Below are 144,179 nucleotides of genomic sequence, written 5' to 3'. Positions count from 1 at the left end.
TTCCAATATTTAAAGCTTTCTTTCTTTAGTTGTTAATATTTTACTGTTTTATTTCTGCAAGGAAGTATTCATTGAAAACAAATAAAGAGATAAATCACTATATTGTACTCTTGAAACTAATATAACACTGTATGTTAATTAACTGGAATTAAAATAAAAACTTAATACCTTTAAAAAAAGAAGAAGAAAAAGAAAACAAAATAAAGAGAATTCTCTGGAATAAATAAGCCAGTCCCAGTGAATCAACTCACTATTAGAACTTGTTTTTTTAAGTCTTTTAAAAATATTCATCTGGGTGCCTGGGTGGCTCAGTCAGTTAAACATCTGCCTTCGGCTTCGGCCTTAATTGCAGAGTCCTGGGATTGAGTCCCACATTGGGCTCCCTGCTCAGTGGGGTGCCTGCTTTTTCCCCTCCCTCTGCTGCTCCCCCTGCTTATACTTTCTCTCTCTGTTAAATAAATAAATAAATAAATAAATAAATAAATAAATAAATAAAATCTTTAAAAAAAGATAATAAAAAATAAAAATCTTCATCTATTTTATAAAATGTATTATCTAAAATTGTGCCTTATCTTTGGTCAAGTCCATGGTCTATTAAAATCCTTTACTTTTTAACATAGGTCATTGGTGGCCATGTTAGAGGATTATTAAAATGTATTTCATTCAGTATCTTCTTATTTTCTTGCTTACTTACATATTTACTAGTTCCTGTAATTCTTAACATTTTACTTTCTGGAATTCTTTTTTTATACCTCAAAGAAAATTCTTTAAAGAAAATCTTTAATAATTAATTCTTTAATTCATGAATCATAATTTCCTAATTATGAATTTGATAATTTTATTTTAATAATATCAATGTTAGAAACTCATTCATTTCCAGACCATTTTTGTCATAGTAGATGCAATACTGTATTTTTCTGACTAAACTTTTAATTACCTTTTATAATTCTGATCCACTTCTGAACCTATTTTTCTTCTTTTCCTGAACACTGCACTACTTGGCTCTTTAGATGCTGTACTTGTAGGCTAATTTTAGTATAGATTTAAAATATATCTATTTTAACTAATAATGAATGTTTAATTATAGCAAGCATACTATACAATAAATATTTTCTCAACTTACATTAAGTTGTTTTGTACAAGCTATAATACAAAACAATCAAATAGGTACACATAAAACTTCTATAAAATCACAAAAAAACAGTAATTAAAAATAGTAGAAAATTATGCATAGAGTTTCCAGGCATATTTAAAGGGAAAAAAAAAGAAAACAGTAGTGAAAAATACTTGTTTAAATATAAAGAAGTGAATAAAAGTGAGCTACTTATTATAGTTTTAAGTCAATGGGTATGCATACTTCTGAAAAATTTATTTTCATGATAAAAAACGTTTTTCAGGAAATGTTTGTTATTAAATCAAATTTTATTTATGAAAAACCAAAAATATTATGTTCTCCTACATTTTAAATCACATAAACATGTATTTGTAATAAAATAAAAACTCTCCTCCTTACCAATCAGTACTGTGAATTACCTCTATAAACAACATACACAACTTGTTACATTCTCTCACAACCAAGGAAGGATTCTTTGAAGAAATTGCAAGTGTGAGATTTGTTTGCTTTGTATGCATCCACACTGCATGATTCTCAGGGTCATGAATGTTCAGGGTCAGTTTCTGCTTTTATTTAAACTATTGATTCTATGTTCATCAAGGATATTTTGTATCAACTTAATATTAAATATTATCCATCTTCCTAAGTTTTTTGGTGCCCCCCCACCCCACCTGCTAAATCTTATTCTTTGGGTAAATGAATCACCCATCTCACCCTCATCCTGGACCTAGGATTTCACCACTTAGGTAAATATTTAAGACTTTTTTTTTTATTATTTCAATTTCTTAACAAGATAATTTACTATTTTAATAAAAATATTTGCAATGTAATGTGCAGTTTATGATGTATAGAGTTTAAAGGTATGAGTTTAATAGCACAAAGTTCAGGAAAAGAGATATATTCTACAGCAAGGTTGTTTTACTACACATAAAGTGGTTATAAAATCACTTGAAAGTAAGCTGTGATAAGTTAAAAATGTGTACTATTAAACCCTAAATAGTAGCCACTGAAACAACAAAACAGAGTTATAGCTAAAATCCAACAAAGGAAATAAAATAGTATCATAAGAAATATTTAATTAATCAAAAAGAAGACAGTGAAAAATAAAAAAGGAAAAGATCAGGTAAGTGGAAAATAAGAACAAATAGTAGTCCTGAACCTAAGCATGTCTATAATCACATTACATGTAAATGGCCTAAATACTATTAATAAAACTGAGAGATTGTTGGATTGACAGCAAATCATGACCCAATTATATGTTGCCTATGAGAAAATCACTTTACATATGAAGGCAAATGTAGCAATAAAGTAAGCAGAAATAGAATAAAAATACATGCAATGCAAACACTAATCAAAAGATAACTGGAATGAATATATTAATATCATACAAGTATATTTGAGAATGAAAAATATCATTGTAAAGTGGGTCAGTTCATAATGATAAAGGGAACATTCTAAAACTTTATGCTTCAAAATGCTTGTGCATAGATCTCAAAATGCATGAAGTATAAAGAGATGGAACTTCAAGGAAAAAAGAACAAATCCACAATTTCAGTTGAATATTTCAATAACTATTTTAAATATTTCCTAGAACAACTAAAAATCAGTAAGGATGTAGATTTGAAGGAGACTGTCAACCAATTTGACTAAAGTGACACTTTAGAACAATCCATCAAACAGCAGTAGAAAATACACCTTTTTTTTTTTTTTGCATGTGAAATGTTGACCAAGATAGACCAAATATTAAAACAACTCAAGTGATACAAAGCAAGCTTCTAACCACAGTGGAATTAAGTTATAAATAAATAACAGACAGATTTCTAGAAAATCCCCAAATACTTTGTAATTAAACAACACACTTCTAAATAACTCATGAGATAATAAGGAAAAGGCTAAGGGGAAATTAAAAGTGATTTGGAACCTAATGAAAATAACATAACATATGAAACTTTGGCCATTCTAACAGGCTGCAAATCTCATATCTGATAAATGACTTATACCCAGATTATACAGAGAATTTCTAAAACTCAATAATATGAAACCAAAAAAAGTAAGCAGAAGTTTGAGTAGACATTTCACAAAAATATAAAAATGGCAAATAAACACATGGAAAGATGCTTTAACATTATTGGATAGTAGGGAAATACAAATGATATCCACAACAAGATGCAAATAGATATCTACTGTAATGGCTAAATTTTAAAAATTGACCATGCCAAATATTAGTGGGATTTGGAGGTGATAAGAATATAAGATGGTACAATCACTTTGGAAAGTACTTTGTTAATTTAGTAAGAAGTAAAACAGACACCTATCATTACATTAACTTCACTCCTATGTAATTCAGGAAAAGAAAATAAGCATAATTCCATACAAAGACATATATCCTGAGTATTCATGAAAGCTTTATTTGTAACATTCAAAATCTATAAATCACCCAAATGCCCACCAGCAGGGTGAAGAGATAAACAAACTGTTGTCGATCTATATAATAGAATGCTACCCAGAAATATTTCCTTAAAAAAAAAGAATAGACTATTGGTGCACACTGCAACTTGGATGAATTTCAAAATAATTATGCCAGTGTTAGACAAGCAAGGATAATTGGTGTTTGGTGCCATTTATGTGAAATTCTAGGAAATACAAACTTGTGTATAGTGACTGAATGCAAATCAGTGGTTTTCTGGAAAAGGAGGGTACTAGTGCAGAGAAATTACAAAGTCTCATGACCAATTGTGTGGGGGGATTGCTATGCTCATAAGTTTTACCAGAGTATTGTTTTTATACTTGATTATTTATGCCAAAACATTGAATTATATACCTTAAATATTTGCAGTTTCTTGGATATTAGTTAACCCAAATAAAGCTATTTACCAGAATAAAGAAAGAAGTTTGAAACGAGCGCTTGAAACGAGTGTTCTAATTGAGAGTCTACTACTCTCCTGATAAGTTTGTGACTTTGGTCAAGTGATTTGCTGTATATGCATTTTTCTCACCCGTAGAATGAGCAAAACAATACTCATCTCATATTCGGGGTTTACATAAGAGCAGCATCTAATATAGAGTAAATTCAGGATGTGCGGGATTTCACCATCTTAGTCAATTCCAATAATCTGCATTTCAGATTCCTGGTTAGAAGAATTATAATGCTTCGTTAAGTATGATAATACGTTTTAGAGTTGGTTTCTATTTCAATGTGCTTCCAAACGTAATACACACTTCTTTAAAAACGGGTCTAAGGCCACATCTTGTTATTTTTTTTAATCCATATACACCAGTGGAAAAATGATGAATTTTACACAAAAAATCTCCTCTATCAAGCTACATATCCAAAAGTAGTCATAGGTATGCTGATTTTGTGTCAGTATATATAAACACACATTGTGCACTGTACATGTTAAGAATTCATTAATACAGATTTGGCCGCATGCATGCATGAATAACAGCACCATTTTGGGGGCTTTAAATTGTTATTTGATCACTAAGTCTCAAAACATCTTCAGTAAATATCACTTGGCAGAATGCAGTTAATCTAAACATCTTTGAAACTTTTATTGAATGTGCATGTTGTGAATGTGAAGTTTCTGGAAACTGAATCTCTAGCCTCTTAGAGCAACGATGGGACAGATGGCCAGTTGTTACATAAGGCAGTGGTTGACGAATTTGCCTCTCAGCAACCCTCTTAAGGCTAAGAGTAAGCATCTGGTGGGTATGCACAAGGTATTAAGTGGACTACAGAGTCTGGGAGGGAAGCCACTTGGCTGTTCTGAGCTATCAAGGCTTTCTTAGAGACAGCACCATATGGATCTATATTGGGAGAAGGGTAGCTCAAATGGAAGCTGAAGAAAGAAATGAACTAAAGTAAATTAGAAACAGAAGTTAAGTAGATTTGTGAGGAACTAAAATCAGAGACCTCAACTTGAGTTCATAGTTTTTTTCATTTATTATACAATGTGTATTTCATGACATTTCTCTGCCAATGCAGTGCCATTTAAGGGCTGACACAGTGTGATTCATGTATTCCTACACACAGCTATTTTGTGATGTTTTGGATGTCAGAGTCCATTTGTATATTTAGTTCTCTACATATATGTGTCTTTCTGAGAGCAACCATTTCATTTATAGTCTTGTGTCACAGAAAACAAGAATTACCATTTTTGTTAAGAATAATGTTTTGCAATTAAAATAACATGCTTCAGATTGGTAAATCTTAAACAAATCTATGCCATTTGTTTTGATTCCAATGCCCGATTAGAGTTTACTGGGAAGAGCACATTCTTTTAAGTTTCTTCTTCTTAGTAATCTTTTACTGAGCAGTTACTATACATGGGATTTGGTGGTAGGTGATAAAGATACAATATTGAACAGAAGTGTCTTGCCTCTAGGATCTGGGAGGTACCTCGGATAGACGGATATGTTAAGAAACTCATCTGACGGGCGCCCGAGTGGCTCAGTTGGTTAAGCGACTTCCTTTGGCTCAGGTCATGATCCTGGAGTCCCGGGATCGAGTCCCGCATTGGACTCCCTGCTCAGCAGGGAGTCTGCTTCTCCCTCAGACCCTCCCCCCCTCATGCTCTCTCTCTATCTCATTCTCTCTCTCAAATAAATAAATAAAATCTTTAAAAAAATTTAAAAAAAAAGAAAAAGAAACTCATCTGACATGGTCAATTCTGTAATGACAGCATGTACATGAGTCTGGGGGAAGCAAAAATGGAGACCTACCCAAGCCTGGAGTGACTGGTAGTGGAGGTCAGAGAAGGCTTCCTAGAAGGATGTACATCTCAGCTGATAGTAGTTAACCAAGTCAAACAGAGTGAAGAATGAAGAAATTCGTGTCAGAAAAGCACAGCATCATTTGCAGAGATACAGAAGCTTGATAGAGCCTAGTATTTTAGGAAATAAGAGTGGACCACAGGGTTATTGGTGAAGTAACAGGGATTGAGTTTAGTGGGACAGGTGAAGGTTGGCTGATAACAAAGCCATTCACACTCTGCTGTGGGAATCTTGAATGTGACAGAGGGCATTAATTGCCTATAATCAGGAGAAAGATAGAAACAATGACAATTTTCGTAGCACAGTGGAGAAAGACTCTCATAAGATGAGGGTGTGAATACTAAGAGAAGTATTAGTTTAGCTGGCCTTCTAGCTGGGTATCCTCTCTAGAAATTAAAGCTCCCTTGCACTTATTTTTGGAGATAGGTAAAGGTCAGTAACAGAAAAAGAAGTGGTTGTGAGAATGCAAGGGTCTCGCGGTCCTAAAAGTCAGGAAGTGGGCTATCAAACATGCCTTACTCTGTGAAAAAAAAAAAAGAAAGAAAGAAAAAAAAAGAAAAAAAGAAAAAAAAATGATGCACAGCTCAGCAGGCAAAAGCTGACCAAGCACAAGATCCAACCTGATTTCCAGACTCTTGTCATCAGTCTTTGTAAATGCCCAAGTCTCTTTTCCAAAGTGAATCTGAGGTAAAGATGTTAATCACAGAACACTGCCACTGACTAGACAGGAGGCATATTTAAGCAAAATAATTGTAAGTTCACTTTTTGATTTAAGTGCAAACTACCTTTTACCCTCGGCCATTTCTCCGAACCTTCCCTGCTAGGGAAGTGTTGGTCACAGACATGGACAGTGAGAGCAACTCAGCTTTCAGTCAGTGTGCATTCTGCCATGTCCTGGATGCTGGATCTGCAGGAGTTCCTCCCTTCTCCCCTGAGATCCTCAGCCAACTGAGGCCAATCTTCCTGTTGCAACACTCATTCCTCAAAAGGTAATCGAAATCTCTTTCCCGAGGGAAGTATGACACTTCTCCTTGTTCTAGCTGCCCTTACATGCTGGCAGCTAGTTTTCTTTAGAATGAAGTACCCTACTGGCTCCTGGGTGGTTCAGTCGGTTAAGCATCTGCCTTGGGCTCAGGTCATGATCCTGGCATCCTGGGATGGAGTCTTGAGTCTGGTTCCCAGCTCAACGGGGAGCCTGCTTCTCCCTCTCTGTCTGCCCCTCCACCCCTGCTTGTGCTCTCTCTCTCTCACTCTGCTCTGCTCTCTCTCTCTCAAATAAATAAATAAAATCTTTAAAAAAATAGAATGAAGTACCCTAAAGCATCACCTGGGTAGCTCAGTTGGTTAAGCATCTGACTCTTGGTTTTGGCTCAGGTCATGATCTCAGGGTTGTGAGATGGAGCCCCATGTTGGCTCTGTGCTCAGCAGGGAGTCCGCTTGTGATTCTCTCTCTCCCTCTGCCCTTTCCCCTTGCACTCCTTCTCTCTAAAAATGAATAAATAAATTTAAACACACACACACACACACACACACACACACACAGAGGTACCATAAAGAGGGTGAGGACCACTGAGAGGAAAAGAATGACTTCTGTTCTTGTCACCAGATTGCTTCCATAGTCTCCAGAACCCATGCTGGAGGAGCCCCACGCACAGCCCCCCACACCCCCACCCCACAAAGGAAACATTGCAAGCCATACAGGCAATCTTAAATGGTCCAGTAGCCACATCAAAAAAGTAAAATGAAATAAACAAAATTAATTCTAATGATACATTTTATTTTACCCAATATGGCTAAAGGAGTATCATTTCAATATATAATCAATACACAATTATTCGTTAGATATTTTACTTCTGATGTTTTGCACTTTGAAATCCAGTGTGCTTCTTCCAGCGTCAGCCCTTCTCAATGTGGAATCACATTCAAGTGTCCCACAGCCATGATCTAGAAGAAAAAGCAATGTAGAAGGACGTTTGCTTCACCGTTCATCCAGCTCTGCCTCCCATGCTCTGTGCCCCTCCTGGTGCCCTGCACCACCATCAGGACCCCCCCCCAGGACCTCTGAGAGGCCACTGAGGCACCTGCCCCCAAAACGTCCAGTGCCATCCTGTTCCGAATAGCTGCGTTTGGCGGCCTAGGGCACGTAAAGTTCCTAGGAACTGCATTGACTGTGTGTAGGTGATGCAGGTATTTTAAAGATTTTCTGAAATCATACCACTTTTGAATGCATTTACTATAAGTTGCAGCCAATCTTCTTTGAGAGAGAAAGGTGAAAAATGTGAGCAAACGGACGGTTTTCTTAGAGTTTGCAAGTGATTACAACCTCGCAATGTGGAAACGATCTACTGACGATAGTTGAATATCTTCAAAGTCCACATTTGCTCAACTCACCTTTCTTTCACCTCTGAGGTGAGCTTTCCTTTGCTGGCTGTTGTTCTTTAATCCGTGTTATTGGTATTCACAACAGGGCTGCAGTATGGGACTTACCAATGGAAATTAAACTTGAGCATCCACTTGCTACCTGCTTGCTTCAGGCACTTGAACATTTTCTCTCAGCTCACCGCGGGGCAAATGAAAGCAACATTGTTAGCTGAGAAGAGTTTATTAGCCAGCCTTCAAACAGCCAGTAAACAGCACACAGCTACTCTCCCTCCATCATGACATCCAGAGGCAGGTTTCTGAAATCATGCACATGGGCTCTGGGGAGAAACGGAAGCCTCAGATCCTACTCGCCAGTTTGCCCAGTGTAGCCGTTTACCTGCTGGCTAGGAGAAAGGAAATGGTGTTTGCCAGGCTGGAAGGAACCCCACAGCCTCCGTCTGTGAGTATTTTACATGGGAGAGATTGGGGCCTGGTATACTTCACCTCCACGAATGGTATTATTAAGAGCACATTATCACTCCCATTCAATATCCCTAGGATCTTTGCAGCTCAACCTGTCCCTTTGATTATAGGTACTTAAAGGTTAATTTGAAAGACTCAGCACCCAAGAAGGAAAGAATACACTGTTTACTGAATAAACATCTTCTAGAATATCCATATTTGATTTTGGGAAATATGGTATAATTAAACTCTATTGAACAACTGAAACTGTGTAGAAATAGACATCAGGCAAAGATCCTTGGTATGGATAGCAGAATATATTTCAAATAAGACATGCACTGCTACTAAAATCTTCATTGTGGGGAGAAAAGAAATATTATAAAGGAAAGTTGGACAGAGGATCTAAAGGTCTCTATATATACAGAAATTTCCTCTATCAACTCCCCAGTATAACACCTTATTTCCAAAATTTTACAAATTTTTTAAGGATGTATTTATTGTTTAGAGAGAAGGAAACAAGAGCATAAGCAGGGGGAGGGGCAGAGGGAGAGAAAATCTCAGGCAGACTCTGCACTGAGCACGGAACCTGACATGGGGCTCCATCCCAGAACCCCGAGATCATGACCTGAGCCAAAATCAAGAGCACCAGATGCTTAACCAACTGAGCCACCAGGCACCCCCAAATTTTACAATTTTCATAGAAGACTACAAAGATATTTTTATCATTTATGTGTATACATATATACATAAATTTTGATATATTTAACTGAGGCTTGTTTGATGTGAGATGTGAACACAACTAATAGTTTATAAAATTCCTGCTTTTTAAAAACAGAGATTAGAAATGAGTGGCCATAAATCTTTTGCATCAGAACTTCCATAGTTTCACCCACATACACTGTTCATGGTGGCCAGGAGTAGTATTTTCTTTACCCCATGGAAAATACAAGTATCGTGTCTCATCCTTAACACCCATGGCGCATCCTTCATGGTGAAGTGATTTCAGAGTAGGAGGATCCAGAAGTCTTGGATGTGAGGGAATTCAGGCCAGGGCTGCAGTGCCTCCCCTCCACCCTGACCCAAATTGGAAACCATTGTAATACAGAGGCATTGCCATCATGGGAAATCAAGCACCAAGGTGGCGTGCCACAGGATTCAGAACAGGTCAAAGCACAGGAATGGGCGAGGTCAACATTTCAGAAACTATTGCTCTGAGGAGTCAGGGAGTGATCTTCCTGAAATGCTTGTGGAGTCCTTTGATGACACCTGTTACGGCTTCGTGTTCTACCTTTCACTAGCATTTGCCTGGGGCACATCATTGAACCCATAAGAGCTTCAAATTCCAGGCGCCTGGGTGGCTCAGTCGTTAAGTGGCTGCTTTTAGCTCAGGGCGTGATCCCAGGGTCCTGGGATGGAGCCCCGCATCAGGCTCCCTGCTCAGCGGGAAGCCTGCTTCTCCCTCTCCCACTCCCCTTGCTTGTGTTCCCTCTCTCGCTGTCTCTCTCTGTCAAAATAAATAAATAAAATCTTAAAAAAAAAAAAAGAACTTCAAATTCCCTCACCTTTAAAATCACAGTAATAGATTCCACATATTCAGTGTTTTCCATGGTTCCATCATCATGCTTGATACTTTATGTACCTTCTCTATTACTCTTTTAACCACTGAAAGTTTGGACTGTAATCCCCATTTTACAGAAGAAATACATCAAATTCTTAAAGGTTCAATGATTGATCCAAGTCCACAGTGCTCTTAAATGACAGAGCCAGAACTCAGATATATGTACTTGTAAATTTGCTATCTTCTATTCAGCTTATTACACCCAAAAGTGTACCAGTTGAGCACATTACCCAAGTTTCATTTCAAGTTCTCAGTAGCCACTTATGGTGGGCAACCACCACACTGGATGCATTATTTTCTACCACTGTCCAAAAAAGACTTAATCTTTACTTCCAAAAGTAACCATGACTTTGGGTATTCATGCTCCATCTTGTTTGAGGATCTAGTATCACCAAATCCAAATTTTGAAGGACCCACAAATGACCCAGATCCTTTACAATGGATTGGTTTCTTTCTACTCCGTCTTCATTATATTTTGTACTTCTTCACCACATTTAACCTAGACTTCTTTTTTTTTTTTGCATTATAATTATTTTGTTTTCATTGGTGTCACCTCCTAGACTGTGAGCTATTAGAAACCACAAACTGGGCCTCCTTGATCTACGTATACCCCATTCAGCTCTTGGTTCAATGCCTTTTATAGTAGGTAATGGGCTACTGTCAAAGGATCAAATCAAATTGCCGGATAAGAAGAAAACAGTAACACATATTTGAAAAATGGTCAAATTTTAGTCTCTGTTATTTGTTTGATGTTATAATGCCTAGATTTAGATGACATTTTAAGACTGACATCTATGGTGATGCCAAACATTTTCTGATATATTTACCTTCTAACACACAATAAAAAAAGTGGCTACAAATAAAAATGTCTGAGGATTCTGCTGCTAGCATCCAAATTTGCATTGGGAAATCCATTATTTATGTTCTTCATAAATGCATGTATATTTATTTTGGTAACCTATTCATAACTTTATCATATGAAATGACATTTTGTGATGGTTGCATTATGCTAGGTAATAGAAATCACATCTATGGAAGGTAATTTCAATGGATCAAGCAATCTACATGTTAAGAAATGAATGTAGAAGTAAGAAGCAACAAACCAGTAAATACCTTATACTTCCACCTCACACAAAGGAATGTCAAAATTTTTATGGCCATTGACTGTAAAAATTATGAATATTCACATACCATCTCTGTTAGGGAACCAAATGAAAAAACAAAAAGATTTTTCAAATCAGTAAGAAACAGTGAATCAGGCTAACATGATAGCATTTTTGATGTCAACTGTATTTTAAATTATCCCTTTAGGTAAACCTCACAGCATTCTTCCCTATAGGCCTGCATCGAAGATGCATTTTTGCTACTTTTTGTTCATTAAATCAAGATCCTCCTTAACACTAGGGTTGTGTTTTGTTTTTTTTTTAATTTAACAAAGAGAAATATAAGCTGTTTTTGAGCTTATCTTTAATTGGGTAGTGACATCAATACAAGACAAAAACAGATCTGAACACATTATTGTAAGAGAAATCATTTTAGTTTTTCCATGATTTACAATATCATTCATGAAAATATTAGAGTTGATAAAATATAGAATGATATTAATAAAACAAGAAGTATCTGTTATTTTTCCAGTTATAGATAGCCATTGTTGTAACTATAGACTTTATTTCCAGATTCAAGTGTTTCTGTGGTACCTGCATGATTTCTCTGCAGCAATGAAAGGATAGGATCCCAATGGTGATCAGATTACTATTTGGCCATAAATTCAAGGACAGAGTCCTGATTTTCAATTTTTTCCCCACATTTCCAAGTAAAGTAGACAGTATTTTTTATACAAGATTTGAGGGCATGTATTTTTTATTACAAGGTCCACATAAGCCACTGACAATGTTTCTAAATATCTAGACTCTTTTAATTGTTTGATGTTGAGATTATTTTTACCCTCACATCTCTTAATTCATCTTTGCTACCATATTTTGTATATATTTATGCACTCAGGTATTTCACTAAATTTTCCTTAAATATGCTATTACCTTCCTTTAATTTTCTTTTTGATTACTCATTGTTTTTTTCAAGCAGGTTTATAAGTTTCAAAAGTCAAATTATTTCATGTGATTATGCAAACAAGAGTCTCTGCCCCTCTCCTACCAGCTTATACCAGCACACAGAAGTAATCACTTTGAAGAATTTTCCAATCTTTTGTCATCCACTTAACTCCATATCTCTTAATATTATTTGTGTACAACGAGTTGATTTTTCAGTTTTTAGCCCAACCCATTGATTTTAAATTATGGAAAAATGAGAATTTGGCTCTATTATGTATTCTCATCCAAGACATGAATAACACTTTCTCTTCTCCCTCCTTCACACTAGTTCTCATAATCTGGGCTCCACAATATTCAGTGTTTACATAATTATGACTAGGTAGGAATCATCTCCAGTGAGACTGGATTATTCCGAGTGACATGTCTCCTGCATCACTTAGTTTTCCTTAGAATTAATAAGGACCTATTTTTTATAACTTGTTTAACTTTTATGCACTCTTCATTAATTCATTCCCTAACATTCCACCAGAAATATTAACCTCCTTTGAATAATTTCAGACACAAGGACATTTTCTTCTGTCTCCTATGTAAAACCCTCTGCTAAGTGGGTTTCACATCTTCCTGGTCTTTCTGGATCTGTGCCTTTCATTTTTTTTTTTTTTTTTTGGATGAAGACCATTTTGAGAAAAAAAGATAAAAATTTGAGAAATGTGTACATGGAATTTTTTTTTTTATTTTAGGCTCATGCTTAATTGATTGACTATAGAATCAGTGGTAGAAAAACCTTTTTTTAAAGTAAGAACTGTTCTTTTGAAGGTATTACATCCCTTCTATCTAGTTTTCTAGTTTTGTTTTTGGAACATTGATACTTAGCCATGTTAATGCATCCCATACACGCCTGTTAGGATGGTCTTTGTTCCCCAGGAACTGAAATGTGGAACCATGAGCCTTGTTACAGATCTATTTTCATTAATTGACTGGGAACTAGGTGACTCTAGCACTCCGACATCTCCTGTTCTTCAATTGGGAGAAATTTCCTAGACTTACTGCTTCAATAATTTCTTCACCTCAATTTTCTCTATTCTTTTCGTGAAACTCCAATTTGAGGTTTGGGGTCTAGTGGATTGATTCTTTAAAAATCTAATTATTTCTTTCTTATTTCATCTTTTTGGCCTTTTTATTACACTTTCTGTACAGTTTCCTCAACCTTATCTTCCACTCATTTTCCTTTTTTTCTTAAATGTACTCTTACTTTTACAATGGTTGGTCTTTATTTTCAAAATGCCTTTGTGCATCATTATTAAGAATATTGCTGATTTACTTACCTATCCAAGAATATTTTCCCCTTTTCTTTTACTGCTCCAAGTTATGTGAATGTGTGTGTGTGTGTGTGTGTGCGTGTGTGTGTTTAGGAAAGTGTGTGGTGAGTTTGGCAAATTGTAACAACTACAGTAGGAGAACCAAATGTTTTTGCAATAATTTTACTTTGCTGAGCAAGAAATTGAGAATGGAGTTAGAGTGAACCATCTCCTTACCTCATTTATTGTGTCATACTGTCATACGTGGATCACTTAATCCTTTTTAAATCCAGGCTTATAAACATTATAGTTAGTGAAAGTTAATCTAACAATCTGAAAGTGATTTTTCTTTATTTACCATTTGAGGAGTGCTAGTGATTGATGTTGATGTCACTATAGATTTTTAATGTCACTATAAATTTATCTTATTTAATTATTTTATTTCATTTATTTCCCAACAGGGAAAGTAGAGATGCAGCATGCACCATTTTGGTTGACACAATCCCTACACTAAAAATGTTTACTGAAGGGATGCCTGCATGGCTCAGTCGGTTGAGCATCTGCCTTTGGCTCAGGACCCCACTGACAGGGGTCCTGGGACAGAGTCCCATGTCGGGCGCCCTGCTCAGCCTGGAGCCTACTTCTCCATCTCCCTTTGCCCGCCCCCCCGGCCCGCTTGTGCTCTCTCGCTCAAGCTTTCTCTCTCAAATAAATAAATAAAATCTACACAAAAAATAAAATAAAAAATGTGTACTAAAGATTAAAATGTAGTTATTTCTTTGAATGTTTCAATATTATCATAATAACATTCAATCTTTTGTTTACAATATTTAGGGATTTTTAATATAGGCTGTGCTAGTAGTTTACATCTAGTGTATATTAGTGTGTGTATTTTTATAATTACATTTATTTTTCAGTATGATTCTGAAAAATTTCCATTTCTATACTAGGGAAGAGATAAAAATCTCTTGTGAGAAGACAGCTGGCTAGAAAAGGTCTTTAGGCATTACTGCTTTGAAGCATGGGAAGAGTGTTTCAAATGGAGATGTTTTTATTTGGATAGATTCTCTACTTGTTCTTATAGATTTAATGAAATTATTTTAGTATTTCTCATTTGATCCTGAAAATTGCTAATGTATATTTCTAGTTGTAAACAGATAAAGGGCCAGCATTTCTTGTAAATGAACAGCCACCAAAAAGAATGTACAGATGTTTCTAGATATGTCCCACCCCACTTGAAGATGGAACAAGAAAGAGATTAAAATACTACCCAGGCTGCACAGCGACCCCAGAGAAGAGAATGCCAATCACTCCTCATGATTCTTAGGATAAAATTTTCTGAAGGGTTCAGTCTATAGTCAGTTTGTCAAATGACCCAGGTGATCTTGGAAACTGCACATCACTGAGTTGAACTGATCTGTTTCTGTCATTTAGGTCTAGCATGTTAATAGGATTACTCAAAGGTCCCATAATCTCACCAATTATTAATCTGATTAGTTTATCGATTACCGAGGTAGGTGTGTTAAAACACCTCACTATGAATATGGATTTGTCTATTTCTCCTTGTAATTGTTTTACTTTGTGCTTTATTTATTTTGAGTATTATTTGTTACATACACACTAATTATATTATTATATATTCCTGTTGAGTTGACCCTTCACCCTTAAGACATATCCCCTTTATCTCTAATAATGCTTTTTTGCCTTCAGTTATATTTGTTCTAATATTATTAGAGATACACCACTTTATTTTTATGTTTGTATGCTATATTTTTTTTGGTCCTTATGATTCCAAGTGTTCTGCATTCTTATACTGAAAGTCTGTGTTTTGTACGCTAAACGGTTGTTTTTGTTTCGTCTTGTTTTTCTCTGGTATCACAACCTTTGATGTAAATTAGGGTATTGAGCCTTTGTACATGTAAACTAAATACTAATATGTTTCTATTAAATCTACCATCTAATTATTTACTGTCATCTTATCATTTTGAATTGCCTGTCCTGTGCTTTCTTCTCTTTTGCTCTTTTCAGTGCGACTTGACAGCACTCTGCTTCAAACGCGTGCTTCATTCTTTCTTTTCCTGCCTTAGGGCTCAGAGATCATGCATGTATAAGCAACCTGGACATGAGGATTAGTTAAACCCCGCGGGGGGCCACCCTTGACCACTGACAGACAATGTTTCCCCCAATTTTCTGTCCTGGATGAAAGTCTTGCTTGTTTCATCAAGCAAGGAACACAGATTAGTCAAAGGCTTGCTGTGGACAAAAAACAAAATCTATATTCAGTGGTAGAGTGAGACAAATTCTAAAAGAAATTAGTAGATGATAAGCAGCATTAAAAGGAGTCTTATGTCCAAAATAAAAGAAATACAGATTTTACTCTATTTTTAATTAGTCAATAAACCTCTTGACCTTTTCATTTTGTCTCATGCTTCACATTTGAGGAACTTGGAAGAGTTTGCTTAGAAATAGGTACCTAATACTGTATGACCTTATTGTTGTCAGTGGGGAAGCAGGTGAAGAAACTTGGTACATACACCTGAACCAAACAATGAGACCATAAAAAAACTTAGGTTAAGGTCAATAGCACTTCAAATATTTTAATAGAATTTTTAAAACGAAGTTTCTAAAATGATAGGGAATGAATTAGTATATCGTAAAGAGAAAAAGCAGTCTTTAAGAAATGAATCCTTCCTAAACTGTTCACTCAAAGTTAGTTGGCTTTGACCAATATTTTATGTTTATTACTGTTCTCTAACAAAATATATGAGTTGTTTAAATACTTAATTTTTAAATCAGACGTTGAGATTATCATGTTTCATTTTTCATTCTTCTATTCCCAGACCCCACTATCATATTTAAAAAAGTATAAAGTGTGTTCTTAAAAGGACTAAATTTTTATCTGCATCTAATTGACAAGTTTATTGGCACATAATAAACTCACTGGAATCTCTACTTAGATTTCAAAATTAATCAATATTTAATGGTGCTAATAAATCATTAAATAATATTGGTTATGTGAGACCCAAGCAAAAAAAACAATAGAAGGAACATAGAGGCATGAGTAAACAAAGCATAAAGTAACCAAGAAATATTACAAAAATAACACAGGGATTGTCAAAGATAAAACACATCTCTCCGAGAACTCGATGTAATCTTTCTTTATCATAAAAGCTCTCTCACTAAAGGCTGGCATCTCAAGCTGGCTTGATAAAACCTAACAAAATCAAAACTCCATGTGGAAAGGCTTCTGGCATCTTTCTTTGAGTACTGAGAACTTATCCTTTGCACAGCATCTGTCTCTGCCATTTTGGGAGGAAACAATATGTTGAGAATAGAAATCATTCTTCAAAATGATTTTGTGCAGAAATCAAACTCTTAACTGAACTGCAATAAATTGATAAAAAATGTGACTAAGAAATGAAAATACTTGACATTTACATTTATTATCTTTACTTAAAAGTAGTGTTCACATTTACTGACTATAAATTATAGAAAATACTGTCTTTTTCTTAGCTTGAAGAAAATAAACATATTTAAATAAGCCTTCTAAAATTAGAATAAAGGGCCACTCTCTAAATCTCAAAATAAATGAAAGCTGTAGTCCCCAATTCTACATTGATCAGACTAAACGAAACATCTGGGATTATTTTTAAAGTATAATGAAAGTCAACACAAAGTGAAAGAAGTGTCAGCAAACACCTGTCCATCACAAAAGAATAGTTTTCCTTTCCAAACCATACTTAATTTTGATTGAAGAAGAATTAGTATTATCATTAACTGCTTTTATGTGAGTCATTTTCCTGTCTGTCCATCAAATGAAGAAAAACTCTTGTGTCTACAAGTGACAGTAACAAATAGGTGAGGCCTCTGACCTTGCCAAGCACCAACATCTCTGTCTCCCATTTGTCATTTGATCTGAGGTTGTCAGCAAACAGATGTCTCCTTTAGCCTAAGGCATACTCGGAGTTACTAGGGCAGCTGTTGCTATGACATTTGATGAAGGTAGGAAAGTGATGATAATGTGATTTGTAGGTCCATCCATAGTAAGTGCTTGAGAGTATAAGATGGGAATGATGCATTCCCTGCTAATTTGTTAATGCTCATTTTTAAAAAGAATGCTTTTAGTTAAATGTCATTTCCTGTGCCAAATTTATTTTTTCCCCTTAAAGTGCCACCTAAGATAATTTACAAGGAGGTGATCTGTGTCTGCAAAATGCCTCTATTTAACGCCTGAGCTCTAAATGTTATTTGCATGAGAGAATGACATAACTTCCAATAGTCTTGCTTCTTTACAGGCAAATGTGTGCTAATTATCACCTGTACCTTCTCATAGTGAATGTGTTTACAAACAGGGGATAGCTTATTATATTAATATTAGCAGAGGGATTCTAATATGCTTTAATGAACATAGAATAGTCAATAAAAATTGAGGGTTGGAGGCTGTGAGATCTAGCTCCCCATGTTGTGTGAATTTCCGTATCACATGCATGGACACCAAATTTACCTAATGAATATTTCTAATGTATATTGTGTTTATATAAATTATATAATTATAGTGTAAAAAATTGTGCTTCAAGAGAAGCACTGTCATATTCCTTTAGTTTTAGGAATATTTTACATTTAAAATATTTTACATTTTAAAAAATTACATCTGGGGCGCCTGGGTGGCTCAGTTGGTTAAGCGACTGCCTTCGGCTCAGGTCACGATCCTGGAGTCCCGGGATCGAGTCCCACATCGGGCTCCCTGCTCAGCAGGGAGTCTGCTTCTCCCTTTGACCCTCTTCCCTCTTGTGCTCTCTATTTCTCATTCTCTCTCTCAAATAAATAAATAAAATCTTTAAAAAAAATTTAAAAAAATTACATCTGTATTGAGAAATGTAGATTGTGAGTGTAATAGCTTTTTTTTATAGTAACAGTAAAATCTATTTTTGCTTCTTTGAACAATTTATTATTTAGTATATTCACATGAGTAATTGAAATGGATCCTAGTTAAGCTCAGAAAACATGGCCATGATAACTAGTTAAAAATTATAATACTTGATTAAATTGAACATAGTCCCGTAAAATCTATAGGAATGAGGAAAATGTGGAATTTGAAATGAAGCCAACATAATCTCTATTACTTTGATGAAGACAAGTCCCATAGTCCCTTTAAAACTTATTTTCTTGACATTTAAAATGGGACTAATGATAACTATCTTAAAAGATTATTGCCATCACTAAAGTTAATATTCATGAATCATCCAGTACCATGCCTTCTCTATAGTACACCAATAGTCTTACAATATGATAAAAGAACACTATTATTATTTTCATACTAAGACTGTGTAATCCAAAAGAGAAAAATGTGCGCTTATGTATGTGCATAATTAGGTGTGTATGTGCCCGCGCATATATAATCAAATAAATGATGAATAAATGGAAAGCTTTGCAGTATTTAATAAACTTACCTGTGTTTTCCAGGAAATAAATCATTTTCTAGGTTAAAGTAGGCAAACTCTAGGTTTTCTCCTTAGAGTAAAACAGTAGCAGCAAATCTTATAATCTGTTATGACTATTCTTTTATTTGTACCTGGCTTGAGATAGGGAAAGAGTATTCTTAGGTCTTTGTAAGAGACAGATACGAAAGCAGAGCCAAGCATTGCTTTGCCATATGTAGCAGCTCTCATGATGCTTTCCAAAAATGGGCACATAAGCATTATTACATTTTATGGCAAATAGTAAGCCCTTGCTATTTCTAGGACAGATCTAATGTATAATTTTCTAGGACACATTTTTAAAGGGCCTAATTGAATGGCAACTCAACTGAGACTCACTACTTGGACAGCATACTTGGACAGTGCTATGTTCTATAAAGAAATTTCATTATTTTAAGTAAATAAGATTTATTGTACCTCTTAAAAATTTTTACGATATAATTGTTGGAGACATGTATTAATCTTTTCTGCAAACTACTTTTCTTCCAAATATGAGTTCATTTTACACAACTCCATGTAATAGCCTTTGTTTCAAATAATTTCTTCTTTTAAATAATTATTTAAATTAAATAAACTATTTAAATGATTTTGTTACACAATTTCTTTAGCTCTCTGATCTTACACGACCCTCTCATTGATAAGGTTTTGTTAAAGTTCACTCCAAAGTATGTAGAGCACTTATAAATTATCTAAGTTACCCAATTAAAATAAAAATATTAATACTGGTATTACAGATGATTTCTTTTGTAATGGTAAGATGAGTAACCATGTAATTGTTATTTGGCACTGAAAACTATTAAGAAACATTACTATTAAAAAACCTTGTGAGCAAAAACAAATAAATTGGAAGGCACATTTTTAAATGGAAGCATTTGACATGCTTTCAAGCTTACTGATTTAAATTTGTTAAAAGGTGGTCATATTTTGTTTGCAATAAAGGGGAGATTTTATAGACCTGTCAATGATTATAAAATTTAATAATTGAAAATTAGAATAAAAGAGTCCATACAAATGACATGAATGAAATTTTTAAGTCCTAATGAGACTTTATAGGGAGCATAGAAATGCTCAATTACATCCACAGATTCTACTGAATCTCCAGCCAAGAACATTATAAGAATGCAATCTCATAAAATTGAATACACATTGCATTAGCAATGCTTTTAGAACCTCATGAAGCAGTAATGAAGGGATGGAAAGAAGAAGGTTAATACAGAACAAATTTGGCTAGAAATAGTACTGTTATTTTAGAATTGAGGAGGCTTGAAAAATTATGCTAGTTTCTACTAAGAAGAACCCAGGGACTGTGTACTTGGCATTTATGCCAGGTCTGTTATGATAGTACACATCTGATTCCCAACAACATTTGTAGTATTTAGTGATGTAGACATTACATGACCCTTGATGCAATGAGCATAGAGAAAATGATGATAAACAACAGGGTGAGAAATTTAATGGGAAAATGATTATGGAATCAATGAAAAAAATGCTCTAGATAATCGTTTATTGTTGATAAGAAATACGAAACCCACAAAAAATGACACAACAAAAATCTTAACAGATGGTAAGTCATCTTAATCAAGCAAATTAAGGGACCATACATTTAAAAAATAAAATAGTAGGTTATTTGACATGCACTGTAATTACATTGGATATATTGCTTTCAATAAACATTAAAGGACAAATTAACATTAGTCGTGCCAGCTACATTTCTAAATCTGCTTTTCAAGCTTATAATTAAAATCCTAAATTATTACTGCTGCAAATTAACAGTTTTAATGCAATGCAGACATTGTAATCACCAGCATTTAGTTGTTTTTTAAATGGATTGTCTAATGCAAATTTAAACAATATTCACCTCAGTAAACAGTAAATACTAACAGCCTTTTTCAGTGTTACCAGAGAAAACCATATGAGGTAGACTTCTCCTCTGTAAGTCTTTGCCCAACTAAGGAGAAAAGCTTGCTCACAAGAAGAATGGTTCAGTTCTTACTGGAATAATTGCGTCTGTCTCACCAAAAGCAGTGTCAGGCATGGAATACAGTTGTTTAAAGTCTTTCATCTTGCAAAGAGCAAAGGCAACTCCATCTCCTTTGGATGGTCAGTGCTCTGGTACCACTCAATGGAAGCTTCACCGGAAGATGAGTCTTGTTCACTGCCCAGGCTTCACACTCCAAGGAGAGCCCCGTGCTCTCCCTGAACATATGATCTCAGTTAGTTTTCACAATCTTTGAGGTGATATATTTTACTATTGCAGCTTACAAGGAAGTAAATGTTAAGACTTTAATTACACAGTTGGAGTTTTGTTCATATTCCACTCGAAGTTCTCAGGGTCTACCTGTATTGATGCTGTTGATGTTTGGGGATTTTTGTCTTCACTCCTCTGCTTCATAACATATGTCTCCTATTAAGTCAATGGTTTTGGACTAAATAGTTAAAGAAACCCAACAGTTAAAAAGGGTAATCATAAACAGCAAGGTAGGATTCAATCAGGCTGATCATATGAAGTTTTGTATAATAACATGTCCTCTTTAATTATTATATAATTGATGAAGACTTAATTGTGAAATAGGCAAATTAAAGACTATGTGTGAAGGTGGTATTTTCTTTTTTAAAAGAAGGAGAAATGAATAAGAAACACTTGCAAACCTTGGATTTAAGTGGACATTGGTGACAGCTTTCTAAATAGAAATTATGACGAAACTAGACACACGCAGAGCTATCAGTATTATCAATTATTCTTTGCATAGATTATTTCACTCAAAGATACAACTCCAGTGTACTTTTAGAATTCAGTACAATTTTAATTTTTAATTAAAATAATCTCAGTGTAAATTAGCAGTAACTTCTTTCCAGGGCTTTTTTTTTTTTTTTTTTTCCCACTTCATGGTTGGAACCACAGGAAAAATCATTACCTACTTATGGGGCCACTTAGAATTCTGAAGGCAAAATTTATAATTCTGTTCTCAGTGATAACTGACACATTAAAATCAGAAATAATATGTGTGTATGAAAAAAACAGCTCTTTGTAAGACTTCTTATTTACCTACTCTCTGCATTAATAACACGACCATTCTTATGAAGCTCAAAGACATCTTTAATTTGTTAGTAATTACTCCACTCTTTTGAAAATGAAGGAGATGATGCTGATGGTCACAGTGATGATGACAATGAAGACAATGATTCTTCTCTCACTTAAGAATGATCTTGGTGAACATAAAATGAGAAAAATGAAGGTGTCTTTTAAACTATAAAACCCTCTACAAGTGTAATGTATTAGTTGTTACAAGTTGAAGCTGTTCTCTTTTCATTTCTTCTTATTGGAGTGTCACTGGGATGGGAAATTCATCTGCCCCAAAATGTATCTCTTGGGGAAGATAACTTAGAAATAACTCTTTTGTCAACCTCAACTGTAGTGTGTACCTGTGTCTTTCTTATAAATATTCTACAATTCTAGTGCCAAAGTGATTATTGCTTAATTTCTTTTTTCTTAGGAAAAACTCATAAGCCTGGAAAAATACCAGTGTTGCGCCCTCTCTCCTGAAATCACTCAAACTGTTATCATGAACAACCTTTCATTTAAATAGCTGAACAGTACACCTTAACCCCAAACAGAAATCTTGCACATCTTCTTCTTTTCTTCCTGTTGTTTGAGACTTCCAAGTCTATTTAGACTGCACAACAGAATTGTACATTAGCTATTTTACATCCAGAAAAGTTAACTTATGACATGCCATTTTCTCTGCCCGCTCGTTAATAGACTACATGTCATCTAGTGGATTAATCCTCTGAAATAAGCCTTCCTTCTGTGGATTCTATAAGTACTGTTGACCTGCCTACACAATTCCTAGATCTATGAATTTTTCTGACTTGTCCACATTTCCACATTTTGGAGGCCTCTCTAAGGTACCTTGAATCATACACAAAAATATATGTGGATCATCCACCATACCTACTTCAAGACAATTCTGTACTCCTGCATTTTACAAACTCACTTCCACATGATAGTTCACCGGTTTTTTATTTTAGTGAACACTTTATTTAACAACTTGGTTATTACTTAATGGCTATTAAGTGACAATAATTATTAATGGTTATTACTAATCCAAAGGATGCCTACTACACCCAAATACTGAGTGTCACAGAGTGTATTTTTCTTTGTTTGCTTGTTCTTTCAGTTTAATTTAGTTGGGTTCCCCACCTCTCAACCCCAATACACATAAAGAAAATTCTATTCTTACTTTTATCCATTGGTCAATAATATAGACTATCTAATCATTTCAAAGGGCATGTATGTGATCATTGACCCCATTTGTCTTCCATTCTTGCAAAGAAATTCTAGTTCATTCTTATGCCAAAGCGGCCATCCTGGATCCTCAGGGATTGATGGATCAGCATGGCTATTGCTTACTCCCACCCATTAGGGAGTTCATACATAAGCACAGTATACATGATGACACAAATGATGCAAAAGTGTGACGAAATATAATTTAAGTGTGCAAATTCATTTATAAGTATGGGATTAAGAATACATATTCTTCAGTTAGAAAACTGTGCTCAAATTCTGAGTCTGTCATTGATGGTGTGACAATATTTTCTGCCTATCTTAATTCCATCCGCAATCTATATTTCCAACTATGGTTTCCACCATTGGGCTCTTCACTTGACACCCTCCATCTCACCGCCCTTGAGCATCCAGGACTTGGCAAAGGGTTTATGTCATTTCTTTACTTATAACTTTAGAATGACTTTACAGTGTCTTGTTTTGAAACCACAGGATTTTTTTTTATTGCTAATTAAAAAAAAAAAAAAAAGGCCCTAAGTAACTGTCAAAAGTATCAATCAGGAAGGTGATTGCTCAAATGAGTCTAGGCACAATGCTGACATTGCTGACAATTGATTGGAAATTGCAACAGCAATGAATCAAGGATGACAGAAAGATGACAATGAAATTTTGTTGGCTAATTGATTTTATTGACCAAGAAAAGTCATCATGGAAACCAAGGTGAAAACCAGAAGTTCCATTCCAACATACTATTATTTATATGGGGTGGATTCTTTTTTTTTTTTTAATGTTCAATTAGCCAACATAATACATCATTGGTTTTTGGTGTAGTGTTCAATGATTCATTAGTTGCATATAACACCCAGTGCTCATCACATCACATGTCCTCCTTGATACCCATCACCCAGTTACCCCTTCCCCCCACTTCCCTCCCTTCTGTAACTCTCAGTTTGTTTCCCGGAGTCCACAGTCTCTCATCTCTCATGGTTTGTCTCCCTCTCTGATTTCTTCCCATTCAGTTTTCCCTCCCTTCCCCTATGGTCCTCTGAGCTATTCCTTACATTCCACATATGAGTGAAGCCATAAGATAATTTTCTTTCTCTGCTTGACTTATCTCACTTAGCATAGTACCCTCCAGTTCCATATGGGGTGGATTCTAATAATTCAAATATTCGTTCACAGCACAAAAGACCTGCACATTACAGTTATAAATATATTCTTCAGAATCTGATTTTTAAGAGAAGGTCTCCAAAATGAACTCTTTGATCCTGTTATTAACTTCACTATGGAGATTTATCTGAGAAGAATTTGGGCAGGGGTGGGGGTGAGGTCCAAAGGGTATTTGGAAGGAGTGGTAAACTCTGGTAGCCATGACTTGAATAAGCAAACAATAAGAAAAGTAAATGGCAATTCCTCAGAAAATTAAAACTAGAACTACCATATGATTCAGCAGTTCTACTTATAGGTATTTATCCAAAGAAAACCAAAACACTAACTCAAGAAGATATATGCACCTCCATGTTCACTGTAGCATTATTTACAATAACCAAGATGTGGAAACAACCTTAATGTCCACCAAGGAGGAATGGATAAAAAAAGGTGATATATATGCACAATAGAATATTATTCAGGCATAAAAGAGAATGAATTGCCATTTGTGACAAATTGGATGGAATTTGAGGGCATTAAGCGAAGTGATATAAGTCAGACAGAGAAAGACAAATACTGTATAATCTCACTTCTATGTGGAATCTAAAAATGAAGAGATAAACAAACAAAAACCATGTTCATAGCTATAGGAAACAGAACGCTGGTTGCCAGAGGTTAGAAGTGAGAGGTGAACAAAATGGGTGAAAGAGGTCAAAAGGTACAAACTTCCAGTTGTAAAATAAATAAGGCATAGGAATGTAAAGCATGGCATGGCAACTGTAGCTAATAATACTGTCTTGCATATGCGAAAGTTACTAAGAAAATAGATCTTAAGAGTTCTCATAATGAGAAAAAAATCTATAACCCTGTGTAGTGACTGATGTTACCTACACTTATTGTGATGATCACTTTGCAATATATACAAATATTAAATCATTATGTTGTACACTTGGAACTAATATATGTCAATTTTACCTTAATAAAAATTTTAAATTAAAAAAATTTAAACAAAAGGCGATTTTAAATGTGGTTTTAAATATCATATTTATATATTCAGTTGTTAGTCTTACAGTATTGGATGCCTGGAGTTCAAGGATGAGTTATATTATTTTAAAATTTTCATGTGTTCATTCTTTTGTCATTAGAAATCTTTATGTAAAACTATAACTGGAAATAAAATTTTACATCTTCCTTAAATCATGCATTCATTTTTCATTTACATTAAACTGACAAAAATCATATTCTCTTTGATACTCATCTGGACTTCAAAGAGAGAATGTCCTTAAAACATGAAGTGATAAAATAAAATCACACCATTATGTTTCCTAAATGCACAGAGTCACATTAGATATATATTACTCTTGAGCTCAGCATTGAAACTGATACTACGTTTTCTTCACCAATTGTGAATAGCAGTTTCAGAAATTTGATATTTTCAAGGAATACTTGAACTCTCAATGCTTCATTCATGGAAATATTATTTCAAATATTTCTATCATGATCATCTAAGTAACACATTATGCCCATTCTCCCTTTGAAGAAATTTCATTGTCCCTGTTTGCAGTGATAAAAGATATATACCATAAGATATATTCTTAGCTTGACTTCTTACTATTATGAAATTTTGGAATGTGCCTTATCAAGTTTTGTTGGACATCTTTGATAATACAACGTAAGAGAAAGCTAACATCTTTCTGTTGGGTGGAAGATCTCAAAACCAGTCAGCATGATATGTGAACTTTGATAATTTTATCTTTAGGTAAAATATCTTAAGATATTTTAAAAGAAGAATTCATTATTGCAAGTTTTGAGTTTGATATAATGCCCAAGATTTTATTCTTTTGTTCCCTTTGGCCTTTTCACAAAAAAATAGCAGAATAGACACAAAGCAAACATCCTCTAAGAATCAAATGATACAGAGACCACGGTGACAAAATTATAATTTATATCTGCATGTGACAACTACAATTAAAATTAATGTTCTGGGGCGTCTGGGTGGCTCAGTCGTTAAGCATCTGCCTTCAGCTCAGGTCCTGATTCCAGGGTCCTGGGTTTAAGCCCCGCATTGGACTCCCTGCTCAGCGGGAAACCTGCTTCTCCCTCTCCCACTCCCCCTGCTTGTGTTCCCTCTCTTGCTGTCTCTCTCTCTCTCTGTCAAATAAATAAATAAATCTTAAAAAAAAAAGGAAACTAATGTTCTCATACTTTTTATGACACTGCACCTGGATACTGTTTCCTAAAATTCACTTTATATTTTTATATCTGTTCTTGGAGTTTTGAATACATTTATTAATAATAATAAAAATATATTTAAGTTTTAACCAAAATATAAATAAAGCCAAAATATATAAATAAAGTACTTCATTTAAATATTCTCCCCTTTTAAAACCAAATATTCACCTGGGTATCTATTTTATTTGATGGACACAATATCATATTACTCAGGACATTTCTGTATTAAATTGTAAGCTTTCAGATGAAGGTAGTAGAAATCCTAGCCATTAACAATTTAAGTAAAAAGTAAATTATTACCTCACATTTAACTGTGCAGTTATCAATTTATTGGCTGTCATCTCCAAAGCACCCTTCCAGAATTAGGTTTGCAATAAGAGGTGGGATTCCTTTTAGATTTTCTCCTTTACAGGGTGCATGATAATAAGCTTTCTCAGTAGAGGGCGCTGGAGAGACACTGCATAAGAAGAGGCCCCTTGGGCTAGTTCTGGTGGCTGCACCACGGGCTGTTGTTTGGGTAGGAGGTCATGGAGAACGCCCAGCCCTAGTCATAGCCCAGAACACCTGGACTCCAACAACCTGCAACCTCAGACTTCTGTTTGTTGGGAGTTTTTAGATTACTGATTCGATTTCATTGCCAGTATTCAATCTGTTCAGATCTTTTTATTTCTTCCTGATTTGATCCTGGAAGAATGCATGTTTCTAGGAATTAATCCATTCCTTCTAGAATATCCAATTCACTGATGTACAATTGTATGTAGAACCACATCTTCTTTATCCATTCATCCATTAGTGGACACTTGGGTTGTTTCCACGTCTTGGCTATTATAAATAATGCTGCAATGAACATAGGCATGCACATATCTTTTTGAATTAGTGTTTCTGTTTTGTTTGGGCAAATATGCCAAAGTGGAATTGTTAGATTGTATGGCAATTCTATTTTGACTTTTTGGGGAAGTTCCAGACTGTTTTTCATGGTAGCTGCCCCAACTGACATTCCCACCAACATTGCATGAGGGTTCCCTCTTCCCCACATCTTCTCCAACACTTGCTATTTCTTGTCTTTTTGATGCTTGTCATTCTAACAAGTGTGCGGTCATGGATGGACCTAAATGTATACTGCCAACTGAAACAAGTCAGACAGAAGAAGACCATTACCATCTGATTTCACTTACGTGTGTCATCTGAAAAAACAAAACCAATGAACAAACAAGACAGAACAGAAACAGACACAAAATACAGAGAACAACCTGGTGGTTGCCAGAGGAGAAGTGAGTGGGGGTTGAGCAAAATAAGCAAAGGTAATTAAGAGGTACAAACTCCCAGTTATAAAATAAATAATTCATAGATGTAAAGTACAACAGAGGGAATATAGTCAATAATATGGAAATAACTTTGTATGGTGACAGTTGGTAACTACACTTATCATGGTGATCATTTTGTATATAAATTATGTATATAAATATTGAATCACTACACTGTGCACCAGAAACTAATATGTCAAGTATACTTCAAGAAAAAAATAAACAAAAAATAAAAACAACCTGAAGCCCCAGACCAGCATGCTGATTACCTTGCCAGGGGTCACTTGACATGAACACCAGGTATCCCAGACTTCCTATACTCTGTGCTCCAGGCTCCTGCCTGTGTTGATGCCCTACTCCTTCTGCTTGTCTGCCCTCCCTCCTAGTGTGTCTTCCACAGCCCATCCAATGCTTCCACAGTCCTTCCATACCATCCTGAAGTGACGACTGCCCACTGCCAATGCCCCGCCCACATTGGACCCCAACCCTCAGCACAGCAGTGCACCTGGACTCTGGCTAAGGCTCATCTGTGCCACAAAGGTTCCTCCCTGCTTGCTCAGCACCCCCAGCCCTGGTCTGGGAAAACCAGCAAGAGTCCCTCCCATTTACTGGCCTGGAACTCCAATTCCCCCAATGAAGTCAGAGCCCTCATTTTCTGGGGAAGGTCCTGGCCAAGACTGTCCATCCTTGGCTACCCTCCATCTGTCCTAGCTTACCTTTTATCTTACCATTACTTCTTATTATATTATAACGATGATTTGTATTAAACTTCCCCTGTTTAAATTACTGTGTGGGTCCTGACATATACATAATATATAAATATATACATATATACATACATATTACAGTATATAGATTATTGCTATTCAGGAGAGATGCTTGGATGATTGTAAGCTGGAATGTTGTGCATTGCTAGATGCACTAAAACATTAATAGATACTATCAATTTATATTGCAAATATTTAGCAATTTGCATTTCCATTGACATTAAATGAGAATATTATTTTGTCCAGAATTATACCAGAATTATATATTGTGTCAATTCTTTCAATAAGAGAGAAATAGTATCTTACTGTTTTAATTTGCATTCCTCTGAGTAGTCATGAAGTGGTGTATATTTTCGCGTGTTTATTAACTGTCTCTATTGTTTTCTTCTATGGCTTGCCTCTCCACATCCTTTATCCAAATATATTGTTTCTTTTTCTAGGAGCTCTTTGCAAATAATGACTATTGATTGTTTTAAGTGCTAAAACTAATTTCTCTCAGGCTGTTTTGACATTCATAAAAATATATTTAAAGATAGTGAGATTTTTCATTGATTATTTATCATTAAATCTCTGACTCTCCAAGTATTTGTTTCTATTACCTCTGAGGTTCTCCTCCACCACAGATCTTAACAAAATGATTACCTTACTTCAAGTTTCAAATGAAACCCTCCCATCTCTCTGCAACCTTATTTGTAGCTGTCTTCAATTTTTCATTCCAAAACCCCAAGGTGATTGTATTCAAAGACAGGATGTGTAAGAATATAGTAGAATATTATAGAGTTGTAAAGGGTTTGGGAGATGACCAAGAGTAACTCTACTAAGGTCCATGAGGACCCAATGGCAAGACACTGTTTCAGTATTCATTGTAATAACATGTTTTGATACCAAGTCACTTGTGTGCCAGAATGGCCTTGCCCTTGAGAGATTCTATCATATTTTATAATAACACATGGACTTTTTTTTTTACAAATAAAAATAAGTAGGTAAAAAAGTGGAATGTTTTTTCATTAAAAGAAATACGTCACGGTATATCAGGTTGAGGCTCTGTCTCTAACTGACCTATGTATTTCACTAATCTATCCTTAACTGTTTTTTTAATACATTTTTGTCCACATTTGTAGTCAATTCCCTGAAAAATTGATTATGTGAACTTATCTGAAAAGCTCTGCCATCTGAATTAGGCCATGTTTCTCTACATGAATCATTTACATTCAGAACTTCCCATCCTTATCTGAAACTTTCATTATCCAAATTAAGTCTCTGACCTTCTTTCCATTTTGCTAATTGAGGTTTAACAATATCAGAATTAATATTCTCTGATTTATGAGGATGAGGGAAAAAAGTCTTCCGTGTAACTGGACCAAAATGTAATAATTACTCATCTGCATTAAATGGTTTATTTTGTGACTGTGTTGCAAGTTTTAAGTTTAGAGGATTTCTTAAATCATAGAGAATCAGTTTTAGGAGGTAACAACAAGTTTCAATGAGAAATGTGAGCAATAGGTAGAATTTCCTCCAGACACAGGAGAAATCAGTAATGGACAATATTGCTAATTCCACCAGAGAGAGGTAAAGGAAAGCAAGGTAGCCAAGAAAACTTGACTTAGTTTAGACCTTTTGGGGTCCCCACACTGGCATCAAGGCCTTCTGAGGAGAGGAAAGCCAGGAGTCTCATGAGATGCCATGAAGAGGAAAGAAGAGTACAGGGGCTGGGGGTGAAGAAGGGCAAGGAGGTCTTCAAACGTGAATCCAGGCAGAGCAGAGAAGCAACAGGTACACAGTTCTGCTGCACTTGGTCACTTTTTCCTCCTTGTTCTTAGACTGATCTTAAAGATTTAAGTAACTATCAATAACAGGGACTAAAATAAATGCCCATTATTTATAACATTTAAGGTCTGCAAGGCATAGATAAGTAGGTAGATATAAATCTGTATCTATATAAATACATACATATCTATACTGTGTATCAATAGATCTTTACAAATGTGTAGATATCTATATAAATATCTATATATATCTATATACCTATAAGGGTTATATAATAAATATAGATACATAGTTAAATTATTAAGTTCAAATTTTGTGTCAGAATCTATTTTCTAATTTTGTTTATAGTATATTATTTTATATCATATATATTTATCTTAGATCCCAGGAATCCACTGATGAAAGTGAAGCAAAAAAAAATCTGGATGCCTGTTAAATGTTTTTATATATTATAATGTATTCTCTTAATCAGAAACGTTATTTTTAGTTTGTATTAAACAGTGTGACATCCATTATTTCTGACTAATTATGCTGATAGGATTATATATGAGAACCAAGCCTGGGCTTACTATGATGAGAAATTTATCCACGAGAAAAAGATGAATTACACATTCAGGACAAGATATTGTCCCCATACTAGGATTTCAGAAGGTACAGATCCTAAGGATATCTCCTCTCACTGGCTTTCTGAAATAACCATTTTTTTCTAAGCAGGAACCAACATTGCATTCCTCAATTAGATTAAATGCAAATACCATTATTAGTAATTTACATCCAGGTCCTTTATGAGGTGATGTTACAATGACAGAATGAGGCAGTAAAACACCATGAGTTCCCTTTTCCAGATTTATTCAACAAATTGAGTTCACTGAGCATTTATTTCACACCAGTCACTCCGTTAAATATCTTTCTTGCATCTTATCAATGACTCTTCATGAGAAACCATAAGGTAGAAATTACTATAATCCCTTATTTGCATATAAAGAAACTGAAATGTAGATGAGAATTAAATTACCTCCCTATGATCTCACATTTCATTCAGGGCTTGGAATAAGATCTAAACAGCCCTGGTTCCATTACTCTTGTTCTTAACCACAATCTTACAGCCACGGGAGGCACAGTGTTCCTTATAAAAGTATGAAGACAAAGAATATATTTGATGACGCAGGTTTTCCAAGTTTTTCCTTCCTTGGTCCTCAGTCGTATTCACCCCACTTTACAGGCTGTTTCCCATCTTTGAACACTAGCAAATAGGACGTGGTAAGGAAGGATGTGGCTGCCCTTGAAGCGGATTGGCCACCTGCATTGACCACCCGGAGTTCCTTCTGTGCACTGTTCCATCCAACACTCGCGGGAGGCGTAGAGGTGGTGACTGCATTCACTCCCACTTGAAATGAGTAGAGTTAGCACAGTCACCTGCCCAAAGCCACCCAAGGCCACCCAGGGCTGGTACCCTGCTGGGTACAGAAAAATGGGGTAATTTGGGAAACGGGCAACTTTATTGAGAAAACCTTTTTGCTCTCATTATCAGCCTGTGAAAGGCTGTGGATGGGTGCTTTTCCTCCCTGATGCATTTCTAAATTCCTCACCCAAAGTTAGGATCTTTCCGCCTCCCCTAAACTCAATAGGACCCTCTCGCTCTACTTCCACTGACTCATTTACCCAAATCAACCTTATATTGCAGGTATGTAATTAAGATTGTAACTGTCAGTAAATTACATTCTTAGAAGGCAGGTCTTGTGTTTTATTTATTTTTATCTTACCAATAATGCTTTCCCAGAACATTTCCCACAGTAAGAAAATTCATGGACATTTTTTGAATGAATTGGATTAAGATGATGGTCTTTGCATAATAACACAATACAAAATGAAACATAATTTCATTCATTTATTCACAAACTATTGAAAAGTATTACATATTCCTTTCAATAAAATTTATCCAAAAGGCCCTTTTAGCCCTTTCTTTAAAAAAAAAAAAAAAAAAAAGCTTGTTAGCTTCAGGAAAACTATCCTTCTTTTTTAAAAAATTAATTAATTATTTTAGAAAGAGAGAAAGAGCACGTGAGTGGGGGGGTAGAGGGAGAAAAACTCAAGCAGATTCAGTACTGAGCGTGAAGCCTCATATGGGGCTTGATCGTAGCACGCTGAGATCATGACCCGAGCCAAAATCAACAATCCGAGGCTTAACCGATGAGCCACCCAGGTGCCCCAGGAAAACTATTCTTTAATTCATCTATTTATAGCTTCTTGTATGGGAAAATAGACCTGAAATCTAAATGTATATTTATTTTATGTACTGTATGTTCCTAACCTTGTGAGTTTCTCTGATTGCTTATTTTTCTTTTTGATTTGTAAGAACTCTTCATAAAATGGAGATAAAGAACCTTTCTCTGTCTTAGAGGTTACAAATAGTTTTCAGTGTTTATCTTTTTTTTTTCACTTTTGCTATGATATTTTTGCCACCCTCTGTTTTGATGTAGTTAAACTGATCAAGTCGTTAAATTTATTAATATTTCTGTTCAGATGGTCTTACTTTTTGTCGCATGTTTGGAACAGACTTTCTTGCTTAAAGGCTTTTTCGATCATCCATGCTTCTGGTTTCTGTCTCTGCTGTGCCATCCTGAGTTCCCTGAGTGCCCTAAAATAACCAGGGTTATGGGCATCATGTATATGTTTTCAATTGTAACAGTTCATTTTATTGCTTTCCATGTATGTCATGTATATTGTTGCTCAGCTTTGAACGGTAAACAGACATACCTACTTACATCTCCTTTTTACATAATAGAAGATTCCATAGTGTTCATGGTATGGTTTTATGGCTGTACCACATTTTAATGTATTCTTCCATCCATTCCCTCCACTCTGCTGATGGGCACTTAATTTGTAGTTATTTATTTATTTATTTATTTATTTATTTATTATTTAAATTCTAGTTAGTTAACATACAGTATCATTTTAGTTTCAAGTGAATTTAGTGATTCAACACTTCCATACAACACCCAGTGCTCGGCACAATAAGTACCCTCCTTAATCCCCATCCCCTATTTCACGCATCCTCCCACCCACCTCCCCTCTGTGACCATCAGTGTGCTCTCCACAGTTAAGAGTCTGTTTCTTGGTTTGCCTCTCTTTATTTCCCCTATGCTCTTTTGTTTTGTCTCTTAAGTTCCACATATGAGTGATTTATCTTTATTTCCTTCTTCTCCTTCTCTTCCTCCTCTTCTTTTTTGAATTTTAATGAATGCATTTTCATATTCATCCTTTTATTTATGTAAGATCGAATTCTAGACACATGTTATTATTGGGTAGTAGATTATCAGATTATGGACCCTTTAAATTTAATATGGTGCCTAAATAACTTTCAAAAAACCCCAACGCTTCTTTTTGAATAGTTACTGCCCTAAATGCTGATCCATTAGCCATTTGCCTACTTCCTGTGAATTGCATGTTTATATTTTTGACAGATTTTGTGTTGGTTTATTTATCTTCTTCTACTGTTTGCTTGAACTCTGTGTATGTAGTACCTCATCCAATTTCACCATTCTACACATGTCAAAAATATTAGGTGAAAACCTCTCTTGTCTTTTTCCTTTCACCATTAAACTATTTTAACTTCTTGTGAATGACATTTGACAACATCTGCATTTCTTTACGTGTACAGAAAAGCTTTCCAGGCCATATGTTACAAAAATATTCTTTATTTTTCCCAATATCATAATATAATTTTTAAATGTTATCTGATCTAAAGTTTATTTTTAAATAAATTTATGTAAGCTTTTTGCCTCAAAATATATGCTGAATAATCTATTTTCTAATGTGGTACAGTAACATATATATTTGAATAAATTATGAACTCTATAGTCTTCTGTGGAGATATTGCAATATTATCTTGTCCAATTCCAAATGTTGTGAGTCACAGTAGCTATATAATTTAATAACCATCGGTGTGTTGCTGTTATCATAATGAGCTCTATCATCGGAAACATACCATAATCCATCTTCTACCTCCTGTGAGAAGGAATTGGGAAAGAGTGAAGAACCAAATCCTGATAGATTCCTTTATGTCTTTGCTAAATTACTGCATGGGCTTTCTTTTCCTCCTTTCAGACAACTTCTCTAAAACTACAGGATATCACAAAGCTTTTAAAGAATTTTTTTTTCCATTCATGTAACACTTTAAATTCATTATTTGTGAGATGACATTTTTAGAGCTGGTGTCCAAACTATGGGGCTGCAGATTGTAGATGTGGGCTGAGGTCACCCTGGTGACTAGGAGACTGACTAGGAGGATGCTGTTTGATCAACGCTAAAGATGGTGGAGGCCTGCTGTAGGACAGTGATGGTGGGGGACTGCCTGAGTCTACAGCTGCCCAAATCCATCCTCTGTGCTAGGACCATGAGATAAGCCCCTTGGATGGGAACAATGGTTAGCTAGAGCAAGAGTGGCCCATGCTTCATTGGATACCGTTGTTACTGGCGGCCCCTTCCCTTGCAACCAAATCTGACTTTATGTTTATTTAAATTCTGTGAAATCTAGTTTATTCCCTTTCCCCTTGGATCCATGGTTCTTTCTGGCCTACCATCATGACAACGCTCTAAAAATTCTGGGTTATAATGGTATTAAGACTACTTGCCACACATCTCCCCCTGCATTAGGAGTATTTGTCCATTACTATGGGTGTTGATCTTGTTAATATATGTTTAATTCTGTGTATAATCTCTCCTGCAGACATTCCAGGGTAAAACACTGGAATGGATGATAATAGTTAAGAGAACTCTAAAGTCTCTAATCATCTTAAGGGATGGGGAAATAGCAGCCTGAGCCATTATGCTAATTGGGTTTGTTAAAACACAGCAAATTTACTGTAAATAAATGTTCGCAAATGTTCTTTTATGTAACAGAAGTAATTTAACAGCCAACACTTTTACAATGACTTACTAACGCAGTAGTTAGGGAGCTCCATGTGTGACTGAAAATTTAATTTCTTAAACTCAAACTGCAAAAATGTATTTAGAAAATATGAAAAGAGGCTTAAATTTGGGCTGTTGCTACAAAAAAGAAATCAGGTACAATTGTCTCAAAATCAGGCTCTGACTGCTACAACAGCTTTTAAGTAAGATCTGGTTAATGGTAAGAAAATAGAGTATCTCAGTACTATTATATTTCAGTCTTCATGTGCTAGAAATATTTGAGTTTATGATGCATAAATTTCTTTAAGTCAAGAATTTGAAAATTTTTGTTAGAGACAGTGTAATTCAAAAGACTGGTAGACAGATTATTCCTAAAGATAATTTATTAATTTGTAGCTCATCAAATTGTTTGTGTTTTTTGTTTTGTTTTGTTTTGCTAAGTGTATGTTTAGTTTTCCCTTTCATATTTATTAGGATGTTGGCTTCTCTGTGTTAGTCACTGCCCACAAAACAAAATTGCTTTGCAGCATTCCTTTGCAGTTTCCCATAAGGCAGAATTTTCCCAGCCCTTTTTAAAATCAGAAACCACCATCAGACCAGAAGGATGCATGTGAGTTCACACATTGAATTCTGTAAAATGATGCCAACACACTGAAATCTTCGCCTCCCCGATCCTGGTATGTGGTCGTGGGTGTATTTGTGGACAGGTACTTGTATAATTGAAAATTGCTTTTATGATGCATGTTTGGCATAGACTAATGAGGATAGGACATTTTTTAACCTGAAAATATGAAGAAAGATTTTCCTAATATCTAAATAAAAATCTGCACATTTGCATATTTTTTCTTAGGATTTGGATTTTTTGTATCCTTATATTTATTTTGGGGGCTACTTGAACCATCGGAACTATTTGAGTGATGTAGCTATGATACTTTTCATTAATAACCAGATGAAAGCTGAATTCAGTAAGAAGATTAACATGGATTTGAATATTCTCTAAAAATTTTCAGAAGCAAAAAATTCATTCAGAAGACTAATCCCAAGAGTGTTAAGTTTGTTGGGGTTTTTTAGTTGTTAGGAATTTATATTTACTTAAAACTCAGAAACCCTTTTTCTTTTTCCTTCTTTCTTGAAAGGCATGTCTACTTAAGTCTGTAACAAGTTATATCAATTTAATCATGCTTTCATAAATTTCAATTACTTAGACATCTCAAAAATTTCATTGTAAAAATATAGATCACAACATAATAGAACTGTGTTATTATGGTTAAACAGGACTGATAGCCTCAGTGCTTCCATATAAAACACTTGGAAATGTATTTGTGAAAATTTATATCACCTAAACAATTAAGAGAGCATTAATTTTCCAAAATGGTTGTCCAAACATGTTTGATTAATTTGTTGTCCATGTCCTTCGATAATTGTTACATGTTTGCTGGAGTGGTGGGGGGTGGGAGGGATGGGGTGGCTGGGTGACAGACCTTGGGGAGGGTATGTGCTATGGTGAGTGCTGTGAATTGTGCAAGACTGTTAAATCACAGATCTGTACCTCTGAAACAAATAATACATGTTAAAAAAAAAAAGAAGAAGATAACAGGAGGGGAAGAATGAAGGGGGAAAAATCGGAGGGGGAGACGAACCATGAGAAATGATGGACTCTGAAAAACAAAACTGAGGGTTCTAGAGGGGAGGGGGTGGGGGGATGGGTTAGCCTGGTGATGGGTATTAAAGAGGGCACGTATTGCATGGAGCACTGGGTGTTATACAATAACAATGAATCATGGAACACTACATCAAAAACTAATGATGTAATGTATGGTGATTAACATAACAATAAAAAATTGTTACATGACCTCAACATTATCTATTTCAAACTGAAATAGTGACAATATTCTAAATAGAGTGTCATTGTATCATAATGAGCATGGGCTTCTTAGTTGGACCACTCTTGGTTCCTAATCCATCTCTAACATTTATTAACACTTTGAATTAAAAAAATTAAAACACTTTGGGGTGACTGGGTGGCTCAGTCAGTTGAGTGTCTGCCTTCAGCTCAGGTCATGGTCCTGGGGTCCTGGGATCAAGCCCCAAGTCCATGGGCTCTCTGCTCAGCATGGAGTCTGCTTCTTCCTCTCTCTCTCTCTGCCTGCCACTCCCCCTGCTTCTGCTCTCCCTCTCTCTCTCTCCATCAAACAAATAAATAAAATCTTTTAAAAAAAAGAAAGAAAATTAAAACATTTTAAGCATCAGTTTCCTCAACTTTAAAATCACTATAGAACTATCCATGTTTCAGGCTCTGTGCATGAATTAGGTGGAATAAACTCTATAAAACATGACATTTCTGAAATGGCTTAGTAAATAAAATTTATTACTAAACATTATTATTGTTTTTTTTAAAAAAAATGAAATGATGGATATTGATGGCTTCCCATTCTTTCATTTTTTTACATGTGAAATAGGATGTCCATACATTTCTGGGTGAATATAACTTTAATTAATTATTACAAAATTTGGGATCAAACTATCAGCATCAAAGCAAGATGTGATTACCTCTATTAAATTTATGCTCTTATCAATATTTGGCTGTTTTTCCTGCACCCAGGTTTTTCAGGAGAAAAATAATTTCATCACTGAGACTTAAGGTATAAAACATCTGAGAAAATGTTCGAAGAGGTAGCTCTAGGTCCACACATTTGATTGTCATCTTAAAGTCTTCCCATTAAATTTGGTGAGGCCAAGTCACCATTACCCACTTTTGATGAAGTGCTATGAGGTCAGAGGCAATAACTGAAGAAAAATTTTTATAGTCATAGCAATTAAGAATAATCACAGCTACTGTAAATATATTAGTAATTTAAAATATACCAGAATCACAAGGAACGGTTTTCTGATTATATGAAAATCTAGTATAATACAAGTGACAAGTACATACCTTGAAATCATATAAAATCTTCTTTTGGGTCATCTGGGTTTTGCCAAATAAATGAATATCTACTTTTCTCTCACATAAAAATGGAGTCTTTGTTCCCACTCTTTAAAATTCTTAGAATAGCTTTCTTCCCACTATCATGTGCCCTTTAAATATATACCGTTTTTGTATCAAATAAAAAGGCAATTGTCACTTACTGAGAGAGAAAGGGTTTAGATCCCCAAATTAATAAAATTTACATAGTACTTTTAGCTGCAATTTTGTTGCAGACTAGCAAATATTTTAGCAAGTGGAGATAAAGCTCAGGTCCATGCCTACAGCATGTTAGCAGCACCTCATCGAAATGTGGAGAAAGGGGGTTATTTAGAGTTCAAAAGCCGGCCAGTCCCTACCCCCACCAGATTAAATGCAATGGTAAAAGAGAAGGTCTTTCACATTTTGAAAAAAATAAATAAATCCAGTGCATGTGAAGTGGGAACTAAAAATATTATGTGTGTAACAATTATTTGATAGATTGAGTATAACATTTCAGGGAATATGAAAGCTATAATAAATTCAGTCAAATTGGTTCAAATATAATTATGTCAATTATACTTCACAGAAGCTTGTGCTCCAATTCCATGGTCAGTGGCTTTATTGTTTGTAATACGCAGTCTATGCTTTGTCTCTATTATACAAATGGAAATTCTCTTCGGGATCTTATAATGTACAAAGCAAATTCACGCTCAAGATAGATTCCTTCAACTATACTATAATGGGCCTAAATCACCTTAAAAGAGGGCTGATTAATAAATAATATGTTTTGATTTTGCATTATACTTGGAAGTCTTAGAAAATATTTATTATTCAGCATGAAATCACACTGTTGTTTTATTCCATGAATAGAGCCACCAGGGATAGATGCCGCTGGTAACTAAAATACAGGTAACTGAAGGACACAGTCAGGAGAAAAGTTGTTGTGAAACTGTTTCTTTTAGCAACAATTTTACCTTTGTTTGATCTTTAAAAAAAAAAAGCATCTAGATAATTATGGCCCATGAAAATGTTTATTGCTCCTAATAATATTTCAGCTGATTTGATGCCCTTATTTTTGAGATCTCAAGCAACAAATCTACCAAAATCAATATTCTAAGAAAAATTTATTAAAGGAATAATGTACTCACATTACAAGATGAGAGAAGATAAAGGTATGTTTTTAAATCACCAGAAGCATCATTTGCCAAAGTAGAAGTGCTTTGTTTCTTTTCTTGCTCTCTTATATTAAGTGGATCTGATAGGGAAAGATGTATGAAGGAATGAAAGACAATTAATTAGCCATCATGATATTTCAGAAACTGGATTTTAAACTTGGCATAGTCAATTAGGCTCAATTTACATGCAGAGATTACACACACTGTGTTGTTTCAAATAAACAGAAAATATATACACACATATAAATGTATTCTCACGGCCATGATTTTCAGTTGTGTAACTTTGAGCAGTACACCTTGAAACATTTTAAGATTCACTAAATTTTAATATTAGAGCCTTAAATGAAATAGTACATATACACTCATTAATCAAAAAAGCCATACATTGTGTATCTTCTACAAAGATTAGTTTATTTTCACTTTTCGCAGTATTTCATAGGGCCCACATTGTTCTTCAACAGAAATGGCTCATCGTGTGGTGAGCAAATGAAGTTTTTCTCTGCAAGTTTTCCTCAGTTTTGCACTGCAAGCCATTTTGAAGTTATGAGATTATGGTATTCTATGTCCTTTGCTGTAGAGGGCTATTGCTAGGTTTTCCGACAGAGGACATATTTTGGTGGAGGGCTGCACATCCTGAGAAAGTTTGGGCAGTGGTAGAACACTCAAGCCAGTGCATTGCAGGGCATGGATTCCTTCCCAAGGCCCCCGTGTCCTAACCTGCAGCCAGCAAGCAGAGGCGATGGCGAATGCTGCCAGAGAGAATTGTTGGATGAACTCTGAGAGTTGCTTGAGTCAGATTCAATGTTCTTTTCTCTGCTATCATGCATTTTTGGTCATCTGGAAGGGAAACCAAAAAAAAAAAACCCGGCAGGATTTTAAGCTCATCTCTGCACCCACCCCACCCTCACCATAGTCTCCATCTTTACCAAATTTTAGGGGGCATTGGGATTGGAAACAATAGAAGGGAGGCACATTTAGTTCATTTTAAAAACGTCCACTTTGGTATCAATCTACAATCTACAATTTCGCCACTAGCACCGAACCTTTATTGGCAATTGCCTAACTGCATTTCTCAAGATTAATTAAGTCTATCTCTCAAGCCGGCCACCTACAAAAATTTGGGTAAAAGGAAACGTGTTTCCAACAAAGCTTCCATACCAGATAGTGATTTAAAACTCCACACACGGACCCATAACATCCCATAATTTACAAAACCCAGACGTCTTTGGGAATGGAAGGCTCCGGAGGGCATGCTGGAAGTTTGGAGAGAACTCTTACCCTGTGCACCTTGACCTCCTGAACCACAGCTGACGGCCAGTCAATTGTAAGCCTTCAGTTGCGCTCTGGTCCAAATGCTGACTTGTGAGCATTAGCTGTGGTGACAGGCTGCTCTAACTTGGCTGTCATCTGGCCCATTTTCTACACAAACCATCAACATAATTCACTCTAAAGGGCTCTCTGAGAGGGCCTAATGCTTTTTCTTTCTTCCCTTGTACAGTGCAGAATTTAGGACAGCTTATTTTAATTTGATGACCTCCACTATGATCTAATAAGGGACAGCTGTGGCAGCTAAGTCCCCAGGCTATTTATTGTCAATTAGAATGAATCCTAAATAAACTCCCTTCATTCTAAACTTGACCCATTCTTGAACGGTAGACAAAAACGGCACTTAGAGAAGGAAATGTGGGGAAGCAGAAGAAAGAACCAATGGAATGTAAAAACTATGAAAGAGAGAACTCTTCAAATACAATTAGAAGGATGAGCAGCGATAATGACATTTCGATGTCACATAATTGCTATTGAAATTTTGGTATTGTGAAAGATATCCATGGGGGGAGCACAAATGAATATCAAGCTGTCAAATAAAATGTATTGTGTTATCAGAGTTAAGCTAAAAATAAATGTATTTTATGTGAAAAAGATAGTCTTGATTCAAATAGAGAAGATAAAATGGCCTAGAGCAGTGGATTACAAACCCTTTCTGTCTGTTATCCATAGTAGATAAACATTTTCCAGGAAGGCCTAGGACACCGGGGCACAAATCCATACAGATCTGTTAAAATAAATTCTCCTGAAATAATACTTATTTTCCCTGGTGTGATGAGCTCCTAGTTTATATTCTGTTCTCTCCTCCTTCATATTAAAAAAGAATACTAATCCCAACTCACCGAATTGATTTTGCCACCCCCTCGACAGTCAGAACCCATAGTTTGAAAAACAGTCTTCCAGAATTAAGGAAGTAAATACAAGACAGAAATTTCCAAAGAGTATTTTAAGCATTTTGAAATACTGATAATCAGAAGGGATTTAACAGCCCAGTGAAGAAGCAGAAGTGTATTATGACAACATTGTTGACCGCTTCACTGAGTGTGAAGGGCACAGTGGAAAGCGGAGAGAGGAAGGAAACATCGTAATGTGTGACTGGGATCCTTAAGGGTAGCTGTGCATTATTTGCTAAGCACATACTCTCTCACTTACGTAGAGAGAATATGAAACAATAATTTCTCAGTGTCCTTGGCAACCCTCCTATGAATAAATCCTAGAAGTGATCATGGACGCCATATAAAATCAAGATACAAAGGAACCAAGGGTGAGTAGATAGAAGCTGAATGATTCTCCCCTTTTGGGTGAAATCTAACACTTTTAAAGGGAATTTTCAAGTTTGCCAGAATTATATCGCGATTGCACAACAGTTTTGAAAGTTACTGTAAGGGCGGAAATGACAAGGAGGATTGTTGAAAGGGATCAGCTTTCCCTGGTGGAGGACCCAGTCTGTCAAAGAGTGCTAGCAGTTTCTTACCCCTTGCTGTGGACACCTTTACTTGTCTCGCAGGCTGAACCAGGAATAAGCTGAAAGTTAGGCTGCCTGTCCCGAGAGGCCTCAGCCAGCCCATAAAAGATGCCTTTGAAGTCCACCTTTCTGGAACTCATTCTCCCCAGCCTGGTGCGGTCGAGAGCCCAGAATTTATTTGTAGTCCCCTCAGCCTGAAGGATCTCTAGAGCCCTTATTAATTGACTAGGTCTTAAATTCTGAACATTCTGTCTTTATTCACATGCATGTAAGCTACTATATCACTTCTTTTGCCTTCTTTTACAGTAAAAAATTAAAAACTGTCAAGAAATAAGAAATGGGGTCATATCTAAGCAGTGAAGTCTAAATATGATTTTTAAAAATGTAATCCTAATCTGATTTTTCCAAATTATAGATGCCAACTAAAAGATGTTTTTAGTGTCTCAGTCATCTGCCAAAGGGTAAATGTCTCGGGGGAACACAATAGATTTTATAATGTTTCTCCTTATGTTGACAATGGAACGCATATTTCATAAGCAAAACTATAGGTGAGAAATACCCATGTATACAGTTATATGTCTTTAACATATTTGGGGGAGGAAAAGTTTTACTCTACTCATCAACATTTTTTCGGTTAGTCTAAGAATTAAATTGACATGAGACAGATTAACAGGACAAAACCAAATTCAGTCTTGTATGGATGAGAACTCTGTAAGCAAGCAGTCCACAGGCAGTCGAACAATTGAGGTTTATATGCCACCCAGACCTAAGGAGAAGGGGGTAGGGGTCTGGGACATCAAAGGGAAGGAAGACAACAGACAGGAGACGAAAAAGAGTGAATGTTTGGTAAACAAATGTTTGGCCTTGCAGAAACACCAGGACTGAGAGAGGAATTTTAACAGACTGTGCTAGGTTCTTCGCATCTATGCACCTCATTCATATTATACGGCACTTATCTAAGCTAAGCTCCCTCCCTGGAACCCAGCCTCCATCCAAGTTCTTCTAAGCATTTAAGGTGGAGGTAAAAAGAAAAATCTCTTGAGACTTTTGTCTTTAAAAAAATAATCGGCCTAAAATAGTCCACATGTCAAAGAGACACATCTGGGGGTGGCAGATTTGCCCCCCTACACATACCACAAAATGACAACAACAACTGAAAGGAAAGAAACCAGTCCCCACTAACATCCTGAGGGCAGGGACGGCCGGGGTGCTGAAAGGATCCTGCAAATCTTCCGTCAGAGATGACATTGTCAATAGTTGGAACTCACAGAAGTTTGACAGTGAGATTAGCTCTCACCATCTGGCTACGTGTGAGCAGTGCGGACTCGCACAGCCTCCCTGAGACTCTCTGAACACTCAGTTCTTCTACTGACCCAGAGAAGTAACAACTATGGGCATAATTTAGTAAGACATGATCGAACATGGCTTATTCTCTTTGACGAGGGAGCAGAAGGCAAGCTGAGGACAAAGCAGAGGCTGACACCCCACAAACCGCCCCCAGATGGGATGCATGTGACCTTCCTCAGGCACTCCTGGCTGCCCTAAAGCTCAGGAAAGGAAAAACAAATAGTTAACTTACGGAGATCACAATCCTGCAAGACAGGAGTCTCCCTCACTTACAAATGTCTTAGCAATCTACAAGAACGAAGCATTTCTATCAATAACCTAGCTTCCAGAAGGAAATCTAGATACAGTTAAATGCCCTTATAGCCGGCAGCCCATGGACAGATCCTTGGAAGGGGGCAGAGTGTAATGTTCCTCCAGGAAGCTCCCAACTATCTTACTGTTAATGTCTTGCTAGAGGGAAAAGCAACCTTAACTTGACAATGGCAAAGCCTCAGGTATCCTGTGAGTCTTCTTTAACATACGAAAATCCTTTTGAAACTTCCCTTTCCCTTACCGCCCCAACTCCCAAGTATATAATCAGCTATCTCTCACAACCCCAGGGCAGCAGCTCCTTCTGCCCAGGGGTCCTGTCCCCGTGTTTAATAAACCACCATTTTGCACCAAAGCCATTCTCTCTTGATCCTTGGTGATGTAGGAAAGACGTTATTAGTTTTCAAAGCAAATGGCCAAGAAAGAATTCTTGAGACGTCTTTGGTGCAAAAAGTTTTTATTAAAGCACAGGGACAAGACCCATGGGCAGAAAGAGCCACACTGGGGTCAGGAGGAGTGGCCCATCATATACTTTCAAGTTGGGAGGGGGTTAAGCATAGCGTAACTCTCTAAGGGATTTTGGAAGCGAGGTTTCCAGGACCTTGAGGGGGCTAGCCTTTGTTGGGAAAAGTTCATGTATTACCGTCTGATAAAACCTTAGTCATGAGACCCTTAGGATGTATATCAGTGGGCCATACGCTTGGAGGATGATTGCCAAGACGTATCTTGGAGGGTTTGGAGATAAAGAAAGTTTCCAAAGGAATTCTTATACGTGAAAGTAGACTTACAGGATGGGGGGGCGTGGTCAGGCTAGAATTGCCTTTTGCCCTTAGCAAAGTATTAACATCGCGGCAGTTGAGTCCCTAGAGGAATGTCACTCTGCATGTTTCAAGGACTTGTCAGTGGGCTCTAGGTAGTAAGGAAATTTAATAATTTTTCTTCTGCCTTTGTTTCCCACATCACTTGGTTCCAGACCTCACCACACTGAACCTCCCCTATATTCCAAAACCCCCTCATCTTTGGCTATTTATACTTTTCTCCTCACAACTCGCTTATCTTGGGACCTCCATCAAAGTGATAAGAACTTGGGTCTTTCACAGGTCCTCAAATTTGAACCAAAATAAATTATGGAGATTAAGAAACACCTCATGCAATTATTATCTATTTTTCTACCTTGGCATCAATAATGGAAATAGAAACATAAATGCAATGCTTTAATTTATGAAAGAGGGCAGTGATATTTCATTATTAGTGATAAATAATGAGTAAAAAAAATCTAAAACTTTGCTGTTCATTCTTATTTAGGAGTGTTCAAAAATAAAGACTAAGCCACACACACACACACACACACACACACGCACATGCACAAGCACAAGTTTAAATAAGCCACAACCTATTTTCAAGCTGTGAATTACCCTCACTCCTACTGTTTTGTTTTGTTTTCCTTTTTTTAAAAATGTAAGGTGAAAATAACCGTAGCTTTTGGTGTCAGAAAAAAAACCTCTAATATCAAAACCTAGATTCACCTCTATTCAACACTAGGTGAAGGATTACACAATGCTTAAGAATTACACTGTATCTTCTTAATGGAATCTATGTAGCCATTAAATACAATGAAGGAATAAAAGTATCCAATCACTATGATGTACACCTGAAACTAGTAGGATATTTCATGTCAGTTATACTTTAAGGTTACTTATGATATAAAGTGGAAACTAAAACTAAAAATAATATGGTGTCAGCATCTAAAAACAATGCACATAAGGATAAAAATACATCAACATATTTAAAGGGAACTCTTTGTGTGGTAACGTAATGGACAATGCAACTTGCTTAAAAATATTAAAAGTATTTTATTTCCAAGTGTCTTGCAATGTATACATACTGTTATTCATGTGTAAGATGACTTCATAATCAAAGTAATACACATTTAAATTTTAACGTCCTCAATACCTTTGTATGCAAGGCATGTATATAATTCTATTTTCCCACAAAACATAAGGCTAACAAAAATGGATTTAAAACATTATGCAACCTCATGGATAATTAGATAAGTGTTACTTAAAACAGCACTGTGATGTCATCTGAAGGGTAGAGTATTAAGGCTGATGTTTCCAAGTGTGGATGGAGACAGAAACACATCAATTTCTAGTTCAAGTATAATTTGCTAAAACCATTTGGAAGAGAAATTTGACAATATTTGGGCAAATTGAAGATTCAACAACTCCATTTTTAGGAATATATTCTAGAAAAGCAATCCCACATATGCAGAATGAGAACTATAGAAGTGTTTTCCTTGCAGTATTATATGCAATAATAAAAAAAAAAACTTGGAAATTTTACATTGTATCTCATTAGGGGAATGAATGAATAATGTATCATGAATTCAAACAAAGAAGAGCAACTAAAATGAGCAAATTTGATCTTCATATCAAAATGAACAAATCTTGAAAACAATATTGATTGTGAAAGCAAGTTGCAAGAAGATATTGATACCATGATAGCATTTACATAAAAATTTTTTAAAAATACTACATATTTTTTTTCGATACCAACAACCAATACAGGCAAAGGTAAAATCAACTTATTGAGGCTACGCCTAGGAAAGGAAAGACTGAAGTGAGAGAATAAACCTGCACGAAGATTAACCCCATTAAAAAAGCTGAAATAATCGCCTTACAAATTCAACCTTTATTTTATCTGAGCTAGAACTCTGTGGGCATCTGTTACACTAGTCTCTCTGCTTTTCTATATGTTTGAGATAATTTGCAATAAAAATAAACTCATCCTATAAAACTTTAAAAGTTTATAGCCAAAATTAATTCAATATCAACTTTAAAATCAATTTAGCTTTCTTTAATGTTTCTGTTGAGAGTTTTATCCCATATCTCACAAGAGAATTATGTAGGGGAGGTCACATATGAGAAGCACCTGTTTACAGTAAGTGTAATAAAAGGAGAAGTCATTTCCACACATGCTGTAAATTCAGCCAAAATTCCCCTTGTGTTTCCTTTTGTTTTCTGCAGGAGAATCAACATAATTGGTACAGATGCACCGAGTTATAGACTTTGTAGCCTGCCAGACCACCACAGAGCTTACGGTTGGCACTCTGCTTTGTGCCTTTTAGAAAGGGCTTCCTTTATGGAGACTCTCCTCCTCATGTGCCCTGTGAACTTTTAACAACTGGACCAAAGATCAATCCATCTACTTCCCAGGGAGACCACCTAGAGTGATGATGACAAAAGAAAAAAAAAAAATCATTTGACAATGACACGATAGTTTCCTAAATTACTTCAGATCTTAAAACAAAATAACACTCTAGACCATCCAGCAAATACATTGTTTTGAGTGCTGGAATAATTAAACCTTTATTTTGGCCCAAGACTTTTATTTTAAATGCAGAAGTACATTAGGAAAACTGCTTCGGATGGTGGCCTTTCCCCATACAGTAAGTTATAAAAATTTGAAAGGTAATCATTTTAAAACTCCTCTATACAATTGATTTCTTAAAGTAAATACTCTCACTTCATTTTTTGTGCATAAACATTATCAATATATTTGCGTCTGTTAACACTGACTGGGGATTTCACTTGTTTCAGGCTGGCACTATCCCCAAAACTACTTGCAAAATAGAAATAAGTTTTATAGAAAAAAGACTTGAAACTTAGAGAAGTCTAACTTTCTGCATGAGTATTCTATAGCTGTAAGGGGCACCCTGTCAGTCAGGGTCTATCGTGGTCAAGCAGGAGTCTCATTGTCCATAACTTACTTTATGTTAAGAATAGCTGGTGCCATGAGACCTGCATGGGGTTCAGGCTATGCACTTCTGCCCCGTCTGCCTCTTCCAAGCATAGAGTCCAAACTCAACTGATAAGCTCTTGGCAGATTGCAGCTGGATGGACCTTAATTCTGTAATGTCTACATGGGCCCTATAAATACTTAAAATTTATATTCTATAAATACTCAAAAGAAAAAAAGACCCAGGCTCATGGGTATCTCAGTCAGTTAAGCGTCTGTCTTCGGCTCAGGTCATGATCCCAGGGTCCTGGGATTGAGTCACACATTGGGCTCTTTGATCATCAGGGAGCCTGCTTCTCCCTCTGCCCCTCCCCCCACTAGTGTTCTCTCTCTCAAATAAATAAATAAAATCTTAAAAAAAAAGACCAATGACCATTGATCTGACCATCTTGCCAGTCACAATGAATCTGCAAGATGGCATTTCTTCTCCTAGCTTTGTTATAATGGATAAGACAATTTACAACACATATTTAGATGTTGGTATGAAATCACTTTATGATAGGTAGATACAGATATTAAATGTTATCTAAGAACATATATGTATGTATTGACATTATCTATCCATATACAGGCATCTCCCTCTTTTCAAAAGTTTGCATTGTTCCACTTGACTTTTATGAAAGACCTACGTTACTACCTGTTTTTGCTAACTGAAAAAATCCAAAGAGGAATTTCACCTTTATGATAAAATGGAGAAAGTAAAAATAGTATTCAGTGTTTGTTTTGCAGCAAGCCTTCACAGAGGCAGGGCATACTCCTTGCAATGAGAGCCAAGCACTGAAGCTCCTTCCCCGCAACCCACACCAGCATCTCTACATCCGGCCACCAGAGCCCCCAAATATATCTGGGAGCATCTGGGCTTTATCTCCATTTACTTTGTGCATCTGTTAGCAAGATGTATCCTAAGGTCTCAGAAAAGCCTAACCGAGGTTATTGTTTGGGTCAGGGAATGTTCAAATTTTTTTCCACGTAAAGTCATGGTGATTGCAACTTCGTTTTGTGGCATGTCAGCTTACAAAACGTCTCACAGGACCGCTCTACTGTGGGATAGTGGGGGAAACCTATGATGCCAATCATATTTAGGTCTTAACCAGGCCCAACAGATAATGTAAATGTGCCTCTGTTCTAAAACCTAAAATTTAAGTCCATTTATTAGTTTTGGTAGCAGCTGAATTTTACAAGCAATCCTATTTAAGAATATAAGTTGTTATTTTGTATTCTTATCATTTCTGTATCAATCTACATGACTAGTTTGGCTTTCCCAGTCAGGTCACCAGGATATTTTCCATTTGTTGTTTCCAAGGCCACCATTATTTTCCTGATGTATGTGAACAGACTATAGAGACACCTCCTGCTATAGGGAAAGAGGGGTTTTAAAAGGAGAACATGAAAAAAGTATTATCTTTAGAAGGTTAACCTTGAGACCAAGGATTTCTACTCCCATTGGTATCTTTTTTGCCGTGGCATATTCTATAGAGCTGATGTTTCGACATCATGAATGTACTATATACCAAAATAGTTTGCTAGAAGTTGTTCTGGCTTTTCAAGGTCAAATAGTGGCAGATATTGTAAGGTCCCTTATATAGTACTTGTTCTCAAGTGCATTCTTCTAGAATTTTCACTACTTAGAAACTAGAATCTAGATACCATTTCTAGCCAACTTCTGGACCAGGCTGGCCACATGATTAAATTCTGGCCCAGAATTTATAAACGGAGATTTGCTGGAAGGAATGTTTCTCTGCAGATTCCAAGTCAAGGGAAAGGAAGGACATCAGGCCCTTCCATGCCCCCTCTGTCAGGTACTCAGGGATGACCCCTGGAGATTTGGCAGGACATTTGAGGATAGCAGCAGAAACACAGCAGAAGTCTGGGCTCCAAAATGACCTTCTTAACTGGCTGCACCTTCCTTGGTCTAACTACTTCATGGCCTCTGGTCAGAAAAGGAAAATTATCCCCTACATTGAAAGCTACTTCTAGTCAGGGTTTCTACTGCTGGTAGTGGAATGCAATCCTAACTCATACCCAAAAATCACCCCATACAATTTGTCAATGAGAATTAGTATTCCCTATGTATACTCTTCTGACATTTTTCTATATAATACATATAAGCTATAATTATTTAGGTTACATCTGTTCCTATCTTTACTAAATGCATCTGAGGCATGTAGTTTTTCAAGAGACAAAATGCTAGTGTGAGCAAATAACTATCCGCTGATTCAAACAGATGGTACGGTCAAGAACATGGTGTATAGGATAAAATCATCTCGACACAATTCTCCGTGATGGCCAATCATTCCAAGTTTTTTGCCCATATCATTAACACAGATATCATGTTGATAAGAAAAGATACGGAGTGCTCTTTTAAAAGTTGCTTTTCAAAGATTTTGGCTCTACATCCACTCCTTCATTGCAACCAAACCCACTCGTTGACAAATTTGGCCACAGTTTTGTTTCCCCCCCATTCAACACCCTGCAATGCCTTGATATCAGTATAGTGAAAAGAAATCTATGTTGGGTTAAGGAAAGCAGAATTAAAGGAGCTCACTGTTCATTTCTTATAGACATGCATTTTCCCTCATTTCCTTTCTTTCTTGTGTTATAAATATCTCTCACTTCATGGAATAATTGGTCTTACACTTTATTTTTTTATATTTTATTTTATTTTTATTTTTTTCCATTTTTTAATTTAAATTCAATTAATTAAGATATAATGTATAATTGACTTCAGAGGTAGAAGTCAGTGATTCTTACACTTTAAAAGCATATTGATGAAGTTTCATGTAACAATCATCTTAGTTTTGATGAGAATGGCAAGCCGTGTCTTATAATATAACTGTGATATTGTTATAATTCACACCCACTGACTACCTCTGGTGCACACCCTGCTCTTACTGTGCTTTTGTTGTTTGCAATGTCAACAGATGGCCTGGATTATACTGCAGCCCTGAATCATAATCTGATTGTGTTTTCTGAGCCCTCTCTGTTCCAGGTTACCTTTCAAAGACAGGAAGACAGACCAGTCTCTGCAAATATAGTGTCATTTCTCTTTGGCTCAAAAAGAAATGTTATTTGTCTTGCAATTATCAGTGAAAAGCCAGATATAAGTGAAAAAAAAAAGTGATTTCCAACTGCTGTTAAATTTCTCTTTTTTGGGGGGGGAGGGGGGATGAAGTAAGAAACTGCAGAATAGTGCCAGGAAGTAAATACTAAAAACCTATTACTTCCTTTTCATTTAGAAAACTATATATTGCAAAGAAAATGAATTGTAGAAATAACACTATGACATAGTTTCCTGAGATCTCTATGGCTCAAAATGTCCAAACTGAACCATCTACATTACAAATTCATGCACTTGCAAAATAACGTACTTCATTTTCCTCAATAAAAACAAAGTTTATCCATTTCTTGAACATTTCTTGGATTTTTTTTCCTCTTAATGGAAATCCCATTAATCTTTCTATCAAGATTAACTTAGATAACCTACAATTAAACTTGGATCTGTAGTTATGTAAAATTCAATGTGATGCATCAAATACTAATCTATTTATCTAAAATCAATATTTGAGAGCATTTTACTTTATTACAAAAATATGGAAAGGCTTTATATACGATGCTGAAGTATTTATGAAGACTGATCTTAATGACACCAAGAGGAGATATTTCTGAAAATGCATAAGATAATAAGTTTAATAAAGAATAATTCATGACAGATTTAATATAGAATATAACCTATTTATATCTCAGAATATCATATTTATATCTTCTTGGAATTTACACTATAACTCACAGACTCAAAGAAAACTTTTTCATGACAGTTAATATTGCTGTCATAGTCTATCATAAATTAATCTAAAATGTGTGATATATTTTTATTTACCCATCTCATCTTCCATGAAATGAAATTCTGGGATTTCTCCATTCTGAACTTGACTCTAAATACTGAGAATTCTAATCAGCAATCTAAATGCTATTCACAGGTATGTAATCTGGACCCCAGCCACCCTGTGTCGGACCACTATAAAGGCCACCTGCTCTTCCCTTAAATGTTGTACAAAATATTCACACTGGAGACTCTCTAGACTCTCACTGGGTCCATAAGCTAATTTAGATTTCTTTAAGCTGGATTTCTGCATGAAGATTATTGTAAGTTTCCCAGGGTGGGACTGTGGGCTGGGTGTTACTATTTAGAACACTATTATTTTTTTCTTATTGATTGTAACACTGAAATAATTCAAACCCCTTGAGTTCATGCTAAATATAACTTTATCTAAATCGAATCAAAACTCAGGTTTTATGTTACAGAATAGCATAGAATACACTCAAGTGAGAAAACAGCACATCATTAAAAAGGACAGATATGAGACAGGTTGTTTTCTGACGGATTGAAAAAAAGAAAAAGATAATAGAAAAATGGATAACCTCAAGAGAAAATAGGAATGAGTTTGATATGTCACGCTGCTTCTTGCCAGATAAAATTTATGGTTTGATCAACAGTATTTCTCAAATTAGCAAAGATTAACGAGATGGACAGGACACCCAGCAGGGACACCAACCCCCATGACGCTGGTCCTCACGGTAGACTTCCGGACTCTGACATTGATACCGCTGTGTGACTTTGAGATGATTCAGTCCCTCCTTGTCTATTTTTACTGATGCACATCATTACATTGATAAACATGTTTCTATTTCTTACTGAGAAACTGTAAATGAACTCTAATTCACAGAGAATCCACAAAATACCTATACAATTGTCATGTGTAATAACATTGGACTTCCACGTTTTTTTAATCCAGAAAACAACCTCAAGGGGACTGGTGCTACTATTTACCATGAATAAAAACAATTTTAAAATACTGAAGGGGCGCCTTGGTGGCTCAGTTGGTTAAGCATCTGCCTTTGGCTCGGGTCATGATCTCAGGGTCCTGGGATGGAGGCCTACATCGGGCTCTCTGCTCAGCAGTGAGTCAGCTTCTCCCTTTCCCTCTGCCTTTCCCCGACTCATGCTCTCTATCTCTCTCTCTCAAATAAATACATATAAAAAATAAAAATAAAAAATACTGAAGTAATAATAACTAAACACTAGATCCTGATCTTTCGACGTCGCCATGCTCATCAACGTGTGAGACTTTTCCACCAATAGAACCAGTGCTGCCTTGCTTTGTGTTTTGAATACTAAAAGGTGGAAAGCCATCTCTTTGTGAAGGGCTGGCCATCTCCTACAAAGAAACCATGGCTCCTTGCACTATAGAGTTTCCTGCTCCCTCACCTTGCTGGGTGCTAAGCTGTGACTCAGTACCTCAGTAGCTGGGGGCTCAGGTAAGAGAGGGAAGGGCAGGCATTCCAAGGCTCCACTTCTCAGGGAAATTGACTATCGCTTCCTTCTTTTAATAACCTTAGCACACCTCAACCTTCTCAGTCTTTTCCATGAAGCCCTAAGTGGGAAGTTACCAAATACATGTCCCTAGATTCTTTTTACCTTGGAGCAAGTGGAGGTGTTAGTGGGCAAAAAGTAAAGAGCAACAAAGAACAACCTCTTTCTCCCACACCACAAATACCAAAGCGTACATTTTATGATGCACACCAATAAAGAAACACACTTTAGAAATGTCTGCAAAATAAATATGGATAATTATACTTACTTTTGAAAAAAAAATTATGTTTAAATAAAAATGGTGTTCTTTATCATTCATTTGATTTGTAATTAGATATTTCTTTTTGGAGGTTACATGAAGAATGTCAGTCATTTCAAAGTCTCAGATTTTCCACTGAAATAATGGTAATTAATTTTTTATTTACCAACTTTTACTTTATATAGCTTTCATTTTTTAAAACAAATTGAAGGTGCTAAAGTGAGAGAGGTGGACAAAGATGTTCACATATCCAGAGCATCAGAGTAACCTTTGAATTAGGTATTTTTCTAGCTCTCAGAGTAAAAGCTAAAGACCTGAAAGATCCTTCATAGTCTTTTCTTTCAGCTCTCTCCTCTCCCCCTTAACCCAGTGATTTCGTCTGCTGCCACTGCCTCAGTGTCCCCAACCCCAGAGGGCTGACCACACCCCTTTTGTTTCCCCATACCAGCCATAGTCCCAGCTTATTGTACTGGCTCTGCTTTGTACTCAACCGGTCACATGACCAACTTCCTCACCTCCTTCAAATCCTAACTCAAGTGCTTCCTTTTTAATGAAGCCTACCCCAACCACCCTACATACGTTTGTGCATCAGACCTGCTGTATTGCTCAGGGCAAGATGCCTCAGACTCCCAACTGTCTTTGTTTGAAAAAAATAATAATAATATGGTTGCCCTTCTTATAACCAATACAACAGTAGACTTTTGGTTGAATTATAAAGTGCTTTTTGGCAGAAGTCAAAAATGGAAACCACTTAATGACACGGGCATTGGACAGGAAGCATGTGCGCAAATCACTGCATTTGCACTGAATAAAATCACCCAAAAACATGCAACCCTAGGCAACAATCATGTCTTTCTCTGCCACTTAGCCTTTCACCTGCAGTGCATTTAGGGATAATTGTAGTACAATTATTCACCTGAATCAAATTTGAAGCACCCGCCTAATGTTTGCCACAAGACTGTACAATGGATATTTAACTCGTGCTTGATGGGATAGTAATTATCAAACTTCTGAATCTTGTTCCAAATAAATAAAATGTCCAAATAAACAAACATCAGAAAATACAGTTGATTTCTGCTAAAACTCCAGGCAAATGGCTAAGTCTTGGGATAAGCAATGTTCTTTGATTGACAAAAGATCATTCTAAAAAGTGGCTTCAAATATCCTTAAAACCAATCATAACTTCCATTTTTATTTAGCATCTCCAATGTCCATGAAATGATTAAACTGAAAAGATAAAAAATCGACCAAGAATTTAGCTGACAAAATATTATAGAACTCTCTAACCAAATTTGTGTAGCACTAGATACAAAGCTCTCCTAAAATGCATATTTAATACATACCTAAAAACTCAAAGAAGTCATTTCTTACAGAGCAAAAATAGATTGAGATGGAAAAACTTTAATAATACTTGTTAACTGATTATCTGTCTTAGAAATTATTTTTCCCATTTATTCTCTAGTAAGATGATGTCACATATTTGTTTTACATATAACCTGTCATTCTTACATATATGCTATTTGTTGTGCCTATAAAATGAATTTTGGCTTCCGTTTAAACCTGAAAGACAGAACAGCATCAAATATGTGATATATGTATAATTACTGAAAAAGTTTTAGATATTATTTACAATACAATATTGAATAATACTATTCAGTTTTGGTGCATGTGTGGGAATTTTTAACAAAGAAAACACGTTTTCTTTGAGCTGTTTTGCAAGCTCAAATGAAGATTTTATATCCCTGGTTATTGCTGAGCCAAACTCTTTTATCAGAGTCTCATAAATATCACTGAATAAGATTTAGTTACATCAATATATTGTTGATTTTTATATGGCTTAGAATAAAGAATAACAAAATGATATTGATTTGATTCAAGCTAGGTAAATCTTCCATGACCTTGTTGCTTAACCAAGTATAATGTTCATGACTTCTAGATTAATCTGCTACAGAACAAATCCACATTTGTTCTTAAAATTAGAAGTACGAATAGAGAATAAAATTAACTTTACTTTCAGGAGGAGAGATTACATATCCTGTTTCTATCTCCTGTTTATGAGATCTCATTTACTTATCTGTACTACGACCCCTATACAAATTTATTCAATATAAATTTTAAGTAATTTCACAGTTTTCAAGGAATAAATTGATATAGACCTGAAACAGGCAATCATTAGTAGATTCAGAACAGAACTAAGGCAGTAACTGATAAGTAGAGAGGTAAGGAAGCAAATATAAAATATACTGAAAAATTCGAAGGCATCAAAAATTGGAAAAGGGAACAGTTGAGATAACAGAGAGTTACACCCTTGGGTGAGTATGCTGGTGGTGATTAAATAAACTGACATAGAAATTGCAAGAGGTGGGATGGATTTGAAGAAAAGAAAATTTGGGTTTATTTTTTTTTTTAAGATTTAATTTATTTATTTTGAGAGAGGGAGAGTGCAAGTGTGGGGGGGGAGGGGCAGAGGGAGAGAGGAAATCTCAATCAGACTCCCCGCTGAGCATGGAGCCTGAAGCGGGGCTTGATCTCAGTAGCCTCAGATCATGACCTGAGCCAAGATCAAGAGTCAGAGGCTTAACCAACTGAGCCACCCGAGAGCCCAAATAAATTTGGTTTTAGATTGAAAATAAGGCACACAGCTTGGGTGGAATGGTGCACTTTTGAAACTGCAGTGTGACTAATGAATTCTTTCTTTTGTGCCAAATCCTTCTCTCAGTCCCTTTTCAGGATGATTGTCTGTCAAGAAGGAATACTGATATCAAAGAGTAATGTTAACAGAAGTATATATATATAGGCAAAAGGGAAAAGAATTAGGCATGATTTAATATAAGCACCTATTCAGTGAATAGTTTTGGCATCCATATCATCTCAGTGAAGTTTGAATTATTTATATAAAATAACTACAATATGTCTTAAATACTTTTAAAGCTAAAATGAAGAATTTTTTTAATATTTGTCTAATTTCGCCTAGTAAATATATTAAATAGGTACTTCCAATGTTAGAGAAGAGACTTTTGTATGCTATAGGAATAACACTGTGTAAAATGTGTGTCACACCAGGGACACTTTCAGTAATACCCTTCTCCTGAAGCCAGTGCTTATATCTCTAAATGGATACCTCCTCCTTGCAAAACTCAAAAGACCATTACCCCTAGACTTGAGTTTCTGATTCCTCATTGGGCTGGCTATTCTGTCTGGCCTTCATTCACAAAAGGGGCTGTACTCAGAATTACTGATGAAGTCAGACTTCTGTTGTCTATTTCTATTCTAACCCGAATTTCTCTGACCCTTCTTATCTTATCTCTCAAGGTTAGGTACTTTGTGCCTCTTGTAGATCACTCTATTAGTCTCTGTTATTATTCTCAGATTTTTGGCTGTTTTTTAAGGATCAACTGAGATAATAAATATTAAAGCAACTTACAGCCACCAAATATTATACAACCTGGAGGTACCTATTTTCCACATCCTGGCCTATATTCAGGAATCAGACTGCTATAGACCAATTTAATGGAATGAATTTCTTGCCTCTGGCTTTGGTTGTTTGGCCAATGGAAAAGCCCAAGAGAGATCAAAGGGTCTCCACAGGCTGCCAGAATCCTTTAATTAGTGGCCACCTCTTCTGCCATGGTCATTTACATGACTCTCTTTCAGCTTTCCCTCAATCACTCCTTCCTTGCCCCTGCAATCTCATTCAGGTAATGAGCTTCACTGGTGCACGTCCAAGGTACTGTAAGATCTTTTATGTTTCCCAAACCTGAACCAATACCCTACTGAAATTGTCACTTTATCAAACTGTCTTCAAATTTCTCAATTTGAATGAGCCCCCTGTTTTCTGCTGGGAACCTGATGGGTACAAGGAGCTTGCTTTCCTTGTCTTTCATCTTCCTTTCTCTTCTTTTCTTTTACTCCCTTTTCTCTTCCCTTCTTGCTGTCTTCTTTCTTTCCTTCCTTCATTATTTCCACTCAATTTCTATTTTGTTCCAGGGCAGAGATTTGACAGCCAATGGCCAAGAATTACAGAAATTTAAAGTTTATTACTTCAAGAGAAAAGAAAAATATAATTTTACAAGTATTAGAGATGCCAACTAATGGAATTTGATGGCTTGTAATGGATGGGCTGCCATTTACCAGAAGTATTCATGGTGTAACTCTATTGCTATGATTAAGGATTTTTTATACACAATAGAGTGACTTTGAGATGGTGCTGTATCATCGTTTTCAATTCTAAAATTGTGTGTTTCCCAAATAACATTGTTTAATTATTTCAGACGATGCATGAGATTTCTCAAATGTTTGGAAAGTTAAATATCAAGTTGTCCAGAAATAAACCCATACATCTTTGGTCAGTTGATTGTGACAAGGATGTCAAGTCTGTTCAATGGGGAAGGAATAATCTCCTCAACACTTGGTGGTAGGACAAACATCAGGATACCCACACACAAATGAATGGAGTTGCACCCTTTATGAACACCAAATTCAGAAATTAAGTGAAAATGGATCAAAGATCTAAATGTAAAAACTAAATATATGCAAAATCTTAAAAGAAACTGAAGTAGTAAATCTCTGTGGCTTTGAATTTGGAAACAAATTCTTAGAAATGACACCAGAAGTGCAAGAAACAAAATCCAAAAACAGACAAATTGGACCTTATAAAAATTAAAACTATAGTGCAATAGGGGACACCATCAAGAAAGTGAAAGTATAACCTACAGAGTGGGAGAAAATGTTTTCAAATCATATAGCTGATTAAGAGTTACGTATCCAGCATATATAAAGATCTCTTACGACTCAATAACAAAAATGTAAATGACACAACTTTTAAAAATAAGCAAAGGAATTGAATAGACATTCCTCCTCATTGATATATAAAGAAGTTAATGAAAATGACTAACAAACATACAAAAAGATGCTCAGTAAAATTAATCATCAGGGAAATGCAAATCAAAGCCACAATGAAATAGCAACTGAATGTACTAAGATGCCTATAACTAAAACAAAACAAAACACTACAACAGAAAAGAACAAGTAGTGGGGAAGATGGAAAGAATTAAGATCACTCATACACTGATGGCAGGAGTGTAAATGGGTGCAGCTGCTGTGTAGAAAGCGGCTTGGTTGTTTCCTTAAAAAGTTAAACATAGAATTGCCACATGACCCAGCAATTCCACTCCTATGCATATACACCCCAAAGAGGTCACTGGAACAAATTGAATCGAACTGAACTGAAAACAGATATACCAACCAATACTATGCAATGACCCCACTATTTCCAATACCCAAAAGGTGAAAACGACCCAAATGTTCCTAAGTAGTTGAATGGATAAACAAAATGTGATATGACCACACAATGGAATATCATTCAGCCAAGAAAGGAATGAGCTGTAATACATGCTACAGTGTTGACAAACTTGCTAAACATTTTTCCCAGTGAAAAAGGCCAGACACAAAAGGTCACATACTGTATGATTCCATTCATATAAAATATCCAAAGCAGGTAAATCCAGAGAGACAGAAAGCTGACTAGTTGTCGCCAGGGGCTGAGGTGAGGGGAGATGTAGATGCAGGCAGTGTTTCATGGGAAGGAGGTTTCCTTTTAGGATGATGAAAATGCCTTGGAACTAGGTAGACGTGATGGTTACACAACATTCTGAGTGTATTAAATACCACTGAATTTATGGTTAATTTTATGTTATGTGGGTTTTACCTTAAAATAATTGATAATAAATGCCCAATCAACGCAAGTACAGTTTCTGTGTTAGTTTTCTATGCTGTCTCTAAACCTTTATAGACTACATATTCAAAGAACAGATAAGTAAAAAGTAATGTTTCTCAATGAAAAAAAGACATGTCTTATTTTAAAAAAGTCTTTCTGAAAGTAATAATGTATGTGTTTGTTCAAATACATAAATTATAAATTAAAGTTATCTGTTTGCTATTTTACAGTAAATTGTAATGTAAAATATAAGATAAAAGACACATTTTAAGAAATTATTCAATCAACTAAATTTCAGTAATATTGTTATAGTATTTTATGTCATCTTATATTTTGCTTTTTCAATGGTTAATCACAATCTCAATTCATCTTGATTATTGATGAAATACGGTTAAGATGGAATGAAATATTTTCTCCTGAGTTACATGTTTAAGCTCAACTATGAATTTAAAAAAATGTGGTGTTCCAAAACATAATGCTACTATTTGTAGCTGGTTTATAACCTAATATTTTCTGTGATTCATTTTGATAATTTATTAGGATTGCCTCAATAATGACTTTGTATTGTATCCCTGGTTTCAGCACACTAAAAATGTGCATTAAGGCATTGAAATCCACAGAAAGGACTGCCTGACAGCTTTCTTCTGCACCCTCGCCTTCCACTTAGGTCTTAATTGTCCCCAACCATGGGCTCAGGTCTAGCTAAATGCTGACCTTGGTCTGGTTCACAAATCAAAGTCATTTTAGAGACTGATTCCAGGATGTGCTTGAATTCTTTCAACTGTCATTTCAGCATTCCCTAAAAATCCATTAGATGCTTGCTTGTGTGTGTGTGTGTGTGTGTGTGTGTGTGTGTGTGTGTGTGTGTAAACTGGGCAACTTAAGACAATGACAAAGAAGGCATGGCAAATGTTCACAAAGATTCATGGTTTAATGGAAGCAAAAAGCAAAAGACAGATTAAGTAACCCTAATAAAATGGAATGCATTTAAATACCTGAGGAAGAAGAGAAAACATAGCACTTCACTTGAAGAGAGATATATGATAAATGCATAGCTAAAGAAAAATTCACAAAGGAAATAGGTCATGAAATGCTTCCTAAGAGATGTGTATGGGCAGCAGGTACAGTAATTCGGACATCAATCTGGCTTACCTGCTTAGGGCTCTAAGACACACATGCCCTTCCTTTCATCACTGATCTCTTGGACTCTGCTGCTATACTTGGACATCTGGTCCTAATGCAGACTCCTGAATCCTCACTGGCTTTCTGTCACGGACCTTACACTTAACCAGACTGCCAGGATCTATTAGCTATATGTAGCCCAGCAAGACTCCGGGTGAGACCTCGCCCAGCTTCTTGTCCTGCAGACAGGTGGGGATTCACCTAGAAGAGGTAGTTTTGCGCCTTCAAATGTGCAAAATTGCAGTATTCATTATTTTATGGCTTGTTCCTCACCATACGATCAAGCAGATACGAAAGTCCTACATTCCAAGATAGTTTTTCCATATCTTCAATTGCAATGTTTTCAAAACGAGATTTTTCTCAGTACTCATCAAGATAAGTACATTCTCAATCCCCTCTATCTGTTTTCCCCTCCCCTCCCACCTCCCCTCTGGCAACTACCAGTTTGTTCTCTATAGTTAAGAGTCTCTTTTTGTTTGTCTCTTTTTTTTCTTTGTTTGTTCATTTGTTTTGTTTCTTAAATTCCACATATGAGTGAAATAATATGGTATTTGTCTTTCTCTGTCGGCCTTATTTCATTTAGCATTATACTCTCTAGATCCATGCATGTTGTTGCAAACAGCAAGAGTTCATTCTTATTATGGCTGAGTAATATTTGGGTATTTATATATATGTGTGTGTATATGTATATATATATACCACATCTTCTTATCCATTCGTCTGGATACTTGGGTTGTTTCCATGTCTTGGCTATTGTATATAATGCTGCAATTAACAGGAATGCATATATCTTTTTGAATTAGTGTTTTTGTTTCCTTTGATTAAATACCCAGTAGTGGGATTACTGGATCATATGGTAACTCTATTTTTAACTTTTTGAGGAACCTCCATACTGTTTTCCACAGCGGCGGCACAAATTTGCATTCTCACCAGCAGTGCACGAGGGTCCCTTTTTCTCCACATCCTCACTAACACTTGTTATTTCTTGTGTGTTTGAGTTTAGCCAATTTGATAGTGTATAGTGATACCTCATTGTGGTTTTAATTTTCATTTCCCTGGTGATTAGAGATATTGAGCATCCTTCCACGTGTTTGTTGGCTATCCATACATCTTCTGAGCAGGGGTTATTCTTGATGTTTGCATGTATTCCCTAATACCTGTAGCTGTTTCTTGGATCCTTTCATTTCTTTTTGTTCAGTAAACACATATGAATTATGTGACACACACACACACACACACACACACACACACACACACACACATTGGTTATTTTCCTAACAGTGAACTGAACTGAATTAAATTGTAACCTCTAGTACTGAAAGACATAGATTTTGTTGGTTTGTTTGTTTAGCAAGTTAAAGTAGAAGAATATCAAAATATAGGGCTTTTCCCCCTTTAAATCTAAAAATTATATACAACTAGAATTGTAGGCTCAAAAGGGAGAATCAAGGGCTTTATAATAGTCTTGTCATTCAATGTAATCATAGAACTCACAAAACTCTGTGCTTTTACATATTCCAATGTTTCTTGTTCAAATGTCATTTTAATTCTCAAATCAATTCCTCATGTTAATATATTGGCATAAAGAGGTCACATTGCTCAGTCCTTGAGGAGTTATGGTCATGTCCCTATTGCTCGAAATTCCAGACTGAAAACTGAAGTGTCCCAGAAGGCTTTAAGGAAAAAAATAAAATCTGATGCAGCCAGGTTTTTGATACTTAAAAAAAAAAGATCCTGTCATCAGTAGTTTATGTTGAAGATATTTTAGAGAGTTTGCACATCTTTAGGCTTCAAATTCCTGATGAAAACAAAGGCCAAAGACCAAAACAGCAGCTCATTTCTGCCTAGAGGTGGAAGTGCTTAGGGCTCTTGCCTTCCTAAGTTGGGCTAAAGATAGCCAGCATTAAATATTTTCCCATGATTGACTACACAAGAGAAAGGGCTAATGGATGGACATGTCACAGGAAGATTTTGGCTTTCCGGAAGGAAATAAGGAGGGAAACATCTCAAAGGTAACCCCGCTAAAAAAAGTAAATTGTGAAATAACTGTAAACTTCCTAATACTAGTGGTAAAAGCCTAAAGCTACAAAACAGTAAGGGCAAAAAGTGAGAATTAGTTGAGCTAGTAAGGGAAGTATTCTGTTCAGGAAACACAGGAAGAAAGCTCTGTCCTCTAAATGCAGAGACACTACTCCTTAGCCATCCACCTTCAGTAAAATGCAGTATTTGAATGGTTTTTCCCATAATGCTCATGAACTAGTGCTGATTATTGATCAATTCTTCATCTGGTGTCTGCGACCTCTAGCACATATTTTTGAGGAACCTGACTGAATTTTAATTCCAAAATGGAGTTTGTCCTTGGAGCCCCTCTTATGTGTAGACTAGAGCTCATTGGCTCAAAGAAGAGTTCTCTGTGACGGGAAAGTTCCCTAGAATTTATCTCACTATAAAGAGGACCTAATGTTCAGGATGCCATTTGTTTTCCATGGTGAACTTCCACTGATTTTTTCCTTCTGAATACTCAGAAATTTATGAGGGCGTAACTTCTTACCACCGCTCCCACCCCAGGCCACAAAAAATAACAGGCAATAATATCCAGGGAACGTGAGTGGTAACAACAGTAGAAAAGAACTCAGTCTTTGTCTTTTGAATCCCTGAGAAGGTGACAAGTATATTGATAGTCCTCATTTCTTTCTTTTCTTTTCTTCTCCTTCTCCGTCTCCTCCTCCCCTCCTCCTCCTCCTCCTCTCTCCTCCTCCTCCTTCTCCTCCTCCTCCTCCTTCTTCTTTTTCGGAGAGAGGGGGGCAGAGGGAGAGGGAGAAAGAGAATCTTAAGCAGGCTCCACATCCAGCATGGAGCCCAGTGATGCGGGGCTCGATCTCACGACCCTGAGATCATGACCCGAGCCAAAATCAAGAGTCGGATGCTTAACTGACGGATCCAGCCAGGTGCCCCAACTCATTTTTTTAGAATACACTGTGTCACAGATGTATTCTGACATGTGATGTTTGCCATCATCTTCAGATCTGACCACCACCAACCAGTGGCTTTACTCTGTGCTTATCTCTGCCATTAAACAAGATGGGCATTGGCCATGTTTTGGAAATTACTGATACTGCTCATGTTGACATTGCCTAACTCAGTTCTGCTTATTCTGTCATTTTCCCAACACACAACCATTGTGGTGGTTAGAGAAGTGTCTCCTCTAATAAACGTATTAATTTTGTTAAACAAATAAAAGGGTACATGTGATCTCCCTGTTTTTGTGTGCTGCTTTGTTTTGCCTTTCAATGACATCTCCAATACTGTGTCCCTTTTTACTATGCCCACCTGCACTTGTTCTCTAACTTCTGGTCCTGGGTCTATCGTGATGCCCTGGGTACCTGCAATGCACATAATATTTGCACTTGTTCACCTGCACTTGTTCTCTAACTTCTGGTCCTGGGTCTATCGTGATGCCCTGGGTACCTGCAATGCACATAATATTTGCACTTGTTCACCTGCACTTGTTCTCTAACTTCTGGTCCTGGGTCTATCGTGATGCCCTGGGTACCTGCAATGCACATAATATTTGCACTTGTTCACCTGCACTTGTTCTCTAACTTCTGGTCCTGGGTCTATCGTGATGCCCTGGGTACCTGCAATGCACATAATATTTGCACTTGTTCACCTGCACTTGTTCTCTAACTTCTGGTCCTGGGTCTATCGTGATGCCCTGGGTACCTGCAATGCACATAATATTTGCACTTGTTCACCTGCACTTGTTCTCTAACTTCTGGTCCTGGGTCTATCGTGATGCCCTGGGTACCTGCAATGCACATAATATTTGCACTTGTTCACCTGCACTTGTTCTCTAACTTCTGGCCCTGGGTCTATCGTGATGCCCTGGGTACCTGCAATGCACATAATATTTGCACTTGTTCACCTGCACTTGTTCTCTAACTTCTGGTCCTGGGTCTATCGTGATGCCCTGGGTACCTGCAATGCACATAATATTTGCACTTGTTCACCTGCACTTGTTCTCTAACTTCTGGCCCTGGGTCTATCGTGATGCCCTGGGTACCTGCAATGCACATAATATTTGCACTTGTTCACCTGCACTTGTTCTCTAACTTCTGGCCCTGGGTCTATCGTGATGCCCTGGGTACCTGCAATGCACATAATATTTGCACTTGTTCACCTGCACTTGTTCTCTAACTTCTGGCCCTGGGTCTATCGTGATGCCCTGGGTACCTGCAATGCACATAATATTTGCACTGTTTGTAGACCCAAGCATCAACAAGCCTATGTCATGATATATTTTATAGCCTCCTAGCTGTCCCCCAAGACCCATCCTTGCTCTCCTCTTAAATACTGCAGTGCCCAGGGAGGTACGTTTTTCAGGCTCCTTGCTTTTAGATGTGGGGATGTCTCTAGGTTCTCACATGGAATGGGAGTGTTGAGAACTGGATTAATCTTGGAAGCAACACGTTGAAGAGCTTAGAGCTGCCTTCTGGCCTGGTTTCTTGAATACTGCCAAGAGTAGAGCTCAACCTAGGTTGTTACCCTCTAAAGAAATTACCTTTAATTTTATCTGAACCACTGCATTTTGAGTCTTGTTTGCTGTAGCAACTCAGCCTTATCCTAATGAACATACTATAATTTATGCCACTTTTATATTATAGTATAATTAACATGCAGTGTTATATTAGTTTCAAGTGTACAATATAATAATTCAAAATCCTGTACAAGACTCAATGTTCATCATGGTAAGTATACCCTTAATCCCCTTTATATATTTCATCAATCCCGCCACCCACCTCCCCTCTAGCAATGACTAATTTGTTCTGTGTATTTAAGAGTCTGGCTTTTCGTTTGCCTTTTGTTTCTTTGTTTGTTAATTTGTTTTTTTTTTCTTAAATTTCACATATGAGTGAAATCAAATGGTATTTGTCATTCTCTCTCTGGCTTATTTTACTTAGTCTTATATCCTCTAGGTCCACCCACGTTGTTACAAATGGCAAGCTATCATTCTTTTTTATGACTGAGTAATATACCTCCGTGTGTGTGTGTGTGTGTGTGTGTGTGTGTGTGTGTGTGTGTGTGTGTACACAACCTCTCCTTTATTCATTCATCTATGGATGGACACTTGGGTTGCTTCCATATTTTGGCTATTGTAAATAATGCTGCAATAAACATAGGATGTATATATCTTTTTGAATTAGGGTTTTCGTTTTCTTTAGATAAATACCCAGGAGTGGAATTACTGGGTCATACGGTAATTCTTTTTTAATTTTTTGAGGAACTTCCATACTGTTTTCCACAGTGGCCACACCAGTTTGCATTCCCACCAACTGTATATAAGAGTTCCTTTTTCTCCACGTTCTTGCCAATACTTCCTACCCTCAACACAACTGAATTGACTAGATATGAGGACAGGATATTTGAAAGAAGCAGCCTCAGGAAAATTCTTGAGCAGGTGGTATTTCTCTAATCATATGTGGTAGGAAGTGTGAAATACAGACTATTTTATTATTTAGAAAAATTTATGTATAGGTATCATTGAACTAAGATGCTTTATATTTAAGAATGGAACCTGGGACATGGAATACATTATCTGGAAACTGTGCAAGCCATTGATATCATTTTAACTTCTAATAGAAAAAGAGAGAGAGAATTAGAGTTCCATGTGAGAACCAATAACATTTTTTGGAAAGTGGAGTATAAGAAGATGAAAATGAAAGAGTTGATCAAATACTAACATTCAGCATTTTAAAACAATGAAGTATTTTATTTCACTGAATGTGTTTGTTTAAAAATTAATAATAGTAATATATTTAATTTTAAAATTTATATGCACTTACTGTAAAAAAATTTTAAATATAGAGTAATAAAATAGAAAGGTCTTAACTAAATCAAGATCTCCCATCAGCAGAGGCAAAGCTGCAGCCTAACAGTGCAAGAAGCAGTTTTAGATTACAAGGAAGGGTCTTTGCCATTAAAAGCAATCCCCCCCCACCTCTCTCTCTCTCTCTCTCGCTCTCTCTCTCTCTCTCTCTCTCAGAGAACTTTAAAAATTGACAATCCTTCTAACAGGCTGCAGCTCCTTGCTTCACCTCATTCCTTCCTTTGAGAATAACTACTTATGATGTCAGGTTCCTGTTCCATCTATGATAATTTTGGTCTGCTATCCTCAACTTACCCCAAGTTTAATTATGAAACTAAGGACCTCCCATGTAAACTGTCCTTTGTAACACTCCATTAATAAAAAAAAAAAAAAAATTCAAAACTATTAAGTGTAACCTGAATATTCCTGGACTGTGGCCCTTAGGAAATTTCACAAGAGATGCCTATTCATGTCAACCAGGAAAAGCTCTAAGCATCACCCAGTATCTGAGCGGTAACCAAGGGAACAACAACAAAAAAAATCTGCTTGCTCTTGGAAGGCTGTGATGTTTACATCACACCTAAGTTGTGTGAGGGCTTGAGCAAAGGATCTGAATATTCCTAAAATGGAGAGGGACATGACTCCTTCTCCAGAACATGAGGAGCCTGTGCAGCTACCCCTTCTATTTCTTGTGATAATATTAAGACCCGGTCACACGGAGATTTTATTGTGCAATTAGTAGTAAGAGCCTATACTTGAAATTTGACTTATAAGGAGGCAATTACCAAGTAATGTAAGGTAAATATTCTTCAAGGTCATCAGTCCTGACACTAACGTTCTTACTACTAGTACCACAGATAATGATAATAATAAAAATAGTAATGAGAGGTTATACTTCTAGAGTCCCCACTCTGGGCCACAAAATATTCTATGCACCTGTTTTAGCTCATTTGATCCTCATCCAAAATGAGGATCTAACAGGTAAGGAAACTGAGCAGAAGAGGATAAGTGACTTTGGTGAAGTTCTATACGCCCCACTCATTCTTTTAAGATGTTATTTATTTATCTGAAAGAGAGAGAGTAGAAGGAGGGAGAGGGAGAGAATCTTCAAGCAGACTCCCCACTGCACGTGGAGCTTGAGGTGGGGCTAGACCCCACCACCCTGAGATCATGATCTGAGCCAAAACTAAGAGTCAGATGCTTAAGCGACTGAGCCACCCAAGTGCCCCTGCCCCAATCATTTTAACACCCTGCAAGAATCTACCCTGGAAATGGATACCCAACACCTCACGTGCATCCTGACGAAGTGGTAAAGGAGAGCACAGCAACCAGGGGACCAGGAAGAGGGGATGGGAAGGGACCAGCAGACCTATCTCCAAACAGCACTGAAATCATACATTTGGAATAGAGCCAAGGCCATTTGACATTTTCCACGGCCGGACTTGGCAGCTTAGAAATAGAAAGAGATTTTAAAAGGAACGATTGGGGTTGAATCAATCCTAGAAGCTATTCAATAAATGTTCTCAAACCCAGCTTTCTATATGTTATAGGCTAAAGTTTGCTGATCAGAACATGGATTACTGTCAGAATTTGCCAGGGCTACTCACAAATGATGCTTTATTTAAAAAGTGAATTCATAACTAAATTATTTTACTGGGTGGAACTGAAAATGTTCACATTTTCTCCAATTTCTGCACATTTATAGTCTTAGAATGCAAGTTAGACAAAGCACATGACATGAAGACTTCAGTATGACATGCTTGGGAAACATACAACTCTTTGTGTCTTAAAGCCAATTCGTATGGAGACCACTCTTTAAAGAGATTATATTTGACAATGATATGCTATCCATATAGTTAGAGAATATGCTTTTTCTCTAATAATGTAGAAATTCGAATCTGTTTTTCACTCCATTCTGCACACGTAGATGGTGTCTTAGTGGGCAAGTAATTAGACAGACACCAGTTAAAGCATTTTCTGTTGTGGTATATTTGTTCTTTGCCTGAATAATACTTCATGAGCAATGTGGTTCACTGAGTGAATTCAAAATATGAAAATGAATTATGCAAATTAGAAGAGTTGATAGCTAACTCTTATTAAAATAATTTACTTATCTTTTACCACAGATCAATTACTATGGCAAAGGTTATTTTTATGTAGTTAATAATAATCACTACTAATATATTTATTGAACAGCCATAGGCCAAGTGTAATAAGCTGTATAAAAGCATGGAATTATGTCAAATATCTGACACTGTAGGCAAAAGACCATGTTTTACCTAAGCGCTGTGCCAAGAACATGTTTTGGAGAAAGATTATGAGTTCAGCTTTGGCCTTTGGATATGCCTACAGACAATCAAATGAATATTTAAATATACATACTTGAAGATCTTTAGAGAGATTTGTGTTAGAGAGACAATTTGCAAGTCAGCAGTAATTGAAGCCATGAGGATGAGGGCAGTCAGTCACTCTAGGAAAATAATATTAATTGAGAAGTAAATGAATGATGTCTACTGCAGGGCACTGAATAACTCAAATATCCAGTGGTCGGAGCCTGGCAGAATATTCGACGAAAAACATTAAAGAGTGGCCCGAGAGAAAGGTAGAAAAACAGCAAGCTTGGTAAAGCATGGAGTCAGTTCAGTACACCTGACAGGCTGGTTGTACAGATGAGTGGTAGAGATATGGTGCTGATCCAGATGTGTGGGACTTCAAATATCAGTTTTAAACATAGGATCAACTAATAGAAGCCTCAATAGGAATAAAGAGAGAACATGATGATGTCTCTCCTTTGTAGAAATGGAGCCATAAGATAACCTTGGCAATGAGCATACTTGACTCTAGTCGGGCTAGGTGAGTGTTCTCTTTAGCTCTCAAAGGAGACTGGGTGTGCACAGCAATGAAAGCCTCCACCTACAGCAGCAAATCTCTTCTCTGAATCCTGTGTTCTCAGTAGCATCGCTGATTTTCAATGGAAAGAGTAAACAAAACTAGAGCACAGTACTATTTATTTTTGGCGATTTCAGTTTCTTTCATCATTTATTTGTTAGCTGAGCTTATAGTATTTGGAAATATACACCCTGCTCTACACAGGCTTGAATTTCCTCTCTACCATTTGTGTTGTTGTTATTGTAAATGCATTTCCTTCCTGTGGTATTAGTCTCCATGAGCCAAACATACCATAGAAATGTTTCTATTGTGGGTACCAAGAATAGTAAGACATAAAAGTCTAAAATGTGATATCTAATTTCTTAAATTCACTGTGAATAGAAGGGACTCTTACATCAAATGCTATTAGGGAAAGAAGGAGAGGAATGGAGACAGCATTTCAGATGCTCTGGAGGAAGCATTTTGTTCCATTTTAATACATCAAGATAAGGAAATAATCAACAGCTAAAATGCTATTTCTACAAGTGAAAAATTCTGTCTGTTAGAAGAAAAGGATGAAGTTATATAACTTAGTAGTAAATGGCATTAAGAGGGAATTTTTACCGTAAAAAAAAAAGTCATTCACTTGTGATTTGTGTCTGCACTGTCTTGGTGATATTTATATAAATTCAGTTCTCTAATTCAGATAAAAAGAATTTATTTCCCTTCCATTATTATATTAATAATAAAATGGGTCACATAATTAAACACAGAATCACACCTTAGCTTTATAGTCTTGTACTACATAAATATTTTTAATAGTCTCTCGTACACCATATATCACCAAACTTCAAAAAAAAATTAATTTTCTTAGATATCAAGTCCGATGGGAAATCACATGAAGTTAGTCTTTTTAAAAATTTGGAAGGGATTCTCCAGAGTAAAATTCAATTATATTAGCTAAAATAACTATATTTATTTGGAAGTTAGGGTTTCCCAAAGGATTTATTTCTGTATCGAAATAAGAGCAATATTTGATTCTCAGTAGATTCTCAAGAACACTTTTTAAAATCTGAATTTCTACCATTTTTTTTAAAAATTAGATAAAGAGAAAAGGTAGTGCAGGGAGGGATTAAGTTAGAAAGGTGAGTAGAAAATAATAATTTTATCAATAGTTGTGTTCAGTTCGTGCATGGCTGGATACAATTTTCATGTAACAATGAAGTGTTTGTTACTTTTTTTAAGACTGAAGTTTTTAGATTACCTTCTATAGTAGTTCTCAAATTTGTCCTTCATAATTTTTACATCCTTGATTATTCTAAACACATACCCATCTGGTGGGATAAAAATAATTAGTATCCAAAATATTTCCATCAAGATGATTTTAGTTTTACAAGATGATGGAGACATCCTATAAAGTTGCACAAAACAGGACTGGGAGAAAGGAAGTACAAAGACGGATAATTCACACACCAGCTCAGTGCAATCTTGTTTCTAATGAGCCATAACTTCTACAGAAACAAAACCAAAGTCACTAGATTGGAGAGGTTTGTCTCTATAAATGTCACAAGATACTTACAACCCCCCTTTGCTCTGAATGTGGATTCCCCACATAATATTTCAGATCTGTAATTTTTAATCTGAAGTAGTCTTGTCCACTTTCTAAGAATGGCTGCACTATGTAAATGAACAGTATCAATAATTAAAAGTTGAGATCTCTGTTTGTTAAATACTTTAGCATTGATTTTGTCAATGACTATATTAAAATTGAGTGCAATTTGTTTTTCTAAAAATAATCCCTTCTTGAATTAGTTGGCTAAATAGCATTCCTAGAACCTCAAAGCTTAGGCCCTAACCCTAAAGGCATTGTGAATGAACCAGATATGTGTTTCTAGGTGTGTAGCCCCCCACAGCTGCCCATTCCACCCATCAGGAATGAAGCATGCACCAGCTTACAGGACTTTTTCTTCATGTCCTCTATTCTGATGCAATTCTCAAAAGAAAAGTTATTGTAAAAATATGAAAAACAGGGGACCTGAGTGGCTCAGTCAGTTAAGCGTCTGCCTTTGGCTCAGGTCATGATCCTGGAGTCCTGGGATCCAGCCCGGAATCAGGGCTCCCTGCTCAGCAGGGGGTCTGCTTCTCCCTCTGTCCCTCACCCTTCTCTCACTATCTCTCTCTCAAATAAATAAATAAATAAATAAATAAATAAATAAGATATTTTAAACAATATGAGAAACACTTAATGGAACATAGAATTATGATTTAAGCAGAACAGAAATATATTTACTTTAAGCAATACGAATATAGTAAATGACTGCATCCACTTTGCTATCACTATTAGTACTTATGGAAGAGTATTTCAGAAGAATGACTCCTAGAGTTGGAGGGACTTTTGTTCAGAAACTCTTCCTTCTTTATTTAGTTTTATCACCTCAATCCCTAGAATAATTTTGTATTCATGTTCACTGTAGAAGATTTCTATGATACGGAAGATAAAGTTAAAAGAAAATAGCTTGAATGTTCTCTCAGATCATACACTAACAGTAGAACACTCTCTTAACTAACTTAGAGAATTAGTAGTTGCCAAAAAGAGTGTCAATAACTTACATAGTTTAATATTTATTGATGCGCTACAATGTAGTATTTCATTTTGTTGTATAAACTAACATATTCAAATTTTACTATATTATAGTTATAATTCAGTGGTACTAATCTGGTATTCTGAATGTCTATTTTGGATATGTTCCAACTGAAAAAAGGTTAACTTAGAGGATAATTTAACTGTTTCATTACCATAAGACAGCTATCTATGCCTCTTAATATACAAATAAAAGTAAAGACAAATGTTATTTGCATTGGTTTTATTGAAATAGTTTTAAATATGATATAATACAGTACAGGAATTGAAGAAATTCATAATGAACAGCACTGAGATCCTCTAATGCATGTAATATTATGTAATATTAGTAAGGTTCAGAAACTATGATAAAAGAAAATTAATAATTCATTATGTACTTATCCTAACATTTATTTAATTCGTTCCAAAAACATGCCTGCTAAAATATCTACTCTGTCAAGAGACTATCAGGTAGTAAAAACACACACACACACACACACACACACACACTCATTCACACACACAGAAATATTTGATTTTTCCTCAAGGATCACGCAATCTACTTAGAAATATAAGACACATAAACTTAAGCAGCCAGAGAACAAGTCCATGTACTATCTAAAAACTGTGATGGTTAATTAATCAGGCTTGAGTGTGAAATTTTTTAGTTCTTTCCCTCATTCCATGACACCTCAAATGGGCAAGTCTATTTAATTTTTTTCTTCATGATTAGCGATGCCTTCCTCATCCGTGAAGCCAATTGCTTGGGTATTTGGAGGAAGTGCAAGATGTTCTAAAACTGTTCCTCCAAAGGTTACGATTTAGTGCAAGGGTCAGGGAATTTTTCCTAAAAAGGGTCAGCTGGTATTTTAGGTTTTGCAGGGTACAGAGTCTCTCCTACTCAACCTCTGCTGTCTTATACAAAAGCAGCTGTTGACAACACAAGGGCGAATGAGACTGGCTGTGTTTTAGTAAAACTTTACGGGCAAAACCAGAATTGGCTCACCAGCTGGAGTTAGGGAACCCCTGGCCTGCTGGATAACCCAGGTCCTGATCGGATTTCATATCCCCATTGGCTAGTGGGTGAGGAAGTCTCTTCTCTAACTGCAGTCATTTCCTAACCAGATAGTTATTTTATGTCTAAACTTAAAAGAAACCAGAGTCTTTGACTTCTATATGGTTTTCTGGCGGCTTCATTTCTTTTATACTTTTGCTTCATTGCTGGGCAACTGATTGATCCCACTTAATGGAGTGTCTTGAAGCATAGGCTCACTTCATCACTCACTCTTGCTTCCAGTTTTACCAACAGTTGGCCACTCATCTGTGGAAATCTTTGTTGAGCACATGACCCTCTCTGCACTTCCTGAATATCAGACTCTTTAGACTTTTTCCCACGATATTTTATTTTTCCTACCAGCTTCTCGCTTGCTTCCCAAATAGTACCCAAGTCTTGCCATTTCCTTCTATAATTCACCTCTGCTCAAACACCAAAAATAACTACCCCAAACAATAAACCTTAAGGAATGAAAGCCTTTATTTTTCCAGAGTCTGTGCTAAATGCTTTACATACATGAGGAATTTAACACAGAGATGGTGAGGTTGCATATTAAAAGACACATCTGTGTGAATTATATATTTTTTCTTCCTTCATGCACTCTCACAGGTATCCAGGATAGTGTTTCACCCTTGCCCAGACCTCGAGGAAAACAAAACTAAGATTCAAGGAAGCCACAGGTCTAAGCAAAATATAAATGCAATGTATTTAGTGAGTTTCCCAAGACTAAAGACTACAAAAGAAGGGGGATGTGTGCAGAGAGGGAGGGCTGGCCAAGAAGCCTCTCAGGAACAGGGGTCCCTCGCAGAAACAAGGACCAAGGACAGGTCAGAAAAGACTCAGCAAATGGCCCTCTTGGAGTGTGTGTCCTGCTCCCCCCACAAACACACCCAGTAGCTACACATCCCCCACGTAAGAAAACCTAACATGGAGAGACTAAACACTAGTTCAAGTCACGTAGACATTGACAGATGCAGAATAAGTCACAAAGATAGTACTGTTCCTTTGTTTTTTTATGAATGAAGGAATGCTGATTTTTTTCAAATGCCCTTTCTGTGTTCATTTTGAAGAACATGTATTTTTTTCTCCTTTATTTGCTTATGTGGTAAACTCCACTGATGAATTTTTTAATGTTAAATTAAACTTATTTAGCTTAACCCCTCTTGGTCACGCTCAATTACTCTTTTTAATATGTTTCTAAATTCAGTTTGCTAATCTGTCGTTTTTTTTTTAATTCATCAAGGATATTGTTCAATTTTTTTTTCTCACAAGATCTTTGTCTGATATTGAGATTGCGGTCAGTGTGGCCTCATAAAACAAATTGGGATATGCTCCTCAGTCCTCTACTTGTAAAGATGTTTGTATGAGTTTTGTATTATTTCTTTCTTTTTTTTTAAGATTTTATTTATTTATTTGACACAGAGAGAGAGACAGCTAGAGAGGGAACACAAGCAGGGGGAGCGGGAGAGGGAGAAGCAGGCTCCCGGCTGAGCAGGGAGCTTGATGCAGGACTTGATCCCAGGACCCTGGAATCAGGACCTGAGCCGAAGGCAGGCTCTTAACGACTGAGCCACCCAGGCGCCCCAATGTATTATTTCTTTCTTAAAAGTTTGGTAGAATTCACCTGGGAAGCACATCAGATTTTTTTTTTTGTAGGAAAATATTTGATGATGATTTCCATTTCTTTAATAGACTTAGGTGTTTTAAGATTTTGCATTTTTTTACTATGTGAACTTAATAAGTTGCATTAATAAGGAATTTAAGAAATTTATCTTATTCCAAGTTTTTAAATTTATAGGTAGATCATAATATTCCCATAAAAATTCTCTTACTCTCTGTATATTTGCAGTGATTTATTTCTCACTTTCATTCCAGGTACTGGCAATTTATACTGTGTCTGTCTTTTATTTCCTCAGTGTTGCTAACAGTTTATGAATTTTATATTTTTTTATAAAATGAAGTTTTCACTTTGTTAATTTTTGTTTTTCTTTTTTTATCATTATTTACTTTAACATTCATTTTGATTATTTTGCACTGTGTATTTGTTTTGGGTTTAAGTAACTCTTTTTTATTCTAATTATTAAATTGGGATCTTAGACAATTTTATACCTTTCTTCTTTTTCTAATATAAACATGTAAAGCTATAATTCCTCCTTTATTCACTGCTTTAGTTTTATTTTAGAATTTTGCTACATTGTATCTTTTGTTCCATTTCATTTTGAAATATTTTTATTTCCCCCACGATGTTGCAATGATCCATTCATTATTTAGAATCTTTTGGTTATTTAAAAATATATGGAAATTTTATCAATTTATTTTATTTATTTATTTTTAAAGACTTTATTTATTTATTTGAGAGACAGAGCATGAGATGGGAGAGGGTCAGAGGGAGAAGCAGACTCCCTGCTGAGCAGGGAGCCAGATGCAGGACTCAATCCTGGGACTCCAGGATCATGACCTGAGCTGAAGGCAGTTGCCCAACCAACTGAGCCACTCAGGCACCCCTTTATCAATTTATTATTAATATTATTGTTGTTGTTATTACTATTGTTATTGGCTTCTAATTTAATTCCATTGTGGTCAGAGAACACGTGAATTATTTGAATCCATTGAAATTTATTGAGACATGTTTTGTATCTAAGCATATAGTCTTTCATAGTGAGAGCTCCATGTACAGATAAAAATACCATACATTCCGCAGTGGAGTGCAGAAATGTCAATTATGCCAATTTTCTTGATAGTGGTCTTACAATATTCTATAGCCTTACTTATCTAGTTCCTACTTTTCCATCAGTTACTGAGAGTGTCATATACAAACATCTAACTGTGCCTCTGTCTGTGGCTTCTTTAATGTCTGAAGGTTTTCCTTTGTGCATTTTGAAGCTCTCTTATGAGGTACATACACATTTAGAATTTTTATATCCTCTGCTGAAATTGACTAACATTATTTTCTTTTTATCTGGTAATGATGTCATGAACTCTATTTTTTCTAATATTAATATAACCTGCATCTTTTTTTCATGCTTCATTTTATGTGCTATATCATTTACCACCATTTACCTGGATCTTCCTGTTTAGACCCAGTCGGATAATCTCTGTTTTTTAATTGGACAGTTTTAATTATTTACAATCAATTAATTATTGATCTTTTTAAAAATGATTTGGATGGTCTGTTTAAACTACAAGTCTCACATCTGCCATAATGAAATGGAATAACCTGAAATTCATCGGGATCAAAGCTAGATTACATGAGACAATTCATGAGCAGTGCTTGAATTCCTGTGAAGCGCTTAACATATAGTAAGAATCCACTAATATTATTTACTTTTATTTGCATTATTTTAAATTTTACTGCATAAACTTAGGGTGAGTGCTACTTCACAATTATAAGTGCTCTGATTATATTAGTTTAATTTCCATTTGTCTCAATGTGCTATATTGCTTATTACTGAAGCTACAATAAATATATCTATGAAAATTCATATTTTACGTGTACCTTTTTGAAATACAAGTAAAATATATATTTCTGGGTATATTAAAATATGGAAAATAATCTATTTAAATATTTTTAGCAAAGTGAGGATTATTAAAACTATGATACAATATAACATGGAGAGCGTGTTCTGGCGTTGATAGGGAAACTTTGATATTTAAATAGGTATTGTTTTCTTCACGAACTTTTAATCTACAATATATTTTATGTGAATAATAGTTGTAACTTTACACACAATTCTAAACTCAATATCTAGTTCCACAATGGGTCTGCGAACATACTGTCTTGATGCACAGGAATGATGGCCACGCCAACCATAAAATTACTACAACAACACTTTTATTCTTTCTTCCATTACATTTTTTTCTCTTTTATTTTTCTTTCTTCGTGTATTTCACTGTCTTTGTCTGTCCTTTTTTTTTTTTTTTACTTGTTAGGATACATAAAGTTTACCTTATCTATGTTAATACCATGCTTTCTTAAGTTATATGAATTATAAAAATGTATAAAAATAATTTGTTATATAGAAAATAGCATCAGTTACAAATGGCATTATGCTGTAATAACTCAAAAAGCCAAGGCGTATTCTCACATTACATCTCTGCCAAATTGGTTTCCATGCTGGTAAATGGAAGAATGATTGATCTACTGCTGCCTAAAAATCCACAGCCATTTTTTGTCCTAAGGGTGACAAGATGTCTCAATAGCAAATTTTCATTGCAAGTAAAATAATGTAGGGACTAGAAGAAAAAGAGCTCTGATGAGAATGATTTTACTAGACAAGAAATCAAACAAATTGCTATGGAAGGGAGAATCAAAATAACAGATGACTCTTAAAATGCAAATGCATTATCTATGCAAAATATGTCTAGGGAAGGCCAAGTAGCAGCTGGACCGACACCGTGTCAGAAAAGGCACTTAAGTCTGGAGAGTATGATAAAAGAATATTTTTACTGTGCTTATCAAATAATGACAGAATTGAATTCTCGGACATGTGCCACGAGTGTAGAGATGATGACTGAAAGGGCATAGAAATTGAGAACACAAAGTCATCATACAGAGCAAAGGACTGATTTGATGAGGTCTTCACCCCACAAAAGGTGGGTAAATGGTGATGTGATGTGGCCATGATGAGGATATCGCATCTGGGGGCACCTCATCCTGAGATCCAAGCGCTGCCGGCTCTGCAAGGATCCAGGTTCCCATGGGCATTTCTTCCAGAAGATAAATTGTAGAATTTTTAAAGTACAGTTGTCCTAGAAATACATAAACTTGGAAGAAGAATTTCTAAAAAGCAGTTGAGGAGACAACTCCAGAAGAGAAGAGGTCTTTATTTCCTGGGTTTTTTTCCTCAAGTTTTTTTTTTTTTTAATTTATCTACTTTAACAAAATTTTTTAAAAAATTGGGGGACTGTCATCATTGAAATCACACACAGATGGTAGTTACGAGTATTACCTTTATCACTCAAGGACTAAGAAAGCTGCTGTAAGCAGCTGGGTATTGGCAATGAGAAACAGAAAATCCTAGACAGTGTAGCAATAAGATTCTGTTTATGGGCTGAATCCAACAGATGTTTAAATCTAACTTTGTTTTTCTAAAAGACTTGACTTTTGAGTATCCTAGTGAATCTCCTAACTTTTTGTGATCACATAAATATGCAAAATAAATAGATAAGCATGTGCTTACCAATAGCTGTACATTTATTACTCTGTACATTATGAACATGTACTATTATCAAAATATATTTGGACATTATAAATATATGCAAAAATGTAAATTTAAAAAGGTTTGCTTCTCTGCACTGTGGTCCTGTGGGTTCTCCTGCATGGCAAAAACATGTTATTAGTTATTAGCTCTTCTTCCTGTAGCTCCTCCATGTAAACAGAAAAGAGCTTCCACATTACATGGATACCGACCATCACCTACCCTTCTGCATATCTGCAGTTCCAGACCTCCTTGCAAATCAAACCCTATTTCTAGTTCTCCTTACCCCAACTCTGGTAGACTCCCTGGCTGTAAACCTACAACGCTACTCTTGCTTTATTATCTTTCCAACTCTGTTGTCAAAATTCAAACCTAAGTCAGTAGCTAAATGTTGCTTTTTAATTTACTTTACTATTTTTGCTTTTCAATATAACAATCCGAATTCTTTGGACATCAGTACCTTTAAACCAGTTATGCAAGCTCATACAGTTTTTGGAGTTTAGTTCCTCTGTTACAGACCTAAAATAAATTTAACACCAGAAATTATTAACATTGATGTGTCCTAAATGGCTTACAGAAACCATCTACACACCATTAAAGGCATTCATTGATAAAAGGATCTGTCCCCAGGGCAAACATAGATAGTTTATCAAATTCGATCTAAAGCAAGTGGCTGATATTTTAAAGACTAAACCATGTAAAAATCAGAGGACTTTAATAGATACAGTCTCTGAAAATAAAATATCGGTATAATAGAAACAAACTAAATATTTTTGTCACCTTCAAATGATGAGTTATTGGAAGACAAATCTAGAAGAAAATCAGACTTCCATAGAGGAATGAAACATTGTTTTAAGGTAGGATTTCATGCTCTGCAAAAAAGAGGAATAGGAAAACTAAGGTTTTATTATAAAGTAATTCTATATAGTGCTTTATAATATCTCCCTTTTGTAAAAGACTTTATTTGAGAAAGAGAGAGCATGAGTTGGTGGGGGGGCAGCGAGGAATAAGGAAAGAAGCAGACTCCCTGGGACCCCGGGATCATGATCTGAGCTGAAGGCAGATGCTCAACCAACTGAGCCACCCAGGTGCCCCAATTCTTCCCCTTTTTTGAAACTTTTGTGAACCGTACCTATTTAAACCTTCTGATGTATATTTTTGCACATATAGTTCATTTGAGTCTTCTAACTCCATTCACTCAGCTTTAGTTCACTGGACTATTCCTAAATGTCTTAGGTGGTGATTTTAGATCTGTCTTCTCTTAAGTTCTATCAGGCAGATACAATTACATGAGGCATAGGTCAAGAGAATGATCAATGATGACTCTTTAAAGGGGTCCTTTCAAATAGATTGCTCATTTTAATTGTGACTTTTCTGCTTTTAAAAGAAAGGTATCTGTTTATTCTCCAGGGAAGTGGGACTGCATTTGTTGCCCTGAAAGAATATAAGGAAATTTAATGTGTTTTGCCCCCCTACATCCCACTTGTAAATACTAACACTTCTGATAGTTCATTTATAAAATAAAGATAGGAATTTTTTGTCAATCCCTCCATTTATTAGGTTGTTATGTATACTACTCTCAGTTGTTTATTTGTTTTATTTGTTTTACTAAAGAAAATTGGAAATTACAGGGTATAATTGTTTTATTATTTCTTTTTTCTCTACTCAAAAACCTTCTCTTGTACTCATTAGTTATTCCAATGGCTGTTCCCTTAACTCCTCAGGACTTCTCAAATGTCATTTTATCATTGACACATTTCCTCATCTCTCAGCTTAAAATGACAAATTTCAGTGATGAAGTATTCTGAAAAATATCTTTTTTTCTGTGGTTTTGTTGGTAAAAAGTTATGATTCCCAAGTAGACATTACACTCCATTGAGTCCCAAGTCCTTCATCAAACAAAAGCTTTTTCCTTAAAGTCTTTTTTCCAAATTTGCAATAATTTGTGTTCACCACCTCTCTGAACCTTGCCCCACATGGGGGATAAGCTGTGAGTGGGTGGGAGATGTCAGCTGCTACCCATCAGGAAAGCTCTGATGTTTCATTTACTATGGATGTGTAGCCAAGTTACATGCATCTTACATGTTTATTGAGTGGATCAAAGTGAGGTTCTAGTCTCTCTTTGACTTGATACAAATAAACCTCTGTTATGCCAACATGATGCTATGTGGACACATTCTCCTACCCATCACCACCCTTCCAAAGTTTATGGTGTGAATGAAAGAAGTCAGCCAATTTTATGTATATTTATATATGTGTGTGACTGGATATACACGTCTATATCACCAGAAAAGAGCTCCAATAGAAAGTATCAACAAATAATTTCAAAGTTGTTGTTTTCGTTTCTGTATTGATTCACTCACTGTTTTTATTTTCTTTTTTATAAAGACTTCATGTAAATTTGAAAAGAAAATACATTCCTCAGCAGCAACATCTGAAGAAGGAAAGATGATTGTCCCTGCCAAAACTGTCAGGAAGGCATCCTGCATGAGATGAATTTTGAACATCATTTTGAAAGAAGTATGTATTAGGAGAATTTTAATGCTAATCTTCAAATACTTCCATATTTTATCCTGAGCTTGCCAAGTAGACAATTACCTAACATTGACCAACGTGTCTGGAATGTTATCCAGACAGACATGAACTTGCTGTTCGATTCCAGTGATCAAGACTCTATCAGATCTCAGATGTCAGCTCTTTTATTTTCTGATTGGTGTCATCATATTTTCTGAAGTTTTATCTTTTGTAGATAAACTAGAATGTCTTCAAAAAGGAATAACTTGATATCTGTGTTAGTGTTTTACATACAAAAGGAACTCAATAAATGATTTTAAGCTATTTCATCTATGGTATATTTAAAACCACTGGTAAGCCAAAATAAATAAATAATAAATAATAAAATAAAATAAAACCACAGGTAAGCCTCTAGGAAGTTCACATTTTCAGGGACCTTGTCTCTACACTTGTGTATATTTACATATCTGTCAAATGTTATTCATGTGTATCTTACAACATTATTTGAGTTATTTACTTGTTTGCATTATTTCTGTATGAAGTTCATAAAATTAGGGCAGCTCTGAGGTTTTGAAGTCTGTACATCTTAAAATGTCTTAATAATATCTCTTTATTTACCAAAATATACATCTTGCAAAAAAAACAAAAAAGATAAAAATAATTGTAAAAATCTGTTCTTTAGTCTAGAAACTTAATGTATTATTTTTATAAGATTTTATTTATCTATTTATTTATTTGTCATAGAGAGAGCATAAGCAGAGGGAGAAGCAGACTCCCTGCTGAGCAAGGAGCCCAATGCAGGACTCAATTCCAGGACCCTGGGATCATGACCTGAGCCAAAGGCAGACACTTAACTGACTGAGCCACCCAGGTGTCCCAAAACTTAATATATTCTATATGTGTAGTGGTACTCAAGAAAAAACAGAATCAGGGGAAGATAGGGCATGTGACAATAATATTGGGAAAATATTTTTTAAAAGGTTATGATAAGAAAATAAGTCCAGAAAAAAATGACAAATTATAAGAAGTTTAATTCATTTCACAATATGTTTTAGCTTTAGTCCTTTGTGAGATTTTTCCTTTCCTCTAAAGAATATCATCCAGTTCTGGCAACTGTGATTTACAACTTGCAACGGTAAAAAACAAATCACAATTCTTAACATGGCAACACCATTAAGATTAAAGAATTGATTAATGTATATATTTCCAAAATTTTATGTTTCATATTTTATATTGTATATAATAAATAATATATTGGGATTAATTTTAGTTGCATTTGTTGTCATGGGATTGTCTCTTTCTTTAATTGAAACTTTATTTTTTTATTAAAGATTTTTATTTATTTATTTGGCAGAGAGAGACACAGCAAGAGAGGGAACACAAGCAGGGGGAGTGGGAGAGGGAGAAGCAGGCTTCCCGCTGAGTAGGGAGCCTGATGCAGGGCTTGATCCCAGGACCCTGGGATCCGGACCTGAGCCGAAGGCAGCCGCTTAAGGACTTTGCCACCCAGGTGCCTTTAATTGAAATTTAAATCAATGCAGAAAAGAAAGGAAAAGACATATATTTGGAATCAATACAGGCAGAATTGAGGGATTAGGAGCCAGACAGGTACTGATTCAAATCATCCCTCAAACGTTGGCTGATGCCAAATTATTTAGCATTTCTTTTAAGTAATCTCCACACCCAACGTGGGGCTTGAACTCACAATCCTGAGATCCAGATTGCAATCCTCTACCGACTGAGCTAGCCCAGCACCTCCAATTTAATAAATTTCCTAACTTCTCTGTGGTAGGACAAGGGCAGGACTGCTGTAGACTCAATGTGGTAGCAAACAATTGAAAAGAGAAGAATGAAACTCTGACCCAAAAAGGGTGCCTCCATAGGATAAAAGGGTAGATCCTTGAGTGTGGGTGGGGGCTCTCCGGCAACTCTAGAAGTTCACTGTACTGGAAGATCATCACCATTCCATAGAGACTGCCAAACTTAGAACAGGCCTCTGGGAGGGACAAGACATCAGAGAGTCTTATATACTTAATGGGTACATTCTTCATTTTGGATGTATATGTTACACTACCATTTGCTTGCTTGGCAGTGAATCAGCTGAAAACAGGTCCAGTTGACCATTTCCTTCAATTTTCAAAACTGGTTGAGCCTATCTCACTCTCAAAAGCTCGTACTAAGCTGGTGGCAATGAATCTTTTCTCATAATGTGAAAGTGAAGGTTAAATGAAATCCGGTATGCCAAAAGCTTTGTTTAGCCCATACATATCACCATTATTGATTACTGAAACCAATTCAAAAAAATATTAGAGTGAAATTGTTCCTTTATGTCAAAAATTAGTAAGTAAGAGAATGTAAATATCCTTCTTTATATTTGTTAATGGCAGATTTATAGTCACTCTTCCAATTTTCTGAATACTTTTAAGAGAAGCACACAATTATGTTTTTTTCCCGCAACTCTTAATTTTCTCTTGCAACTTAAGTAGTAAATATGGAAATGGTTATGCTCCATTGTTCTGAAACATAAAATTGGATTAATTTAATTTAATCTAAATGAGTAGGAAATTTGATTCAATTCTAATTAGCGGGACCTATTTTTTGCAAAGCACTCTTATCGACATGGTAGCAAATTAAAAGAAGGAAAGATTTAGTTCCCGACTTGAAGAGGTGTACATTTTAGAAATGAAAATGCCCTGTAAAAAGCAAAGATAACATGTTCTGTTATTTAGAGTGATGCTAACAGCTACAACTTGACTTCTGTTGTGTTCCTGCTACTCAATAGTTTTTGAGAACATTTACCAAAACCCTGGAGCTGAAAATTAATATAAAAGAGTATCCATTCTATGTCAAGGAGGGTGATATTCTCTCACTTCCCTCCCTATCTGTAGAGTCGTCTATCATCCTACTATTGCTCACTCTCTCCATCTTTCCTGATCTCTGCAAGGGTTTAAATTTGAAATTACACTCCGTGGTTGTGCTTCAGTAGATTTAAAATTGCTACTTTCATATGTTATGATTTCACATGGTCAGTCCTCTATGGAAAATTAGTTTATCCTCCATTACCTTCAAAGTGAACTTTGACTAAAGTACCCCTAATATAAAATCCAATGTAAAACCACAGCTTTTTCCATTATTTTAAAGAATTGTGCCCTCTTACTTTTGTCTTTTAGTTCCTGTTAGTTTAAATGACCTCAGTACTACGGTCACAGAGACACTCCCATCAAAAGAAAAAGAATTTTACTTTGTATTTTCTTTTCTTACTAAAATTGGATTCATTTGAATCACTTTGCCATGGGTTAATGGTATTACCTAACAAATTTCACTTGATTTTTGAGGTTATTGTACAAAGTAAATTCACCTGATTCAAATTGTTTAAAACTTTTTGAATTAGAGCTGCCTTAACCTCAAAAGTTAATACACCCTAAAATGTTCTAAAGATTTTTTTCTACTTTAATGTGACAACTATAAAGCATGCTCTTTCAGAAATGAATTTGAAATGCCTTTGAAATTTACAGATTGAGAAAATGTTGCTATTAATCTCTTTGAAAACCCTTGATTTTGTCAATGTTTAATCTATCTGGAAGCAAAATTTCTTCAAAGGTGAATAAAGAAATTTGTAAGTAACAAGTTATTTAGAAAATATCACCAGAAAGTGACTTCCCTTGTATGTCCCACTTAATTATAAATAACTACCTATGAGATAACAGGTATGTATAATAGTTAAGATTTTATAAGGTTACTTTTTTTTAAAGATTTTATTTATTTGGCAAAGAGATAGAGAGAGAGCACAAGTGGGCGGAGCGGCAGGCGGAGGGAGAGGGAGAAGCAGGCTCTGCGCTGAGCAGGGAGCCCGACGCGGGACTCGATCCCAGGACCCCAGGATCATGACCTGAGCCAAAGGCAGATGCTTAAGGACTGAGCCACCCAGGCGCCCCTTATAAGGTTACTTTTTATCTCTTTTGCAATATCAAATTATTTTATTTTCAGAAGCATAAATTAGGTAAGACATATCATTCTCATTTTATCAGAAAACTGTAATATGGATGGTTTAAACAGCTCCACACAAGGTCATAGTTTGGTGTAAGGCAGAACCAAAGACTGGCTTTTAGCCTTGCTGTATAATGCCGCCTGAGATTAGGTGCTGAATCAATGATTTTTGCCGAAGAGTCCCAGGCTAGCACCTTTCCACTAGACCATGGCACCTCTCCATTGTAGTGTCCAGTCTATGATCTAACAAATCCTTCTCCATCCCCATGGATTACCTCAGTAGCCAAACCCAAACCATAACTTCTAAATTCTTTTCCTAACTGGTGTTTTTAATATAAACTTTTTGATATATTTATACACAATTAGGAATAACTGGACGCCTGCCATGCCTTGCATGATTTAGTTAGAGCACTGTATCCTGAAATGCATTGTCCCAATAAAGGCAGTGTCTGTAGGATAAGATCCAGAAGGACAATTTGCTCTTGGGCCATACAGAACGTTTTTGATATGGACATTATTTATTTTATTTCATCCCGTTTCCAAACTATCCACTTAAGATAAAAACTACAAACTTTTAATGATAAGACCCTCCATTATCCTTTAATGACTAATCTGGCAGCTGTGAATTTGCAAGTTGATACTGAAATCAAGATAAAAAGCTGCTGCTGACACTGTTGATGATGTTACTGTTTGCGCCGCCGAAATGTGAGGAATGTAAGGCCAATTTCTGTGGAAATAGACAAATATCATTCCATATTTTCCATCCCATTCTTTCCTCCTGCATACAAGATGCTCTCAGCACCAACTATTAACGCCATTATGCTATTGCCTACCCAATGTTATTTTTTTTCCCAAAATTTTTATTTAGTGTTCTACAGAAACACTAATATCAGTAGGTATTTCATAATACCTAGTACAAACTTCCTGCCCTCAAATTATTGTGGGTCCCTTAGAAAATCGGTTAACCAGCTGGAATGAGAAGCATGCAGATAAAACCAAGGTGGTTCATAAAAGCACAATGCCCAGGCCTTTTTTCAATGTCCATGTGTTGGTTAAATTAGACTTTGAAGTGCTGCTAAGATCCAGACAGTAAGATGCTCACTGGTGTGTTTGGGACCACTGAATATAAAATAGCCTTAAGAACAGTGTTAAAATGACACTTTGTTTTGAAAGAAGAGAAAAACCCAGGTTTTATGGATCAAGAGTAGCAGGACAAACACTTCCAAATGTTCAGAGAAAACTGACCAGGAGAGAGTGAGTTTTTGGAAACCAGGATATGACCCTCAGGATGGGCAACTCAACACAAAAAGAGAGTAGGACCTAAATAAATTGTAATTTCTTTGGAGCAGGCCAGGGAGAGCTTGGTTGCATTATAACGTTATAAGCTTTAGAGTTTATAGCAAAAATAGTTTTTAAGCAGGAGTTTGGAACTAGACTGGAATTTGGCAATTTAAGATCATTAATTTGCTTAAGCAACCTCAGACAACACAGAAGAATCAGGTAAATTATGACAAAAAATGATCTAAAATACCATATAAAGGAATGAAATGAGCACAGAATAAAAACAGAAAGCTCAAAGACAACACCATTTGATGCTTTTAATTTGTGAATGTGGATTTGAGTACTAACAAACTATGCATCTGTCACTCATCCAAATTACATTTTTTTCATGTACACACTGGTTATTAAACCAGATTCCATTTATTAAAAATATTCTTTTTCACAATAATAGTTTCTTGCATGTCGCTAGGTAATGAACAAAGTCAAGGAAGGCATGGATGCCACGAAAGAGTTGTTAAAAAGTAGAATCAGTATCTAATAAAAGAAAATTGCTGGCAGTGAATAATGAAGAAAAATTATTTAAAAATGCATTCACTTTTTAATGAAAAGTGCTTGACAATACGTAATGTATTCAGTATGTTTTTTTTTTACTTAGTATTATAGGTTGTTTTTTCCCACTTAAATAATTATATATCTACATCAATTTTTGATAGCCCCGTAGTGTGTCATTGTATCCCATTAAAAATTTAATCACAGCTTTATTATTGAATATTTGGGTTACTTTCTTATTTTTCATTCTTAAAAGCCACACCAATAAATATTTGGTAAGAGTATCCAGGTCTACTTACCCTATTATTCATAAGGACATGCATTTTACATGATTTTTTTAAAAAGCATGAAACTCACATGACTACTGTAGTTTTGGTGTTCACTGATTGAGCAAATGGTCTGGAAATATCAGAAAGTCTGGTACATAAAAGGAGCTCAATAAGCATTTGTTAAATAGATAAATTAACCCTTGAAATATTTTGACATTAAAGCAGCATCTACATATATTTGAAAATTATGACCTTTCTTTCCCTGTGTTCTTTTTTACAAATTAATTTATTTTTAACAGCTTTACTGATGTGTAATTGATATACAATGAATTTCCCATATTGTAGTGTGTACACTTTGATGACTCTGGACATATGTAAACACCATGATAGCATCATCTGTCTTCTTTTCTGTCTTATCCTCATGTGAAGAGTTTGTTGTTGTTATTTTTAATAATAACTCGCTAAAGTTTTGCTATGAAAAGCAGTTATTACTGGCAAGAGAAAGGTGCTTGTATTAGAGATGTTGCGCTCAAGATTCTGAGAACTGACCCTCCTCCTGAAACACCGGAAGGAACCATTGTGTTTGAGGATGTGCCTGTGACCTCTTATAGTCGAGAATAATGGTAACCATGCATGAGGTGGCAAATGGGGCAAGACAGGGTGGGGGAGGAGAAAAGTCTAGATATGGAAAGAGAAAGAGAGATGAGAATGGTGGACAGACAGCCAGATGCCCATCGAACTCACCAAGTCTGAAACGTGACATGATGGGAAAATAAACTCTCTTCACCAAATGTGTTTATGATCTGCATCTGGTAATAATGAGCTTTATTTTTGTGAATGGGGAGCCTTCATGCCTTTCCAGACAGATCAGAGATGCACAACACACTTCTGCCCATCCTATAACTCCAACACTAGAACAGGGGCTAGAGCATAGTAGGAAATCAATTGAATGTGTGTACTATTTATTCAATCTGCATGCAGTATTATGTGGACATCTGGATTTTCCACATCTCAATAATTCTAGGCTCCTACAGTGAGCCCAGGGTCGTGGATGTCAACCACTGGTTTACCATCTTTGCTGACAATGTTTCCAGACTCTTCTTTAGGCCATCGTTCAGCCCCTGCCCTGCTCCAGTTTCCTGGACAGTGAACTCAGCCTGCCACCTTTGTTTTATAAACCTCTAGACCAAGATCAATGACCTGAGGCAGAATAACCCCCAACGAGTCTCTCTATCCAGCTGGTACCACACACACAATAATTCTAAAAATAATAATAATATACTATTCTCGCACTCTCACTGTCGTGCTACAATGTAGCCTTAATTATTATTAATTGCCAATGGTATGCAATTGCAATGGTACACTGAAAGATCCGATTTGGCCCTAATGTCTCTTGCTTATTTTATTGCTATGTATTAGTACTAGGGTCTCATAACTAATATTAAAGTCAAATAAATCCAAATATAATTGCTGAACTATTGACACCTGATAATAATTAAACCAATCAGTTTGAATAAGACATCATGGTAAAAAGCACCCTTTAGCTTAGATGACTATTTCTAAAACATAGCTCCTCATCTTTCGTGGTCATTTCTGTTCTGTATTATCCCATTTATCTCCCTCACAAATTAATCTCCATCAACATTCTCTTCTGAGAATTTCCTCTGACCTTGGCATGTTCTTTTCCTTCACCAAAGATTGACCCACTATGACCTCAGATGAAAAAATATTGTTGATTTTACAAGCTATGAAAATTGCAGCCTTGCATTTCCTGTGTAAGACCATCCCTCAGTCAGGAATGCACATACTAATAGTTCTCAGCAATTTCTTGGTTATATTATCAAAAAGATAGTGCACACAATAAAAAGGGACTTAGTAAATGAAAGGTTACTTCCTTTATTTCCAGTATGGTTAACTTGAAATTACTATTTGATAAAAGTATTTTAAGTTCTTTACCGTTTTACCCCAAACTAAATTAATTTATTTTGATTTAAAAATTTCTAATGATGTATGAAGAAGAAAAATAAATACCTCAGTGTATCTGGCAATTCTGATTTTTCTTAACATAAAGTAACAAAATTCAGTGTTTACTCGGTTGGCTTGTCAAATTTCTGCATAATTAATAAAAACTTAAAATTTCTTTAATGAAAGTATTTTGGTAAAAATTGCATTCAATATTGTCTATGTAGGACTATTAGAGCATTAGTATGTGCTTGGAATATCTTCTTTTTTTAATTTCAATATAATTAAATGGCATCTATGCCTTTTATGCTTAGTAATTATTAATTAATAATAATTATGAGAATAAAATTTAGTTCTATTAATGATGCATTGCAAAGTGTTTGCAAAACTCTACAAGCAAAGTAAAACTTTAAATATAACTATTTAAAGAAGAGAGAATGACATTAATCCCTTCCTTATCTTATGGAATGTCATAAGGGGAGGGAATATCTCTGAATTTTTGCAGGAGAGAAGTTTCTGCTCTGGTAATGCACTGATGGGGGTACTGTATTTGTTCAAGTTTCATACATGTTACTGCAAGCCTGCAACCCCGGGTGGTGAGGGCCCGGCAGGGAAGCCATCTGCTGCTGAGCACTCCTGTTTTGCCTTGGTTTTATTCTCTTCCTATCTGCTGAGTTACTCCACAACTGTAGCAGCTTTCCATCTTCCTCATTTTTATATATTTCTATGCTCATATATATATATATGACTCACTCTTTCCCTACTTCTAAGCCTATATTGCTATTTTATTCAGGAATAAAATGGCATCAAGGACATGAAGTCAGTTTATTGCAAAACATATAATGATTTGCTTTGCTATACTTACTGGGAAGCAAAAGCCGGAGAGAGAGAGAGAAAGAGAGAGAGAGAGGAAGAAAGGAAGGAAGGGAGGAAGGAAGGAAGGAAGAAGGAAGGAAAGAAGGAAGGAAGGAAGGAACAATAAGGAAGAGAAATAAAGGAAGAAAGAGGGAGAAAATGAGAGAGACAGAGGGAGGGAGAGAGGGAATGGAAAAAAAAAAAGAGAGAGAGAGAGAAACTGGAAAAACAACCCCATCTGGGCACGTTGGCTGTACTGGGCACCTCTTCAACAGTAGACAGGCCATTGAGGACTGAGTGTTCACAGAGTATAGAAATCAGCCAGAGGTGAAAGTGTAGGGTTCCTCTGGTCTTCTCTGGCCTGGGTTCTGCCTGGGCATGCCTGCGGTTTTGATGTGGGAAAGATGTTATTAGGGTTCGAAGCCGACGGCCAAGAAAGAATTCTTGAGACATCTTTGGTGTAAAAAGGTGGTTTTATTAAAGCACGGGGACAAGACCCATGGGCAGAAAGAGCAGCAAAGGGTCCTGAGGAGTGGCCCATTATATACTATATACTTTCAAGTCGGGAAGGGGTTGGGAATAGTGTAAGCCTTCCAGGTATTTTGGAAACAAGGTTTGCAGGACCTTGAGGGGGCTAGCCTTTGTTGGAAAAGTCACTTAATACCATCTAATAAAACCTTAGTCATGAGACCCTTCAGATGTATATCGGTGGGCCATATGCTTGGGGATGATTACCAACATGTATCTTGGGGGGTTTTAGAGATAAAGGAAGTTTCCTAAGGAATTTTTATATGTTAAAGTAGACTTACAGGATCCTGGGCAGAGGGGGTTGGTCAGGCTAGGATTGCCTTTTGCCCTTAGCAAAGTATCAACATTGAGGCAGCTGAGTCCCTAGAGGAATGTCACTCTGCCTGTTTCAAGGACTTGTCAGTGGGCTCTAGGGAGTAAGGAAATTTAATAGTTTTTCTTCTGCCTTTGTTTCCCACATCATTCCTCCTTGAACAATTTTAACCCTTAAATCTTTAAGGATGCTGAGGATGGAAGGTCTCACCTTCTGTAACTTCTTCCTGCTGAATAGGGCCATAGAGATGTCCCTACCTATGGGTCACCATTGGTCAGTTGGGGCCTATATAGATATGGGAGTTAGAAAAGGCAGAGGCAGTTGAATCCAAGGGAGACTGCATGTGTAGATTTTCCCAAGTGGAAAGGATCATCTGTTGGCTTGAATTTATGGCAGTGAAGAAGTCTCAACACCAGGTGGAGAGACATGGGAGAAAAGAGCAAAACATGATTAGTGTAACAGAAAGAAAAAGAAGCTCAAATAAGAGTCCTTCGAGAGTTGACAAAAAGTCCTTTTCCACTCTAGGAGTTTAATCAATCATTAAAGGAAAGAGAGGGATTGTTTAAAGTGTCAATTTGAGTATTAATGTCAGAAACCCAGAAATATTCTGTGGTCATCTGGAACATATGCAGAGCATTTTGTTTTTATGACAGCACACATTCCACCTCGTGCAGCAGTTAAACAATCTAATGCCATTCTCTTTTGTAAAACTGCTTTAAGTATTGGTGTTACTTCATTATTTAGTAGAGAATGCTCTTTTGAGTATCACTTAGGGCCTTGACCAGGTACTTATTAAGAGCTTCCATGTGCCAAACAACATCATCCAGTCCCAAAGAGGGAACAAAAATGGATGTTAGATGGTCATACTAATGAGACACAGAACATGTTCCCCATTGTTTTAAATTTGGAAGCTTGGCTGGGTTGGTAATGATTTTAATAATGTGTCCGTGCATCCAGGCAAAACCCAGAGTACAGTAGCTTATCTAGTCTGAGGGAAGCCATGAACACAAGTTAGAGCCATATAGCCATTGGGTCCTGTTAAGAGATAGTCATAGAATTCTGGGCCTCCTTTAACTGCAGTCAAGTTATCAAGGGCTATTCAGTTTTGGGGGGCCATCTTTTGAATGTGTAATAAAAGACAGTCTGTTGTTACTTTGTAGGGACCAGGGGAATCCAAATCTAGGGATAATTTTTCTTAGCAAAGTTATTGTCGCCTCCGTGGCCTTTTTACCCAAATCAGTAGCCTGGTGTAAACCCTGTATTACTTTCATTGATTCCTAAGGTCATATCCTTTGGTGTCCTTTGAGGTGAATTATAGCTACCTCCTTAGGTATGTGTACAGCCTTAAGAAGAGTAATAATTTCAGACCCATATTTGATTGGGGAGTTATGGCTTGATAATCATCCCTTTTCCTTCCAAATCCCTCCATGGACATGTAGGACTAGGAAAACATACTTGGAGTCAGTAAAAATATTAATTTTGGGGGCACCTGGGTGGCTCAGTCATTAAGGGTTTGCCTTCAACTCAGGTCATGATCTCGGGGTCCTGGAATAGAGCCCTGTATTGGGCTCTCTGTTCCACAGGAAACCTGCTTCTCCCTCTTCCACCCCCCTGCTTGTGTTCCCTCTCTAGCTGTGTCTCTCTCTGTCAAATAAATAAATAAAATCTTTAAAAAATGCATTAATTTTTAAGGCTTTGGCAATTGCAAAGCACAAATGAGCACTATAGCATACCTAGGTTTTCTTATTCCTTCTTCCGTGAAACTATTGTCATCAGTAAACCAACTGTCATCCATAAACAAGATCAATAACCTCTGAACAGTTATGTTCTATAGGGGTACAATGGTCAGGTCCAGGCATAAGGGTAGTTGGATTTAAAATCTGACAGGTTTCAAGTATCATTTCAGGCACATTTATAAGAGTAGCCTGGCATTTAATAAGTTGGCCTCCCACCATCCACTGGTAGCCTTTGGTTTCTAAGACACTATGGACCTGAGGTAAAGTCATTGCAGTCAGGGACTGTCTTGTAGTGAGTTTTGAGGCTCTCTTTACCAGGAGTGTTGTTATGTGCTTGTCTAAAGTCTTTGTTTACAATTGTACCTCAGTAGGATAAATATGACTATGAAGGATGAAATCATCAAGAAGCCTTTTTGTTTGAGATCTAGCATCAACAATATCCTAATTATAAGGAATCACTGGGGTAAGTGGGAGAAGACTCATCAAGAGATAAGGGCATCTCCAAGTGCATCATCCAATCCAATCATAAAGAAAGTAGGTCATCCATTATCTCCACAAGTCCATAGTTAACCCTATGGAGTGGGGTATACTCTGGCTTTTAAGGAGCAATTTCATTATCCCAGCCACATAGAATTGGTCAAGGTGCTAGTTGAGATACACAATCGTTGGGGAATCAATCCCATTTTCAAGTTGTTTAATTAATCATGTTCCCATGGGGTCCTATTATTATCCCCACAGAATAACAAGCACAAAGATTGTCTATATGAGCTATTGTGTAATTTCTTTGAAGTTTCCCTTAAGTTGTCTAGCTTAGGTAAACAACAAACATTTAAAGACAGTCAGATCTACAATTTAACATCCACAAAGGTGTGTTATTGAAACATAATTTTTCTCTCTAAAATAACCCTCATTTTTAATCAGAGATAGCCAAATCAGGACAAACTTATTTGAAAAACAAGTCCAGTTTTAACAAACTTGGCCTACTTATTTGCATAAGCTTAGCAAGAATAATGATTGATCATGTAGATCTTTGAGAATCTGCTTTGCTGGAACTTTTTATAAGGAATCTCTAGGTTGAACTTTTAGTAGCCTCTCCAGGCCAGAAGCCAAGCCAGGTACTTGCCATCAGACATGCCTGCAATACCTGTAGATTTGGGCAAATTCCTCTTCATGAGGTTCCCAAAGTATCCTGAGGTTCCTGCACCTGCCAGGAAGTGACATTCTATACTCACCTGGTGAGGCTGCTGGGAACCCTGTAAGCAACGTATCAGACCAACAGTTCCATGGGGCTTTATGGCTCCAGGTTTCATAAAGTCAACCTTAGTTCCTTAAAGCTGTTTGGTCGTATCTGAGTCTATGCATGTCTCTCTCAAATATGACATTCCAGTCAAAGCCTTGGTCAAATAACCAATGTTTCCAATGATGTCCTGTTACAAGGAGAACAGATTCTTATTGAACTTATGCAGATGACTATGATTGCCATGGAAGAAAGAATAGTTACTGAGACCTTTTGAATCTTAGAAGGTTCAAGTAAAGAGAAAAGTTAAATGCTTCAGTTTGTTCACAAATGAATAGTTTATCATGTTTCTGTAAGTCATAGATATCTTAAGAGAAAGTTTCCTTAATCAGGAAGAGTAAACATTAGAGAACCAGCAGTGTTTCAAACAAGAGTCACAAAACTATAATTGTCTTTGTAGTTCATTTAGTCCCAAGTTACTAATTATTGTTCAGTTTGAATGTAGCTTTTAGTTAGTTCTGGAAAATCTCACTCATTTCATTTTCATGATCTTAAAGATATTGAATACCTGTATTGTCCTAAAAAGTCCTTTATATGAACCTTCTTGAAGATGAAACTCATTTTGCAAGACAATAAGAACAATTATAAATGACAAAAACTCAGAAATGGACATTGCTAATGATCTGTTATGAGAGTTCATTATGATATGATTGACAAGGAAATTCAGTTATTCCGTGACGCCTAACACTTCCATAGCCAGAATATCAGAGTGATGATGACCTTATACCAGAATGTAACATACAAAACAAACAAGACTAATTAGTCAATGAGACTTTATTCATGATTTAAATCTTGGGGAACTTTGTTAAAACTTTAGAAAGTTTTAAAGTACATACCTAAACAGGATAAGGGATGTTAAAGACCTGATAAAGGCAAAACATGAAACTGGTTTATCTGGGCAGGCAAAGAGAAAACAACTGTTTACATTTTCTTATCAGGAGTAGACAAACAATTCAAGAAAACTTATCTTTCTGAACAGAGAGAAAGCAAATTTTCAATCTTATACCAGTGTACTTTAAAATCCATTCATTTCCATCTTAGTCCATCCTGAGCACACCTAAAATTCCTTTCCAAGGATTTCCCTTTACAAACCTTCTACTTTTCTACATACACAGTTGTTTCCCTTATTTCCATCAGCCTTAATTACATTTAGCAGAATTTTGCACTCTTAGAAACCTTAGTCTCCAATGAAGACTAAGTAGAACCAATCGTGAACTGTTAGACCAGAATTCTTCAGATGGCCAATTTGTGAATCAGTTAAGCACAACACATGTTTACCAACAGATTTAAATATCCTTAGTTTCTTTGCAATAAGAAGTGAAAAGGCACAACCCTATGTCCAGTAATCAATGATTGAGCATTTTATCTTATTTGGAAAAGACCAAGATGTCCAACGAATTTAATTCCACTTATCATCCAAGTTTCACGTTTACTGCTGATAACTTAAAGACACGTCTATCTTAATTAAACCAACAAACTTAACTTAGTTTAAATACTGAATTATGTTCCACCTGGATCCTCCCCACTACCAGTTTTTACCTGAGACACTGGTGGGGAAATCTGGAGTAGGTGGTGTTAGGTCCAGGGGGTGATCTTCTTGCTCCCTAAAAGTGAAGGGAGAAGGAGCCCTGGTGCAAGGCACTGAGGGTGGTCTAGAAGCCTGTTATGCAGGCCACATCCAAGGTAGTGCAGAAACAGGAGAAGGGGGAAGGGGAGACGGAGGAGGCAAAGTGCTGCCAGAAGGCAGAGAAAGCGTTCCCAGTTCTAGAGCTCAACAGCTCCAGCAGAGGAGCAGATTCCTTGTTTTCCCACCAATAAGGGGGAATATGCAGTCCATGTCAGGCCAGAGAAGACAGGGAATTTCCCCAAAACAAAGGGAGTTTCGGCAGCTGCTTGGGAATATTCCTTAAAATCCCCATCCCAAGGGAGACTAATTGGATCCAGTTATAGCTATTAACCCCAGAAATGAGTGAGGGAGAAGCTCCCACATCTATTAGGAGGAGGAACAGTGAGAGAGAAGAGAGAGTCAAGAGTCCCCTTTGCCAGGGAGGGTCTATATTTCCTCCGGCAACCTGGGTTTATTTGGAGGAGGCCTATTTACTAGCTGGCCCATTTGGGCAAACACTTTCTGCAAGAGGCTCTTAGGTCAGAGTCCTGGTGTAGAACAATGAAGGCCTAGGTATGAAGCAATGAAGGTACCCTAGGTCCATTTGCCCTATTTCCTGCAGAGGAGATCTAACTGATAGATCCCACTGAGGCCATGCAGTGTTACAGGAGCTCTGTCCTTTCCTAAGTTTTGCAATCTGAATTGTTTCCAGTGGGTTAAAAGGCACCCCAAGGGAGAGTCCTTGGGAACTGAAGAAAAGAGAAGGTCCATTACCTAGAAAATACCACACCCCCCCCAACTCCCAGGTGGTCAGAGGATCCTGGTGTCAAAGCAACCCGAGGCGTCCCCTGAACAAAATCGCTATGACCACCGCTGCCAATAAAGGCCCCTGTAGGAGGGATGCTAGCATCCCCCCACTTCCTCATTGCATCCTAGGCTACAGATGGGTGCCTGGCATATGGACTGAAATACCATGACTTGAAGGTCGTGCCGTGAAGGTCACGCCTTATTTTATTTTGCCTTGAAGGTCATACCATAGAAGGTCGTGCCTTATTTTACCTTGCCTTGAAGAACCTGCCGTTTTTAAACCATGGAGAACACTAGAAAAGTTTTATGAAGGGAAATCACCCAATTTTGTAGCTAAGTAGTTAGTAGAGGACATTGATGGAAAACAGTAAAGATGGAAATCCATCATGATCTAAGCAACATTCCAACCCATGTGGTCTTTACAGCCAACTACTCAGCTGGGTTTTAATTCCATCAGGTACTGGTTTCGGCCGGCCTCAAGTGGAGGTCCCGCAGCCAGAAGCGGCTAGACCAGGGATGTGGAGGGGATCACATTAGACCAATCAGGAGGAAACCTCACATGGCAGTCTTAAGATCAGCAGCTGTCCTGGTGACTTAGGTGGCCGTCCCATGCCCAAGACAGATGACTTTGTATAAGGACAGCACTAAAGAGAAGGCATCAAGTTTCTGGGTCTTCTTACCATTCCAGCCAGGGTACTAACTTCCAGCCAAAAGGCGGGCTTTCTCTTCCCTGTAGAGTAGCCATGGGTTAGAGGATTGCAGCCTGAGCAATTGGCATGAAAGTGTCCCAATAAGACTCTTTGAAGAGCCCCTGGAATGAGAATAAAGGAAGAGGAGGGAAAGTACTTACCAAGTTTGCACCATGACTCAGAGTCCAGATGAGATTCTGGACTCGAAGCCCCACGTTTGGACACCATATGATGTAGAAAGACGTGATTAGGGTTCGAAGCTGATGGGCTAAGAAGAATTCTTGAGACATCTTTGGTGCAAAAAGGTGGTTTTATTTAAGCATGGGGACAGGACCCGTGGGCAGGAAGAGCTGCAACGGCGTCCTGAGGAGTGGCCCATTATATACTTTCCAGTTGGGAGGGGGTTAGGGATAGCGTAAGCCCCTAAGGAATTTTAGAAGCAAGGTTTCCAGGACCTTGAGGGGGCTAGCTGTTGTTGGGAAAAGCTCATGTATTACCGTTTAATAAAACCTTAGTCGTGAGACCCTTCAGATGTATATTGGTGGGCCATACGCTTGGGGATAATTAGCAACATGGGTCTTGGGGGTTTTAGAGATAAAGGAAGTTTCCAAAGGAATTTTTATACGTTAAATAGACTTACAGAATCCTGGATGGGGGGACAAGGGGGAGCGGTCATCTAGGATCGCCTTTTGCCCTTAGCCAAGTATCAACATTGAGGCAGTTGAGTCCCTAGAGGAATGTCACTCTGCGTGTTTCAAGGACTTGTCAGTGGGCTGTAGGTAGTAAGGAAATGTAATACTTTTTCTTCTGCCTTTGTTTCCCACATCAAGAGCAGATGAGCTCGAGAGAGAGAGAGAGAGAGAGAGAGAGCTGTGAACACCTGGGTTTAGGCTTCTAATCTTGTATTGACAGTTGTTAACAAGGAAGTGGAATATTCATTACTTGGAGTGGGGACTTCTAGAAAGCAGGGTTTGTTCATTTTTTTCTTTCTCATTTGATCAGGGGTTTCCTGTCATGGTACCTGCCATCTTGGCCCGGTCTGGTTTGAAGTGGCTTCTTGTGGCTTTGTTTTGGAGTGCTTCCAGGACAGGCCTCTGCCTTTCCTGATAGCTGACCGTGACTTCCTCTTTGCTGGCTTCCAGGTATCCTGTTAAAACCTGACCAACTGCCTGCTCTATTCATTTGAGACATGGGAGAGAAATTTGTAATTATGGAACTGCAATTACCTGGGAATTTATCGTAGAAAAATTTCCTTTAGAAATAATATTTTAGTCCATTTGTTCTTTAAAACATCAGTTATTTATTTTGCCTCCAAATTCTTAGCTTCAAAACGTAACAAATGCTGGAAGTCAGAGGACCTGTGTAATAAATTTCAACTTGTCATTGCTGTTTTACACCAGCCACCCTTAGTATTACCTTCTCTTCATTCTTAGCAGCAAATAGCAGTATCTTTTCTTTGTGGTGTAATTTTAAAAGTCTATTAATCCTATTATCAAATATTGAAAACAGTTTCTTCAATAGATTGGCAAATAATGGAGAGAAGTGTTATAGGCACCTGAAATTGCATGACTCCTAGAAATAGAAGAACTAAGTAATGCATTCTGAACAAACTAGTCTTAGTGGTAATGACTATTCACTTATAAAAAGTGGTACAAAAAATCCTGTGCAACTCATTTAAACCATAAGTAAACTTTCAATAAAGATCTAGTTTACATAAAGCATTTTAAAATAAACTCAAAACCAATTTTCTATATGAATCATCTCAGTGTTTTACTTCTCCTACTTACCATTTTAAAATTTTACTGCTGCGTCGCTGCTATACATCAGCGAAGCAGTACCTAGCATTAAGAAATAGTGTAAGAAACCAATTTAGTCGTTCACATCTTTCATAGACATCCTGTAAAGTCTTCTTTAAATCTTACTTCATTTAGAATTATGTTCCAAAAGCAGCATTCTGAGGTTAAATATCGAATTGTGTTCCCTTAATATTAGAAATTGTGATAGTCTATTTAAATTCCACTGTTGGAGATTTTTCAAAAACATGCCATAAAAAAATTATGACAGTTGGAAGAAATAGCCAATTAAAATTCTGCTCCATCAACAAAAGCATGAAGTATTTATATAGTAGTATAATAGCAAAATATTTGATTATGAATAGGGCATATGTGCAAACCCTGGCCCATAGTAAATGTTAACAAATGCTCCTGAAAGAATGAATCAATAAATCAAAAATGAATGAACAAATAAATCAATAAATAAAGACAAGAAGTATGTATTATAATTCTCACCAAATTACCTTTTTTATAAAGAAAAATCTATCTTTTCATGTATCCTTTTTTTCTACCTAACTATCCAAAGGTTATTTTTATAATATTTTATAGATGGTAAATTTTTTCATATTGATTAATTTATACTGAATTTCTTAAGTATATCAGTTTTTATCTATATTATATGTAGAGAGAAAGGATGTACAGTTTGGGAAGTAAAATAACTTCCCACAAATAAAATATTAAATATATCATAAGGACATAGGTTTTCTTCTCTATGACATTTCTGTTTGTATTCACATAAAAAGAAACAAAATATTTATGGAACAGCCATTATGTGCTAGTGTTTCAACTGCTCTCCTTTAAATGAGAAACTTGCAACAATCTAAGATAAAAATTATTGTCCTCATTTTGTCATTTTATGAGCCCAGCAACATTAAGGGAATTTCCCAGTGTCATCTAGTTAGTGATTAACCAAGATCCAAATGTCTCCCACTTCATTAAGAAGAACAGCACAGTCTTGAGGGAAAAGCTCATATTCTTTCCACTTCAACAAGATGGATGCAGTAAGAGAAAAAAAAAAACTTTTTTCTCTGCCTTTCTAAAGTTCTTAGGTGAGATCTCCCTCTAAGGAAAGACAGATTACCAGGAGAAAAAGAATCAAAAGTTTAATAACATGCATGGGAGAGACCCTGAAAAAAAAAAACTGAGCAACTCCCTGCAATGGCTTACGCCATCGCCTTAAATCCCATGTCCAGCTAGAGACAAAAATGTTGGAGAGACCAGGAGGCAAGTTGTGGGAGGTGACCAAGAAAGGAACAGTAAATGAGGGAAAGGTTGTTATGCAAATTTAAGTCTTTGCTGTCTCCACTGATGAAGAGTCTCTAGAGATTTAGAGTCATCCTTCTCTTCCTGGTACAGAGAGGAGGGCACCTTTCCAAATGGAGAGTCCCCTTACAAATGTAAATGTCTCTTGTAAAAGGGTTACATTCATGTGGTTTTCAGACCTTCTTTTGTGTCTGTAGTTTCTTAAAATAATCAACTCAAGATAATCCTTATGCTAAAGAGGTATATTGTGGGGTGTTATGTTCTCATCTTCAGTGTCACACATGATGAGAGAGCACAAGTTAAAGGAATTCCCATGTTAGAAATGAAAGAAATAAATGAGGATATAACAGGTCAAACTTCAATGTAATTAAGGAAGATTGAGTTGATAAATGGTTAATTTACACTGGGTCTTCTATTCTAGATCTAATATACTTCACACAATTCAATGTGAGTGAGACTTATTGGGACTAAAGTTAAGGAAAACACATGAGATAATATTTAAACTTGTTAGCTAATATACAATAGGGTGTGTAAAACAGGAAAAGAGATTTAGAAATGTGCTCCCACATGTGTGTCTATCAAATGAAGAAGTCAATGAAGCTGGATAAGAATGCTTGCTTATCATTCCAAAGGAACCGGTAGTACAAGTAATCAGCACTACTAAAATCTCTAGACTACAACAAGGATATTTCTCAGATTCCAAGTCTCTTGAGATGGAATAGACCTCCAGGGGACCAGGCAAAGTGGCACCAGAAATTAAGTAGCATCTGTTAACATGACCCCATGGGCCTCCAGTCAATGACATCCACCCTCACAGGAGACCCTTGCCCCTAAATGTGCTCTTAAAACTCTCACTTGCAAGCCACTGGGGAGTTCAGGACTTTAGAGCATTAACTCCCCATTCACCTGGTAGCACCACGCCACTAAATAGTCTCTTTTTTTCTTTGCAGAAGATGGGTGTCTGTTCAGTTTTTATTGCCTTGCTGAGCATCAGGTGCATGAACTCTAGTTTGCTGCCATTACTTCACTTCTTTGAAAACAGAATCAAAGTTTAAATTCAGTTGTCTAGAATTTTACTTCTAAAACTCTTTTTTGTACTGCTTTTTGCTTTTGACTATGTTATGCCGGTGTGTTTACCAAGAACTTCATTCATTCACTCATAGCATAAGATGGATGTTTAGCCTTTACTTTGCAAAGAAAATGCAGGGGCTCTCATCCTGGGTTGGGACCTCTGACAGGCTCTCTGATAGGCAGTCCCAATCTCTGTTTGAACGTGGTGAGTCAGTTCTATCGCTAGACACCTACCATTGATTTTATATGAACTGAACCCTTTTTTCCATCGTTTCTCCCCACTGTCTATTAGTTTTACACTGAATGGAGTGGAATATGTGACCCCAAAATATGCCACTTTTAAATGTGGGTTATTTTGAGCTAAAAGCAACCAAGAGTCAACAGACCCAAGAATAACTTTTACCTCTCCCTTAACTACCTAAAAGAATTTAGATAGGGGGCCTGGCTCTGAGAAAGAGCTATTACTAGAGATAACTTCTATCTAAATGATCTATCTGTATGGCAGGGCAAACATCTAATACCAAACGTCGGCTCTTCTTCTTATTCTTATTGTGAATTCCTATCCTTCTCTTTGAAGCACCAGGCCTCAACCCATTCCTTAGCTCAGGATGGCATACAAGCCTCAATTTCTCTACTTGTCCTTGGGTCTCAGATTCTTATGGGCCATACATATGTAATTAAATTTGTTTGTCTCCTGTTAACCTGTTCTATGTTAATTTGATTACAAGACCAGCCAAAGAACCAAGAAGGACAGAGAAGCTTTTTTTTCCTCCCCAACAACATATTAAAGAAACACAAGTCCTAAAACTCTAGGAAGTTGTGACATGCACACTTCTGCTAAAATTTCATGGAGAAGACTAAGAAAAAAAGTGAAAGAAGCTTTGATCTCAAGATTTTGACTCACCACGTTCAAACAGAGATTGGGACTGCTGTCAGAGAGCAGGGGTCCCAACTCAGGATGAGAGCCCCCGCATTTTTCTTTGCAAAGTAAAGGCTAATCATCCATCTTATGCTATGAATGAATGAAGTTCTTGGTAAACACACCAACATAATATAGTCAAAAGCAAAAAGCAGTACAAAAAAGAGTTTTAGAAGTACAATTCTAGAGAATAACTTTTTTTTTCTAAAGAGAGCCGGTTTTTTTAAAGATTTTATTTTTTTAAGTAATCTTTACATCCAACATAGGGCTCAAACTTACAACCCCAAAATCAAGAGTTGCATGCTGTACCGACTGAGCCAGTCAGGCGCCCCTCAAGGTTTTTGTGAATTGCCCTTGGATATACTTTTTCCTTACTGCCTTATTAAGTTATAAGCCCCATCCAAGCACTACCACTTTTAATTCTTCAAATACTTGGTTCCTTGTCTTAGCATTTCCCATTATTTCAAATAATCTTGTGGTTTTCTTCACTTACTTCTGTGTTTCCTCTCTGATCCCCTTTGGATTATAAACTCCTGTATAGGAGATGATCTTATTTCTCTCACTTCTATGTATTTAGCACCAATAAGTCTTCCTGAAACACAATCAATATTAAACACATATTTACTAATGTAATGAATCTACTGAAAATACAAGATATGATCACCCACTGCCACAATACAAGATCTTATGCTTTAGGTGCTACAAAGAAAGTGGCAGCTTCTTACAATTGTAATCCAAGGAATGAAGCATCTGAGCTGTGCCACTGGTCATAATTCCAGGGCCAGGTTCAGTGCAGATGGTCTTAATCTGTAACAGGTAAAGAATAGTCTACTGAAGCAAAGGAAATAGGTTTGAGCCTGTTGCTTAAAAAGCGCAAAATATTTAAGAGTAGCTTTTGTGAAGAAAGTAATAAGGTAATAAAGATATGCCCAACTGGAAAGCTCGACAAGAGTGAAAGCTTAGCTGAGCACATAGAGCAAGAAATGGTAGTAAACCCTCTCCTTCACTTGTTCAACATTCATTGAACGTCTCCTTTATTAACTGTCCTGACCAATTTCTTGTTTCTTTTTCAGGGGTTTAAATCTATATCCAAAGAATCCATCTTATTTGCTAGGCAGTCACTCAAAGACTAAGCGTATTGAAAGACTTTCTATCTGTGCATAAATATGTAGCAGATGCTATATCATCTCTTTGGAAAACATTCTGAAACTATGAATAATTACTAAATAATTTTATGCACTGTATTTTTTACAAGCATATAAAATTTTAGTGAGTTTATTCTCTAAAATACTTCAGAGACTCTAAAGTAGAAACCCTTCTTATGATAATGGGGCTCTATGGTTCTTTCTGTGAACATAAATGTATCTATTTGAAGGCTCCCCTAAAACAAATTTATCAGTATTCTGCTATGTGATGTATATTTACTACTTTATAACACTTAAGTAAAGGAAAGTTCGCTCAGTCTCACTCTTTCTCGCTCTCACTCCTTTTCTCTCCCTACCAGATTCACAAGCTTTAGGAAATGGGGCTAAAAAGTTGTACATGTTGCTTAATAGGTCTGCTACCAACAAGAATTTGGAAAAGCATTTTAGTAAGAGAAATAGAAACAGGGAATACAACTTGGAGAGATGACAAGACAGAAAGGCTCAAGAGTATGTCAAAATCAAAAGAATAAGTAAATAAAAAGAAGAAAGCAAAAGTCCTTCTGGTGGGCAGAGGTAACCAGGTGTGGATACTAAGGAGAGAGGTGAATTTCCTCTCTGAACCCAGATATTCTGATGCTGTGTCTTACTTTCATTGTACACTATTTGCTAGCTATTTAAGATTTTATAAAGTTCTCTGCTACTAATTCTCTTTACAGACCTTGGCTCCTCTGGAAGGAATGCAAGGAACAATTTTACACAACGAGGTCCTTTTTACCTCTGAGCACTACTCTACTCTTCCCCTTGTTCAAACACCTTTCCAGCACACTGCCTTCTCACTCTACCTAGTACATGAGAGCCAGGCTGCATAAACTCACTCTCCTCTCTACCTGGAATACTCTCTTGCCGGGCAGCCATATGGATATCTGGAGAGGCTCTTACTCCTTGAATTTACGATGGCCTTTGAATGTATTCTTTCTATAGTCAATTTCCTGTTGCCCGTATGTACTTTCCCCTAAAATCTAAGGACCTTGCTCATTGCTGGAGGCACTCAATTAGCATATATTAAAGGAAGGAAGAAATAAATGAATAAGCATCTTCCCCTTGTACCCTCTTGGTGATACATGTGTTGCTGTTCTGGATGTTCTGATCATGCCTTGGAGAAGTATGCATAGCAATTGGCAGTCAAATCAGGGGAAAAACTGTTTCCAGTGGCCTCAAAACAACTGGAAAATTATTGCCGAAAATTCATCATATGAATCAAACCCCCAAAATGATAATCTATTGGTACACAGTTCATAATAGTCATTAAAAAGATCCATGAAACACTCAGTGAGTAGAATTTCCTTTGTGTTTGATAAGAATAAAATTAAAACAGACATCTCTTAAGCCATAAAGGTCAGTGGCATATGTGAATTTATGCAATTATAAAATAGTGATTACTGTGCCATTCAAATGAATGGAGGAGAAACAAAAAGAGCTGTTTCATGGAGATAACATGCCTTGTTGGCCGGGTGGAGAGGAAACCATACCGTCCTATGCTCTTGGAGGAACGCACAATAGTAAGCCACCAATGGAGGGGTATTTTGCAATATCTAGCAAAATGAGTTTGTTCTTTGGCTCAGTAACACCACTCCGAGGTGTCGTATCTCAAGGATATACTGTCCAAAATGTGAAATGTCCTCTGCTTGAGACAACTCTTTGTAATAGTAAAAGACGAGAAACCACCTAACTGTCCTTGACATGTCGAAGAAACTGCGGCATGTACATAAAATGGAATACAATGTAGCTGTAAAGAGAATAAGAAAAAAATCTTTTTATATTTCCATTAAATTTTCTTCAAGATTATTATCAACTGTTAAATGAAAAAAGCAAAATGCAAAATTATGCATAGGATGATTTTATCTAAGAAAGTACTTACATTTTAAAAAATGATTTCTAGATAATCAAACATACATTTCTCTATACATTCTCCAACAAACTATAAAGAACAAGAAAAAGAACCAATAAAAACCATACAAATTCTGTAGCAAGAAAACAGGGAAACACTACAAATTTCAATTTTCAGAAAACGGTCTCTCACACTCTTTCTGTAATGTTTTACAGAACACTGGAGCATTTCAGAAAAATTGCATAGAAAAGAGAAAAGGGGATTAAGCTCAATCATCCCCAGAAGGCCCACCTTAAGCATGGAAATATTGGAAAGGATCCTCAGGTAACCAAGGCACCGACTGTGGAGAGCATATAGCAATGGGGTAGGTGATCTCCAAAACACAGTATCCTGAAGAGAAGGTGGGATGAGGAAAGGAAGAGAAGCCTGAGGCAAATGGAATACTGAGTGAAAACTCTGAGCCAGATGAAGACATTTAGAATCCTGGAAGACAAAAAAAAAAAAAGAAAAAAGAAAAAATTGAAGGACACACAACATTTGCCCTCCTGCCTACCGCCAGTCCCCCAAGGTCCAAAAAAAAAAAAAAAAAAAAAATTGCAAGCCAATAAAAAATTGTCACTCAAAAGGAAGGGAGGGCATCAGGATGGAAGTTTCACTGCTCTGAAGATCATGTATTTGTAGTTTTGCCTTTAGAAATATGCACATGTTTTACATAATTCTGAAACAAAATTAGAACAGTTTCAAAAAACAATCCTTAAGGGGACACCAGGCTGGCTGAGTGGATTTTGGCTCAGGTCACGATCTCAGGGTCATGGGATTGAGCCCAGCGTGAAGCCTGCTTAAGATTCTCTCTCTCCATCTCTCTCTGCCACTCCCCCACGTTTCCCCATCTCTAAAAAAATAAAAAAATAAAAAAATCCTTAAGTATCAAAAGCAAAATAAACTTATGTTGTCTCTTTCTTACATTAGTGGCCTAATCAAACTAAATGATTTCAAGACACAAGTAATTCAGCTATATATATCTGGTGTGATGTGCCCCCAAGAACAATTGAATCCAAAGAACTCTTAAGCTCTTTCATTATTGATATCTTATAATGCAACTGAGGTGACACAGAGGTCATAGAATAGGATGGTTACATATATGATAGAGGAAATAAGAGTGTGATTAAGATTCTCAGTAGAAGCAACGGTGACCCAAATGTAAACTCAAAGAAGTAAAAATTCAACAGTTCTGACTCTGAGCTTGAAATTTCAATATGAAAAATTTTATGCCTATTTCCTTAAAATATTCCCTATCTCTGCCTAAGGGAAAGCCTACAAACAATGACCAGCCCAAGCAAGAGTAATGCTAGTGGGTTATAAGTAGAGAACACTGTTAAGTATGTGTGATCAACCCCACTACATTTAACTTCAGCCAACTGAGCTAATATAAAATCTCAATGTTATATTTCCATTTTAAAAACAATAACGGTGAGTTAACTTTATGTACATTAGGTTCAGAACTTAATGTATTATGCATAACCCATTATAAATTTGAACCACCTTCAAAATCATGTTTGTACAAACATTTATGAATCAATTTCACTGAGGTCAATATGCAAGTTTCTTGGTGTTAAAAGTGCATGACCTTCAATTTTTTAAATACAATAAACTAGCAAAGAGTATCTTTAAAAAAAGTGCAAGAGACATATCTTGCTGCCTTGAATCTCGTGTGTTAATTCACATTTGCCTCTATTTTATCAATGAATTCCAGCTGAAGTGTCTGCTTATAGCAATTACCTCCAACATTGAAGTTTCTACATTTAGAGGACTTATCTATGTTTTCTTTTTTTTTTTTTTTTCGGTTTTAATAAATACAAACTAATGAAAGAAAAGAGTATTTGGTCTGTGCTCTAAACAATCTAATACTGAGACAAGCCTAATCCCAATTTGCTTTTGAAATAAGCATTGTCACACTAGGAAACTATATACTTATTCTAGCATATTGTTGTTGAATAGAACATTTTTGCAGTTCGGCTGCAATGGAGTTGCAAAATGGAGTTGATTTTGAAGCTAGTTTATGGGTCATGGAAATCAGTATTATTCCATTGTATATACACATAGCGTCCTGTTACCCAGAGGTATCCTGTTATTCTGCTTTGAAATAAGAAAAGGAAAAAAAAAAAAACAACCCTTCCATAAAGCTAAAGGGATAAAGGACCTTAACTATTACATCTGCTGATAGGCTTACCTACTCCTCGATTAATTTTATGTTATATAAAGATATGTATTTCTAGCCTCCATGTTTATTTACATGAAATTGCAAAGGAATCTTTAAAAACATCTCTATGAGTAGCAAGTTGAAACACTTTATATAAAAACAAAAGGGACTGAGAAGCAAGTTAAAACACTTTATGTGAACATACCACAGCTTCAGAAAACCTACAACCAAAAACTATGCGAGTACTGGAGTGTCACTATTATTTAATGACAAGGAGTGGCCACTGACCTTGAGAAAGACTACTTGGATTTGTACCCAACCTCCAACGCTTACCAGCTGTGAGACTTTGGGCAAGTAAGTTAACTCATTGGTGCCGTAGTTTCTTAGTTTGTAAGTAGTGCCTTCTGTCTATTTCAAAGATGAAGTGAATTAATAATGGTACACATAGCACATTTAGAGGACTGTCTCCCACATGGCAAATATTAAATAAGTTAGAGTCTTCTTCCTTGCTTCCTTTGCTTTGTTTAGCGGCCATGTCTTCATTGGCTTGTCTGTGTTCTCTTATTCTCAGCATATGCTGGAGGTATTGATTTTTCTAATTAGAATGTTTTCTAATGAGGGGTAAGAAATCACATGATTAAATGCTTATGTTTGACTTCTGAGTTTCATTGCAGAAGAGTGTCCATGTTTCGCAGTTCAATTTGTTATTAGATTCACCCGAGTTTTGCCGACCAGAAGCATTTTCCTAGAATTGCTCAGTCTTCTATTTTGCTGCCTTATATCTACACAAATGTGCTGCAAATGTCGACGGTCCCTTCAGTGATCATATTCCTGGCTGCTCACAGCTACTGGGACTGTGCTCATCAGTCATCAGAGCCAAGATGGGAGCCCCTTCTCCAAGACACACCTGGCACCTTGCCCCCCACCCCTCACTGACCGATTTCGGAATATATCCTTGACCTTTAAAAATATCGCAGATAGCTGCTTTTTCTTTTACAGGTATAATAGCATCTAAAAATTATGCTCTCGAGTTCAATTTTAAGATTCCCTTTTCACTTTTAAGGGTAGTTGGTATTTTAATAGATTCCTTCTGTTTTATTATTTTGTTTTAAATCTGCTCATCCACCGCTACCTGTTCTTGTTTGCACTTGAGTTTTTCTTCATATTTCCTGCAATTTTTCTTAAGAATTGAAGACCTTTTTCTTTAACAAGTAATGGTTAAATAAATCTAGAATGGAGAATTAATATCCATGTGGTACTGGCCTCATATATTTGATTCCATAAATTTTATAGGTGTTACATTGTACTTAATGGACGTATACTAATGGCTTCACATACCTGATTCTACACATTTTAAATGCATTATTCTGGGCTTAATGCATTATTGCTAATACACACCTAACAAGCTTTTAAACTGTTTGAATCAATACAGGATTGATCTATATGTCTTCAGATTTCACGTTATTATATGCTCTTTGAATGCAGTTTCATATTTGAGTGTTATTTTGATAAGTATTTAAAATCCTGTAAAATATCTATTTTTCCTTATTTTCTTTAGAATACCATGAACAACAAATCAGTAGAGAGAAATTACAGTAAGATTAGAAGGGCTCACAATCGGTGGTTCTTTACAAACGTGCTATCATTCCTGCAGGAAATAATGGATGATGTTCAGGAAAAAGAATTCAAACCACATGGGACACATTGGTGCATCTCAAGTGTAATTTTTTTTTTTTAAAGATCTTACTTATTTATTTGACACAGAGAGAGAGAGAACACAAGCAAGAGAGGGGCAGAGGGAAAGGGAGAAGCAGACTCCCTTCAGAGCAGGGAGCCTGACGCAGGGCTTGATCCCAGGACCCCAGGATCATGACCGGAGCCCAAGGCAGACGCTCAACTGACTGAGCCTCTCAGGTGCCCCTGTAAAGTGATATTATCAGGCATCACACCTCTCCTTCAGGTGTGTGGAAAGGTCCCTGAATTGCACTGGGCACTGGGAGCAAAGCCACTTCTTTACCTATTATTTTCTTCTCTGGGTCTAACGCAGGTTGTTTGGATTTTAAAACTGGATGCTGGCCAGATAAGTTGTGCTCATCTACTTTGTAGCCATAGCATCATGAAGCCCTGAAGCCCTGGTCCTCGGCCTCAGCCCTGAATCTGAACTGCTAAGTTTCTCTGTCTGCTGTCCAGGCTTTGAGGGAGTTCCATGTGGAATCCACCATTCTGTTTTTTTTTTGTTTGTTTTTTTTTTTTTCCAGATTTCCCTGATGTATTTATTTCCTAGGCTGTTGGAACAAAGTACCACAGATGGGTGGGTTAAAATGTGAGACTTACTCTCTCATAGTTTTGGAGGTCAGATGCCCAAAATTAAAGTGTTGGCAGGGCCATGGTCCCTCAAAACCCTCTCCTGAGGCTCCTGCCTTGCCCTCTGCAGCTTCGGGTAGGCTCCAGTATGTTTTGGCGGTGGCTGCATGACTCCAATCTCTGGCTCTCTCATCATTGGGTGGTCAGCCTTCTGTGTCTGCCTCTCATCCCTTCCTATACCCGGCATGTTGCATTAGGGTCCATTTTTTTTTTTTTTTTAAGATTTTATTTATTTTTTTGACAGAGAGAGACACAGCGAGAGAGGGAACACAAGCAGGGGAAGTGGGAGAGGGAGAAGCAGGCTTCCCGCTGAGCAGGGAGCTGGATGCAGGGCTTGATCCCAGGACCCTGAGATCATGAGCTGAGCCAAAGGCAGATGCTTAATGACTGAGCCACCCAGGCGCCCCCATTAGGGTCCACCTTAATGAGCTCATCTTACTCATTACATCTGCAAAGACCCTACTTCCAAATAAGGGTATAGTCATAGGTCCATGGGTTAGGATTTCAACATATCTTTTAGGAGGACATGATTCAACCTATAGTACCCAGGGTACAAACTGATTATTTTATCTCTAGCAGAATTTGAAACTTTTACAATGTAAGAAAAAGCTAGCTGTTTACCAGTAACTTGATTTAGGTGATAATTTGTTTTGTATGGTTTTGTTATATTTATGAAGATGGATACATTCACTGAGTGGTAATATTTTATTGATCTCTTACAGACAAGGTTGTGGGCTGGGTAGTGCAGGGTATACATGTAAGTTAGATGCAGATCTTTTATTTTTTTTTAAAGATTTTATTTATTTATTTGAGAGAGAGAGAGAGATGAGAAAATGAGTGTGTGGAGAGGCAGAGGGAGGAGAAGCAGACTCCTTGCAGAGCAGGGAGCCCGACATGGACTCAATCCCAGACCCTGGGGTCATGACCTGAGCTGAAGGCAGACACTTAACTTACTGAGCCACCCAGGTGCCCCACACAGATCTTTTAAAGAGCTTACATTTTGGAAACAGGAAGAGGAAAACAAGCATACAATACTATAGATTCAAAATAGAAAATATTTGTGCTCTAAGAGACAGGGATAACATGCAAACAGGAAGGCAAATCTTCTGCACGTGCTCCAAATACCTCAGCATTGGGGGCCTGGATATGCCCCTGACTTAAAGCAGTTCTCGCCAAGGTGTGGCCTGGACCACTGCCATTTCTGTTTACGTCCATGGCAACATAAATTACAGAAAGTGCGAGCAAGCATTGTGACAGTTTTAAAGTAACTTTGGTAACTTTATGTATGGTGACTGCAACAATAATTATAATAATAATAATATGTGGGTTTGTGTTTTGTGTGCTTTTTCCCCCTTTTCTTATTCTAGTAATGTGGTTTAACTGGATTTTGTAAACGTATAGAGCTGTGATGTATTGAAATTTTAAAAATTAAACTAATTCTTCTCCTCACCTACTTGAAATGTTCTGAAGTGAGGGCTCTCCCCTGGAGCAGGGTGATATTGAAATGCACAGCACGGTGGGGCCTTGGGTCAAAGTTCCCTTGTCACCACCACCCCCCATCCCACAGACCCCTCGCCGCAGAGTTCAGGTGACTAGTAAGAAATTTAATACTTTCTTTTCAGATTCAGACTGGCCTAGATTGTCGAGGAAGGTATACCAGGTATAAAGGTAATTACCTTTTGAAAGACAGAAATATTCCATCCTCACAATGCCCAGTTTCACAGCAGCGAGGTCATGGCTAATGGAGCATGGAACTAACTGCCAAAACCCTGCTTTCTGCTTTCAACTCTCCCACTTCCGGGAGGAACGCCCTTGAACTCTTCTGCAACTTCACTCTTTAGAAATTGCTCTCCATCCACCACAGAGAGTATTTTTGCCACAGAAAGAGATTTGGCATATGAACATTTTCTGCAGTAGTCAAAGATCTATATACATGGAGCAAGTTATTATTTTATGGCCAGGATGGTGTTGATTATTCAGGGATATACCAATAAGAAAAATGGGAAAATAATAAGAAAACAATAAGAAGAAGAAAAAACAGTGAATCTTAGGCAAAACCAAAGACCTGAACTTTTCTTGAGTCTTTCTATAAGGATTTTTTTGGCTAAGACGTAATGGAGAATCTTTACAAGGTAACTATTTCCAGTTTTCCAATACCTTGACTTGGGGATGGACTTCAACATATGTTTCTACCACCCGTCAAGGATGAATTGTAAAAACATTTGAATACTTTGATATTCTGCATCTCTTTACCTTGTTAAGACTAAAGAAAAATTGACTGTGGTTAAATTTTTTCTCAGAAAGGCTTTCAAAATAAGCATGAGACAACTAACTGGTCTGTTTGCAGTTCTCCTCAAAGCAGGAGCTCCATAGTAAATATTGACCATGGTAGTTTCTTGCATCTATGAATATGTGTTTGGATTTGTATATGTATACCGGTAGATAGCTGAGAAAATTTTTCCTTAGATTTTTTTTGTTTTTGTTTTTGTTTTACATTTCTCTCTAAAAACATAGGATGCTATGCTAGGTCAGCTGAAGACCAAGAAATTAAGCCAGCATAATTCCTGTCCCTGTATTAAACAATACTGGCATACTTTCCCATGTTTTCCGATATTGAGATCAAGCAAAAATAGCTTATCTTTTTGCTCCAGAAACGACCTGCCCCTGGAAGATAAGACTCCAAAGGAACTAAACTACTTACATATTAAGACTAAGTTTGCTCATCGAGACTTGGTTCAAGATTCTCACCTCTTTGGGGTGCCTAGGTAGCTCAGTTAAGGTTAAGTGTCTGCCTTCAGGTCAGGTCATTATCTGGGGTCCTGGGATTGAGCCCCACGTTGGGCTCCCTGCTCAGTGGAAGTCTGCTTCTCCTTCTCCCTGTACCCCTCCCCTTCTCCTTCTCTCTCTCTCTCTCTCTCTCTCTCACTCTTTCTCAGATAAATAAAATCTTTTAAAAAAAAAAAGATTCTCACCTCTTTGATGTGCTTGCAAAACCAAAACGATTATATCATAAACTTGTCCATTTCCAACTGCTCTACACCTTGGAATATCCATCTTAAAATTGCTTATCCTGGGTTCTAAACCATCAATAGCTATAAACGTCTATTAGCACTTCCATAATTTCCTTACTGATACACTCTCCTAAGACTCGATGTGGTTTTCTTCCTACCATCATCATAAGTCTAACCAACAGGTTTTTCTTCTGGTTGTTTGGGGAAAGGACAGTGAACAAAGTGCACCAAAGTGATTTAATTAATATAGAATTCTAGGTCAACACATGCAATAGTATTTTTCTGCAAAGTGTTCTCATTTTTCCCCTATTCTTCCTTTAAAATCAATATTATTAGAGACATTGTTTAAGCTGTTTTCTTTGATGTGTTAGTTTTCTCCTGTACTGCATGGGCGTGAAGGTCCCTTTCTTAGGTGACTCTGACAGAGTGACATCTAATCCAGGCAACACGGGGTATTTCACCACATGATTGTTTTGGTACCTCCTCTTCTTATGAAAAGCAAAAGTTAAAAGAGACATACATTATGTCAATACTTGGATGTGGTGCTTGGACAGAGGGAATTTGAGCTCAGGCATGAGTCTCCCATAGAAAAAGAACTTTGAGAGTAGCTGTTGGGGACCCTGACTAGGAGCAGCCACAGATTGAAATAACAAAGTGGGAAGACCCTAAGTCTAGAGGCTTGTTTCCCAGATACAAGAAGCATAACTTCTTCAAGCAACAAGACTGATCCAGGAATGAAGGGAACCACTGAATGGCACCTCCAGGAGATGCTTGGGTACATTTGTGCCCTTAGGGTAATTATGGGGATTCTGAGGTCAAAAGACAGTAGTGCCACAGAGCAGTGGTTTCACAAATGTTTCAAATTCATGTAATACTTTTCTAAGGAGAATGTGCCTATGAATCAAGTCTCCAAGGACAGCTTTATTATGCACAGAAGAAAATTTAAGACCAAAGTCATATCCCAACACAACAACAAAAGTTTATAGACAAGGTGGCAGCCCTGTGTTAAATCTAAGAAAAATCCCCCCACAAAGACTAGGTTGCACACATTTACACAACTTAAGGGATCCATATTAATCAGCTTTGCATTGTTTTTCCCTGCTTTAGGGAAAGTATAGATTGTTCATAAACAGACGCTACTTTTTTTCATTCTTATCATCACTGTCTCCCAGCACAGAAACGACTGAATGATGAGAGCATGTGGAGCAGGAAGCAGATCGTCTGGGGTCCTTCTGATTCTACCATTATCCTTTAGAGATCCAAGGATTTGGTAGCCAGACACTCAAAAAGATGTAACCTCTTGAACCATGTGCCATTTCCCCTTGTGGAGCCTGTCTGGAAAAAGACTCACACAAAATTAATTATGGAAGTTACTAAAAGAGAGATCAGCAGATATTACTGAAAGTCACTAAAATTATCATAAATTCAGATTTTTTACATTTGAACTAAGTGAATGTCCAATTTGAACTAAGTGAATATATATTTTTTTCTTTCGTTTCTTTTAGAGAAAATTTACAGGTAGGTCTGAACTTGAATAACTCATTGTTTTAGGGATTCAAGGACCAGCCTTAGAAGGACAGTCAGCCAAATTACACTTCATCTTAGCCAAAAGGCCGAGAAGCCATGGGACAGTCAGCCAAATTATTTATTCTTAAAAAACAAAAACATAAATTCCATTAATTAACCAATTAATTAAGAACATGATCTACTATATCTCCAGGTAGGAGAGTTCATTTGAATTTTCCATAAAAAGGGACTCCAAACTCTTGCCAAAATATTTATTATCCCTAACTCAACATGTATAGTTTTATCAAGGTCAATTGATTAATTAGTTCATTCAAGATTTATTGAAGCTTATTCTAGGTCAAACAGTTTTTACTACTAAAAATACATAGATCTCTGTCCTTGCCTTTATGGAATAAAAGATATTCTAGATACCAAATGTGAGAAGTTCACTGATGGGGTTATGATGGTTAATTTTATGTGCCAACTTAACTGGCCATGGGGTGCCCAGATATTTGATTGAACACTATGCTGGGTATTTCTGTCAGGGCGTTTTTAGATGAAATGAACATTTAAGTCTGTTGACTGAGTGAAGCAGATTGTTCTCCCTAACATAGGTGGGCCTTGTCTAATCAGGTGAGGGCCTGCGTAGAACAAATGCTGACCCTCCCTCAAATAAGAGGGAATTCCTTATACCCAAATGCCTCCACAGGGGAGGTTGGCTTTTTCCCACCTTTGGGCTTGAACTGAGACGTTGAATTTTTGGTGTTGAGACTGCCAGCCTTTAGACAGGCGCTACACCATCAGCTCTGCTGGGTGTCCGGCTTACTGGTTTCAGGTCTTGGGACTTGTCGGCCTTCATAATCACATGAGCTAATTCCTTATAATAACTATATATTATATCCTATTGGTTCTGTTTCTCTGGAGAACCCTGAGTAATAAAGAGGTTTACAGTGGATATCATGAGATTGTGGAGGAAAGATCACTTAATGAATCATAGAATAATTACAGATGGTTTCTCAATGAATTAAAGTTTAACCTGAATTTTAATTTAACTATTTTAAAACTGCATGCAAATTGTAGTGTTCTTCAAAGAAAAAAATACAGCCTACTTTAGTATCTTCAAATCTTTTTAACATCAGAAATGTCTTTCAAATAACATTTTAGAAACATCTCCATTGACTAAAACAGATGTAACTATAGCCCCTCTGCTTGATCTCGAAATGCTGCTGGACACCCAATCATACCTGCAAACTCCACAACATCTTCCCCATATGCCTCCCTAGTCTCACATAGTAATTCACAGGTTAAAAATCATGGCTTGACTTCATCAGAGAAAATGTGTGTAGGGAGGGAAATTGGCCCAATTACATTTGACTAAACATCATCATACAATTTAAATCATCTTACTTTACAACAAATAATAACACTGAAAATTTATAACATGGTTTTGAAGAGCAAGTGTTTTTAAGTACAGTTATTCTACTTGCGCTTATTGCTGTATCTGTTCCATCTGTGACACAAGAATTGGATAAAGCAATTAATCATACCTGTTTTTCTCCAGGTTGATGAGGAAAAAATGAAAGGTATTTTGCCCGTAACAGGGGAGATAGGCAGAGATTTATGTCTAGAGGCCCAGAGTTGTGTTTTGTTTTGTTTTTTGTCTTGAAGATACTGTTTTGAAAGACTATATAGAACAATCATGGAAACAAAAGACAGGCTGGTCCAAACAGTGTAGGGTTTAAAGTGTTGAAAGAGAGGTAATGTTCAAAATATAATAAAGGTGACAGGGCGCCTGGCTGGCTCAGTTGGTTAAGTGACTGCCTTTGGCTCAGGTCATGATCCCGGAGTCCTGGGATCGAGTCCCGCATCGGGCTCCCTGCTCTTCTGTTCCCTCTCTTGCTGTCTCTCTCTCTCTCTCTGTCAAATAAAGAAATAAAATCTAAAAAGAAAAAAAATTTTTTTTTCAAAATATAATAAAGGTGACAGCTCCAATCAATGGGAAAGATGCATTTTTCAACAAATGGGAAAACCAAGTAGTCATCTAATGGAAAAATAATAATTTGGAAATTTATTTCACATCTTCCATTAAAATAAATCCAGATGGATCAATGATTGAAACAACTTGGTTAAAAAAATAGAAAAGTACAAAAATAAAGCATGAGAGGTAGATTTGGTTTTAAAATTTTGTAGTGGGCATGGCATCTCCAAATATGAAACAAAACACAGAAGACAGTAAATAAAGCACTGATAAATTTTAATACATGCACATTTTAAGATTCTTTCCAGAAAACTTCATAAAGCCAAAGACTAATGTTAATCTGGGTAAATATGTTCAATTCACACCTTAAACAGCAAAAAAAATTTTCTTACTACATAAATACTCTTGGGGCACCTGGGTGGCTCAGTCGGTTAAACATCTGACTCCTGATTTCAGCTGAGGTCATGATCTCAGGGTTGTTAGATTGAGCCCCCACATCAGGCTCCACACTGAGTGCAGAGTCTGCTTAAGATTCTCTCTCCCTCTGCCCTTCCCCACCTCACTCTCTAAATAAATAAATAAAATCTTTAAAAAAGTAGTCTTGTAAATCAAAAGAAACAAAGGGCAGTTTGCAGTAAAACAAACAAACAAACAAAAACTAAAACAAAACCCACAATTTACACGGATGGAAATAAATATTTTTATAACTCCATGGATGGTAATTAGACAACAACTATCAAAATAGAATGCACATGCCCTGTGACTCAGCAATCCGTTGTCCTGGGCATTATTCCTACATATTTGTGAAGTATTGTATGAACAACAACATTCCTTGCAGCCCCCGTGTGTTATGTAAAACTACTTCTATGCCTACAGAATGGGACAAGTTAAGTAAAGTGTGCTACGTTCAAATGATAGGATACTTTACTGCTTTATATAGAATGCAACATCTCTTGATGTACTGTTAAAATGAAAACTAAATCCCATGCCATTTCTCCATGTGGAAGTAAAGAATCCATATATGATGCTTGGAAATGCAGAGAAACATCTGAAAGGGCAGAATCAAGAATTGTGAGTGCATCCAGGGAGGGGTTGTAGCTACTTGAGCAAGAAGAAGGGTAACAAATTTTCACAGTATTTTTTTTGTACATCTTAAAACTTGGTGAATGTAAAACCTCTTTGGTAATACACAAATTTAAAAAATTGTAACTCCCCAAGCATTTGGAAACAGCACAAGACTCATTCTTCATAAGGGACAGGTCAGAGAATAATATAATGAAAAACTACAAAATACTTAGAAGCAAATGATAACAAAAACATTTCATATAAAATGTGGTCAAATACAGCATCAGCTGTATTTATATGAAAATTATAGCCTTAACTGTTGTATTATAAAACAGGACACACTGAAAATAATTAAGTTGATTAAGCAAAATAATTTAGCTTGAAGCACAAGAAAAGATTATTGTGAATTCAAATAAATGAAGAAAAAATATGAATAATACATGAAATACATGAAAAAAATACAGAAAATTGAAAAGAATGTAAGCAAACAAACAAACAAACTCCCGGAAACCATCAACAAAACAAAATAGTATTATTTTTTTTTAAATAAGTGCAATAAAATTGAGAAAGAAAAAATAGTAGAAATAAAAAAGAGGATATAATCTCCTGAGGAAAAAAATAACCAAAATCATATGAGGAATATTTGTATTGCAATAACATGTATAAGTTTTAAAAATCTAAATCAAATGAGCAAGTGATTTGAAAAGTGCACATACAACAGAAAATTTAATTTAACCACACACACACTCACACACTCATGTGCACACACTTACACATGTGCACTCCCCTGACTAGTCTAGTTCATAGTAGAGAAACTCCCTTGTGAATAATCTACAGTCTCCCCAAAATATAGAAAGTGGAAGCACAGATTTTTAGGCATATGCTTTCTAACTTTCAAGGAACAGGAATAATGATCTTATGCAAACTCTTCTTCAATCTTATGCACTTTCTCCTTGAAAATGAAAAAAGTGGGAAGATTCCCTAGCTCATTTCACAAGGCTTCCAATACCAAAGAGAATAAAAATTCTAACTAAAAATATAGCTATTTATAATGCAGCAGTGTGTTTTTTTTAAAAATGTATCCTAACCAAATAGTGACAAGGTTATTGCATTTTAGAAAGCTGAATAAAACAATGTGTTTAATTAATAGATAAAAGAAAAAATGTGGTCATCTTAATATATGCAAAATATGTTTTAGAAAATTAAACCTTTCACAATAAAAACTTAGCAGAATGGGATTAGACAGGATGGTCATTAACCTGGTAAATGGCATTAGTGAAAAAAATTTTAATTGTGAAACTATGCATTCCATACAAGGGGGAAAAAAGCAAGAGTATCTGATAATATGACAATCACACAACGTTATATGAGAGAGAATAGCCAATTAATAATACAGTAAAAAGAAATACAAAAATAAAATGACAGAATTACTAGTGAGTGATATCATTGTCAACATTAAAAACAAGAGCATGAGTTAAATAAAATTGATCAGGTTTATGAAACCAGACCACAATTTGAAATCCTAGAAACTTTTAGCAAATGTAACTAAGTAAAAAATGAAATGGGAAGAGAAAATCCACTCAAAAATGAAAAAAGAAACTGTAAAACTATCTAGAAAATGCATCTATTCAAATGTATAATACCTTTGGTAAAAATTCACAAAATTTAACTGAAGGACATTAAAAAGATAAATGCAAATACAGATAAACTCTGAAGAATAGGAGAGATAACTTCTTATAAAAATATTCATAACCTAAGATGTCTATATCAGATGCAAATTTCCCCACAAGAAACAGTGATACAGAAGCTCACTCTGGTGGTTCTGGGGGTGTGATTATAGCTACAATGTGAAGATTATGACCTGACTTCGAGTTAAACAAATAGTCGGTAAAACTGTCCCTCTCTTTTTCCATCAAAAGGAGAGGGTAATGTGAGGATGGAGGCATCCCCAAATCTACACCAAGGAAGATTGGAGTGAAACTCATCGCCACTAACCTTCCCTCAAGGGGGGCCCCCAAAGTCATATGTCCTGTGGAAGAGCTCTCATTTCCTAAATGTAGCTTTTAGTTCCCTGTGAACTAAAAAGGACACATTACTGATTTGTAGTATTGTAGTATAGGAAAACTACAACATAGGACAAATGCAGCATGTAAGTTCTCAGGTGCCCCGTTGTCGGAAACTTGATAATGCACGGGGCCACCGCTGGTGGGAGCCTGTAACCTCTGACAACAACTTTTGTTGCCCTTGTAACTTCAACCCCTTTTGAAGTTAGCTGGGTCTATAAAGAAATGTTTGACATAGTATAATAAATAATTGATCCAAATTCTGCCTTTCAGATTTATTATATTCCTTGAAATGGAGGGCCAAATTCATAACACAGAGCATGTTGCTTTAAGTATAAAATTGACTGATCTGTGCTTGTCCTTTGTGCTTACTCGCTAATCAATATACTGGGCCCTGGACTTAAAATTTCTGTTTTAGGGATTTCTTGTAAACACCCATCTTTACTACAATAACACATCTCAAAGCTTATATTCTGTCAGATCTTTCAAGACCCCAATCTTTGTTCATTAAATACAAAGACCACTAACCTGATTGTTCATGATCAATAGTGGGCAATCCCCAGTCACCATGGCTCATGCCATCCTGTAGTCTGCTCTGAAGCACGCAAAGGGGTTAGATATGTATTTCGTTCCAGAATTATCCTGGCGTTTCATTTTCATATTTAGAAAACCCAAACCTTTAAAAACAGTTCACGAATAAATAAGCTGTATATCAAGGAAAGGATTTCTTTTATGAGAGAACAGACTACCCATCTGAGACTTGACCATGCAGAGTTCTAATCTATAACTGTTCCGTAACATCCTGACCAGGTGGTTTCCAAAGGCTGCCAGCTACTCAGGCAATCTCCTATTTCAATTTACAGATGAAAATTAAATCAGTGCTATAAATTTAAATATATAAGAATTCTCTTTCTTCTTCACGAAGGTATTCTTTTTTCTTTCTTTCTAACGAGTTGAAGGATTGAGAACTCCATATTCATTTAGATCCCCCTTGTCCACTGGGTCCTTCCTACTCTTCCCTGTTATTTGTGTTGACAGCCAGAGCAGTGAGGCCTGTTTTACGGTAATCCTCCGACCATCATGTTTTCTCCAGGCTGAGTCATCTCCACGCTTTGTTCGTTCTCCGGCTGCCTCTGAAATTTGAATTTTGTCATCCTGCCTTCCAAAGGCAACGGATTGGGAGAACTCAGGCGTGTTAGATAGTGGAACACAGCCTGCTAATCTTTGATAAAATACTATAATCCTATATAACATGGTGTCAGCCTGCTTTTTTTATTCCTTCATTTTTAATCTTATGAAGAATGGATCAGCACCCTTAACTGACCATAACATATACATGCGCTTTTGAAATCAGATACCTTGAGTGATAAACACCATAAGTTAACCAATACTTTGGGTAATGTGGCAATGAAATCCATTTTTCCCCTTTTGTATAATTTTGCTCACTCTGCTCCTGGCCTTCTCTCCTTTTCTGTTGACAGAGAGAGTAGCAATTGCTCAGGTGTGTATCTGATTCAGGTGATGTGACATGGAAAACTGAATGTTAATGCTAGCGGTTAGCCCTTCACCTCCTCCCAAAACCTCTGCATTCGATACCAGTATTGAGAAAATATACTCCAAGCTTTAAGAAACAGAATGTAAATAAATACCCATTAGTCGTGGCTCCTAGTAAAACCCAGAATCTAAAATCCCTAATCTGAAACCCACAACCATCATTACCAGCTACGTTCTCAAATAAGGGGCTAATGATTTAGAAAATGCATTGTAATTACTAAAAGAGGCTGTATTTTCCCCAAGGCCTAGCTGGTCTCATATCACCTGGTTCATCACATATAAGCTTTAGTGCTTCTCTTCTCCAGCGGGGGCAGAAAGAGCAGGGTGCTGAGGCTGACGGCTGTCTTTCCACTTGCAGGGACCTAACCCTGTTCCTATTCTGTACTTTGCAAAGCACCTCACAATCTGGAATAAATTCCAGTTTTCATTTTTCAACATCAGCTACATGAGTTGGAAGAAAAATGTTACATAAAGAAAACAATATTGCAGCTGTTATGTTCAATGCATAATCATGTATCTCATCCACAAAAAGATCACATACCTTCCTGTGTTGCCTCCCTGTGGACTGGAAGTCCACTTTGCCCTTGACCTCTGGCAGAGCACTTCTTCCCTTGAGGTGGAGTGGACAATCGGGATGGCGTAACATTTTAGCAACATATGAATACCAGAGATTCTCAGGTACGACTCGTGGCCCTCCACAGAGTGGTGGCTCCTGCTTGTGGTTCCAGTTCATTGATTTTCCCACTATACAATGAGAGTAGACAGGATGGGTGAGCTGTGCACTTTCCACTGGGCTTATGTTGACTATATTAAATAGGTACAGGGCCACCACCCTGCAGTTACGGTACGATGTGTGATACACTCATACAGGCTTTCTCCTTTTCTTCCAATGGTTTTTAAACCTTGGACCCAATTAACTAGGCTTACTGTGCTTCCCCACAAAGGAGAAGGATCATTGCGGAAGAATTCTGCTTGTTCTTTTGGAAACTTTTTCCTGATAATTTGTTACTCCTATGTATCTATGGTCAAAATAGTAGAGGGATCAGCTCCTACGACCTTTTATTGACTCTGACTTATTATCTCTAGAAGCCACATGTCATACTGGTTACTGTGTGCCGAACTGACTGTCAGGTACTCAAATGGAAGCAAAGAGGCTCAGTATGGTGTGATGCAAAAGTCTAGGTGAGGATCTATGGTTGGATGGTGATGGCTTGGATGAAGGTAATAGTAGTAGAAATGACAGACAGATGAGTGATTCCTGCTATATTGTGGAGGTGCCATTGATAGAATCTGCCAATCAATGAGATGTCCACTCTAAGAACGGGATACAGGAATAATACTTCCTATGACTCTGGCCTAAGCACCTCAATAGATGGTGACATCATTCTGCTGAAATCAGATTAGCGAAGGAAAAGTCTTTGGGAATATGGAAAGAAATCGATTATTTTGCTTTGGAGAAGTTAAGTCCAAGATGTTTCCACGGCATCTGTGTTCAGATATTGAGCAAGCAATGGGACACATGAACTCGGTGTATAGACAAGGGATGGAGATATAACATTAGGAATCAGCAGAAAGGAGAATGAACCTAAGGTCATCGGGCTGGGATGCATATGGGAAAGCATGTGGATAAATAGAATGTAACACTATGACTTCCCTCTCTCCACCAAATCAGTCCTTGTTCTCGTTGAGAAATCTGGAGTGCTATGGGAATGTAAGTCTTCTTCTGTGTTCTCACATATAGACTTAGAGCAATTTGAGTACTCGCTTATACACATACAAAATAATGTACGTGCCACATGGCTTATTTCAGCTCACATTCAGTGTGAGGAATAGCAGTCAAATGAATGAATGGAATTTCAGGCATTTCTTCAATATCTGAACCCTGGGATATCTTCCCATTGAAATCATTTCAGCACCTCCAAAGATAGCTCTCACTAGCCACACCTTTCTATTGTTTTAGGAAACACTCAAGACACCCAAGAATACCATAGCATCATTCTCACACCCACACAGTGTGGAAACAACCAAAATATCAATTAAATGTGACAAACAGCAGTTTATAATCTAAGTTCCAATTACTCTATCACAAAATTTTGCTACAAAACATGTGTGTCAAAATCAAATATACATTGTAAAGTCTAGACTTGAAATTTCATGACCAGCTGCAGAAAATTAGTGTAATTTGGAGGAAAAAAAGAAGATATAAGGAGAGTAAAACAAAAAGATTTTCAGATTTCAGTCTTCGGGGCATTCTTTCTTCTGTACCAATGAGTTTCATCGCCAGCCTGTAGAGTTGAAATGAGTTACTCGAGATGTTGCTACAAGGTTCGGCTAAACATAAAATGGCTAGAGAGTAAATTCTAGAGCAAGGATGTCAGTGTTCAAATCTCAGCTGTGCCAAATATTTGAAATGCGTGCTTAAACAGCTTATCTAACTTATTTCTTTTTCAAATTGCTCCTCTTTAAAATAGTTATGATAATATCGCCTAACTCGTGTCTCCATGCAAAATTTGCCCATGGAAACACAGCTGTTACCGATCCCTGAGTGCATGTTCACTCTTGCCTGTCCCAAATATGCCATAAAGCCATCATTTCTCTAAGACATAACTAGAATTGATTCTGCCTTTACCTTTTACATTTCTTCTTCTAGGGCAATTTTAAAACCCTCAGTAAAGATGTAAGTGTGCCAAATAAGCCCAAAGAAAAGGGGAAGTTGTGCTTAAATAACTTCTATTTTACCCAAAGATTTTCTCCAGGTAAATTCTTTATGTATAAGACAATGGTTTATGTAGCCCTTATTGTGTGCCAGGCATTATTCTAAGTGCTTTGTAAACTATATCTCATGTGGTTTTCATAGCTACCCCATGAGATTGGTCTGGGCTCTTAATTACTCTGCTGTACTGCCTCTGATTTCAAACATATGGCATATTGTACATTCATTTAAAACACTTGGTGAAAAATAAGATGGTAGCCTACCATCGCTGAAATCTCCTCCCACTCGTGTAAGTTTTGTAACCTGATACTGCATCTATCACAATAATACAAATTAATATATTAGTTATTCCAATGTGACCTATCTAATTTTAAAGCCCTGCCTTTCCCAAACTAGTCACAGTTTGATGTTAGTGTGTATATCTAGTAAATTCTCACAGTTAGTTGTCTTCTAAGGAACTGAGATTGGGAGATCCTGGTTTAGATACTCTTTGGGACAAGTAGACTCTCTTTTCTTTTATAGAAGTATTCTGAGAAGGAAAAAATGAATTTGATTCAATGAATCTTCATCTACAAATAAGATGGATGATCTTTTTAGGGGATCTGTTTTATGTGTAAAAGGAGACTCAGGTATTTCTGGGAGTGGAGATGAAATCATTGGCCTACATATTATCTGACTTAGTTAACCGGATATTAGTAGGTTTCTGATGACTTTCATGCTGCTGAGGATTTGCAAAGTATGGAGAAGACTGTCTTTAAATAGCCTGTGTGGTCCATGTTCCTTTTATATACTCCACTTGCACCCCAAAAATGTAGGAAATCTTGCAACAAAGCACCCCCCAACAAACACACAATAAGTAATTAACTTGTGCCTCTGACCTTCCTTCTTGTACCACTGTCTTGCGTTATTATTATAATTATAAGGTGAAGACCTTTAAATATTATGAGGATATCTCTCATGTACTTTACAGTGACCGTATTCTAAACATTTACTGAACACATACAAAGTATGGGCACACGGTGTCCTCCTACACAGTAGTTCATCCAGTTGCAAAGCGTTCCTTGTTTACCAGGTACATTATTTTGTTTGGTCATTACACTGATTTTGAGGGCCAGGAATTATCATCCTCATGTTATATATGAAAAGAAAGAGTCCCAGAAAGAAATTTCAAAAGAACCCAAATCATAAATAACAAGCAGATTCAATGCTTGGTCTTCCACACCCAGCCTTCAGCTAGAGCCCTACAGCAAAGATCTCTCTCTCTCTGAAGCATGTGATTTTTTTTGTCTTCCTCTTTCAGGATTCTGTGTCTTTGCAAACAGACAGACTTGAACTTCTGTGTCCTGGATGTCCCTGTCATAGAAACCCTTATGTCCCTCAGAGGTTACTAAAACATTGCTGGTTAAAGAGATCATACCTGACTCCATGCTGCAGCCCTAATCATATCTTCCATTGAAATGATAGATTTAGTGGGATGTTATCAATTCCATCTAGCTGGGCAGTGTTTGGGGGCAAATTGGTGTGTTGGTTTAAGCAGACAAGCAAACTGGGAGCAGACAGCAGATAGATCCTATTTTTAGTGGCACATTCTAACCATTAGGGCAAAAATTCTCAATTAGAAGTCTGTGAGTGAACTTCTTAGATTTTTGGCTCTCTCAAATAAAAAGCAAAGTTGTTACTGGAAGGCAGGAAGGCATTTTTCTGGGGACCAAAGCTGAAGGTATATTCAATATTTAAATGGCTCCATGACCCAAAAAGTACCATCCACTGATGGAGAAGAAGCACATTAGCCACTCTTATCTTCACCCACCACACCTATTCTGGTCCTGAGCATTAGCGTGGCATATGCATGTCAAGTACAAGGACTCATAGTTCTTATCAGACCAAGATACTAAGGGAAAGGATCCCTGTGGGGGACAGAGAATATGCCCACTCCTCATGATTCAGGGCTGTTTTCCTTTGTTAGATTTCTCCCTCTCTCTTTTTGTTTCTCCCTGTGCAGCTTATGTTAAAAATTTGACCTGGTTCAGTCTACCATTTGAGAGAACCTGTCTACTGTTGAAAATTCTGGGGTGGGCTGCCTGGGAAAGTTCTGCTTTGGACAAATGGAAATTCCCCTGTACTTTGATCCAGCTGTCCTTAGATTCACTTCTCTTTCTTTCTCTCTGACATAAGATATTACTTGTTAAAATGAAGATGTAAAACTAAAACAAAGGGGTCAAGTTAGAGGTGAATAAAGTCCTTGTTTCTTATACTTGTTTTAGCCCCATGTGCTAAAGTCAAAAGTCCAATAGAGAAATTTGGAGCCAAGTCCTCCAATATCTAGAGAAAGTGTGAATTTAATTAGAAGCATCTTCCCTGCTTACCTCCCTTGGAAGCTGTGGCAGCTTGAACACCTAGAAAAGAATTCATGATCTCAGCTTCTTGTCACCTCTGCCATCTTTCCACCACTAAGACAGGAAGATCAATGATAACTATTAAACTGCTTACATGTGGGGAGCATTGGTGGTGGTGTGGTATGACAAGCATGGAGCTTACATTGACCTTCCGGGAGGAAGGTTTGTTCTATGTTAAAGGCAGGGAGGGTCACCCAGGAAGACAGGAACTCCATATGAGAAAAGGACTGGTCTAGGACATAGCCATTTTCCAGCATCTATTTAAAGGTTAATTAAGAAAGTCTCATAAGCCCCTGGGACAAACCAATGGGGAATTAATTTTATGTCCTTGGACACAGTTGATTTTCAGGAGGCCACAAAATTGATGCCTAACTGTTAGAACAGCATGGTCAGAATTCTTTATCCATAGATGGCATTAGCTGTTGGACTCGGGTAGCACCAAAACAGCAAAATCAAATTAGGATCAGTAGCATTAATGGAAGAAGAATTGAAGGTCACAATGTCAGTCAAGTAGAAAAATAAAGTCTGCAGTAAGTTTAAAATAATAAAACCTGCTATCTATTTCAAAAGACAAGGCAGCAGCTAACTGGTCTTCTGGGACAGATATAGGAACTTCATTGTGGGCCTTCTGGGACCAGTGAGTTGAGGTACACAATGGGGACCATTTTCACTCACCCATTACCACAGTGGGGAAGCCAAGCCGAAGTTTGGACATAGAGGATACTGGGAAGGGGCAGAGACAATTGGTTGGGCTGAAGATAGAAACAAAAAAGAAAAGTAGGAATGGCTTCAGGGTAACTGAACTTTGGGTTTGGAAGCAGAGTCATTGATTTTCTCAGTGTCTTGAATCACTTGGGGAAGTATGGCTTGCACACATAAGCACAAAATGAGCCCTTGTTTGCACGTGGTTGGGAAATGGAAGCTCAAGGTAGATTCCCTGCTTAAAAACTGTATTTCAAACATCTATTTGATATTTTAATGTATTACACAAATGGCATCCGTGAACTATCTTTTATTCAATTTAAATAATCTGAGATATGAACAGAAGAGGTTTAATTTAATATGCTTCATGTAAGTCAATTTTGGGAGCACAATTGCTCAAGTTAATATTTCATATTCAATTAGAAGTTGTAGAAGGACTCTTGTGACCTTGTGGTTTTGAGTTTAAGAACAAAAGGCATATGATGCTGAGCACTCAAAACCACAGGGGGTGAAGAGCAACCATCAATTGACTGAGGGGAAATGCAGCCATAAAACAAACAGAGCTGTCAGAAAGTCCCACAGTCAATTTCCAGGTACTTCTTCCTATGTGTTTGACCTGGACCCAGTTGCTTAAAGCTTTTAAGCCTATGCTTTTTGCCCTTTAAGTGAGGATGATTAGGATTATTTCTATTCCCTAGGGCTTTTGTAAGAGTACATGAGATCATGTGTACATAGTACTCAGCACATGACCTGGCACAGAAGTGCTCCTAAAAAGACAGCTGCTGTGGCAAAGGCTGCTAGTTGCTTATTCAACATACATGCTCCACGTTTTTTTGTACTAACAGAATCACAATTTTGTGGGCAATTGTATTATGCTCACTAAAAACTGTTTTCCAATCTGTTCTACAGATAAAGGTGAGCATATGAAATGGATATGGGCAATGGAATGCCACGGACATGTGAGTGTGCCATCAACGAAACCATTTTGCTTTTACTCCTTCCTTCCTGGAATCACAGCTATGTTGCCTGATCGTTAGCAACCATCTTGTGACCATGAGGCAGTCTGGAAGATGAAAGTCATGTGCTAAATTCGATGAGGCAGAAATATTGGAAAAACTTTAGGTCCCTGATGACAGCATGTAGCTGTTATAATAATCCTTGATTGCCTACCTGTGATAGTTAATTTTATGTATCAACTTGGCTAGGTATCCATGATACCTAGATATTTGGTCCAAGATTATTCAAAATGTTTCTGTGAATATATCATTTTAGATAAGATTAATATTTAAATCAGTAGACTTTGGGTAGAGCAGATTGTCCTCCATAATATGGGTGGGCCTCATCCAATTAATTGAAGGCTTGATAAAAAAACACTGACCTCTCCAGGAAGAGAAGGAATTCTGCCAGCAGACTGCCATGAGACTCAAACTGCAAGTCTCCTCTGGGTGACTCTCTATAGATCTATATGTATCTATCTATGTATCTATGTATCTATCATCTATCTATCTATCTATCTATCTATCTATCTATCTATCCTATTGATTATGTTTCTCTGGAGAATCCTGACTAATACACTCATTAAATAAAGTTAAACTTAATTTAATTAAATACCTGTTTTCTAGATCTCTGTTACTCTCTGTTGAGCACAATTCTTTGCTGAACATGGACCATTTTTATTAACTGATGCAATGCTATCATGATCCATGTCAAAAGGCACAATTTGTTTCCATGCTTAAATTCTATTGGGGTATCTTCAAACTTGAGACTGGCCATAGAAGAGAGAGGTAGAAACAATTTTTAACAAATAGAAAATGGGAATGAGGTCCCACATTTAATTTCCAAAAAGCACTCATCATCATGAACTTTTCATTTGAGCCCACTGTTACTCTGAAGTCATGTCTTAACTCAAGACGGTAACACTTATGTGACAAAAGGTATCAGACACTGAGGAGGAGACATATAATCTCACTGCGACCAGCCCATCACAGAAGGCTGTGCTAGCAATGTGGAGCAAAGCTAAGATGTTCCTGCAGTTCTTTGTACTCCAGATCTACCCAACACAACTCAAAATTGACCACATTGCATATTCTGGCAATTTCATTAAGGTTACAACAAAAAGTGCTATCCAAACATTTTTAAGCCTCTGTTTCCTTTCCTTAAGCACAGTTTTACAGATTTGCATGGTATAGGTGATACTTTTTAAATGGCTTGGTTCTGAAGCCTCTCTGGTGAAAAGGTCTGCCCACCTGACCCCCTCTGTCTCCTTCATGATCCCTGAGGCATCCTTGTGGGACCCCCTGGAGTTCTGCCTAGTCAAGATTTTTAAAATCCCTGATCTATAGATTCCATTGAAGATCTGTGCCCTCTGAGTTCAGTCTCTGAGCACTGCGAAGATTAGACTCAGGCCTTTTTATCTTGATCCCAATTCAATTTCATGTCTACCTTGTGCCTCATTCTATTTATTATTACCTCTAGATTCTATGCCCAAGTTGTGCTTGTCTTCAAAAACTTTTCTCTTTTTGCCACTTTGATATTATTCATCCATCCATTTGTTGAGTTTTATAATAACAGCAAGAATGTATGCCACATAAAATGATTCTCATCATACAAGTCATTTTAAATCATACTTGTTGAAAAGGCATGCTAATTGCTCTGGAGGAGGAATTAAGCCTATCATAGATCTAGGAATGCATCGTGAGCTACTTCTGTGAAGGACAAGTTGACTAGAAATTTGACAGTGATGGATACTAGTGATAGGTTTTGAATCTTTGGATCAATTCCATCCTTCTGCTTTTGAAAGATAGTGTGAAAGGTGGCTCATTTGAAAACTTGTTGTTGTTGTTTTTTTTCTGGTTTATCATTTATTAAAGAATATATTAAGGAGTAGGTTTTATGCTTGAATATTTTTAATGATCCTATCAAAATACCTGACCCATTATCATATGGTACTGCAAAGATGTCATCCTTGAAGGTTACAGGAACATTCATATCATTATATTATGTCGTGATAACATATGGAATAAACATATGAGGATATTAAAATGATATTCACATCAATGTATCCATCCAGACAGATTTCTTATACAAAATACTCCATGCCATTCATTTTAAGGTATGTTGCTGAAACTTATTTTTATGATATTCTAAAAGACAGGAGCATAATAAGTTACTTGACACATTTAATTAAGAAATTAGAAAGGGTTGTTTTCAGTTTGAACATGAAGGTAAAAATTCAGTTTTTGCTGTCTCATCTTGGAGGTCATTGAGAAAATAGCAAATACAAAAGAAAAAGTCACTTTCAGTGAAATAAGGAGACAGCTGGGAAGCCAGACACCAAAACAGATGGAGTGGCTACCAGGAAAGATACTGATGAAGCTAGCACTCAGCAAACAGGGGGGCTAATCCTCCAACAGAGAAGACTCCATTCTGATGGATCCAAGCAAAGAAAGAGGAAGCACAAAGCTAAGAATCAGAGAAGCGAAGCACACACTTATTTGCCAAAACACTAGGCTACCATTGAGGTGGCTAGTTCTAAGCAACACGGGAGGTGGAAGTAAATGAGGATTAGTTGGGGGACAAAAGCCATTTTCACAGAATTTGTACTGTCTCTGTGTCAGTAGATGAAAAGTGAGATGTTGTGTTATGGTTTTCACAATGAGCTATTTATCTCATTTAAGTGGGTATAAGAAAAGCAGGATCAACCTCAGACAAAAAAGTGGAACTAAGAAAAGAATAACAATCAAAACTGCAATTAGCTTGGAACATGTCCAGGCAACTCCCACAACAAATCACTCTCAAGTAGCTGCTGGGGACATAGGGGGTGGAGAAATCTCTTCTTTCCATGATGTATAATGATAAAAAAGAATCAACATGGAGTGTATGCAACTATACTACATGGGAAAAAAAGGAAAAAAAAAAAAACGACAGACACTTTGCAACCCATAGTCTTGCCACTACGAAAGGTGAAATAAAATGGACACACTTTGTCAAGGGGTTTTGAAGTAGAGCCAGGAGGTCAGTCAGGTGGAACCTTACCAGGTGGAACCATGAACTTTTGAATGGGGTCAAACCTCCAATATTCCAAGGACTCTGCACATACCTGCAACTTTCTACACTACCACACCTTTGCATAGTGAGAGCCTCAGCAACCAACTATGTTTATTTTGAGGTATGATGGAAAATAAGAATATGTTGATTTTTAGTTGAATATGTTGATTTTTAGTTAAGTAGATACTTATTGAACTTGTAAAATAAACTTACACAAGAAAGAATGACTTTAGCTCTATTTCTTTGAAGGCAATAGAAAGTAGTGCTTAGGACCCAGGATTCTGGAGTGCCTGGGAGGTGCAGTCTGTTAAGCTTCGGACTCTTGGTTTTAGCTCAGGTCACAATCTCAGGATCGTGAGATCAAGCCCCATGTCAGGTTCTGTGTTCAGCTCAGAGTCTGCTTAAGACTCTCTCTCTCCCTGTGTCTCTCCTCCCTCGCAAGCTCTCTCTCTCTCATAAATAAATAAATCTTAAAAAAAAAAAAAAGATCAAAGATTTTAACACTCTGCTGCTTGAGGTCATGCCCAGTTCTGCCATTATTTCTGTACCATTGGCAAGTTCCTTAAACTCTGTGCCTCAGTTTTCTCATCTGGAAAGTAGAGACAATTATAGTAACCTACATTATAGGTTTTTTGTGAGAATTGATTTAAGTTAATATAGATGAACCACTGAGAATACTCCCTACTATGTACTAAATTTTCATTGAGCATTCCCTATTATTATTATTTCTAATGCTAAGATAATCTTCAGTCTTTTTATAAGGGTTGAATAAGTTAGAGCTATATCGTGCAAGTTGTGGCCGCTCTTTGCCATATATAAAAATCAAACTGTAAATGCAGAAGGATAATGATTTCATAACATTTTCAGCCATAGGTTTTGATAGAAATTCTGCAAGGTACATAATTTAGTTTTGCTTAGATACCTATATGCATATATTAATCCATTACATGACTTGTTTGTCAAATCAATTTGCAAAGAAAAAATTTATCCTTAGTAAAGATTTTTACTTAAATGTGAAAAAAATTTAAAAAGAAATGAATCAGGATCAATCACAATAGATTGTGTAGCTCTCTCCATGAAGTAATCCTTCCACACCACACATGAAGTATGGATACATCTGATTAACAAGCTCTTGAGGAATAGGTAAGAAACAATTGCCTAATTAATTTTATAAACTAATACGTTTTCTAGTAGAAGCTATTTATTTGATTCATCCATGGAGTCTAGCTACATTTTGTATCACAGATTTGTGCAAAGAGAGAACTGTGAAGGCAGATATCTCCATTTCTTTTAGCTTGAACCATCCCAAGTCAAGTCAGGCCCTAGCTATCCTCTCTTTTTTGACACATTAAAAAAACGTATTTCTGAATTCTCTCTCGAGTTGTATCATTCTGCCTTGACTTACTACTAGAGCAGCTCCATCACTCAGTCATGGACCTGCCTGTACACATGTGGGTTGTGTATCTTTCTACTAGTGACTTTAGAAACTTGCAAAGAGAAAACCACTTGAGTCAGGTTTTTCAGGTCCCCCATAACTTCAGAGCTTTTTTCTCTTTTTTGTTGCATGCCTCACCCTCAATAAATGCTTTAAAGAAATACCAATGTCTTCCTGTTGCTATCTACAAACAGGGTGAAAATTATTTTTATATCTAAAGCCTTGGCCACTGGATTCACAATTAAGCCTGTGTCTTCCTTGACTCTGATATGGCATCATCGTGGGAGTCGCTCTCTTCCCCAGTTTACCCCTGATTACTTGTTTAAAAATTGTAATTATTTAATAGGATATTATTTTAAAACAAATTATCTTATGTTAAAAATAAAATCTTTGTCATTTCTCCATTCATTACGAGTAGGGAAAATTACAGTTAAAGACACCAATTGATGATAATGATGATAATGTTACAGAAAAGAATTGACATTCTCTATTAGTTTTATTAATATTCACACAATTATTGTGATGAACTCTATTATCCTGCTTCAGATCGGGTAACTGTGAGTCTACAGCAGGAATGAGCAGGGGTGTCAAGAGTCAGGTTTCATGCCAAATGTGGCCAAGGATAAGGACAAAGGCTCTGGGAACAAAGGGACAAATGAAAAAGCTTTCCATTTGCTATTCCAAATACCTGGTTCGTATGCTTATTCTCTCACTTTTTTTTTAAGCTTTTTTTTTTATTTATTTATTTATTTATTTATTTATTTGACAGAGAGAGACAGAGTGGGGAAGGAACACAAGCAGGGGGAGTGGGAGAGGGAGAAGCAGGCTTCCCACTGAGCAGGGAGCCCGATGCGGAACTCGATCCCAGGACCCCGGGACCATGACCTGAGCCGAAGGCAGATGCTTAACCAACTGAACCACCCAGGCGCCCCTTCTCTCACTTCTTAATTGCATGAGTTTGGGCAATTTACTTCATTTATTCTTCTGTAAAATTAAATTAAGCTGACTTTATTACTGGGATATTGTGGTAATATAATGAGATTTTTTTTCTAAAGCAGCTTTATTGAAGTAAAATACAATAAAATTTATTTTATTTTGCATGTATAATTGGTGAATTTTATTTTGCATGTATAATTGGTGAATCTTAACTAGCATATGGTGTCACATAATCACCACTACAATTAGAGTATAGACAATTTCCATCATTCTAAAATTTCCTTCTTGCCACTCCCAGCCCCTGGTGACTGCTGATCTGCTTTTCCATTACTTGAGTTGTGTCTGTTCTAGAATTTCATTTAAATGGAATAATTCACTATAGAATTTATTGTGTCTGGCTTCTGTCACTTGCCATAATGTTATCATGATTCTGGTTGTGTATATCAGTGCTTTATCTAATTATCTATCTGTTTGGTGTTTATTTATGTTTAAGTATCTTATTGTATGGATATACCACAATTTGTTTACCTGTTAGTTGTTGATAACTGAAGGTTGTTTTCAGTTTGAAGCTGTTATGCAGAGCATTATGTTATGTCTTCCTATAGAAACGTTTTCATTTCTCTTGGTTAAATAATTATAAGTAGGAATACTGGGTTTCAGGATGAGCTTGTTGACATTTGTAAGTAACCACAGAGCTGTTTTCCAAAGTGGATCTGCCATTTGGAATTTCCGCTAGCAATATAACAACTTTTTAAGTGCTTACATTCTCAACATTTGGTTTAAAAAAGCGACTTTTGGGGTATAGTCATCTCTAATTGTGGTTTTAATCTTTCATATCACTAGAGATATTAAAGATTTTTTCATATGTATATTTGCCACTTGTGTAATTTATTTGGCACAGTGTCTGTTTAAATAATTTGAACATTTATTGGATAGTTTGCCTTATTATTGAGATGAATGTTCCTCATATATTCAAGACACAAGTCTTTCATCAGATGTATATTTTTTGTGATTTTTTTAATTAAGAACCTAACACATGCCTGTGCATTGTAGATATTTGATAAATATCAAGATGATCTGATTTGGGGGCACCTAGGTGCTCAGTTGGTTGAACGTCTGCCTTCAGCTCAGGTCATGATCTCAGGGTCCTGGGATTGAGCCCCATGCCGGCTCCCCACTCAGTGGGAAGTCTGCTTCTCCATCTCTCTCTGCCCCTCACCTCACTGCTCGTGCTTACTCTCTCTCTTTCTCTCAAATTAAAAAAAAAAAAAAGATGATCTGATTTTGAAGGAACTTGAATCTGAAAGAATCTGACTCCAAAGTAGTCCCAATATACTTCACCAAAAATATTTATGAGGATATGGTTGCAATTGCATCGAAGTTATTTAATGTGCCTTGTTATGAAATAATCCCACTGAATTGTTTGCTGAATCAAACATAGAACCTTTATTTTCACCCAAATGTAAGGAGAAATTCCAGAGAAATGTCTTTTATCGCTATCCATTATCGTGGAGGGTACACAGTGTCACATCCAGCATTTGCAAAACTTTCTTTGTGTCTGTTATTTAAATCTTATAATGTTGTTGTACAAAAGAGAAGCAGGTAATATAGAATTTAACAGCCCAGACTCTAGAGTCCGGCAGGCATGTTAGTAGCTTTGTGACAATTTACTTAATGTCTCGAAGGTTCAGCTCCTTCATCTTCAAAATGAAGAAACAAACTCTTCTTACCTCATAGGGTCATCATGAAGATAAGAAACAACACATGTGAAACACCTGGGGTGATGGTTGCCACACCTTAAGTGTGCAAAACAGTTTAATGGATTATTTAGAGAATTTGCGTCAGGTTCCATGAAAATGTGAAAATCCGATGCTACCATAAATTATCTGCAGACTTGAGCAGGCAGGCCATGAGATACAAACCCAGGCCTTCACTTCTGTGGCTATGTTACTGTGATGAAGATGTCTGAGATTTTACTGTTTCATGACATGCAAATTACCTTAAATCAAGCCTCCTGGATAGCACATGAGCTGTGGTGTCACTTCTCGGGCTGTTAGGTCAGTGGCCTTAATAAAGCATCTAAAGTCATCTTCCTCCTTTTCTGCATAGTACACAGTGACCCCTTTTGTTTTCTACTGCAGAAAGAGAGGAATGAAGGAAGGTAGGAAGAAAGGAAGGGTAAAAGGCTAGAGCTAATGTCATTTTCTAACATTTCCTGTGTTGCTTTAGATTTTAACAAATTTAGGTAAAGTAGACAGAATTGTTCCTTGGAGATTATTACTGGCACATGCACAGAGCTTAGAGCAAAGACGTTGGGTGGGCTATGAATCTCAGTGTGGGCTCCCAGTGTCATGCAGGTGCACAAGGAGCAGTGTCTAAAGACAGTTGGAAAACCAGGCTTTAGTGTCAAGGGCACTCACCGTGGGCAACAGTCCCAAAGATCGAGGTTTACCTGAGTTATGTACGTTTGGCCTGTGGACTGTGACTACACGTAAGGTTCAGGAGATAGTCCATTAAAAATATCTGGACAACTTATGTAATTTAAAATAATTCATGGAACAGATTAAGACTTTTAAGTAAGGATACCTTTATGTGTATATATGTGGAAATATGAAACATGTAAAACACCAAGATCTACATATCTTAGTACTATTTATGTTTATATGATTTTTAATAATTCACACTGCACATATATTGCTAATTTATGTGCCTGAGATTAAATATCAAGCCCACCACTGGAATATTGGTAACATCTTTTTTTTTTAAAGATTTTATTTATTTATTTGACAGAGAGACAGAGACAGCGAGAGCAGGAACACAAGCAGGGGGAGTGGGAGAGGGAGAAGCAGGCCTCCCCATGAGCAGGGAGCCCGATGCGGGGCTCGATCCCAGGACCCTGGGATCATGACCTGAGCCGAAGGCAGACGCTTAATGACTGAGCCACCCAGGCGCCCTATACTGGTAACATCTTTAGCCAAGTGTGATGAAGGATCTGGGCCCAGACCTCCTCTCTTCTATTTTCATCTGGTTCTGGGCCCCTCCCATCCGCTTCTATATCCCTCATTGGTTCAGTCTCCTCCCTTAATGTCCAGACGTTTTCTCAGCTTAGAGCTAATACATTATTGCAAGCATTCTCAGGCTGGATGGCTAAAATGCTCCCAAGTTAAATTCTGAACGCACATAGATTTTATCAGCAGTATTTGCAATGTGTAACAACATTTACTTCTCTTTCTTTTTGCTCAAGTGTCTTTAAACGTGTACAGTGCTGGTGATGTTTTGTAAATGCCCTCAGGAAAAATGTCTGGCCCCAAATTTCCATGAATTCCTGTCTGCAGCTGAAGTGGCAGAATTTTTAGAGCTCCATGGCTTTAGGCAAGCAAAGAAAAACTTTCCAACTAATTTTCTCTTCAAATGTTCTCCCCAAATAAACATAGTACCTTTTACAATTGTGTCCTATTAACCCTTTCCCTTCCACCCCCCTCCCCCCAGTACCTCAGCTGCTAAAGGGCCTCATGGTCAATCGCTCAGGGCTCATCCAAACAATGGCACTGGTTCTTGCATCCTGAATTCTCAGGGAGAACTTGGTTCTTTTCTTTTCCCACTTTTTTTTTTTTTAACTGTGGAAAGAAAACAATATGAGATCCACCTTCTTAACAAAATTCTAAGTGAACAATACAGTATTGTTCACTACAGCCACAATGTTGTATGGCAGATCTCCAGAACTTATTCCTCTTGTGTAACAGAAACTCTATATCCATTGAACAACTCCCCCTTTCTCCCCCTCCCCGGCCCCCTCCCTGGCCCCTGGCAACAACTATTCTACTTTCTGCTTCTATGAGATTGGCTGTTTTTGATACCTCATATAAGTGGAGTCATGCAGTATTTTCCTTCTATACTGGTTTATTTCCCTTAGCAAAATACTCTCCAGGTTCATGGTGTTGGTTATTTGTTTGTTTTCCAGTGTATGGAAGGAGAGGAAAGATCTGTAGCCATCTGTCCTAATGGTCTGCCAACATATGATCTTGCTAAACATTTTTATTTGCCCATACTTATGCAGGTCTCCTGCTGGGCACCTCCTCGGGTTGAAAGCTCACCTCTCCCTCCCTAAATTATTTGAAAAGATGGAATTAATGCTTGGGGCAAAGTGTTCAAATGGAAAATATTAAAACCCAACAAACAAATAAACCTGGATTTGGCCCAGTATAAATGACAGCCTGAAATAAGTCATAAAGCAAGGATGATTAGAATTGAAGTGTTTTCTCCTTCTCTCCAGCAGCTTTTTTTTTTTTTTCAATATATAGGACAAGGCACATTCAAATCAAAGGCATTCAGCTAAAACGTCACTGAATTTTCATCAGTAAAACAAGAGCATTTCACCCTTACGTTTAAAAATCTATATTAAGTTCTGAAAATAAATAGTTGAAAATCCTGATCAAGCAAAACATCAACCAAGACAGCGACTCATGATTGGTGTTTACCCTGTTGGTTGAGCCCCCACAGTGAGGTCTACCAAGAATAACAGGACCATTGATTTAATCCCTTTCTGGCAGGCCTTTAACTGAAATTTAATTATGTTGCTTTTTGTCTGCAACCTTCCCCCAAGGTTTCTGTGATATTAGAATACCTCCTTTAAGCGTTATGAAAAGCGCATTAGAGGGTTTTTCCTCTGATTATTTCATAACATAACATAGCAGTTCCTTCTGCCAGTGAGCCCACACAACTGTTTTCAATAAATGAAACAGTTTTCTTTTTTTACATTTTATAAAGTGTAGATTAAACATTAATTAGTTGTAGCTGACTTTCAGCATTTTCCTTTTACAGTGATCTTTTTAAGGCTAGTTCTCAAACAGTACAAATAAGGTCCTATAATGTGTGAACAATGGCGCTACCTTAGGCTTTGTAAAGGGCAAGGATACTTGCTTAAGTCAATCTTAAACTGTTTTGCAATGAGATCATGCTGAGCAATTATTTCTATATTCCTTAAACAGTGGGAGTTTCAAAGGCATGGGGGAGTGTGTATTTTTATAGTTAGAAAAATCTTATTAAATGGGTATGGCTTTCTGGATTTCTTTCCTTCCTCTTCTCCAAACTCATAAAATTGCAAGAGGCCAACCCAAATGTGTACTAACCACAGTAGCTTCCACATCTTATGGTCACTGGTGTCAATTTTTTTGTTTACTATTATTGGCACATCACAGGCTTCATAGCTCCAAAAATAATTGAAAATGAAAACAAACTTTTGTGTGTGTCCTTTTCTGCCCCAGCAATGTGTCAGCCTGGGAAAATGCTCTCTTTGAAAAGAAAGCAGAGCTGACATATAATTGTTGCCTTTACCCCAGCTGTTACTGACATTACATGCTGAACCTTCCTTGGAGATGGAAAACCAATCTTGATGTGACACTCTGAAAAGTCACCACTGGTACTTTACAAATAGTTCAAGGTCATAGAAATCATGCCCGAGACACTCTCAGGTAAACCTCTGGAGGACTTTTCTTTCTTGGGGAAAGCTGTGTTTTTATTGATTTTGCAAATTGTAGATTTAAAGTGTAACAAAGGGAAAGCTATTAAGAGAGAGAGAAAAAAACCCAACTAAATACAAAATCAATGCTTTTACATTGAAATCTTAAAAAAGCAATTCTATAAAAGTATTAAGGCAAAAGAGAAGTTAAAAATGTCATGTTCAACTTTTGAAATTTGTATATGGAAATAGACAAACTTAATATAACTATTATTAATGGAACCTTTGGTAAAGGAGTTAACTTTTATTACTTAAACGTAATTCAAGTTCTTTCCCTAAAAATTTTTGTCATTTAGAGTATCCTACCCATTACATAGATATTTGAATTTGTTAATCTCATTTCTTCACTGTAACTGTCATGATTCAATCAACAATTTATTACTTAATATTACTTAATATTCTAATCAATGCCTAGTTTTGTTTTTGTTTTTGCTTTGCTATTACCAACTAAATAAATAGTACATGTGTGAGTTTCATTTCTGGTTAGTAATTTCTGGGGTAAACGTATTTGCTCTCCTTTCTTTCTTGCCCTTTGTATTCTCAAAGCTGAAATATCTTTTTAGTTGCTAAGACATTGAGTCAGCCAATCCTCTAAGGAAACTCAACATTATTAACAAAGCAAAGGATAAAGATCTGTGTTTGTATTTTGTTTTGGAGCTTGCTGACCATCGAAGCTACACTGGCCAATAACAAAAATGGTTAATCTGTACTTAAAAACTGAACTGAACTGGCTTCGTGATTATTCTATATCCCTGTAGTTCCAACCCTTCATTCTCTCATTTCAATACAATAAGGAATTTACACTTACTCACATGGGTTGGGTTAATAAAGATCAATTTCCAAACAAAATGCCACTAGGAAAAAATATCCATTTGAGAAATAATAGACTCTTATCTATGTTCTCTTTTATAGTCATCTTTTAATAATATTCTCATTATTTGTGAGCTTCAGGGCAAACAGCAACACATTTAATTTGTAAAGTTTATGACTCACATTCACATTACTGCTATTTCAGAGACAGAGTTATCTTTTATGCATCAAGTCAATTTGCTTTGTTCTAAACTAAGATAGAAAGACAGAAGATAGATGATAGATGGATAGGTAATGGAGAAAGATACATGATAGATGTAACAGATATGTTATATATATATCTTTATTGCCATCTTAAAAAGTATTATATCTCCAATTATACAAATGAAGTAACTGATCACAATAAGATGATTGGCCCAAGTTCATGTGGAAATGAGAAGTAAGTGAAAAAGTTGGAATTTGAACCCTAGTCTATTGTGCCTAAAAATCTATACTTGGTACATTAGACCAAACCAATCCTTAAGAGAAACTGGCAATTATACAGACCACTCTATTAATGAGCAAGATGTGATCACTGTCATTTGAAATATAAATAGCTTTACAGAAATTCACATCAGTACCATTGGCATCAAAAAAAAAAAAAAACATTTAGGAGAAAATATTAGCTTTATTACAAACTTGAAGGCAAGGTAAGGAGTAGACAGAGTAGACATAGAACATGAAGGCAAAACAAAATCCAGATGAATAAAACGTCAGAAGAAACATAATCCTGGAGACCATTTATTGTTTTTGACCAATAGCTTACCATCCAATTGGTTTAGAGTATAGGATGTCATATTAAGGTAAAAAAAAGAAAGAAAGAAAAAGAAAAAACAAAAGCAAAATGTATGTCCAATGAATTAGGTTGGCATCATTGCAATGATTTTTACATTAGAAGATTGCTGTTTTTTAAAAAATGAAATTACCGTTTACCGTTATTTAAGATAGGAGAAGTTGTGAATGGCAAGGTTAATCTTTCAGTTGGAAACTAAAGAGGCTTGAAGCAGGAAAATTGAGGAGGTGGTTGTAGTAGCTCAGGCAATATGTAAAATGGGTGTGAACAAAAATGTTTGGTTATAGAAAGTAAGAGAAATGGTTGGGTCTAGGTCCAATGTTTGTGACAGGTATGATGTTCCATGTTAGGGAGAATGATGACAATAATAAAATGGAGAATTCAGCTGTGAGGGTGAATTTTTCACTGAAGAATTCAGTTCTTTTCCTTTGCATCTCATGCTATTCAGAACATTGCTTGTTCTTCATACACATTTCAATACATATAATTGGTTCAATTATATAATTACCATAACCAGATTCTTCCATGTAGAAAACCCCAGAAATGAAATAACATAGTAGACATATGTGAAGTTTTGTTAGTGAAAAGTTTTAATCCCAAATCTAGCCACATCGCTGGGAAAGTTTACCCTAATTCAGCCATAATGTTTTCATGTAGGAAAAAGGAGATGATGTACCAGTATATGTCTATTTTGAGAGTGGAAGAAGATAACAAAGATAAAGAGTATAGCATGATGACTAATAGAACAAGTTGTTTAGCAAATACTAAATTTCTCCCCTCCTTTCATATACTGTGAAGGTCACAGTTTTATTTAGATTAGGGATCTGCAAACTTCCTATAAAGGGGGGGGTGTCCCTAAGAGTTGGCTCAGGCTGTTATAATAAAATACCATAGGCTACATGGCTTGTAATTAGCAAAAATTTAATTCTCTCAGATCTGGATGATGGAAGTTTGAGATCAGGGTGCTGGCATGGTTGGTTTCTGCTGAGGATCTTCTTCTGGTTGCAACTGCACTTTTATTGTATCCTCACATGATGGAAAGAAGGCAAGAGCTCTCCGGGGTCCCTTTTATAAGGCACTAATCTCATTCATGAGGGCTACAACCCTGTGACCTAATCACCTCCCAAGGGCCCCTCCTCCTAATGCCATCATCTTGGATGTAGAATTTTAATATATGAATTTGGGAGTAGAGAACAAACATTTAGGCCATTGCAGTTAGATAGTGAATATTTTAGACTTTCTTGGCAAATACAACCTATTGTAATTTCTTGATTCTTCTATCATAACCCAAAAGCAGCCATACATAATGCATAAACAAATATGTCTGCATTCCAATAAAATTTTATCTCAAACAGGAAACTTGATGGATTTGGCCTGTGGGTAGGATTTTGTCAACACCTAACCTACAGTTAAATATCCTGGAGGAGTGGAGCTTTGTGTTGTTTGATCATAGGTAACAAAAAATGATGTCAAATAAAACCATGTTATTATTGATTAATATCAATATTAATAATTTAATTGCTGTCATAGAACTTAACGTCTACATGAAAAACCCTAAAATACTCTGACTCCTCAGAATAAAGCAACTTAGTTGACGTGGGAAAGTCGAGAAGGATTCTCAGAAGAGTTGAAACTTGACATATGTCTTAAAGAATGATTCTGAGAACATCAGGAAAAAAGAGGAAAAGAAGGAAATGTCAGACATAAAAAAATGTGAAAAATCATGAAGACAAAATGCTATGAATGATATGGTGAGAGAAGAATTGGAATTTTGACATGAATGCACACAGGGTTTGGGGGCCACGATGGAGAGGAGGCTGGAAATGTAGGTTGAAGATAAATTATGAGTAAGTTTTTGGACAATAGGATTTTGTATCTCTTCCTGAGATTCAACAAGGAGAAAGCAGGAATTGTGGTGGTCATCAGCATTGCTCATCAAATACTTCTGGTTTTCCCTCTGTGCAGAGGGTAATATATTTCAAGTCCCCATTTCCTTGAAGTTAGGTGTGACCATATGACTTGCTTTAGCCAACGAATAAGAGCAGAAATGGCATGAATCATTTCTGGGTGGGACATTTGCACCAGGGTGCAAACTCCATGATCTCTTTCTCTGTCCAGGGTGATCACAGAATCACAGAGTAGAGATGGAGCCTCCCCTGGCCTGGGTACCTGAGTGAGGATGATGTAGGGCAGAACATGCCACCCACCCTGTTACAGCTGTCTAGTGGGAGGGAGCAATGACCCTTTACTATTTTAGGCCGCTGGAATGTCTTAGGTCTGAGCTGTTCTCTTTTCTTATCACAACCTACCTTCTTCTGACCAATATGAACATCTTTAAACAATAAGTAAAATAGCTACACAAGCAATCATTCAATGCCCCTATAACTTGTGATTTAGAATATCCACACCAAAATTTTCACATTACAGTCATTTAACATTGTAAAACTCACTTTTTAAATAAAACATAGAAAGAAGAAATATACCAGACCACTGGTGGTCTGAAGTCCCTAATCCTAGGTAATTTATCAAACATGCTGGATTTGGTCTAAGTGAATTTAAATCATGGTGTTGAATGTGACTACACAGATCAACAAATAACATATCAGGAAGTTATTTGATTTAGTTTACTTTAGTACTAAAATTGAACAATATTATTTATCTGCGTCTTTTTCTTTGTTCGGTTTAGAGAAGTCCTAACATTTCAGAGTGATATATTATAACAACACTAAAACTGTTATTTTTGCAAGGATATATTATTTTATAATACAAAAAGATGTCTTTTTGTTGTAATCAACATGTTTGGTACAAATAATATATTCCATCTCTTGTTTGCTGTGCCAGGGAAATCCTCAAGGGAGACAAACCCTTGGCCAGGACATAATAGCTTAAAGAGAGGTGCTAAGGAATGGCAGACATACACAAGGTGGCTGTTTTATTTTATTATCTCATATTTGGAAAAGCTGTAGTGCGCCAGAATTTGTATACACTTGTAAGTCTAACTCCTTAGTGTTGGTGTTTGTGAAGCTTCAGCAACTGAGAAGGAAAAGTCCAGATCAGCAAATTAAGCTATGTTCACACTGATTGGCACGGGCACATGCAATCCTATTGTTTCTTTCTACCAATGGTACCAGAGGTCACATCTTGGAGGAAAATGGAAATCTCTGCATCACAATCTGACACCTTCCATTTGGTTCCCAAACATGATTTACCTAAGTAGTTATGAGTATGACACAGCCAATTTAGCAAACACAACGGTTTGTTCAATAACATTAGCCATCTATGAAAACATCCCCACATGTTTTCTAAAGTAAATATTGTAATATGTAGGTATAATTAAAATTTTAGACAGTGCTTGGCTCAATAGAATGTGAAGAATCCAATAAAATAAATTTTATATATATATATATATATATATATATATATACATTTTTTTTTCCTCCACAAGATATAATGAGTAAAGAGTAAGATATCTGTGTTTTTCAGGATACATTTGTTTTATTTATACAGAAATAGGCTTTGGTGGTCAAAGGCTAGTCAAACATTATTCTTAGTTTAAGGAAGACAGTATCTTAATAAAATATTAGAACAAAGCTGAAACACCTTAACACAACCTGCAAGACTCTATATGGACTCATCCTTTTCTGATTTAATTTCATGCCATTAGCTCCTCTTTCATTTTTTATTAAAATGCATTAGTTTCTTTCTATTTCCTTTAGAAACCAACTCTCATTTCTACCTGAAGCTTTTTGCACTAGATACAGCCTGAAATCTTCTCATAATTGACTCTTGGCATTTCACTCTCTGCTCCAATGTCCTATTGGAAAGACTGTGGCAATTAGAGTCTCTCTTTGCCTGTCCACTCTCTTACTAGGCTATTTTATCTTCTTTAATCAATTATCACAATCTGGGAAATTTCATGTTTATTTAACAGCTTATTACTTGCCTTCCCCTACTAAAATAGCAAATATTACAAAAGCAAGAATTGTCTCTGTCTTGTTAACTATTCTATCTTTATGTTCCACTTATATTTGTTGAACAAAAGAAAATTTTTTCCCTTTATATTTCCACAAATTCATTTTTCCTTTTTCTTTATATTTCCATGAGTTTATTTTATTAGTGATTTTTAAATATATTATATATTCTTACCTTTTACCTTGCAACCACCCATATGAAATTTATATCACTTTGTTTTTATATAGTGCCAATGTATATTTTCAGAAAGCTCATTGGCACATATAGGTAAGTATGTAAGTGTTGTGTGATTCAAAGTTCTGCCTCATGTCTTAAAGGTGACTTTAACTATAATTTAAAATAGGATCATTATCTTTTATTCTTTATCATTAAAATCATGAAATAATTTCTGGATTTCCTGTCTTTGTACTATTGAGAGCATCAAGGTAATTAGCTACATAGATCTTTGACTTTTTTTGTGGTGACCATATTTATGTGTGTTTATTAGCTTTATGCTGGATAT

This window comes from Eumetopias jubatus, unplaced genomic scaffold, assembly GCF_037043125.1.
Source record: "Eumetopias jubatus isolate StellerSeaLion01/CBP00866 unplaced genomic scaffold, mEumJub1_p1.0 scaffold_3, whole genome shotgun sequence".
NCBI lineage: Eukaryota > Metazoa > Chordata > Mammalia > Carnivora > Otariidae > Eumetopias > Eumetopias jubatus.
Note: the sequence above shows the minus strand (reverse complement) of the source record.